The following is a 144179-nucleotide window of genomic DNA, read 5'->3' on the forward strand; positions in this document are numbered from 1 at the left end:
GAGGCAATACATGGTCAAACAGAGCAAACAGATCTTTCTTCCCCATAAATTCTGTAGGCCACTATTAATCATTCATTCACACAGATATGCCCTCATACGTACAGCCCAATCCCAGTGGTGCGTACTTGCACTTTGTGTTGCTACTTTTTTACCTCAGCTTTGCGCCTTTATCTTCATTGTGTAATTTCCTCGATTGTGCATTTTAGAGAATACTAATTGTATTGCTGTAGGAGGTATCTTGGGTGAAATTTAAAAGGGTGAGAGATTTGGTAAGAAATCTCCATTTTTTTTAAAAGCGGCAATCATTTACACGGCAAAATGAAACTGGTTCTGCAGTGTAAATGATTGGCGCTTTAAGAAAAACTGGAGATTTCTTACCAAATCTCTCACTTTCTGAATCTCTCATCCTATTAAATCTCACCCCTTGTGTCAATAAACACCTCCTGCCGACTTCTGTGATCCACTGCTGCAACGGATCACTGCACAAAAACATGGTCAATCTGAGGGAGCCCGAGGCTGGTCATATTGGCCCAAGCTGTTCTGTAGCAGAGGCCAGGAAATCTGTGCTGGAAGATCCAGATCTGGGAGCTCTCAGAAAACACCCCCGTTTCCGGAACCTGCCTATCCTGACCCCCTTATCCCGCTTCCAGTTTGCAGCAGGGAACTGCGAGAAATCTCACAATAGAGGGACGTTTCGTTACCTAGGCTGGTAACTTTATCAAAGGAGACTCTCCTTTGATAAAGTTACCAGCCTAGGTAACGAAACGCGTCAGTATACTGTCAGTTTGGACTCTGAGCTCTATTGCGGGACACTCCCAAAACCATATCTTGCCCAGCCTTTATATTCGGATTAATTTTCCATCCGTTCTTCACCCACTGGAAGAGAGCCTTGGGATACCACCACCAGCATACTCATTGGGAAGCCTACCTTCAGCCTGTGCATCTGTCTATACAACATCCAGACAGCGACATCCTACACAGCGGCATCGAATTCCCAGCATGGTATATGGACACCCAGCCTCCACAATCTCCAGTTAAACTACAGGACGGACTGGCTCAGGACATTTGGCAAGCGGGAGAACGCATAAGTATAGTGCTCAGGCCAACTATTCTTAAATTCTTTTTTATATGTGCTGATTTAATGTATTCATTTATAACCTCTTCATGTGTCTAAATGTATCAACCATTTTTACTAGGTTTATCAGTGTTGAATAAATTTTACTAATTGTGATACCCAATTGACCATACTCAAACTAAGAATTTTTTTCTAATACCAACCTAGCGCTCCACTACCCTTTTCTTTTTCCTCACGTTTGTTTTCAAGGAACTGACCTTCCTTGGTGTGAGCTGCTTGGATCACAAGGCACTCCTTCTCTGTCGTCCACCTCCTACCTTCTGGTAGGAAACCAACCTTTTTCCAGTGTTATCAGGAGTATTGGTTTTGAACATTCCTTTATGCCTTGAGAAAGGTCGCTGTGTAATGCGTGTCTGTCTAATGAGCTCGGAGCTGAGCTGGGAATTCTAATTATAGTGGTGTATGATGTGATAAAGATCAGAGAGCGGGGACTGCGTAATAGGAGTTGTCTGGTACAGTGAGACTGCACTGGGGCTGAACACGGGCATCATGCCCACTGAAGTCATCAGTAAGTGGCCTGTACGGGATATACTATGTGCCTATTTGCACACAGACCCAATCCTGGGATGTCGCTCAGAGCCCCCTCATTGGCTGCAGGATTGCCGACATGCTGCAATGTTTAGAGGGTGAAACTCGACACTGTTCTGCAAAACATGGGCACGCCGCTTGAAGGCATTGCAGATCCCTGTTGTACTCAGGTGTTTGAAGCAGACGGCCAGCCTGCTTAAGTTTCAGCTTGTTGGCTGGTGCTTTAAACCATTCTGAATCGCAACCGATGGCTATGATGGAGATCGAGCATTAGCGCTGATTCTAGTGACACGTGATGGGATATACAGAGCAGAACACGGCCAGGATATGGGTGAGGTATACATGGCCGCATCAGATCTTAGTACAATACATAATTCTAAGATTACCCCAAACAGAATACAGCGAGCGTTTATGCCGCTAAGAAGCCTTACCTCCTGCAATGCCATCAGCGCTTGGCTTTGCCAGCTGAACGGCACTCCGTGGGAATACTCCAGGCAGACCTCTCTCACCTAAAACAGAAAAAGCAGACATTACTAGCAGAGCACAGAGTAGGGGAAACTGTTAGATGCAGAACAGGCAACACCATCTCACCAGGCGGTAGAACGGGGCCTTCCTGATCAGCAGCTTCGTTGATTTCTGGTACTTGCGTATTTCCATCAGTGCCCGAGTACCTGGGCGGTAAAACCTCCGTATGGGCAATGGCACTCTCTGGCTCGTGTCTGGTTTAAATGAGATAGAAGACAAAGAACAGAGTTTAACAGTCTACCCTTTTTGGACTTCTGTAACCCGTTATCCAATACAATAAATGCAGCGAACATTCTGTGGACAAGCGTTGGACACATTACTGGTCACCACAGCAAGCTCAGTCCCACGCATCTCCTTTAGCTTTCGTTATTTATTCCTTACAAAAAAAAAATATAAAAAAGACGCTTCCTCTTACTCTGAGATGTACCAGCCGAGGCTGCAGACACCCGCTGAGGATTGTTGGACTTCCTGCGGTTAACACTGGCTTCAGACACTTTCTTTTCCATTTTTAGGACTATAGCGCACCACTCTGCAGAAACAAACAATTTATGGGATAGCTTGATAGAACATTTAAAGCTTATCTTCTAAAAGCAGAGCTGATTGGGGGGTGGGGGGGGGGGGTGGGGGCAGTTGCATATGCCCTGTGGAAATGGGGCAGCATCTAATGCAGTCAATATAAAAATTATTAAAAAATAAATAAAATTTAAAATTATAATTTTTTATTTTTTTCCCAAAGTGCAGATTCTATTTTGGAAGACTTTCACGTAGCACACCACCGATTATCTGGAATTCGATGGTCTGGAACCTTAGACTGCGGAAGGGAGTTAGCTTGCGGCAGATTTTCATCATAATAACGATGGAGAAATGATCTGCAGTGTATGGGAAAAGATCTACAATCTGATCTGCGAGCTCAATTAAAACATTCAGTGCAATTACAACTCACAAAAGAAATGTAGAAAATATGCAAACGCCCTATTAATAAAACGCAACGGGTGTGAATTAAATAAACAAAACGAGAACGCAGCCAATAGGGAAACAGACGTCCCTTAGCAGCATCCGACAATGGTAACAGAACAGATTGGAATGGATTTGGAACAACAGGAGCGCAATCAATCAGGAGTTTAATAAGTTTGTCATATTTTGGTTCCAGAAGAGAACGTGTGCCTAACACATGTATGAACCTTTCCCCAAAGCACGTCGCTCCCTCACTCGCAGTACTGCTGCTACATACCAGCAATGACACAACTCACAAGTAGCGGACGTACATTGGAATGCAAGCACACGTTTTCAAGGTAAAATGCTTCTGCGTCACTGATTGGTATTTCTTTCTGGAAGGATTGCTATAATGTGAAGAACGGTCTGATCTGCGTTACAATGATTAAAATTTTTTAAAAATAACACCGCAAAACAGCATCAATTGATCATAAAATCTATAGAAAGCATAATGTACCCTAATGGTGCCTACACACGTTGCAATCCCTGGGCATTTTCGAAGCGATCTCACCAGATTGATCCGCCATAGCGATAGCTCATCGCTATCACCCCGGCGATTAATATACAGCACGCTGGATAAATCTATTCAACCACCAGGGTCCCTGGGGTCTAACTCAAACTAAAAACATAAATTCCAAACGTAACTCACTTCATAGTTACCAGGATAGGAGAATTCAAATCAGCAAATCCTACACTAATTTATACTGTAAGTGACTCCAGGGGGAACTAATGCAAATGTAATATAATGCATAGGTACTTATATGTTAGTTGGGCACCCACTAAGCTATTTGCTTAGTGGGCTATTCTGCGTAGGAAAATCGCATCGCATGGGCCATTTTAAGGGCCGTGCGGTGCAATGCTCCTATGTAATTTATTCACTGCTCTCTTAGCCCCGGGGGATCACATCTACCGCAAAATCGCATGCAATTTTATAGGGTGTGCAATGCCATTAAATGAGCTACACAATAATATCATTGTATGATATACAATGATGTTTTAGGCACCCCACCACTATCCACGCCACCCCGAAGCGTGGCGAGCGGCGGCGGAACGCATCCTCCGACCTTTTCATACCCCCACTATCCACGTCGAGCCCGAATCGTGGCGAGTGGACGCGGAATATATGTAAAGTAATCCGCATGTGCTCGCCGCGCTTCGGGATCGGTGACTCGCTGTGCTCGACACACTATATAAAATCAACTCAACGCCGACGTGGCTAGTGGTGGTATGAAAAGGTTGGAGGACACGTACCGCTGCGCTCGCCACGCTTCGGGGTGGTGTGGATAGTGGGGGGGTGGGGTGCCTAAAACCTCATTGTATGTCATACAATGCTATTGTATAGCTAATGTAATGGCATCGTACACCCTATAAAATCGCATGCGATTTTACGGGAGGTGCGATGCGATCCCCCGGGGCTAAGAGAGCAGTGAATAAATTACATAGGAAAATCGCATTGCATCGCCCTTAAAATGGCCCATGCAATGCGATATTCCTAAGTTACCTTACGTATGCTAATTGGGCGCCCAACTAACATATAAGTACCAATGCATATAATGTTAGCGCTTATATAAATAACATTAATGCAGGTGACTCATCAGCAGCACTGACTGGCAGGAATAGGTTTTACTGCATTCACACACTTTGTGGTTATGGTAGGACAATCGCCCCATTGCTGTATATACAGTAGCAGGGTTATAGTGACACCTGGAGGCCAGAGGCGACACTACATTAATAGTGTTTAACCAGTAAATTGAAAAGGAAGATTTCTATTTAATCTTACACTACTGTTCGTTAAGAGTTAATGCACAGTATTTATAATAAGGGGATTTTTGTAAGAACTTACCATTCAAACCCCTTTCTCTGAGTCCAGTCCGGTGACACAGCTCACGATGGGATGTAGGAGGGTCCGCCAGGACCCAGGCACCTATGCTTCTAATTCTTTGGGAGCAGGCTCCTCCCTACTGCATCCCATAATGCCTCAGTTAAACTTCAACAGCACACTAGGATACACAACTCAGTACAATGCCTGAACATCATATATGCGACTTATAACACATAACATGGCAACCATGAACGGTACAAATTACTGAGCGTTAGGGAGGGATCGCTGTGTCACCGGACTGGACTCAGAGAAAGGGGTTTGAACGGTAAGTTCTTAAATCCCCTTTTCCTTTCGTCCAGTCCGGTGACACAGCTCACAATGGGACTTTCACGAGCAGTCCTTTGGGAGGGTACACTCAGACTGCCAGTTCTCATCACTGCCCGTCCAAATGAAGCGTCCTCCGAAACAAACTCATGAAACCTGTAGAATTTTGTAAAAGGTGTGAACAGAGGACCAGGTGGCTGCCCTGCACAGCTGCTCAGCTGTGGCCCCATGCCTCACCGCCCATGAAGAAGCAACTGACCTTGTAGTATGGGCGTTTATGCGAGATGGCACAGGCCTACCTGCCTTACAGTAGGCAAACGCAATAGTTGATCTCAACCAGCGGGCTATAGTCTGATTTGAAGCAGGCCACCCAATCTTATGTACATCGTACAAAACCAACAGCAAATCTGATTTGCGAACATCCTTTACTCTACTGATATAGATTCGCAATGCGCGAACCACATCCAACTTTTTCAAACTGTCCCTATTCCTCTTTCCCTCAGACGGAGGAAAAACTGGGAGCACAATGTCCTGATTCAAATGAAAAGAGGAAACCACTTTAGGTAAAAATGTTGGTACTATCCTGAGTACCGCCCTGTCATCGTGAAAAATCAAAAATGGTGACTTGCAAGACAAGGCACCTAATTCTGACACACGCCTAGCCGAAGCAATGGCCAATAAAAAAGTAAGCTTCCAGGTAAGGTACTTGAGATCAGCCGATCTCAGTGGCTCGAAAGGAGGTTTCTGCAGCATGGACAGAACAAGAGACAAGTCCCATGGTGCAACCGGCTGCCTGTAAGGAGGCTTAATCCTGGCCACACCCTGCAAAAACGTTTGTACCTCCGGCAGCAGAGCCACTCTCTTTTGAAAGAAAATGGAAAGTGCCGAAATTTGCACCTTCAGAGACTGCAAACTTAACCCCGACGATAGGCCATCCTGTAGGAACTCCAGTAGCCTCGCTACCTTAAACCTGGAGGTATGAACTCTCTGCCTTTCACACCATCTGATGTAGATCCTCCACACCCTGTGGTAATTGGCCGCAGACACCGGTTTTCTGGCCCTTAGCATGGTCTGTATGACCTCTTCTGAAAACCCCTTTTTTCTCTCAACAAGGAGGATTCATACGCCACGCCGTCAAATTTAGAAGAGCTAGGTCCTGGTGCAGAAACGGTCCTTGGCTTAGCAAGTCACCACGATTCCGTAGATAATCTCAGTATGTCTGAGTACCATGACCTCCTGGGCCAATCTGGTGCAACCAGAATGGCCGATACTCTCTGGTTCTTTATCCTCTTCAACACCCTCGAGATCACTGGGAACAGAGGGAAGATGTAGACCAGATTGAAAGACCAAGGAATTGTCATGGCATCCACCGCCCAAGCCAACGGATCCCTTGACCGGGAACAAAATCTCGGCACTTGACAATTGGTCCTGGACGCCATAAGATCTATGTCTGGCAGTCCCCATCTGTCTACCCCCTCCAGCAGGTCCGCCCTGCTGAGATAGTCCGCCTCCACAATCCGGATCCCCGGAGTGAAAACGTCTGACAGTGCTGGAAACTGAACCTCCGCCCAGGTGAAGATTCTCACAATCTCTGCCATCGCCATCTTGCTCCGAGTACCGCCCTGGTGATTTAAGTATGCCACCATAGTGGCATTGTCGGATTGTACTCGTACTGGCAAACCCCTCTTGCCCCCAGTAGCCTGCTTGATAATGGCTTCCAGCTCCGAGCCAAACAATAACTCCCCCTTAAAAGGCAAGTTTTCAAGGGACTTCTTAGACTCACTATCAGCTTCCCAAGCCTTGAGCCAAAGAGCCCTTCTAGCAGACACTGAGGTTACAAACACTCTGGACGCCATTTTAGCTCCTTCCTCACCAGCCTCACAAACATACTCTGTGGCAGATCTCAATTTCTCTGCCAGAATAAAAGCCTCTGAATTTTGGTGGAGCAGCCCAGCCAGCTCCTCCGCCCACTTAATCATGGCTTTTGTGACCCAAGCAGACGCGATAATGGGTCTCAAGGTATAACCCACGCCTTCAAAAATAGCCTTCAAGCAGCCTTCCACTTTTTTGTCCACAGGGTCCTTAAAGGCAGCACCCCACTGGACCGGCAAGGCAGTGGCTTTAGACAGTCTAGTCTAGCAACTGATGCATCCACTAATGGGGCTTTCTCCCACAATTTGGTATGTTCCTCTGGCAAAGGGTACATATTAGCGAGGGGGCGTGGTTTGGCTGAGCACAGAGTAGGCAGCAGTTTCTCTTCGCTCCTCCGTACATCCTGAAATTTATCCTGTTTTGCTGTCACCGAAGTCCTTGGCCTCAGCAACGGGTGTGAGACATCACTCCCATTATCCTATCACCCTGCTGAGCTGTTTTTGGGACTATTTGGCTGCTGGTTTGGGATTATATACAGCCGCGGCCTGCTTCTCTGCTAAGATCCGGATGACGTCAGTCTCCTACTACACTAACAGTATTCTGCCTGCCGCCTCATCGCTGGGTGCTTTGTCAGGCAGGGTGAGAAGTGGCGGTGGCTCTCCGTACCTTTGAGCGGTGGAAGCGGGAAGCTGCCTCCTCTGGGGCGCAATGCCGCGGTCCGCGCCATCTTGTGCTTGGGGCTGAGGCCTCCACGTTTGCCCTGCATCGTGTGTTTAAGATCTGCAGTGACGGTCTTCTATCCTCTGCTGGTCTCCTGCTGTGCCACAACATAGCCGTGACTAAAGCGGTGAGCATTACCTACATCCGCCATTTTTTCTGACTGGTCTCTTCACCATCATTTTGGTGGCTGGAGCTGGGAGCTTTTAGCTGGATTCTCCCACTACTTCAACGGCTGGCAGTCCTTTATTTGTACTTAGTGGCGTGCTAGCTGCACCTAATTTATTCTCTGCTACATATACTGCCTATAGCTGGTCTTTCTGTACCTCCTGTCTATGATTATGGAACCATCTGCAAATGCTATCCTGCGTGCGCTCCATGCCTCATCTGCCCGACTCCTGCAACTGGACAGAATTCGGAGTGATATTCTAACCTCTCCTATTCATCCCACTCCTATTCATCCTGGACACTGCGATGTTATTGATAATGGAGATATTTATGTGATGTATGCTATGAAGGCTCTGCCTGCACCTATTTCAGATTCTATCCTGGCTATATCTACACCTGTCGTTGTGCCCGAAATCAAGGACATTAGCTGTGATACTCTCATGCACACTGATTGTGCTGCTACTTCCCTACATCCTCCTTATTTGTCGCTGGTGACTGTGATGAAAGCCTGGACTGTATCCACATATAACTGTACACTGTCCTTTGTTTATCTGTTATTTTTTCCATATACCTGCTGGTGTACTTCTTAGGCTCGCCATGTTTTCTAAGGACACTAAGAGCTGGCCAGATTAATGTTTTTGGAAATATCCTGTAACTGTCATCTTAACCCTGCTTGTATAAGTTATATTCTGTGAGTTTACATGCATCTTTACTGCTGAGCGAGATACCTTACTTTGCTTCAGGAGATTGTTGGATTCAATATAGCTGTTCTTAGGTCCATGCGTCTATGGCCCTCACTATATCCTTCTTTTGGTATTCTCTGTTTAGTAATTTTTGTGATGGGGAAGGAAATATATATCCTGCCCTTCCTTAGGGTCATATCCTTATAGCCCTCGATATATATCCTGCTCTTAATTTACAATCTGGGGGGGGGGGGGGGGTTAGTTTATATGTGGGTGGGTATAGATTAGACTTAGGTTTAGTAGTATAGTTAGTAGGCTAGGGGGGGGGGGATTAGAATGGGTATAGAGGTAATAGTGTTACGCGTTTATAGGGCTCCAGGTACACCTAAGTTGGGGGTGGGTAGTACAGGGTGGGGGGTTATGTGGGAGGTTTGTTTTGGGTCCTTGCGAGGTTTTCTTTTGTTATCTTATTCTTTTTTTATTAGGATTATGGGTCTTTATCTACATTGTCGGTGATGTTTGTCGGATGTTTATTATATGATATACATTCATGGTGTCACACGCCGCCGTCCGGTATCTCCAGTACCCGGACGGTCGGCGGATGGAGAGCGGGGCTGTGAGGCTGGTGACGCTGCTCGGCAGCGTTCCAAGCCTCCCTCTCAGTCCGGGTGTCGGGGCGTTGCTAGGCAACTTCCCCGAACTTCCGCCCAGCAGCAGCACTCGCACGGCGCGCCTGACGTCATGCAGGCGGCGCCAATTTTGAATAAGAAGCCGACGTCTGCTGGGCACAGACGCCGGTTATAGCGTCTCCATACGCCTGCCCGGTCCCTGGCTCATCCCAGCGCTGCCCTATTTCCTGGATCCCTTCCAAGAGATCTCCTGTCTCCCTGCCTGTCTCAGCTGGATGTCAGCTTCTCAGCGGTTTCTCCAGTGACCTGTTCAGCTCCGCTGTAGGTCACCCGGGGTCAAGTAAGTGCTCCTTTGGAGCCTGGTTTATTTCTGTGGAGCCGCCGAGCTCCTTTTCTCTTATCAGGCTGTACCCATATTGGTTCCGCTCCCTTGCTGGGGCATTGGACCTGCTCCGCCGTGGGCCTAATTCAGAACATTATTCTTTCTGTCTTTTACCCTTGCTCTGGCCATCGCTTTCCTTTTCCTATCTGTCCTAGGCAGGGCCTTCCCTACCTATCCACTCCTGTTTGGTTTTGGGGATTCGCTATCTAGCATTGTATTGTATTCTTTTGGAGATTCCCCGTCAAGTTCTCCTTGTGTCTGCGACTGGGTCGTATTCCCGTTATTGGCCTGGTGCCGGCAGACAGGGGTTGTCTTTCAGTTAGGCCCGGTAGTTAGTATTTCCTTTTGAGTTACCCCTGACGATCACTTCTCCTTTGTCCATTCATAGACCTAGCTGCATCGGGGTTGGAGCGGGCTTAACTCGCTCCTTCGAACGCGGCGGCCACAGCTGAAGCCTAGTTCCCGCAGGGATTGGTCATCTGCTCGGGGTACTCAACAGAGTTAGTATAGGGTTCGCTGTGGCCGTCCTAACCGGCGGTCCCGGCTGCGGGCTCACGCCTGATCTCCCGTTCCCTGTTCCAGGTTACCAACACACTGTGCCTAGCGGCAAGCATAACACATGGTGCTTCATGTTGTGATATGTGATATATCCATGTAAATGTGCCTCCTCCTACTTCACTGTTTCCATGGACCTGGATGGCGCCTCCGGGTACTGGATGCATAGTGTGTTTATCTATATCCTGAAGGGTTGGCACTTACATATATGTCAAAAGTATACTTTGCTTATCTCTACCAATGTACATATAATATCCTGATTACTGCATATCTCCTGTACGCACCGTATCCTACTTAGCCGTCTGTAATATTAATATCAATGTTTGTCTTTTTCTTTTCTCTTCAAAAATTTAATAAAAAATACCCAATTTAAAAAAAAAAAAAGGTTACATATTAGCATACCTTTTTGCCATCAACAATCTCTTATCAGGAGTCTTTCCTGCCTCATTTAAAAGAGATGACATTCCCTCATCAGAGGGAAAACACACAGGGTCCCTGCGACTCTTTTTAAACACACAAGAGACAGGAGTCTTTTCCTCCTCTGCAAGATTCAAAGTCTGCTTAACAGCCACAATCAAATCCTCAATGCCTGAAGTTAAAGCCTCAGTTTCATCACTCATGTCCCAACTCCAGTTCTCCTCACACCCACCATCATCATCATCCAAATCCTGTATAATTGGTGGTGTAGACACAGGGTGCCTAAGCACACTCTTATCAGAGGATTTTGTAAACTGCTCCATCAGGGCAGTCATCTTATGATCTCCCTGGGCAGTATCCTGCATAGCCTGCAGCAAAATGGGGTCCCCCTGAGCCGGGGTAAGTGACGCCCCAGACACCTGAGACGAAGTAAAGTGGCCAGGAGACCCTATCAAGGAATCCTTCTGCCTATTCAAAGCCTCAGTAAGAGCATTCATAGACCTGCCCAGCGCCAAAGCCCAAGCAGGTTCAGCTATCTCCGCTCTGGGAGTGCGTGACCCACAGGGAACAGCCTCACAGGACGGGCATAAATCCCCCTGATCCTCATGTTCACATGTAAATTTAGCATCACACTTTTTACAGTAAATAAACATGTCCAACGCTCCCTCCTCCACAGCACAATGCAAATGAACAGGCACCGCACAGAGCAATGTATCAGTGTACTTATCTGAGCTGTAATCCTGTCAACGCTTCTGTGAAGAGACTGCAGACTGTGTAAAAATCACCCTGTCAGCTCCGTAGCACGGTGAAAAAGGCGCCAAACACAGGGCAGGAAGAGACCAAGTCTCTGCATCAGCGGGGAGACCAAACCATATGGTGCTTTCTCCCCCTTCAGCCGCTCCCGCAGATGTCTCTCTCACCTCCTTGTACCTCCCTCCATGGGACCACAATGGAGTTGTCCAGCAGCGCCGGACTCCTGTAAGGGACTTCACTTCCCTGGCGGGATTTCTGTCCCTAAACCCTTCAAGATGGTGGGCGCCATCGCGGGGGGTCCGTCCCCCAAGATCCCCTTCTGCAAGGAGCCGGTTAGGACACCCCTGGGGCGCAGGAAAGTCTCTATCCTAGAGAGACTAAGCACTGTGCAGAGGGAATAAAAAGGTGTCCCTCTGCACACAGAGAGCTGACAGGACGCGCTTCTGTCAGCCTCTGCTGCGCCTCAGTGTGTATGCACTTCTGTGAGAAGCGACACACTGGCAAACCTGCTCTAGCTAGTGCATTAATAAAATAACAAAAAACCTAACTATTCTGAAAAAAATCCAAAGAAAAAAGCGCAGCTGCAAAGCATAGCACCCACTCCTGTGGGCACCTAAAACTAACTGGGGCATTATGGGATGCAGTAGGGAGGAGCCTGCTCCCAAAGAATCAGAAGCATAGGTGCCTGGCTCCTGGCGGACCCTCCTACATCCTCCCATCGTGAGCTGTGTCACCGGACTGTTTCACCGTTACAGGTCCAGAGTCTGCATTTACGCTCATAGCTTACATTTTAATGAAAATTTAAAAGCGAGGTGTGGATTTTAAATCAGAGCCGGCTCTAGCCTAGTCTGCACAGACCTGGGGAAGGGGAGAGGGTGAAAAAATATGGTTTGTCACGAGGGTGACATAGGCAGAACAAAAAGGGTTTTTGGGGCACACTTTTTAAAATGATAATGAATGGAAAGTATTTAAAATTTAACTTTTAATGAAAAACTACTACTAAAATATCAGTACGTATGAAATAACATTTCAAATATGAACTCTAAACATGATGCATAACAAGAATAAAGATCACAATTTGAACATTTGGTGGCGAATAATGTTTAAGTACACTGGCGTGAGAAAATACTGGGGAATCCTGTAATGGATTCTATGTACCAGGCAAAATGGCCGCTCACAAACAATATGTTGCATTGGGGTGTACTTGACGCATAACACTATCCCCCTTCGGAAGGATCAATGTGGATAAATAAGGCGGAATGACTTGACTGGGTTCTTAATAGAAGGAGAGAGAACAGAGTGTTAAAGGGTAGATAGCTCCCTTGGCCAAGTGTTTTTCTGCAATCCGGTGTATTACAGTTCCGGGTATCCCCGTCGGTCACCCCTACGGGTACTGGCCCGTCCAAACACTGCTTAGCTTCTGAGTTCGGTATAAGAATCAGGTGTGCCAGTGAAGTACAGTATGACCGTAACCACACCATAGGATGAGAGTATAACCTGGTTGTCAGGAGGCTTATATGTGCTTCTGCTTTTTGCTGAAAAGTAACACCATGTCCTTTGTTGCCGATGGCCTTGCAAAGAGACTAGGTGTACCCCAGCAAATGAGAGGGCAGCGTAGAAGGTATAGGGTAAAGTGTGGGTACCGTGAAACCCCTCTTCTGCTACTCACCATCTATCATTTAGACATTGAATGGTGATTGAGAGTGATAGTGGTGTCACGGGAAACCCAGCGGAGTGAAAAGAAGATGGTGAAGGAATGTACCCAAGTCTCCAAGTAGGAGTAGTGAAATTGGTCTTCGTATTGTAGTCACTAAAGACCAAATTACACCCCAGGGAAGAATCTTTGAATACACATGCAGATGGATATACTGTCACCAATATGAAAAAAGAATATTTATTGGTACAGTATATAAATAGTCACAAGATTAATCCGAAGACAATATATGTGCGGTATAATACCATCTGAGTTAATACTGACACTATCAGTGTTGACACGATTGTTGACACTTAGCTCAGACTTCTCAACTTCAACACTCAAAATATGAGTGGGTGTAGTTACCTATACAAATGATGAAATTAGTGTCTAAATGTTCACAAGGTTATTGAAGCAAAATACATGCGGGATATAGCAACCCTGGATACTGTAATAGTACCGGATCAGTGTTGATACAGTTGTCGACACCCAAGAAACATTGATTGTACAGGTATATTAGCTGACCTCAGTTGATATAACAAGACCTGAGTTTTGAGCTGCCAATGTATTAGTGTTGACACGGTTGTCGACACTCAGGGAACATGCACGTTATCAAATTAAACAACCAGGATGTAAATGAGTGTTGTCACCTGTCCGATGGATTGGATTGCAGTGTCTGTATGATCACACGGTTAATAAGACAAAAAACATGTGGGGTATGGCAGACCCTAGGTGTTTTACTGGTACCGGATCAATGTTGACACGGTTTGTCTACACACAAAAAACATTGGTTATGCAGGTGTGTTAGCTGGCCTCTGCTAATCCTCAGATACTGGGGGTATTATAATGTTTGCAGAGTCAGTCAGGTGGTTCCAATAACGGTCAAGCTGTTTGACAGTGGTAATTAGCAGAGTATGAACAGACTGTTTCCCTTTAAGTCAAATCTGCTGGGTAGGTCTGGTCTTAAAGCAAAATAGGGGCAGAGTAACTCTGTCTCAGAAAAAAATCATACAGTGTAGTCAAAAACAGCAGAAACCCGTCTTTTAGTATGCGGGTCAGACTGTTTGCACATTGATTGTCAAGTCAGATTTTGTTAAAGATGCAGGTAGGACTGTAAATAGCAGACAGCAGCTGGTGGCAACGGGGAGAGTGTCACTCTGGCCGGTCTCCGCTCGGTGAGGTGTCTGAGCTGACAGTGACACGTGAGTCACGGCAGCTGTACACTCTCACTTGGATGGCGAGAGAACCGGGGTGAGACAATCTCAACCCTATGCTTGTGCCGCCAATACCTGATTTCCCGTGGGGGAGACAGAAGAACCGAAGTTTGCTCCCGTTAGCTGTCTGTCTCGTCCTGCAGTCAATAGATTAACCCCATAGGGGACGTTGCATGTTTGATGTACACCAGTATATATATATATATATCCATAGATGCCTTCACAGAAGGCAAGATAGACTTTTATGAAAAGCAATGTTATTTGTACACCACAATTCCCCCTGAAGGGATTGGACTGTGCCACCCGGAGAGTGCAAGAATATAAGGCCAAATCAATTGACCTTTCCAGAGAGCCTCGAGGACTGATCTGAACATAACCCTGCTTAATAAAGTTTCCCTGCACGCGCTGGGAGCGGGAAGGCAGAGGATCGCGTGCCAGATAACTATAAATAGGAGTGAGTTACCTGAGGAGAATAAGGGAACACTGCAGAGCTACGCAGCCGGATAAGCGATAGAGAGCTGTACTGGGAATGGCTGAGAGACTGACCAGCGTGTCCGGGACCTTCAGGGAGTGATCGGCGGCAGCAGGAGAGACCTCCGGCGGAGTTGAACTGAAGAAGCCGTCAGAGAGTTCCGGAGTCAGCCGCGTCATCGCCGGGCGGCATCTGAGGAGATCCCCGCTGCGAGATCCGGTCCGGCGCGTCATCGAGGAGGCGGAGGAGAGGTGAGAGATAGGACGGCCCTGTCAGAAGGAGGGAGCCGCGTCATCCGAGGGGAGGACGGAGGAGGCCGCATCATCCAGAAGGCGGCACAGAGGCGGAGACCAGGCGGACAGTGGCCCTTATTCTAATCGGATCGGTACGGCCCGCGTGCGGCCGTACCGCCGATGTTTTTACTCTGCACATGCGCAGAGGTGAATCTGCGCATGTGCAGCCCCCTTCGCCGCAGACGTATTTCGTCCGCCGCAAAGGGGGCGTATAGGGGCGTGAGAGGCATCATGCCCTCATTTCCCTATGTGTACGCCCCGCGTTTCATGGGCGTTCCCATGCAAACGCGGGGCGTATGCATGGTAATGAGGCCATGACGCAACTCATGGGGGCGGAAAGCTGACGTCGCCGGATGTCAGCTTTCAGCCCCCATACAAGCTACCACACGGACGATTGTCCGTGTGGTCTCAGCTTGCGGGAGCTGCCGCGGCGTGCGGACCTGCCTTCGATGGTCGACGACCATCGAATGCAGGGGGCAGCTCCCACCATGGTGGAGGCGTAGCCTCCACCATTTTTATGCGGATCGCCAGCCGTCCGTGTACGGACGGCCGTGGCGATCCGTAGGGTGGGCGGGGATTGGTTTGTGCGGCCGGAGCCCCGTGTGCGGCTCTGGCCGCACCAACCAGAATAAGGGCCTCTGTGAAGACGCTGACCAGCCTCAGCAGGAGAAGATGGGGTGTGGTGAGTGTTACCCAGCCCCACCATATTGAAGCCAGGTCCGCCCCTAACTGCCCATAATAAAGTCAAGGGAGGACTATGAGAACTGAGTGACAGGCAATGTAGAAAATGCTCAGTACAGGAGAAAAGGAGCAGTGTAATAGCTCAGCACTATAGAGGGAGTTATCCACTATAACACCAGCAGTCTGAGTGAGACAAATAAGCGCAGTGTATCCCTTATCAGCCAGAGTTAACCCTTAGGAAACCAGCTGACAGGAATAGAGTGAAGAAGCATTGCTGCATTCAGACACTTCTTACCTTTCTGCCTCTATATATCAATTTTAAGACAGTACAGCTGAGAGCAAGTACTTAGTATGCGGTACAGTGTTGCAGACATTACAGTTCAGTAGCTAAAGAACTGTCAGCATTAGACCTTTCAGTGGAGGTTACCTCAGGAACGCAGTAGTTATAGCATATAAGTATTCGACTGCATAAAAGAGACTAATTGTTACACATTCAGGCAGCACAGCGCATCTTAAAGGGATACTTCTTTATGCCTATTCGTTTCACACCGTGCAGCAAATTAGGTTGTGGAATGTATAGCCGTGCAACCCTGTCATAGTAGCTATTAAATATTCAGCAGAGCAGCAGACTTTATGTAAGAAGAATTACCTCATTGGATACAATTGTTAAATCTTTCCAAGCTACTTTGTCATTACCAACTACACTGTGGGATTACAAATATTTGGTTATCACCTGGCATTTAAAAGGATTCAAAGAACTTACTTCAAGCACGTCGTGGAGACTTGTAACTTCTAAAGCCCCTATGTACTTGAATGACTGTGGAGTTCTAAAATAAAAGAAAAAAAAAAAACGTTAATCCTTCCAGCATTATAGATAGAGACTAGTGCACTTATATAGTATTCATATTATTGCGCAATAATAACTTGAAAGTATTGCAGGAGTTGTCATTGTAAACTGCGATGTAATTATTTTGTGAAAGTTAATAACCACTTTATTGGTTTTAGAAACAGCAGGTAGGGTTGCCTAATGATTTGTTTTAGGGCCCTGCAGGAGTGAAACAATTGAATTAGAGTCACCGGCTGTTGTTCCAGATCAATAAAATCTGAGTTGCAGTTGTTCTTGTGATTTATGAATTTGATATTTGTTTGTGAATAGCTATATTTGCTCTTTCTGTAATAAATTGTTTAAATCTTATAACTGATTGGAAGTTCCCGTGTCCTCTTCAATCCGAACCTGTAAAGAAAAGGATACTTACCTGCAAGGAAGAAAGAAAGGTATCAAAGCGTTAAAACGAGTTCAGAATATTACAAGTTCAGTTTTGGCGTCTACGGACAGGATAGAAAAATGGCTGAGTCAGAACCCCAAACCCCCAAATCAGCGAAAAGAAGAGTCCTCCCATCCCCGAGCGACATTGGAATAAGAAGAAGAGGAGAAATGACAGAGAACTCGACCATTACCATGCCTTATTACTTCGGGGCCCCATGGTTGCCCGTATACTCGGGAAATAAACGCACGGCGGGGACAACCACATTCCGAGACTTCAAAGACAGGATGAAGTCCATGTTTGATTTGGGTCATGTAAGCAATGAACAGCAAGTACAAATGCTGCTAGGACAGTTGAAAGGACCGGCAAGGAGAGAGGTGAAGGCGTGGATGGGAGAAAGGAAGGTCACGGTACAAGACATTTTCAAAAAATTGGCCAGTGTATTTGATGCACGCACCCCTGCAGATTTAAAGGGACATCTATACGCGAGGAAACAAAAACCACAGGAATCATTGAGGGACTTCGCCCTGGCGTTGCAGGAAGCCTCCCATGCGATTCAGCCGATTGAGCCAGGAGACAAGGATCAGGAGAATGAAACCCTGATTAACCTTTTCGTGGAGGGAGCTCGAGAAAAAACAATACGAGCACAACTCAGAATGTGGAGGAAACAAAATCCGGGTGGCACTTTCTCAAAATTTAAAGAGGCAATCTTCCAAATATTAGGGCTGAATCAGTGTGACGATGAGGAAAGCCAGGCGACAACAGATACGGAAGATGAAGAGGATGAGGTGAATGAAGAACCTGCACCTAAGATTTCCACCCGCGGGGGGAAAAGAGCTGTCACCCAGCAAGTACAGTCAGGACAAGAGATGTCCGGGCCTCTGGCAGAGAAGCTGGAAATGATTACCAAAAGTTTGGCAGAGATGGGGAGAGAATTGAAGGACCTCCGACAAGAACAGTTGTTACTCAAAAGTAAGGGAAACAACGCCGGAGCTTCGGGCAGAGGCCAAGCACCCTGGACGACCACGGCCGGGAGAGGGAGACGGGCCACTGACCGATTCGACGCCCATGGGACTGTTCGAATTTACCCGGATGCCCTTCGGACTATGTAACGCCCCGGCGACATTTCAGAGACTGATGGAGCACTGCTTGGGCCACAGAAACTTTGAGATGATCCTTCTGTACTTAGACGATATTATCATCTTTTCCGGCACCTACGAGAAGCACTTGGAACATCTCGGGGAAGTGTTTGCCCAGTTGATTAAGAGTGGCCTGAAACTAAATCCCGCCAAATGCCACTTGATGAAACCTGAAGTGCAGTACTTAGGACATATCGTCAGCGCCAAGGGGGTTCACCCCGACCCAGAGAAGATAAGAGCAGTCACAGAATGGCCCACGCCAAAGACCGTCAGAGACGTCAGGAGCTTTTTTGGCTTTGTAGGCTACTACAGAAGGTTCATCCGCCACTTTGCCAAGATTGCCGCCCCTTTACATGTGTTGCTCCGAGGCTGGTCCGGTGCAGAGAGAAGAGGAAACGCGCCAGTCGAGTGGTCCGAATCACCCCAGCAGGCATTTGAAGAGTTAAAAACAGCTCTAGTTAGTGCCCCTCTCCTGGCGTATCCCGATTATGAACAGCCGTTCCGTGTGTACACAGATGCTAGTAACGCCGGGTTAGGTGCCGTGCTCGCCCAAGTGCAGAATGGACAGGAAAAGGTCATAGCTTACGCTAGCAGGGGCCTGAAAAAAACCGAGAGAAATCCTGAAAACTATAGCGCGTTCAAACTCGAACTGTTGGCATTGATTTGGGCGGTCACGGAGAAATTCCGGAGTTACTTGACGGCCGCCTCTTTTACCATTGTGACCGATAACAACCTGCTAGCACATCTAGAGACCGCACACTTGGGAGCTTTGGAACAGCGTTGGATGGCTCGACTGGCGAATTTTCGGTACACCATCACCTATCGCAGCGGGAAACTGAACACCAATGCGGATGCATTATCCCGTCTGCCTAATACGACAATCCCGGAAGCCGAGGACAAGGAAGAGAGAATTGAGATACCCACATTCGCCCCTATGCCTGCGAGCAGTCGTAGGAAGGCAGGACATTCCAGTCTGGTCACAGTAGCCAGCACCGAGATGGTGGAATCAGGCCCTGTCTTCGATTGGAAAAGGGTGCAAATGGAAGACCCAATCATACGAGAACTGATTGAAATTCTTAAAGCGGGACGAAAATTGTCCAAAGAGCAACGTGCACACACACCGCCTGAACTACTCAAACTCCTACGGCAGCGAGATAGATTGCAACTGAACAAGGATTTACTGGTCCGAACCCGATGTGACCCCGGTACGCATGAAAAGGTCACGCAAATTGTAATACCCCGACATCAAAGTCAGTCCATCTTGCAAGCATACCATAACCAGTCGGGGCATTTCGGAACCTGTAAAACCGAGGCAACTTTACGAAGCCGGTTCTTTTGGGTTGGCATGAAGGAGGACATTGACAAATGGTGCCGAGACTGTGCAGCCTGCACTTTGAAAAGGCGCCCGGATCCAGGACAAAGGGATCCGCTATGTCCAATCGAGACACAACGACCACTAGAATTGGTGGCCCTAGACCATGTCAAGTTGGAAGCTAGCACCAGCGGAATCGAATACGCATTGACCATAACGGACCACTTCACCAAATTCCTAGTGGTGGTCCCGGTTCGAGACGCTACTGCCAAGACAACAGCTCAAGTATTCCTCAAACACTTCCTACAGCCGTACGGGACCCTCGATAGAATCCTTACTGACCGTGGACCCGCCTTTGAGGCTGCTTTATTTCACGACTTGTGTACCTTATACGGTTGTAAGAAAATACGCACCACCGCGTACCACCCACAGTCGAACGGCCTGTGTGAGCGGGCCAACCAAACTATCATTGGAATGCTCCGGGCACTGTCCAAGGAACAACGGAGCCGGTGGCCAAGCCTAGTGTCCAACCTTGCGTATATATATAACAACACCAGCCATTGCTCCACCGGATACACTCCCTTTTTCCTTATGTTTGGCCGCCATGGCCAATTACCAAAAGATTTGGAACTGTATCCTGAGTTCACAGAGACTGAAAGACCCACCAGTGACTGGGTCGGTCGACACCAACGTCGAATGGAATCCGTCAGAGAAGTTGTGGGCAAACGACTAGACAGCACACAGCAACGACAAAAAAGGAACTACGACGCTGGGAGGTGCGAGATCCCGCTACACATTGGAGAACAAGTGTGGAGGAGAAAAAATCGTAGGGAGAGCAAATTGGACTTTCGATGGGAGACTCAACCTTACACGGCTGTCAGCGTACCGACGGACGAGTTTCACAGTTATCAAATTCAAAGGGGACCAGCGGGTCCCATCATCACTGTCGCCCGAGAACAGTTGAAACCGTGCTTAGCTACAGCCACGCCTGAGTCAGCCGAAGAAGTCCTCGAGTCAGAAAGGGACGAGTCTCCTACAAATGCTGTTATACCCGACCCCATGGAGATCCTCATGCTTGTCTGTGGTCCAAGTATCAAAGTAAAGAGACAAAATAACCGCCTTTCGTCAAGACAAGAGCTTACCCCGAGTTCAGAACTGGAACAAGTAGCCCCGCCAGAACGAGACGAAAGGGAGGCTTCCACCTGTCCCATGGAAAGACCATTACGAAGCACTCGAGGAGTATTGCCCCTACGTTATCGTGTTTAGATAGACACAATTGTGTACTTTCCGAAAAAAAAAATAAGTGGACTTCCCGTGGAAAACCGGTGACCGGTGCGGGGCATTGCGCTGGTCCACCAAAAGGTGTGACCCCCTGAGGCTGAGTGGTCCCGGAGCGGTCGAGGTCCTGAAGAAAAGAACAAACGGAAAGCACTTTATTGGGATACAGATACTCTATTGGGAAGTGGAGAAGACTATATTTTAAGTCCATTGGAGTTATCAGTCAGCATAACTTGTTGCATGGGGACATGCAATATTCCAGCCGGGAAGAAATGTAATATCCTATAGTTATGATATTATATGTTGTTAACATGAACCCACTGCTTGCACTGTGATAGATAGATTAACCCCATAGGGGACGTTGCATGTTTGATGGACACCTGTATATATATATCCATAGATGCCTTCACAGAAGGCAAGATAGACTTTTATGAAAAGCAATGTTATTTGTACACCACAATTCCCCCTGAAGGGATTGGCCTGTGCCACCCGGAGAGTGCAAGAATATAAGGCCAAATCAATTGACCTTTCCAGAGAGCCTCGAGGACTGATCTGAACATAACCCTGCTTAATAAAGTTTCCCTGCACGCGCTGGGAGCGGGAAGGCAGAGGATCGCGTGCCAGATAACTATAAATAGGAGTGAGTTACCTGAGGAGAATAAGGGAACACTGCAGAGCTACGCAGCCGGATAAGCGATAGAGAGCTGTGCTGGGAATGGCTGAGAGACTGACCAGCGTGTCCGGGACCTTCAGGGAGTGATCGGCGGCAGCAGGAGAGACCTCCGGCGGAGTTGAACTGAAGAAGCCGTCAGAGAGTTCCGGAGTCAGCCGCGTCATCGCCGGGCGGCATCTGAGGAGATCCCCGCTGCGAGATCCGGTCCGGCGCGTCATCGAGGAGGCGGAGGAGAGGTGAGAGATAGGACGGCCCTGTCAGAAGGAGGGAGCCGCGTCTTGCAGGCGGCCGCGTCATCCGAGGGGAGGACGGAGGAGGCCGCATCATCCAGAAGGCGGCACAGAGGCGGAGACCAGGCGGACTCTGTGGAGACGCTGACCAGCCTCAGCAGGAGAAGATGGGGTGTGGTGAGTGTTACCCAGCCCCACCATATTGAAGCCAGGTCCGCCCCTAACTGCCCATAATAAAGTCAAGGGAGGACTATGAGAACTGAGTGACAGGCAATGTAGAAAATGCTCAGTACAGGAGAAAAGGAGCAGTGTAATAGCTCAGCACTATAGAGGGAGTTATCCACTATAACACCAGCAGTCTAAATGAGACAAATAAGCGCAGTGTATCCCTTATCAGCCAGAGTTAACCCTTAGGAAACCAGCTGACAGGAATAGAGTGAAGAAGCATTGCTGCATTCAGACACTTCTTACCTTTCTGCCTCTATATATCAATTTTAAGACAGTACAGCTGAGAGCAAGTACTTAGTATGCGGTACAGTGTTGCAGACATTACAGTTCAGTAGCTAAAGAACTGTCAGCATTAGACCTTTCAGTGGAGGTTACCTCAGGAACGCAGTAGTTATAGCATATAAGTATTCGACTGCATAAAAGAGACTAATTGTTACACATTCAGGCAGCACAGCGCATCTTAAAGGGATACTTCTTTATGCCTATTCGTTTCACACCGTGCAGCAAATTAGGTTGTGGAATGTATGCCCGTGCAACCCTGTCATAGTAGCTATTAAATATTCAGCAGAGCAGCAGACTTTATGTAAGAAGAATTACCTCATTGGATACAATTGTTAAATCTTTCCAAGCTACTTTGTCATTACCAACTACACTGTGAGATTACAAATATTTGGTTATCACCTGGCATTTAAAAGGATTCAAAGAACTTACTTCAAGCACGTCGTGGAGACTTGTAACTTCTAAAGCCCCTATGTACTTGAATGACTGTGGAGTTCTAAAATAAAATAAAAAAAAAAACGTTAATCCTTCCAGCATTATAGATAGAGACTAGTGCACTTATATAGTATTCATATTATTGCGCAATAATAACTTGAAAGTATTGCAGGAGTTGTCATTGTAAACTGCGATGTAATTATTTTGTGAAAGTTAATAACCACTTTATTGGTTTTAGAAACAGCAGGTAGGGTTGCCTAATGATTTGTTTTAGGGCCCTGCAGGAGTGAAACAATTGAATTAGAGTCACCGGCTGTTGTTCCAGATCAATAAAATCTGAGTTGCAGTTGTTCTTGTGATTTATGAATTTGATATTTGTTTGTGAATAGCTATATTTGCTCTTTCTGTAATAAATTGTTTAAATCTTATAACTGATTGGAAGTTCCCGTGTCCTCTTCAATCCGAACCTGTAAAGAAAAGGATACTTACCTGCAAGGAAGAAAGAAAGGTATCAAAGCGTTAAAACGAGTTCAGAATATTACAAGTTCAGTTTTGGCGTCTACGGACAGGATAGAAAAATGGCGGAGTCAGAACCCCAAGCCCCCAAATCAGTGAAAAGAAGAGTCCTCCCATCCCCGAGCGACATTGGAATAAGAAGAAGAGGAGAGTTAAGGCCATGGTGGAAATGGAACCCATGACCTCAGCGGCACTCCATAGGATTTTTTAGAGTGCTTTTAATATCCCGATGTTTCGGGTTTATGTACACCTTGAAAACTGGGTTTTCACACCCCGAAACGTCGGGATATTAAAAGCACTTCGAAAAATCCCATGTAGTGCCGCTGCCTGTGTATGCGCCAGTGACTACATGATCCTCCAGAAGGCACCCGGGTAATTGCTATCACTTCCAAATACCAACAGTGGAGGCTATGCCATTGGGGATGAGAGGTCCCATTACAGTTAATTATAGTAAGTATTAAGTAGGGTGATAGGCTCCCACACACTGTGGGGGTTATTCCCGTTCATTCTTTCTGACAAATTCCTTCTTAGATGGACAAAACCATGTGCACTGCAGGTGGGGCAGATGCAACATGTGCAGAGAGAGTTAGATTTGGGTGAGTTATTTTGTTTCTGTGCAGGGAAAATACGGACTGCTTTATTTTTACACTGCAATATAGATCTCACTTTGAAGTAAAACCCCACCCAAATCTAATTCTCTCTGCACATGTTACATCTGCCCCACCTGCAGTGCACATGGTTTTGTCCATCTAAGAAAGAATTAACCAAAATAACCAACCAAAATAACCTCCTGTGCTACTTCTCCGAGGGGAGAAGATGCATCCAATACCCCCGTGGTCCACCTGGCAGCTCCCCAGGAGGCTCACATGCAATTTTGGAACTTGATGTGACATTTTTTACATTGATTTATCACATGTATAGCAGTGGGGGCAGGAGAATAAAAAAAGAAAAGAAAGAAAACAGTTCATAAGAATGGGCGAGCACTGATTAGCTCTCTCAGCCAATCAGCAGCCCCCATTCTTTTCAATGTTTTTTTTTTCTTCTTTCAAATCTCCTGCTCGGAGGTCAGACCTGCTGGCACATACGTATGGAGGCACTCGGACACTATACGTCACCGGTGCTAGAAAGCACCCGCCATGAGCCCCTGACAGGTCAGATTCCATTTTATCTTATGTTCTGCAGGTCTGACCTCTGACTCTGGTCATACACATGCGATTTGGTATGATTTCTCAGCACAAGGCGGAATCGGGCCCAAATTGCAAATTACTTTCAATGTCATCTAGTGTTCATTTTAGCACCTTGAGTCTTTCAAAACCACTGCAGTTCCTCCTCCCTGCCTGGGGTGTCGCATGCACTAAGTATCCAGTCACATTGCAGAGTTATATCGCCCTGTATGTATGAGCCGCACGCTCTCACAAGCAGGGCCCTCTCTCCTCATGTGCTCTTCTATCCATTCTCCCGCCAATGGCATTACATGGGATACCTACACCAGAACGGCGTTTAGTATTCCGGCAGTCATTATAGAAACCCCTACAGCGCTATAGTGGAAATGCCAACAAGGGCTCGGAAGGCACCCTAATCTTCTCCCCTACCCCCCAAACCCTCCCTTCTAGTATCCAACCCTAACCCCCTGGACTCTCACTGCTAGTGCCTCCCCCTCCGGACCCTAACTTCTAGTGCCTAACCCCTGCAACCCACCACGTAAGCCTAACCTTAAGTCCCCTTCTCCCCCACTAATACCTAAACCTAACCACCCACTCCCCTTCCTCAGCTGGCCACTAGATAGCCCCGCATTCTTACAGAGGGGGATCTTAATGAATTTGGAGTCCTGGCAATGGTATTGTGAGGGCAGTTGGGATGCTGGCATTGGTATACTGAACACTGGCATCCTGACCCTGTATTAGCTATATATGGTCTTGAAGCTTTGAATAGTTATGTACTCTGTAATTGGGCGCTGCCAATCCTGTGGTGCCATCTAAATGATAATAAAAAATGTTATATATAAGTTTATACATCTACTGTAATGACCGGAAGATTGAATAAGTCATCCCTGGATAGACCTCTAATTAGGGATGGACATCGATGGTCTATATTTCAGAAACATCAATGTTTTTCTTCCAATGGTAGTGTTTTTGGCATTTAATGGTGCCCTTTCAATGTTTGTCGCCATCGAATGCTAATCATTTGATGGTGTTCCAATAGTGGCTTGTTTTTTCTAATTCCCAATAGCGGTGTCTGTTCAGGGAAACTTCCTAGGTTCCTTGGTGGCTGACTCTCTGCTTCAGTCAGGAGCCGGCTTAAGCTGGGTACACATCTATACAATCCCTATTTCTGGCAACCGTTCGGCCGACCGTACTCCCGTCGGACCGTCCACAAACAACAGCCAACATGCGCGTACACACCTGTACAATTTTACTTGCGACGTCTGATGTACTCCCGTCCAAACAGTCACAAGAAAAAGATTGTACCACCGTACACACTGTCTCGATTTGGGCTATTGACACGTCACATGTGACCAAAATTATCATAATGGCTGGGTTAGGGCATAATTATAGCTGTCACCCTTTTACCTATTAAAAAAATAAAAATCGGCGTGGGGTCCCCCCCACAGCCGTGACCAGCACCTCTGCAGGATTGCTGATAGGCAACAGGGCCCACACTGACTCCGAGAACCAATCAGAGCACAGACTTCACCCTACAGCAAGAGCAGTCACTCACACACAGAACACACCACAGACACACCATCAGGAGGATTCAGAGGAGACAGTGAGGTCACAGAACTTTATATCAGCTCAGACTTTTGCGCATGCGCTAGTCATAACTTATTTTCACCATTGAATATTTTTGATGTGATGGTTAGTTACCATCGCATTGAAAGTTTCACTGGTAGAATACAAGCCATCATTTGATGGGGGGCTTCAGATGTCCATCCCTACCTCTAACTATAATATCATGGTCTGGATGAACTGGTGCTGCAGCCACGCAATCTATACCACGGCTTGGAGTGAGATCTGACCTGAACACTGGGCTACTGCGCCCCATGATCCTCCAACCATCAGTGATGATGGGCTGTAATGAGTGACGGTAGCAGGGTGGAACCTTCTCAGATCATTATAAAGTTACTATAAAAAGGATATAAAATAAAAAAAACCTGAAACAGTTACCGGCTAACGTCATATCAAGGCGGCATCACCCAGCCGCAGAAAGCAGATATACAGGAATCAGAACGCACAGTCCACATAGCAGCCTATCAGGGAAGGGGGGCGGTAACATCAGGAATCAGAGCTCACAGTCCACATAGCAGCCTATCAGGGAAGGGGGGGGGGGCGGTAACATCAGGAATCAGAGCACACAGTCCACATAGCAGCCTATCAGGGAAGGGGGGGCGGTAACATCAGGAATCAGAGCACACAGTCCACATAGCAGCCTATCAGGGAAGGGGGGGCGGTAACATCAGGAAACAGAGAGGGACAGCAAGATAAACAGAGATAGGTCTTCTACCAAAAGAATAGAACAATAGGGTATCAGTGTTTATATTGACTGGGAAAAGAGGGGTCATGTGCTTAGCTTTGGGGAGAGATGAAGTGAAGATAATGAGGTTTATTTCATGAGCCTTGGTGAGAGATAAAGTACCAGCCAAACTCTCATTTTTCAGCCTGTAACATGACAGGAGCTGACTGGGTGGGACTTTATCTCCCTCCAAAGTACATAGACCCCCATAGGGGGTCATTCAATCGTCCGATAAAGTGCAGTTCTAGTGAAGCGGCATTTGTACCCTAGCAATGCCAGCCCAACTCGCCCCCTCTTCCCAGACGATACTTCCCCGTTTTACCCCAAAACGCCTCCTACCCTTATGGGGTAGCAAATACTTGGGCGAGATCCCACTGCAGTTCAGCCAGGGCAAATCAGTACTGCATCAACTGACTTCCCCCCCAAAGAGCATAAGTGCCACTGGCGCAGGGATTGGGGTGAATGACTGACACACTCTCCACACTGTGCTGCAGTATACGTGTGTGCTACATTATAAGGGATGGTTATCGACTTTCGATGTTCCAAAAACATCGACGGTTGGGACCTAGTGCTCAATGTTTTGGGCATCAATAGTGGAGGGTTGAATAGTTTTATACCATCGATGGATGGCTTGTGATGGTAAGGTTGGGGAGTGCATGCGCACTGGGTGCACAGCATTCAGCAGCATCGCTGCGAGCGGACCGCCCTGCCGGGAGGTGCGCACATGCGCGTTAGAACCTTAAACTGGATGGATAGTTAAAACATTTCTTCTGTGCCTGCACGCACATCCTGGCCAGTCCCGTTGCTCTGCGCATGCGCGGCAAATCAATAGAAGGAGCCATCGATGGTGGGTGGTAGAATATTTTATAACCATCAATGGTACTTGCTTTAAAAGCCAATGATGGCAACCATCTATGAGGGATGTGCCGATGTCCAGCCCTAGTTATAATCGGTTTACCCAGTTGTCCCCCTGTCCAAATAAGAGACAGCGATGACATATACATTACACACCCCTTAATGAGCAGAGATGCAACAACCTTTCAACAAAAGACTTCGGAAATAGCCCACGCATTGTAATGCATTATGACTTACTGTAGGTCGTGACTGAGACGTCACAACGTGGAGAGGGTGTGGGACGCAGGACGCCTGGTGCTGGAAGGGAGGAGGCGAGCGGAGCTCTGGGAAGCGGACCATTTAACGCTGCCGCCCGTTGCCGCCCTGAGCTGCTGTGCTGACGGGGAAGCGAGGAGCATCCGGAGAAAGGCACAGAGCTGCCCAGCGGCGCGGAGGAGATATTGGCAGCACAAACCTGGAAGCAGCAGAGTGCTTGGACACGAACGCCCACCCGCCACAGCACAGAAAGGAGACGCTGAACACCAAAGCACGTGAGTGCAGTACAGGCTGGAACAGCTGAACCCAGACAGGGGAGCATGGATTAAGGTTGGCTGTACTGAGGGAGCCTACAGTGAGATCCGAGGATCCGAGGAAAGAGGTGAGACTCTCCTTTGGAATATATAAGAGACTGCATATATCCTGCTACCTTAAAACCAGGTGTTATGTACGGACATGCTATCAAGCCCCATAATATGATTATGTATGGCACCTACAGTGTTCTGCGTCACCCCTCCCCAACTATGCATTCAACTGGTTACAGAGGAAAGATGGCTGGATACCCTCTGATAAATACACAATGCTAGAATAAAAATGTTGTGCTGTTTCACCCCACTCCAAAAGTCTTAAAATGCTAAAAGCTCCCTCTCCTGCTTGCCCCCTGTAGGACTCATCACCTGTGATCCAGATAAGAGATACTGTAATACTGTCTATACTTAAAAACTCCTGCCTATACATCCCTACTGGGAAACGCCTCTCCCAATGCAGACAAAAAAAAACAAAAATGGCGGTGAATCCACCAGCAAGTATTTTTAAAAATGTACAAACCCCGACAAATAAAACTAAAGATAGAACCTCCATCTCACCAAATATACAGAGAAATGCTGCTCAAAACAGCTCAAATCTGTCGGTGGCCACAGAAGAAGATAGCTTAGATGATCCTATTACTCTGCGTAAGATGCTTCAATTGATGTCAGAATTAAAATCTGACCTGGCAGGGGAGTTTAAAACCCAGTTCCAAGAAGTAACAAAAGAGGTTGCAGCATTGGGAGAAAGGACTGACCAATTAGAGAGAAAATTGGATATAACAGTTGAAGCACATAATGAGTTAAAAACAGCACATGAAACCCTACAAGGAGAAGTGCTTTTTCTCAGAGAGAAACTGATTAATGCTGAAGATCGTGCTAGGAGGAATAATATTAAAATCAGGGGGATCCCTGAAAAGATTCTAGATGCCCAATTAAACAAATACGCCTCAGATCTTTTTCACAATATTCTCCCAGATGCTCCAAGAGAACTTTTCATCATTGATAGGATACGCAGGTTACATAAACCAAAAACAGTGCAAGCTGAGCTACCGCGGGACGTAATTCTGAGACTGCACTATTACCATATAAAAGAACAAATTCTTTTGGCATCTAGAAATGAGGCTAGAATGGTAGCGGCACTGGGTGACCTCCAAATAAATGGGGCTTCCCTGTGAAGCTAATAGTGTCACACGAAGGAACGGTGAAAGTCTGGAGAACAGAGGAAGAAGCAAGAGAGGGTATAAATCAATGGAACCTGCAAGCAGCGAACGGAGGTGGAGAAAAACTAAGCTCGCTGCAACAAGAATGGACTACTGTAACTGCTACTTAGAAGAAAGAGAACGACAGCCTGTCTTGGTACAAAGTTCTGCTTATCCGTTCCTCATTTCAGGACATTGGGGGGGGGGGGGGGGGGATGGTTGTGAAGCACCCTTGGTTTTTTTTTTTACTACAAGTAACTGCTGCACCTGCAAAGGGTTAATGTATATAGCCTAGTGATGAGTAGATCTAAAATCCGTAATCTTATGCTCAATATTATTTAAGCGGACAATATTTGGTCCTCAAGAGAGATACAAATAGGGCTAAAGATCTAGACCTCGCATAATATAGTAGGCAAAGCAGTTTATCTTGTTTTTTTTTTTAGAAGTGACCTTTTTCCCTTTTGAAATGATTAACATGTATAAGTCAAAGATGGGTAGAGGTAAAAATTTGCAAACTTATGCTCAATACCATGGCATAAGTGGACAGCATCTGGTCCTTGGTAAGGACCCATATAGGGCCTAAGAATTGGATCGTGTAAAGTAGAGCATGCCAGACTCTCTGTTCTCTTCCTTTTTTTTTTTTTAAGGCTCATAATGATTCTCACATCTATACGGCGCTCATATATGTAGTGGAGTGTGGATAATATCCCTTCTTTTTTCTCTTTGTACAACCCATCGGTTGGGTTAGATAAAATAGGTAAAACTCACTAAAAGGCACAAAGATTCTCACATTTAAAAAGAGATCCTGGTAGGATCAAAACACTTAAGCTACGTATCATGAAAAGATACTCTAAAATAAGCTATTTGGATCATATATGGATAAACACGATTGCCGAGCTTAAAAATAAGAATTAGAAACAGTATGGTAGAAGAAATATTGAGCCCAGCAGAAAAAAGCACATATCTGCTTCGTCCCCCTTTTTTTTATCTTTTCCCTCCCTCTTTCCTCCTTCCCTACACCCCTCGCCCCTGTTCGCCCGCCCCCCCCCCCCCTTCATCACCCGTCATCGCCCTGACTTCTCTCCGCTCTAATGGGGAAGGTTGGGAGGAGACTGGTTTAATTTAGAAAGGAGCAGGTTTTTTTTAGGACCAGAGCAGACTTGGACTTAGGAGAGGGGGAAAACATGGTTGCTACCCCCTAATAATGTTCATGCAACTCTTCTTAAGAGGGGAGTTCTATGGTGCGAGAGATAGCACCTTATTGTGTCGGGTGATGGGAAATGTATGTTTTTTATGTAATGTTTGTATTGACAGGAGGGAAACTAATTTCAGAGATAGGAACTATGCAACAACATGGGTAGTTTGATAAAACTGATGTCCTTGAATGTAAAAGGCTTAAACTCACCACAAAAAAAGGAGAATCTTGAAGTACTTAAAAGATCAAGATGTTGGGATCGCAGCACTTCAAGAAACACACTTTTCAAGGGCACAGCAACCCAACTTGTGTAATGGTAAATATACTGAAGCCTATTTTTCAAGTGCACTAAGGAAAAAGGCGGGAGTTGCTATCTTGATTAAAAAAGAGATTAAAATGGAAATAGAGCTAGCAGTAACTGACAAAGAAGGAAGATATCTAATACTAAAGGGGAGCATTAATAATAAAAAAAGTCACAATTGCGTCGGTGTATGCACCAAATACTGCACAGGTTGGTTTTCTGAGAACCTTTTGGCAAAAGTTTAATTCAATAGCAGAGGGAGCTTTGTTTGTATTAGGAGACTTTAACTTAGTAAGAGATCTTAAAATGGATAAATCAGAGCAGAAAAACTTAAAATCAGGTGACAAATATAAAAGAGCGGTGGATAAATTTAATGAGATCACACACAGAGCTGGAATGTATGACATCTGGAGGGTACTTTACCCAACTGTCAGGGACTATACGTTCTTTTCATGTGTTCACAAATCTTATTCAAGAATAGATTTTGTCTTTACAGATAGAATCACTCTTCAAAACATAAAAAGAGCAGATATCCAGCCAAGAACGCTCTCTGACCATGCACCCCTCCTAATCCTATAGCAACAAACCCCTAGAAGTTGGCGATGTCCAAATTATATTTTTTCCTCACAAGATACCAAAAATGTAATAAAAGAAGCCTTGGAAGAATATTTCTTATTTAATAATCCTCAACAAACTAATGCGACCAATATGTGGTGCGCTTTAAAAGCAGTAATTAGGGGGAAAATTATCCAGATCACTGCCAGATTAAAAAAACAGGAAAGACAAGCCCTGATAGATTTTGAGGAACAAATTAAAGAACTTGAAAGAATCCATCAAGTACAACCAGATAATGATCAAATACTAAAGGATCTCCTCAAACTAAGAGAAGATCTAGAATTACTAAACATTAAGCAAATTAATCGGCAAATGGATAAATTTAAACAAAAATTCTATGGAGAGGCCAATGAAGCCAATAAATTTATGGCGAGGAAAATTAAAGGGACAAGGCTCAAAAGCTCAATAACAGCGCTATTCAATAAGAAAGGGGAGAAAATAACTAACCCAGCGGAAATGTCTAATATATTTGCAGATTACCTGGGAAAGCTGTATAATTTGGGTGAAGATAGAGAGACATTTCAACCGACCCCTCAAGAAATAGACATCTTTCTCGAGAAAATAGACCTACCGAAATTATCCCTGCAACAGAAAGAAAAACTTGATGCCCCTTGGAATCTGGGGGAGGTAATGGAGGCAATTAAAACCCTTAAACTAAATAAAACACCTGGGCCTGACGGATTTATTAATAATTTTTTCTTAGTATATCAGAAGGAAATAGCGCCCACCCTACTCCAAGTTTTCCATGAAACAAATAAAATGGGCAATTTCCCCGAAGATATGCTGGAAGCAAGGATAGTCATGATAGCGAAAGAGGGAAAATACCCCACAGTCCCCACTAATTATCGACCAATAGCATTACTTAATAGCGATATTAAAATTCTTGCCAAGGTGATTGTTAATAGGCTCACCCCAATTTTAAGAGACTTAATAAAGATAGAACAGGCAGGGTTTGTAAGGGACAGACAAGGCACACGTAATATATATAGAGCAATTCAGATTATGGAATACGCATCTAAGAAAGAGTTTCAGATGGTGGTTCTGTCACTAGATGGTGAAATAGCTTTTGATCGCTTAAACTGGACATTTTTGGGGAAAACCCTGGAAAAGTTTGGATTTGAAGGGAGCTTTCTGAGAGCTATACTCTCGCTGTACTCTGCGCCATCAGCACGAGTATATTGCAACGGCTTCCTTTCACAGAAATTTAAGATCACAAACGGGACAAGACAAGGTTGCCCGCTCTCTCCGGTAATTTATGTACTGGCGATCAAACCACTTGCTGAAACAATTAGGCAATCATCAGAACTCACGGGACCGATAATAAATAAAAGTCAACATAAAATATTACTATACGCAGATGATGTGCTTCTCTTCCTTACAAACCCTAAACATACTTTGATCCCACTTATGAATATCATTAAAGAATTCTCGAGAGTATCATATTATAAACTGAATACAAATAAATCCGAAATTCTTCCATTAAATCTTGAGCCTAAAGACCGGGATGTCCTAAAAGAAAGATATAAATTCAGATGGAAAGAGAATTCGTTGCAGTATTTGGGTGTCCATCTAGTATCCAAAGAAAAGAACCTGATAGATTTTAACTATACCCCCCTTCTTCATCAATTGAATACAAAAATTAATAACTGGATGAACATAGAAGTATCAGTATTGGGTAGAATTGCCATGTTAAAAATGTTCCTACTCCCTAAGGTATTATATCTATTCCGTGCCATACCAAAAGCTCTCCCCAAATACTGGATTTCTAGGTTTAATAGCATATTTAATAAATACATCTGGAGGAATAAACGTGCTAAAATAGCTAAAAAAATATTTGATGCTCCCTAAGGATAGAGGTGGCCTAGGTCTTCCGAACCTAGAGATGTACCAAGCGGCTACATTACTGGATCAAATTAAGGCAGTCTGTGGCCCTATGGGAAGGGACTTAAGATCAGACCCAGAATTAGATAATAGGCCATCAATCCTCTTTGACTACTTAATATGGCTCCCGCCCTCAGTTGGAAATCAATGCAAGGAGCTATCGAAGGGTATGAGAACTATACTTCACAATTGGTATAAATTTTTAGACACGATAGACACCCTGGGTTCCCCGATGGGTCACCTACCTTTGGGAGCTTTAACAAAATTAATAGCAGATCTTAATCTGGAGTTATGGGGAAAGCTGTCCATAAAAACACTATCAGATCTGTTTGATAATGGACAGCTAATGTCATTTGACCAGATTAAGAATAAATTCGGAGTCCCAAACTCCGATTTTTATAAATATCTGCAGATCAGGCATTGCCTACAATCCGATATTTTTACCTCAAAGGAATTAACAGCTCTCCCTATAGAGTATATACATCAAATTTATGGGGTGAAGAAGAGGGGTGGAATCACCTTTTGGTATAAAATCCTATCACAAGAAAATAGAGAATATAATAGGAAAACTAGATGGCAGCAGAAGTGGGAAAAGGACCTGAATTTTGAATGGGACAATTCGCAGTGGACACAATTATTCAATACAGTCAATCATATGTCCAATTCTAAAATGCATATTGAAAGGTACTTTAAAATCTTCTATCAAACTTATTACACTCCAGCCAAGATAAATAGTTTCTCCCCGGACCAGCCAGATGGGTGCTGGAGGTGTGGGGAAAGAGCGGATATAAAACACATCTTCTGGTCTTGTGTGAAACTAGAAAGTTTTTGGTTAGATATTAAAAAATTGCTTTCTGAAAGTTTGAGCACTGCGGTACAATTAACACCACATCTGATATTATTACATATTTTACCATCAAACTTAAACACCTCGAGGAAATACCTCTTGAATCAAATAATCTCCGCAATAGTTGCTACTATTGCCCAATTATGGAAACAGGAACAAGTACCATCCTTTCAGAAAGTAATATATAAGATTGAATATAGCTATACGATGGAAACTTTAGGGAAAAGTTATGGGGATAGAAAAATAAAATGATGGTCAGACTGGGAAGCCTCTCGGAGGAGAACACTAGATGTGAATCTCCAAATTCAGGGTATATAGAAGAGGATTGGGGATAGAAACTCCCTTGTTGTTGCATATACTCTTACATTTATTTATCTATTTAGGTATCTATCTAGATATTAAAAGAAATTCTGAGATTTAAATGGAAGATAAGATATAAAAACGATCCACCCTGTCAATAATATGTGTAGTTTGTTTAGGTGTATAGGTGTTGTAAAACTGTTTGTATATGTCAATGTCCTAGTGTTGAATATTATGTAATGTCTTTGTTTGAAAGGCCAAGATTGGAAGGCCTAACATGTTTGTCATAATCTTTTAAAAATGCAAATAAAAATTAATAAAAAAATAAAAAAAAGGAAATCGCCACAGCAACCAATCCTCTTCTGGCTAGCATTTACGAATTGCATTCTATAAAATGAGAGGTAGACGCTAATTGGTTGCTACAGGCAACGTCCCCACCATTTTAAAACCCAGAGACAGCATGGAGTCCCTGCCTAGCGTCATACACGCAATGTCCCTATAACTGCGGCGTTATGCCGGAACCCGCTACCTGTGCTCACCCACCAGAGCAGTGACCCCTCCCTCCAGCCAACGCTCACTACGTACCTGGCGCCGCTGACTTCCGCGCTGCTCCCTTTGTATATAAACATCTGCCCACAACATGCTCTGCCCGAGCTGTCCGTCATCGGGGCAGGGCCCGCAGGCAACCAATGGGAGAGGCGCTGCTTTTTTCCTCTTCATGAACTTGAGTGCAGCGGGCGGGGTTGCACAAACATTCGCGAGCAAGGAGTAAAGTAAAAAGAAAACTAGAGCTGGAATTTGACGAGGCTGAAGTTGGCTTCTTATTCGTAAAACCCACTCACAGCGTATCTAAACAATAATTTGATGTTATAGGGCTATTTCACACACTCCGGCTCCAGACGGACAGCAAAATCCCGCACGGCCAGGAAGCCGTGCTGCACACATCAGTTTAGAATGGAGCGGATGGCCACAGCCCGGCAGCCGTCCCTTCCAGTGGCGGGATCCAGCTGCAACCGCACGGCCGGGTCGTGGCTGTCCCCTGTGAATGGACACAATAGTGTCCATTCACAACTACTGTGCACGGCACGGCTTCCTGGCCGTGCGGGATTTCGCCGTCTGGCAGGAGCCGGACAGTGTGAAATAGCCCATACTGTTCTGCACCAACACACAACACTGCAAGCACCATTAGCCCGAAGTGGTAACCCATAGAGATATTGAAGGGATATTGATCCCCCCACTCGGAGCAAAGACAGTGGGCAGTATTCAATGAGGCTGATTCGCCATGTTTTATGGAGATTGTGCTATTTTCGTGCTGTACGGCGATTTTTTTACTAAAACGGTGAATCACCCTATTCAATGACCAGATGGCGAATACATTTCAAGGTTTTTATCGCCATGATTCACAGAGTAGCAATCGCTATCTTTTTATGGTGAAGTGGAATGTGAACTTTTAAAATAAAGTGTTTTGTTTTTTACATTTGGTGTAAAAAAATCAGGAATTTTATTCTGAGGAGGGGCATGCTATTTTTATTCATGTGCAGTAAGCACATGAATATATATTTAATTTAAAAATATATATATATTTTTTTACACAGCAGCCAGCTGGGAGCCGAGCCGCTCATTAGATATTCATATATTCACTGCACCCGATCATTACATATGCACGATCGGGTGCAGTGAATACCTGCTCCCCTGCTGGCTATCCCGGGGGGACAGCCTGTGCTGCCTGGCTCCCAGGGAGTCCACCTCCCCCCCACAAACGTTCTGGGGCAGGCAGGGAGACTTCCATCTCCCTGCCTGCCGCCGTCCTCAGGCTCCCTGCGGCATCGCCGCAGGAGTTAAAATTCGCCGGTCTGGGGCAGTGAGCCCCTGACTCGTTGAATACTGGAGCCGGCGAGGCTCCGGAACGCGGCGGGCAGTGGCGAATGTGCAGCGAATCCTAAACAGGAATCGCTGCACATCGTCAAAATTCTCATTGAATACTGCCCAGTGTGTATACAGCTGCTTCAATTGCTAAATTGCACCAATTTTGTGTAGTGCCAATCTTGGATAGTGCACACACTGTGGCTCTATCACACTGTGACTCAAGAATTGCAGATGACTGAATTAGCACACTGAAAGTAACTGACTGAGAGCATTAGATGCACAGGCCCCCGCACCAATTCAAGTCTATATATAAACAAGTTGAATATGGTACTCACAAATCGCTGCCTCCTGTTATAATATTGGTCAGAGCCATCAATTTGGTAACTAATAGAGTGATTACATATGCATGCATGCTGGGGAGGAAATGGGCGGGCAGCTGACATCCAGTGATGTCAGCTGGCTGCCCCCACCCCAGCGTCACAGCCTCTAACATAGGTCCCCGTGCGAACGAAGCGCCGCACCAAACAGCATGATCTGCTGCCACCAATATTTTACTCTCATTGCTTTCTGCAATCACATGCTAAATTTTGGTGTGCTAAAGCAACACAGCATACATGGGAATAAAGCAGCACATGTATATTTAAGCACATTTTTTGTTCTTTTGGGATAAGCAGAACCAAATAAATACTTTCACACATGAAAAGAACAATTATGGAAATGTTCATTAAAATGGTGACAATGACATTGTAAACAGTGAGTGGAGCAGACAACACTGCAATCCAATGAAGGACAAGTTGTCCCACTCTACACCCAGTGATAGCTCCTTCCCCCAAGTAACATACAGCACCAGCCCTAACCCCTCCGCAGCGAAATACACTAACCCAGGGGTTACCAAACTTTTTGAAATCACAGCACCCGGGAGTATTAGAAATTTTCCGTGGCACCCCTAGGCCAAAAGTTTCTTATTGATTACTTAAAATATATATTAAATTAAATAAATTGTGTTTATATGTGATCCTTAAGCCCAGTTATGTTGTGAGGGACAGTATACACTCCGGTTTGTTCAAATATTTTATGATTGGAAGCCACAAGCACTGATTTTCCCTATTACATTGACCATAAATAAAATTAATTGGACCTAGACCACCATCCCAGGGCACCCCTGCAAGTGTTCTGAGGCACCCCAGGGTACTGCGGCACACAGTTTGGGAACCACTGCACTAACCCCTTACCTGAGGTAGTGCAGTCATGTCCAAACTATGGCCCTCCAGCTGTTGTGAAACTACAAGTACCATCATGGCATGCCACAGTTTGCCAATAGGGAACGCTAAAACTATTGTAAGGCATGCTGGGATGTGTAGTTTCACAACAGCTGGAGGGCCATAGTTTGGACATGCCTGCACTACCTCAGGTAAGGGGTTAGTGCAGTGGTGGGGGTGGGGTAGCGGGTGGGTGCTGTATGTCACTGGGGCTGGCAGTTGGGTGGGTGCTGCGTGTCACTGGGGGGGGGTTGCACATATGATCATGGGGGGGGGGGGTGTAGAAGGGGCTACCCAGTGATCCTATATACTCCTCCCCCCCCGTGAGACACAGCATGACCCACCCCACTCCTCAGCCCCAGTGAGTACTCCCCCTCAGCGACCTACAGTCAGTAACCAACTTGGGCTCCCCCCTGCCCCATCTATGTAATCCCACACCCAACCAGCATCAAACATATGACAAGGACAATTGGACAAATTACCCATTTTAAACTAGTCCCCCAGGCACCAAGAAAATGGCGCCGGAGCCCGGAGAAAAAACCCGCCAAAACCCCCCCAGGCGGTTGAAGCACACACACACAGCACTCACATTACAGTCCTGGCTGGGCTCCCGGCTACTAAAATAAGCCTCTGTCTTCTGCTCCAACCTACTCTGTCCCTCCAGAGGCAGTGAGTGAATGAATGATAGGCTGCGCAGCGTGCGCACTAGCTGGGTGACGGTCGGTCGGTCAGTGAGTGAGTGACAGCCTGCGCATAAGCCTGGATCCCTCCTCCGTCCCATGGGTGACCAATCCTCATAGCAGGAGGGGGAGGCACTAAACTACCTGTCAGTCACAGACTCACACAGTGCTGCACTCCACCGCCTGGTCTCCAAGGCTCCCTCTATGCTCCGCCTCCACCCATCAGCCAGCCAATCCCCGCCCTGTGTGCCGATCGGCACTCACTCACAGTCGCCTGTCACTCAATAATATAGACTTTAGTGTCAAGCGGCTGTGACTGTGAGCACCGAGCGGCGCACATAGAGACTCACTGACAGCCAGGCTCATCAGCGGCAGCATTGAAAAAAATGGGACGAGCCGTGCAGCGCCCCGGGCAGTTGCACGGCTCGTCCCCCTGTAAAAACGGCCCTATTAGTTAGCACTTTTGTTACCCAAACTCCTGGCCATCTAGTCTTCTCTGGCGTTTACATATATTTTTATTAAATAGAACTATCTTAAAATACAAATAAATAAATAAATAAATAAATATGACAGACACTAGCTAGTTTCCCTGAAAATAACGTTTAAATGTTGGTAAGTACAATACATCATACAAAACATTAACTGTTGGAAGTTCATTTATAGACACTGTCTTAATTTTCTGAAACATTATAATTGAGAGCGGAAGCTGTAGTGAACACGGTTAGTATATCTGCAGCAACAATACCAGTCATCATTACATACACAGCTGTGCTGATCCATGGAACATGGAGAAGATCCACTGAGTCTGAATCAGTGGGCAAATCACGGTGACGGCTGTGCTTTCAAGTTTTTGTGAGGTATGCATACATGTACACATACCCTCCAACTGTACCGAATTTGCTGGTACAGTACCGTTTTTTAACGGTCTGTACCGGCAAATTAACCCTGTACCGAATGTACCGATTTTATTGAATTGACAGCTGGGCAGAGGGCTGTCTGTGCGCTGCCCGGCTGGATCTAGTTTTTGCCATATAATCAAACAAGCGGCAGCAGCCTGGTCCGACGCTGTTATTATCAATTCTCTAGGGCCTAGTCTGGACGGCCGCGAGCCAATAGGAGCTCGCGGTCCGGCAGCCGCTCATGATTGGCTGACGGACCGCAAGCTCCTATTGGCTCACTGCCGTCCAGCCGCGGACTAATTGAAAATAGCAATGAACCAGGCTGCTGCCGCTGTTCAGTCGTACCGGCAGCCATCTTACTACACCCACCTGTGCCCTGGGTATCGGAAACAATAACACGCGTGACGTGGGGGACCGGCCAGAGCCATGAGCACCAGACACGTGACATGCCGGTAAGGGAACGGGGCAGTATTATGTGGGGCACGGTAATGTCACGCAAGTGCGTGCGGGGTTCCTGCAGTTTGCGTATGGGGAAAGTGAGGGCGCTCCTCGGGCTCCTTTGTGTGAATGCCTGCCCAATGCAGAGAGCTGTTGGTGACCTGTGTGATAGCAGGAGGCCGGGGGCACAGTGCTGTGGGTGTCCTATGCGAGAGCAGGGAATATTGGGGATCACTGGTGCAGTATCCACTGTAGTGGGGGTGTAGGGAGCTGCCCTATGTGAGAGTTCATTGGGGAAAAGTATTGGCAGTGGGTAGGTGGGACCTGGATATTTTATTTTAAATGGCCAGCCAGTACACATACAGAGGGATGGCCACGCCCCCTTTACCAATGGTCACACCCACTTTACTCATGGCCACACCTCCTTTCTGGGTGTGTACCGATTTCCACCCTTCAGATGTTGGAGGGTATGTGTACATACTGCATGCACACATATAACATACATACAGAAACAGCATAGATACACACAAATAGCATGAGTACATACAGCATGTACACAAAGAAAAACATAGCATAGATATACACACACACAGCATGCATGTACACATAGTTTTACACAGATAGCAAAGATACACAGACACACATAGCATAGATATTCACAGCATTTGCACACATACAGGCAACATATACATACAGACACATACCATGTACCCACATACAGTACATGCATCATACTGTATACATAGACACAAAGCATGTAAAAACACACACACACACACACACAGCATATACTGTACAAACAAACAAACACTCAGCATTCACCCCGTCCCCCTATTAGATCTAAAAAAAATCTGCACATTGTACTTGCCCAGCTGATGAGCACAGTCTCTGCTTCCCCCCGGCCAGCAGCTCTCCTCAAGTCCTCATAGCACAGTTTTTCTTCCCCCGTCAGCTCTCCTCCACACACAGCAGTCACGTGGGTGGAGTTCAGCCTTCGAGGAAGTACACGCTGCATGTGCAGCTACAGTATCTCCCCCTACTGTCAGCCAGCCCGGCCCCAGCGACAATCATTGATGGTGCAGTGGTAATATAAATGTAAACCTCCCAAAACATTGGTAGTGCAGTGGTATTCTAAAAAAAACGCCCCACAAATCATTGGTGATGCAGTGATTATATAAATGAAAGCCTCCTAAATCATTGGTGGTGCAGTGGTATTATTAAAAAAACGCCACACAAATCATTGGTGGGGCAGTGGAAATATAAAGAAAACCCTCCCAAATCATTGGTGATGCAGTGGTATTTGTTTAATATACTTACCAGCCTCAGAAGACTTCGCAGGCTGTCCCAGGCTCTGTGCTGCTTGCAGGCTGCTTCTCTTTCCAGGGCTGTAGAAAAGAAGGGCGGGGATGGGAGTGGCTGGCCCGGGAGATCTCATCTGCATCACATTGCAAACAGATAGGAAACCTCAATACAGGCATCCAATCTACACTATATCTGAACAATCTGCACTATATAGACTGGGCTGCCCTGTCTATCTGATTTTCGATTTCTGCTGACACGGGGGCGCGCATCGGGATAGGATCTGGATCGCAAGGGTTAAAATCTGCATGCGATCCAGATAAGATTCTGACTATATAGTCAGAATCGTAAAGAGATTGTACCCGTGTGTACACAGCATCAGTTTTATTTTCTAGCCCCTCGGTATTATGGGGGCTGTAGTCATTCTGTTCCTCAAATGGGTAAGCATTGAAAGAGAATCACTACAAAGGCCACAATGCTGTGCTCCTATAATTCCTGTTGGCTGATGAATTCCCAAATCACTGGCGCTCACCAGACGGATTTCCGCCCAGACAGGTAGGGACCAGGGTCGGGGACTGTCTGTGCTGCCTGCCGCAGCTGCGGTCAGGTGTGGTTAGCGACTGTGTTAATATTAGAGTGCGCCGCCGGGTGCTGTGCTCGGAGAAATAGCGGAGCCGCTGTCATGAAAATGGTCCCAGCATCCTTTGCACGTCTTTTGGTCGCAGGGATTGCTGGGACTTGTAGTAAAACCTCTGTCGGCAGCCTCCACCGTGCAGTGGTATGTTATCCTCCGCTGTAACTCATAGATACCACATTGCCATAAATGTAATGTGACACATTGTTCAACCCTTGTTTGACTCGATATAGAACTAATAGTGGTCAATGTAAAACTATCAGAAGTATATCTCCCCAGCCTATATCATAAAAATAGGTTTCATTATGGAAGTTATCGCTCTTGGCACAGTATAGCAGTTTAGCTGATGCTGGTTCAGCATAAGGGTGGGGACCACTACCATCAGTGCATTGTGTATTGCATCTGCATTCTATAGATAGTTAGCTTGCGAGCAGGGCCCTCCTACCTCTATGTTGGTTTGTTACTACCCAGTTTGTTTTATCACTGTCTCCTATTGTAAAGCCCAGCATAATATGCTGTGCTATATAAGAAATTAAATAATAGTGTTTTTATTATTACTAGGAGTCAAGTCTAAGGTCTGGGCTCTTTGCCTGCCTTTTGCATGTGGGAATGGTGTGGTAGGGGCAGAACATCTGCAACACAAACATGTCTCCATGATATTGCTAAAATTCTGCAGAGGACCAAGAGATGGCACCGATAGTAGTGGGCCCCAGGTTCAGAACGTGTATCTCAGCTGTGTTATTTTGGAATGCTCTGCTGTACTGTATGTCTGAATGCATTTGGCTGACACCAGCTTTGCATGTGTCATGGCCACAGAAAATGTAACAATGCTTGCTGTTGCTGCAACAGATTGTGGGCGGGATGTATTAAACCAGAAATGCTTTCAGGGATTTTACCGCATTTTCAAATGTACTAAAGCCCAGGCAAAGTGGCTCCAATTCGAAAGTTATTGCTAGCCTATGAGCTGCTTTCCCCATATAATACTATTGGAGAACGAGTCACTGATTCTACATCCAGTCTGTGCATACACACTTTTTTTGTAGATCTCCAATCTGCATTTGCTGAAACAATCTACTGAAAGGAGGGTAATTGTGTATTATCAGGATGCCCAATTTGCCTACATACGCCGGCGTAGAGATCGCATCGCGTGTGATCACATGCAATGCGATTTAGCACACCTCCACTATGCACGTCACCCTGAAGCGAGGCGAGCGCACGCGGAACGTGTCCTCCTGACTTTTCATACCCCCACTATCCATGTCAGCGCGGAGTTGATTTTATAAAGTGTGGTGAGCGCACGCGGAATACATGTAAAGCAATCTGCGTGCACTCACCACACTTTATAAGATCAACTTCACACCGACGTGGATAGTGGAGGTATGAAAAGGTCGGGAGGAGGCGTTCTGCATCCCCTCGTGGGGCACGCTGTGCTCGCCATGCTTTGGGGTGATGTGGTTAGTGGGGGTGTGCTAAATCGCATTCGGGCATGGTGCCTCGCTGTGCTCGGCACACTATTCTATTCTCCCGCCACACCCTAGTGGATGGTAGGGCATGAAATACCGCCTGTCGGCACATGTTGGCTCAAAAAAATTGAAAACAGCATATTGACCTTTTGACTGTCGACCTTGTGTTTGTCAACCTAATGATGCTGTTGATGAACCCCATGTCGACCTTCCTCTTGTCGACCTAGTGACCATATACCGACTTGGAATACCTACAGTAATGATATCCAGTTATAGGGCGAGTGAGTAGTTGGAAGTGTTTCTGCCATCGACAATGACGTTTGAGTGTATGTGACCATAGCTTGTGAACCATCAGTGTTCTTTGTGTGTACATGTGCAATAGAGCAGTCTTGCCAGGTTAGTGTTTATCCCTCTGGCGTATTACATTACAAAACATTGGGTCAGATTCAGAGGTACATTGGGACAGATGTATTAAGCTTTAACAAGAGATAAACCCCCAGCCAATCACCTGCTAACTGCCATGTTACAGCCTGTGTTTGAAAAAAGTCAGTAAGGAGCTGATTGGCTGGACGTTTATCTCTCCTTATCACCCTTGCATTTATCTCTTGTTAAGGCTTAATACATCTGCCCCGTTGTGCCAAACAAGCAATGAGTGATTGACACTGTCACTTACTGCTTATTCACTAATAGAGAGCCTTGAGATGCCAACTAGTATGACCTGACCAAAGTGTCTGTCACTTTGTCAGCCACTGCTACCTGGTGTCAGCAGCAGTGGTACCAGTGAGCCAAGCCTGAGAGGAGACAGGACCAGCTTAGACTCCTGATACTGTCTCATTGTCAGTAACAGCTGCCAGCGTGTCAGTGTTAAGCACCAATGTCACCAACAATTTTGACGATTGATAGTTAATGCAATCCCCGCCAATAATGCAATCCCTGCCACAGCTATTTATATCACTCCACCCTTATCTGCCCAATCTGGTGGGAAAAACTATTTGGGAGCAAATGACAATCACCCAATCTTAAGGAGTGTAACCAGCTTTACTCTCCTACCCCTTTCACACAACCTAATTTCCCGGGTTGGGACAGCAACTAGCGCTGGTGTGTAAGGTTCCCGGGCCAAAATCCTTGCAAAAATTGCCGGGATTCCAACCCTGCTATGGAGCAGGGTTGTTCCTGGGTTCAACCCGGGGTCCTGGCCAGTGTGAAAGGGATAGGGGGTACATACCCGAGTTGCCGGTCCTCGGTGTGCTGTCAGGTCGGGGATCCACACAGGCGGCGGGCGCAAATGACAGGAAAGGAGGTGGATGAAGATGACGCAGCTCTCCTGTGCTCTCACTGCCCCCGGAGAGCTGCATCATCTGCACCCACCGTCTGACCTGTCATCTGCGCCTGCCGCCTGTGTGGATCCCCGGCCTGTACCGAGGTCCAGCGACAGGGGTGAGTACTCCCTGCCACGAGCACGCCTCCTCCCTGCCTCATTCCTGTTCCCTTCACACACCAGAAAATGCAGGGACTTTTCTGGTGTGAAAGGGGCCAACCCAGGAATGGCCAGGCATGATCCCTGGGCCATATTCTCGGGTGGGTCCCTGCATTTTCTGGTGTGAAAGGGGTATCACAGAATGTATGGGGCAGTGGACTTGACTGGGTCTGCCTACTGGCTAAGTAGCACTGTGAGTGTGACATGCAGAATTAAAAAAACATTGGTACTTGCATGGGTTTTGGGGACTGCTATTAGCATATTAAGGTTGGCATAAAGGCAGAAGAGTGGCATTGGAAGTGCTCTTATGCTGGGTACACACCAGGACGACTAGGGCCCGATCCCCACAATCTAGATCCAATTCCGATCAATTGGATGTAGATTGTGTGCTGATTGGGCCCTTTTCTGACCTGGTGTGGACCGATACCGATCCGATGCGCGGTCCCGCGGGTCGGTCGTTATTGAGATCCTACCTGCTGCAGGTAGGATCTCAATGACGACCATACAGCCGGGTGCGGGTCGCCATCGGATTGGACCCGCTCACGGTGCACATCGTGAGCGGGTCGTGCCCCCCCGCGTCACCATGAGCGGGTCGGACGAGACACTGACGACCCGCTCACGATGTGCATCGTGAGCGGGTCGTCCTGGTGTGTACCCTACATAACTGGTTGCCCAGGGGGGAGAAAGCACCTACCCCTGAGTCTGTCCCGTGTGATTCATGAGTTTATCATGTTTTGTTTTTTTTAAACAGACTTGTTCATACTTGACCATCCCAGTGGGCATGGAGGGAGAATACGAGCCATACGATGGGATGGGGTACACTACAACAGTGTCCATGTCGACATAGACACCAAAAAACCTTCATGTTGACAATTTGCTTGTCGACCTCTTGGTCATGTCAACTTAATGGTGTCAACCTTTTTGATGTGTCGACCTGTTGATTGTCTACTAATAGTGGTCGACCTTTTGATTGTCAACCTAACAAACCATACCCCTATGGCATACCTCCCAACTTTGTAGCTGCAGAAATAGGCTGCACGAGCGTCCAAAAAGGGGGCGCGGCTTGTGTAAATGAGGGGCGCGGCTTGTGTAAATGAGGGGCGTGGCTTGTGTAAATGAGGGGTGTGGCTTGTGTAAATGAGGGGCGCGGCTTATGCAAATGAGCCGCGTCCCCATTTTCGGCCGGGAATAGACGCTGTGCAATTCTGTCAAATTGGGGGGGCTCCCAACTGGCACCCCCCGCAGCGGGACACCTCCGGCCGCGGGTAGGACAGCGGGACAGGACCCGGTAATCGGGACTGTCCCACTGAAATCGTGAGTGTTGGGAGGTATGCTATGGAGATAGTAGATTTCTACTGAGGGGCACTGATGCACATGTGTTGGTTATTCTTCCACATTACTCACAGTTACTGTACTGTTTTTTTCAGATTTTTGGTATATTTAATGTTTACAACTACTGCATTGCAAGTGTTCTTTCTTCAGTGAGCTTTCATAGAATATAAAACTAGTAAGACAATTTGGATATCAAACAAGATAGAAATAATGTGTACAGTTTCTCCTAAGCTAATGTGTCATTAACTTTTAAACAGATGACCCAGTGATCGGTACGTAAACATCCAGCTTCCCAATTTAACCATGAAAAATTCAAGTAGTAAAACTAAGAATGACAAAGAAGGCAATACAGTAAATTCCAAGCCAAAGAGACACTTCAGAAAGACAGAAAATTATTCTCCAAAGGAGTTACCGCACAGGAAGCTCTCTCGCATAGGAAAGGCTGTGAATGAAAACTCTGATACAACAAATACATGCACTAAGGATCAGGCTAAGTTTTCTTGTGAGCATTGTGCGAAACAATTTAACAGAAAGCCAAACTACATTGTGCATCTGAGAACTCACACTGGAGAAAGGCCTTACATATGTAGTGAATGCGGAAAATGCTTTACACAAAGCTCCAGTCTTTTTAGGCACCTGAGAGTTCACGCTTGCTCAGAATGTGGGAAAACCTTTACACAGAACACACATTTTATCACTCACACGAGGATCCACACAAGTGAAAGGCCCTACTGCTGCAGAGAATGTGGCAAACATTTTAGCAGCAGTTCAAACCTGGTAAAGCACAGGAAAGTTCACACAGGAGAAAAATCATGGCATTGCACTGTGTGCTGGAAGAGTTTTTCCTGCAGCACACAGCTTCGAGCGCATTTTAGAGTCCATACAAAAGAGAAGCCATATATGTGCAGTATGTGTGAAAAAAGCTTTAGCAGCAGCTCCAACCTGGTTACTCATCAGAGGGTTCATACAGGAGAAAGGTCATATGTTTGTACAGAGTGCGGCAAACGCTTTACCCAAAGCTCCGCACTTTTACAGCATCATAAAACTCATGTCAAAGAAAGACCCTGTGTGTGCCCCGAGTGTGGAAAATGTTACACAGATGAAACCAGCCTCGGGAGACACCAGAAAATCCACACAGATGAGAAATTTTTTACATGTTCGGAGTGCGGAAAAAGTTTCAGTGGCAACTCCGCATTGGTTAAGGCCCCCATACACTATACAATTTTGGGACGATTTCATCCGATTTCGGCACTTTGGGCCGATAACCGGATGAAATCGCCCCAACATCGCAGGTGTGTGATATATGATCCGATCCGATGCGCGGTCCCGTGCGCATCGGACCGGATCAGGGAGGTCGGACGGTCAGCACATAAGATCATCCGACCTCCCTGTATGCTATGCATATGCCTGCCCACCTGTCAGGCATATGCATGCAGACACCGGGGGGCGGGGGAGCACGGCGGGCAGACACACTGACCTGGCCGGCATGCTGTGATAACAAATAGCAGCGCTGCCGCTGCGGGACGGGACGCACAGTGGCGGCTATTAGATTTTTAAAATACCTGTCAAATGACCGGCCGTTCTGTGATTGGCTGAGAGCTAATTCAGACCCGATTGCAGGGAAAGTTTGTTCTCAAAATGGGCAAAGCCATGTGCACTCCAGGTGAGGCAAATGTAACATGTGCAGAGTAAGCTTTAAGGGTGTTATTTTGCAGAGTAAATACTGGCTGCTTTATTTTTACACCGCAAATTAGATTTCAGTTCAACACACCCCACCCAAATCTAACTCTCGCTGCATATGCTACATCTGCCCCACCTGCAGTGCAGCATGGTTTTATCCATTTTGAGAACAAATTTGTCACGCAATCCGGTCTGACATGCCCAATATTTAGTACTGCAAAGAATGAGGCATAGGGAGTGAATGGGTAAGATAAAGGAGAAGAAGGGGAACAAGGGGGGGGGGGGGGGGTTATTAATGGAAGAGTTGGGAGGGATCAGGGCTATTTATCAGCAGGCTCCAGCAGGAACTGAGGCCCTTATTCTAGTTCACTCTTTCTGACAAAATATTTACTAGATGGACAAAACCATGTGCACTGCAGGTGAGGCAGGTGTTACTTGTGCAGAGAGAATTAGATTTGGGTGGGGTTCTACACCTGCCTCACCTGCAGTGCACATGGTTTTGTCCATCTAAGAAATATTTTGTCAGAAAGAGTGAACTAGAATAAGGGCCTCAGTTCCTGCTGGAGCCTGCTGAAAAATAGCCCTGGGAGGGATGGTAGGAAGAATGGAATGGGAGGAAATAGGAAAGAGTGAGCAAGAGCTAGGTGAGAAAGAAGAACTGCATTAAACGGCAGATGCTAGGCAAACGTACCCTGTGATGTGCAAACCATGGGGTCCAGACTGCATGGAACCTGTTTTATAGTATTGCTGAGAAGCCCAGCAATATACTCCATTCTTGGTTGGGGGGCAGATCGTAGTTTTAAGCGATGGCAAATGCAGGCAGGAGGTGGTATGCACCTTCTTTTGCATTTGCTCTTTTATGGATCGCATATAATAAGCTTCTGTGAACAGCTTATTATATGAAATAAATGCTGAATCAGGCCCTGTATATATTATCATATGTTACCCTTTATACGGGATTCCATAGTGCTGCCTACTTACAGTAAGTTATCATATTGAGGTATGGTGGAAATTTCCTTTAACAATCACAAAATAGAGCATTAGAAGAATTCTATTTTACTTCTGACAAATAAGCACAGGTGATGGAACAGGCCGACTGGAAGCTGAAGAATGCAGATGCACCACTACACTCGCCATTCCTACAAATGGAATCGGTACATCTATCAGAATGAACTTAGGTCTACAGTCATTAGGTGGACCCCACTAGGTCGACTGGTAAGAAGGTCGACATGGGCCAAGGTCGACATGACTTAAGGTCGAATTTGCATAAAGGTCGACATGAGGAAGGTCGACTGGTCATAAGGTCGACATGGGTTTTTCACTGTTTTTTTATCCGAATGTCAACACAGTCGACATGGACACAGTTGGCAATGAGAATCGGACCCTCGCAATGCTTCGGGCACGGTGACTTGCTTAGCTCGTCACAGCTTTAATAACCTCCTCCACGCCCTAGTGGATGGTAGGGCATGAAATACCGCCTGTCGGCACATGTCGGCTCAAAAAACAGTGAAAAACCCCATGTCGACCTTATGACCAGTCGACCTTCCTCATGTCGACCTTTATGCAAATTCGACCTTAAGTCATGTCGACCTTGGTCCATGTCGATCTTAAGTCAGGTCGACCTTCCTGCCAGTCGACCTAGTGGGGTAGACCTAATGACTGTAGACCTAACTTCATTCTAATAGATGACCGCTTCCCCTACAAATGGGGTGCAAACAGCACCCACACTTCCCAGGTTGGGGTGCAGCGACCTGTGACCACACACTCTAGTAAATACAAATACAGGGGTCTCAGCACTCACCTTAATATACAAATATTCAAATAAATAATGGAGTTTTAGTTCATGAATTGATAAATGCATTTTTAAGCTTGCAGCCCATCGCCAAGGGACCCCATTTCACTACAAGTCCTACACTAACAATTAGTCTCTTAAGAGCCTTGCAACTGCTTACACATTATAGCTAAAATGAACATGTGGTTTTTTTTTTCTGGTTTAGAGCTCACCTGCCAACTACCTTATGGCTCTTAAAGGTGAGACAATCCCCAACACAACACCTGAATTAGTATTAAAGTGGCAGCTGTCACAGGTTTCAGTAAACCTCTGATCGTCTGATGCTCCCACCATTTTACCCCTAACAAATGAAATCCCCCCTTCTCCCCCTCCCCTTGGTACCTGAAATAAACAAACGGAGTCATGTACTTTTGGCGAATTAGTGGTCACATTTATTAATTTGCTTACAAATATATACTGTTACTTGCTTCTGTGGTGAAGCTAAGCACTGCGGTCCACCAGCCCTGTATCGTAACTGAATCAAGCCGCCCGGGGGGCCAGGGACCCCTTCTCGCAACTTAAAACCTGTAACCGCCCGGGGTCACCCTTCACGTTGCCCCCCGACGCCAGGCCTTGGAGCTCTTCACCCCCTTAGCTGGGGGGTGCCTCCGCTTCCTGGCGCCATTTTGGCTGGCCCGCAGTACTTCCGCCTCTGTTAATCTATGTTCCATTGCATCATAATTCTGCTTGTTGTTCGTTCTTCCTTCCTCTTGGGGTGGGCGGGACAAACACTTCTCAGGTATTCTGCTCCTAATGACCCTCCCCCTATACCTGGCCTTCCTTAAGTATGGTGATACGCCCTGGGGAGGGGTCACTTTACCTATTTCTTCTCCTGCCCTCCCCCCTTGTTACCTTCCCACTTTCCCTACTGTTTCCCACTGCATATGGGATTACAATGGTAATGGAGCCCATCCTAGTAGTTTATTGTCTCTCGCGTCTAGTCGACGCTCGCTCTCTTATAAATGAGCTTATCTAGGGTGCATGACAAAGCTATGATCACAGTAAAAGAGGTTCATTAAAAATGAACCCATGCATTAACCCAGATACAGAAGTACCAACACACTCGCCATTCCTACGAATGAGGTGCAAACAGCACCCACACTTCCCAGGTTGGAGTGCAGTGGCCTGTGACCACACACTCTGGTAAATACAAATACAGGGGCCTGAGCATAATAAACTAACTAAATATACAAATAATGAAATATATATGTATGTAGAACAGACCCTTGTTTCGCGCTCCCAGTTGTATGAATATTTGCTGTGGGGGGGCTGCCTTATTTTCAAGATCCCCTGTTGGGGGATGGAGAAAACATGGAAAACAATTGTAAGATGGTGCCCCTTTAATTGACTGTTTGGGAGTTGTGGACTGCGCACTCAAAAAGAAGGTGAAGTTGTTAATGTAGGTATGGATGAACAAAACAGTACTGTGGTGTTGGTTAAAATGTTTATTGAAAGATATATAGGGAATGCATATATAGCGAATGCAAGGGTTACTCAAATGAGAATAGGTGGGAGTGATGCAGTTCAATTGACAGGCAGGATACCTCTGCGTCTCACTGGGGGGATAGGCTGTGACAGCGGGGTCCTGACCCTGTGTGGTCTAAGAGTGCTGTGTTCGGGTGTTCGTGGCACCCTACTGGGACATTGCCTCATCAGTGGACTTACCTACTGACCCATCTGCACACAGGGGGAGACATAAGTCACGGCCGTGACCTATGGTGAAAAGGGGATCTGTTTATGTAAAACATCCATTTGCGGCCAAATTAAAAGGTTTAGCATATATATTTAGTGTGCACCTGCAAACTCCTCCTCCTGCTTGCTGCACTACAAGTCTCAGCAGGTAGCACCTCATATGTCCAGGGTGTGCAGTTTAGGGCCCCTCCCCCTATGTACTATATATTGTGTATTCATACACACTGGAAGGTACTAGAGACGCCTTCCTCCTTAACTAGCACCCCACCCACCTGTCCCAGATTGATTTTAAATAGGTTGAAGTCCCAACATTCAAGACTGCACACCTCAGCTTGGCACTATGAGGGTAAGTCCTACTATACATATATGCTGAGTGTTAGTCTGTGGGACTGTGTTTGGGGCGCTGGGCTCTTTGGGCTGCTGTTGCTGGGCTGCTCCATGGCATCATATCGTATACTTTCAATCACCCCTTTAGTTTGTTTAATATATATGTAGCACCCTTCACATTTATTATTACTTCTTACCTAGGTAAGTCCTATCACATATAATTTCCCCTATCCCTTTTACTATCACTTTAATTTCACACTAATGTGATGCCATGGGGTGGTTCTGCTGGGCAGGCCTGGGGGGCCCTGTGCCCTGGACCTGTCCCAGAGTAGTGTTAGGGACTTGTCCTATTGAGGTAACCTGGATGCGGTGGACAAGCCCATACTAATGGCCATTACTATGCTAATAACCTCAAATGCAATATAGCAAGATATTAAAAGGTTTAGCATATATATTTAGTGTGCACCTGCAAACTCCTCCTCCTGCTTGCTGCACTACAAGTCTCAGCAGGTAGCACCTCATATGTCCAGGGTGTGCAGTTTAGGGCCCCTCCCCCTATGTACTATATATTGTGTATTCATACACACTGGAAGGTACTAGAGACGCCTTCCTCCTTAACTAGCACCCCACCCACTTGTCCCAGATTGATTTTAAATAGGTTGAAGTCCCAACATTCAAGACTGCACACCTCAGCTTGGCACTATGAGGGTAAGTCCTACTATACATACATGCTGAGTGTTAGTCTGTGGGACTGTGTTTGGGGCGCTGGGCTCTTTGGGCTGCTGTTGCTGGGCTGCTCCTTGGCATCATATCGTATACTTTCAATCACCCTTTTAGTTTGTTTAATATATATGTAGCACCCTTCACATTTATTATTACTTCTTACCTAGGTAAGTCCTATCACATATAATTTCCCCTATCCCTTTTACTATCACTTTAATTTCACACTAATGTGATGCCATGGGGTGGTTCTGCTGGGCAGGCCTGGGGGGCCCTGTGCCCTGGACCTGTCCCAGAGTAGTGTTAGGGACTTGTCCTATTGAGGTAACCTGGATGCGGTGGACAAGCCCATACTAATGGCCATTACTATGCTAATAACCTCAAATGCAATATAGCAAGATATTAAAAGGTTTAGCATATATATTTAGTGTGCACCTGCAAACTCCTCCTCCTGCTTGCTGCACTACAAGTCTCAGCAGGTAGCACCTCATATGTCCAGGGTGTGCAGTTTAGGGCCCCTCCCCCTATGTACTATATATTGTGTATTCATACACACTGGAAGGTACTAGAGACGCCTTCCTCCTTAACTAGCACCCCACCCACTTGTCCCAGATTGATTTTAAATAGGTTGAAGTCCCAACATTCAAGACTGCACACCTCAGCTTGGCACTATGAGGGTAAGTCCTACTATACATATATGCTGAGTGTTAGTCTGTGGGACTGTGTTTGGGGCGCTGGGCTCTTTGGGCTGCTGTTGCTGGGCTGCTCCTTGGCATCATATCGTATACTTTCAATCACCCTTTTAGTTTGTTTAATATATATGTAGCACCCTTCACATTTATTATTACTTCTTACCTAGGTAAGTCCTATCACATATAATTTCCCCTATCCCTTTTACTATCACTTTAATTTCACACTAATGTGATGCCATGGGGTGGTTCTGCTGGGCAGGCCTGGGGGGCCCTGTGCCCTGGACCTGTCCCAGAGTAGTGTTAGGGACTTGTCCTATTGAGGTAACCTGGATGCGGTGGACAAGCCCATACTAATGGCCATTACTATGCTAATAACCTCAAATGCAATATAGCAAGATATTAAAAGGTTTAGCATATATATTTAGCGTGCACCTGCAAACTCCTCCTCCTGCTTGCTTACCTGGAGATACCCCTGGCTTCTCCAATGGCACTCAGGTGTCAGCTATCCCTCCTAATGCTGAACCATCTATGCCTCTCTCAACTGCACAACACTTTTATTGGCAAGCTGCTCAATCAGAGGTCTGTCATTCAGGTGCCAACAGGGAGGGGTAAATCTGGTTAGGAAAAAAAACAGTTTGTATCCCTATTGCACACTGAATGAGAAATATACATATAATAATCAGATAATACAGAGATCTTGGTTGCATATATCTGCAGATATAGGGTTAAGCCCCCAGGCCGTACGTCAAGGCATCTCTGTCACTGGGGGTCCTTAACACTGGGTATGGGTCTGGGGTGTGGGCCCCCAATATGCCGGCAAAGGCTGACTACTCCAGGGCAGCACACAAATGAAAGTTAGTAGGTGTTAAATAAGAAGCACATAAGTGCTATGTAAGGAGGTGAAGGTGTGGTTAAAAAAATACATACAATGTGATAGGGAAAAACATAAATGTTAATAAAGTGTTAGGGTGTGTCAACCTGGAGCAGACCAGCCATACCAACAAAGAGGGAATCACACTCCCAAACCCATCCCATGCACAATAACAAATTTATGGGCCTAATAGCCCAGTGTAAGGCCACATGATAATGGCTTACAACATCTGAATAATGCACGTGTGACTTGTATTAAAAGAAAATGACGTGGGCCCCCCTCCCGAACGCAACCAGACCCAGACTCAAAGAACCGGTCCTGGTTTTAGAAATCCAGGGGACAAAAAACATAGGGGATCCCCAGGATTTCTAAAACCAGCACCAGGCTCAAGGGCCAATCCTGGTTCCAAAAATATGGGGGACAAAATGAGTAGGGGTCCCCCATAATTTGGCAACCAGCAACAAGCTCAAGCAGCCACAGCCAGGGGAAACTTTATATGCAAGTTTTCCGGCCAAAGCATTCATCCCCGTAGCTGGTCAGCCCGGGCTGGGATCCTGGAAGAGTGGGGACCCCCCCCCAATATAGGGGAATCCTGCCCTCCAGAGTTACCGCTGAAGCCGGGGCTGTCCCCGGTGCCCCTGGGGCAGTGGGCATCAGGCTGATAAATGGTTAATATTAGATTAAACTATTGTGTAATGTTGTGGAACTACAAGTCCCAGCAAGCCTGCACCACATACAGGGATTTAGAGAACCACAAGTCCTAGTATACGGGGCATTGAAGGACCCACTGAGTCTTGTTCCACAACATGACCAATAGTGAAATAAATCACACACACGAACAGTATAACTTTATTACATACTATATTTATTCACACATACATTACCTATGGATCCCGAAGGCCTATCCTCTTCTCCATATAGAATCCAAACAAGTACGAAGGAAGGAAAGAAAAGAACTCTCTCTTTTTTAGGGGCACAACTTTAGTTTGTTAAGTATTATTGTATATTTAAAAATTAACTTTTATTAGGTTTTAATTTAAAATATTGGGAGCCAACTATAAAGACAAGACCATTTTACATACATACATAGAAAACAAATCTCACCTGTCAAGAAAAAAATCTCCTAGGCAGGACAATAAAGAAATTTTTAAAATCTATATCACAGTCAAAGTTACTGTTAATATCTGTAGTATGGCATCTATATTACTGTATAATTTAGTGTAGATGAGCTACATACTATTGATAGCAAACTAGCGAGAATATCACCTTGTGAGGGAATATCTAATCTGCTTGTAGTGTGATATTACCTCATTTGTTATATTTCAATCAGAATACACTGAAATACTGCAAATGGCAACATAGAGATCAAAAATTTGAAATAATGTTGCAATACCGTTACCAGTATAGTTCAGAAAAACATGTTATGCAATGAATATAGGAGATATAATAAACATCAGTGCAGTAAATGGCTGTAAATCATTAAACCACTATTCTTGTTAAGGATATAATAACATAACTCCTGAAGACTTTGGTAGATCAAAAGTGCCTTGTTGTGCTACAGCGTACATATGTGTAATTAGTTGGTTAGTTTAGCGCAACACATTTGTGTAAGAAAAATCATAAAGGAAAGGGCAGAGGCGTACCTAGATAATCGTGGGCCCCATAGCAAAAGTTTGTAAGGGCCCCCTATTTAGCAACTGATGGTGATAAATGTATGTAAAACATATACTCAGACAGCAAAGATGGGCCCCCTTAAGCTCTGGGCCCCATAGCAGCTGCACCCCTTGCACCTATGGTAGTTCCGCCCTTGGGAAAGGGAGAAGAAGAAATCTCCTTTAAATCTGCTGCTACTGCTGCTGCTTGCAGGAGGGTACACCTGTGCCAATATAGCAAGTGAGCGAGTGCATGCAGATTTTATTATGCCTACTAAAGGAGTCAGAGGGCTTCTGCTGTTGAGGCTCAGTGTGCAAAACCACCTGATTAACACTAGGTCCTTTCAGGAAAGCTACACACACTTAAGCTCCAATGAGAGAGCCCAGAAAAGGTATGGATATAAGGTATCAAGGGTAAACCCTCTTCCTAGTCACAAATGCTGCTTTTTGCCCATTTGCCATAAGGCATTGGTGGGATCCAAACAAGTACCTGTAGCACACATCAGATAAGCTGAATTTTATTTTTAACACAGTATGGGCAAAATGTGTCATCGTTTTTGAAAGATTGAAGTGTTATACAGTATTGCCTTATTGTATACTGTATGTCTCTTTTCTCCTCATGTTTCTATACATCCGCTAATGGAGTATATTACAAGGAAGATTCCAATTTAAGGAGATCACTAAAATGGGAAATGATACATCTCTAGTACCTCAGAAATAAACTACACGTACAATAATTAAAAAAAGGAAGATCCCGCTAATAATGACATCTGGGACCTATGCCCAGTTTCGTGCCCAATTTCTACCCAAATCCTTGTTGGTCAAAAGAAATTGCAAGTGAGTCATATGTACCTGACCCCCCTGTGCAGGTTTCACGTGTCATACTGTTTGACCAACACTGTTTAACCCTTGCAGAACACCAGCTACTTATTCAAAATGATGAAATCTGGGACCCATGCCCACTTTACTGCCCTATTACTGCCCAAATCCTTGTTGGTCAAAAGAAATGGCAAGTGGATCATATGTAAGTGACCCCCCCCTATGTGGATTCCAAGTGTAAAAAATTTTGACCAACGCTGTTTCAACCTTGCTGGACACATAGGGTGAAATTTAATAGGATGAGAGTTTCAGAAAGTGAGAGATTTGGTAAGAAATCTCCAGTTTTTTTAAAGCGGCAATCATTTACACTTCAAAATCAAACTGGTTTTGCAGTGTAAATGATTGCCGCTTTAAAAAAACTGGAGATTTCTTACCAAATCTCTCACTTTATGAATCTCTCATCCTATTAAATTCCACCCCAGATACTTATTCAAAATGATGACATCTGGTACCCATGCCCATTTTTGGGCCCATTTTCTGCCCAAATCCTTGTTGGTCAAAATAAATTGCAAGTGGGTCATATGTAGGTGAACCCCCTGTGTGGGTTTCAAGTGTAATATGTTTTGACCAACACTGTTTAACCCTTGCAGGACACCAGCTACTTATTCAAAATAATGACATCTGGGACCTATGCCCAGTTTCGTGCCCAATTTCTACCCAAATCCTTGTTGGTCAAAAGAAATTGCAAGTGGGTCATATGTACCTGACCCCCCTGTGCAGGTTTCAAGTGTCATACTGTTTGACCAACGCTGTTTAACCCTTGCAGGACACCAGCTACTTATTCAAAATGATGAAATCTGGGACCCATGCCCACTTTACTGCCCTATTACTGCCCAAATCCTTGTTGGTCAAAATAAATGACAAGTGGGTCATATGTAAGTGACCCCCCTGTGCGGACTTCAAGTGTCATACTGTTTGACCAACGCTGTTTAACCCATACAGGACACCAGCTACTTATTCAAAATGATGAAATCTGGGACCCATGCCCACTTTACTGCCCTTTTACTGCCCAAATCCTTGTTGGTCAAAAGAAATGGCAAGTGGGTCATATGTAAGTGACCCCCTTGTGTGGGTTTTCAGTGTAATATTTGTTGACCAACGCTGTTTAACCCTTGCAGGACACCAGCTACTTATTCAAAATGATGAAATCTGGGACCCATGCCCACTTTACTGCCCTATTACTGCCCAAATCCTTGTTGGTCAAAATAAATTGCAAGTGGGTCATTTGTAAGTGACCCCCCTGTGTGGATTTCTGGTGTAAAATTTGTGGTCCAAGACTCATTAACCCTTGTAAAAGTGATTGTTCTGAATAAGAAGCTGGAGCTCCAATAAGAAGTGATTAAGAAGCCAACTTCAGCCTCGTTGGAATTTGGGGGTTGTGAGAGACGACACCCTCGCTGCACGTGATGGTTGTAGTATTGCAGCATGCATTTAGTTTGCGTGGTAAGTTTGGTAAATCTTCCAAATATTAAAAAAAGTGATGTTGTCCCTAGCAACCTACTGTATCTGTCTATCATTTCTGTATTGCATCCTACAAAATGATAGACATACTCTGATGGGTTACGATTGGCAACATCACCTCTTTTAATTTTTCGAATTTTAGTAAATTTACCCCTTAGGGCAAGATTTATCAAGCTTCATAATGCAGGGCTGCCTAACCTCCCGGAATGGTCGATGTGACATAGGATATGGCATTGGATGGTAATTATAATGGCATAGGGGGCTGGAAGCATCGAGGCCGGTTTTGCATTCAAACCTCCAAGAACACAGCTAATGGAGGTTTGGCCAAACTGCTTATACACAGATCTGTTGAATGCAATACATTATGGAACTTGCACATTGTGGGCAATGCCATCTTTAGCTAGGCTTACCACACTGCCCCATTACACGGGGTCACCAATGAACTACACAGGTTATTGGGCACTGAATTTACAGAAGTAGACTGGAGAGACACAAGGTAGCTGGAGCTGGTGAGTCAATGGAGGGCTGAAGATACAGAAGGGGGCTGGAGAGACACAAGGGAGCTGGTGAATCACCAGGCAGCTGGAGAGACTGAAGGTGGCTGGGTAGACACAAAGGAGCTGGAGCTGGTCAGGAAATGATGGGCTGGTGAGTCATCAGGATCCTGGAGAGACTGTTAAAGCATGAGAAAGACTTTTTTTAACCAGAATTTCTACATAAGAGGACATTGACATGGTATCAGTGTACCGCTGCACCCAGCACACTATTATATTCTCCCGCCCCGCCCTAGTGGATGGTAGGGTATAATATACAGCCTGTCGGCACATGTCGGTTAAAAATAAAAAAAACTTGATAAACTCATGTTTTGACTGTTGACCTTCCTTACCCAATGCTTGTGTGGACCTGCTGGCCTTAGCCATGTTGACCTACAGTATTTCATGTGTCAACCTAAGCCGTGTCGACCTACTGACCATATCCAGTTGGTCATCCGGGTTAAAAGCACACATTTACTGACAGATGAACCTGTATAGTCATTTTTAAATGTTAGGAAATGTGCACTCTAGTCTTGGAAGCCCAAAATAAAGTACATTAGTCCCTCATACACCAGCCTGACTTGTCTGAGCCACAAGTCGGACCTGATTTTCCCTTAACCTCCCCAGCATCCCTTCATCCGATTTGGCGTTTTATCTCACGTATATATTTTATTTACAGTTTCTTATATAGAGCAGCAGATTCCGTTGCGCTTCACAATAGGAAACAACAGTGATTATAGAAACTGGGTAGAAACAAACCGACATAAAGGTAGGAGGGCCCTGCTCGTACGCTTACAATCTATAGCACTGAAGGACTCGCGGTGAGCTGTTGGGGGGAATTCAAGGGACATTTGATGCGATAAATCAGATGAAGCCGCGACGTGCACTGAAGGCAGCAATTCCAATTTATCTTATGGGAGCAGAAGGTTCAATCTCCAGATTCGAGGTGCACGTGGCTTCGGTTCGAATCCAATGTCAAACACATGCGACTTGGCCACTTGACCGAATTTCTCAGGCGGCTCAGTAGCATTTGGGTGAAATCGGGCCAAATCCCATAAGTGGATGGCCACCTTAAATGCATACATGGGCAGACTAGATGGGACAAATGGTTCTGATCTGCCATTACATTCTAGGTTTCTATGGGGTGTGAATCAAAGGGTCTATAGTGTCTTGGTCAAAAGTCAATATATCGACAGGTGCAATGGCAATGTAAACCAAAGGTTGACATTAAAAAGTCGACGTGAGTTTTTCACAACTTATTAGTGTCAATGTCAACACTTGTCAACATGGACCCCAATCATTTCACGGGGCGTGCTTCGGGCATGGGAAAAGTCCCATCAAAAGGAAATTTTTTTTTTAAAAATTGTGAAAAACTTATCTTGACATTTTCAAATGTCAACCTATCATTCGGATATCGTTTCTATGTAGGGGGGCTGATGGACGATTATGTTCAGACATAAGCATTTAAAATGTTGATACACAAGGGAGATGCTTCATAAGATTATGCTTCATTGCTTCTTTCTATATACTTTTATTTTTTTTAAAACATTTTTATTGACAGGTTAAATAAAACAAGTAATAACCATATAAATTTGCAGAATAACAGTCAACTTCCATGTCAATGTGACAAAAACCCAGAGCTTTAATGTCCGTGCTCTGCAACAGGATTATTTGAGGTCATAAATTACCTGTCACGGCTAAAGGGCTGGATGGAGTCGTGTGGTGCACAGAAGCCGGAGACGGACCAGGAGGAGTAGGATTGAAACGTGCAGGTTTAATAACTGATTTCATAAATGATAACCTTCACTCAAATACTTCTTTAAGTGACAGTTGGGATAAATTAAATAGAGTCCAGCACAATATTAATAACGAGCAGGTAAATCTGGAAACGTGTACTTGAAGAGCCAGAGTACATAGAGGAAGATCCGGAAAGAGGTTGATTTGATGACAGAAGAAATGGATCCGGATGACTGAAAGATGATGGAATGAATGAGTTGTATGAAGGAGGGCAGTGGAAAGCTGAGCAGGGTAATTCTGGGACACAAGCAGGAACAAGCACTAGGTAGGACTTGCAGCATTGGTGTCAGGAGAAAACTTCCTTGTAGCAAGATGCAGGGAGCAAGGCACCAGAGTCAGGAGAGAAAGAGCCAGGATCCGGGAATCAGCTAGGAGTTGTGAATGACTCCAAAGACTCATTGCACTGACACTGAACAGCCTAGGCAGATCCCTTATATCCCCAGGGGACGGCTGCCATTGGCTGTCAGCGCAGGATGAGGAGGGAACCTCCACTCTGGGCCAATCTGTCTCCTGCCCTCAACCAAGATGGCGACGCCGGCCTCCCGGCACCACTATCTGCAAAGACACCGCTACCCGACGCTCCCCTGCTGCCATCCCTACCCAGAGCTGCCGCTACCCGCACACCGCAGACCGGAGCCTGCACACGCTAGCCGGCGGCGGGCGCGGACGGGTGAGTACTGTACCCGCCGCGCTCCGTCGCGGCTACGTGTGACATTACCTCCTCCAACGGTGTATAAAACTGGGAATAAGAGACTTCCGCTTCCGCCCTCCTATGAAGCGGTACTAGGGAAGGACTGCTCCGCTGCCAAAGCCGCTATACCGCTCCCGAATCCGGCACACAGCCTCCCAGCACCAGCCCGCCACGACCGCTAACATCCGCTGACTTCCCCCATGCATGAAGCGCTATCTCAGCGCTATGCCAGCTCCAGCCGCGAAGAAAAATAAGGAGAAAGAACGCCAGGCTCAGGAAGCCAAGATGGCGGCGGAGGCCGCGACGCGTTGCGCTGCCCCAGCATCACCCAGCGCACATACCGGCGCACACTCCAGGGGACATCTCTCTCCCACAGCACCCATACAAACAACGGAGGAATTAAACCCACGCAGTGAGTACACTGACCAAGACCGGTCTCTCCCTGCGCCCACCTCCCCTGTCACATATCGACATGGTCGAGGCAATAAGATCAGCAATAGGCCCCCTGCTGGAAATACAGACAGCCTCCATTAATAAGCAGATTGACCAGCTCCAACAGAGAATGCTGGCTAACGAACAGACGACATAGTAGAGCTTAAACAATCCTTGCAAACAGCCACAAAAGAAATAAGCTACCTGCATAACAAGGTCCAAGATCTCGAGAATAGATCCAGGAGGTGTAACCTCAGGATCATAGGACTCCCTGAGGCAGTGAAAGGACAGGAACTCTTTGATTTTATACGGATAACCCTGCCTGAATTACTACAAATCTCTGATAGATGCACAGACCTTGTTATAGAACGTGCACACCGTTTGGGATCTATGCGGCCACAAGAGGGAGCCAGATCCAGGGCTGTGATATTTAAACCCCTGAACTTTTTGCATAAAGAACTAATATGGTCCACTTCAAAAAGAATGAGGGATATCACCTGGCAAGGAAACAAAATCTTGATTTTTCAAGACTATTCGGCGGAACTTTCAAAATCCCGCAGAGACTTTGCCCCGATATGTTCTAAACTAATTCAGGACGGCACAAAATTCGCGATGCTTTACCCAGCGAGACTTCGCATATTCGAGGGAAACACCTATAAAGATTTTACCTCCCACATGGACGCCGAGGCATACCTTAAAGAATCTGGCGCAGCATCACAACATGCTTCGGGCTGGGCGGACGACCCCTGATACCTGGAACACTCGCAAGCACCAAGATTTCCCCATACCCATTTCAGTCTACAAAGGGACATTACGGGACAGCTACACTTTATTACTCCTATGACAGCAACAGAGATCTGGACTGTCCCCTGCCTAAGTTGACGCTGGAGACACACAGTGCCTCAGTACCAGCCAGGCATATTCATGTCTATACCCTGGCGATTTCAAATTAGACAGAAAAATCCCAGGCACACAAGTTAATGGTTTAGTGTATAACATTTTTAGCTTTAAAATGTGTTCTGGAAAGCAATAATTCACTGTTATATGCACATTGTCGTACCCACTCCAGCTCTACCCCTCTCTCCCCCCCCCCCCCCCATTTAATATAAAAAAAAAAAAAATATATATATATATATATATATATATATATATATATATATAGAGCCTGTGGCGGGCGCAATGCGCAAGAAAACCTCGGTTTTCTCTTCTTCATAAGCGGTTGGCTTATTGGTTAAGGAGCATATCCTCCCTGTTATGTTTACATGTCTGCAAAGATGTGTAGGTTATTCTACTTATTGCTTGGAAGTCACATTATAACTAGACTTCTACCCCCTTCCCCCCTCCCTCTTCTTTACCCTTCAGCACCACCGTACCGTCCAGACGAGTTTCAAAGATATGTCTGTGTAGTAACTATGCTTCTTATCAAGTTTACCACCTTTTATGTACCGTGATGTCAGATATTTCAATTGGTAGTTGGAATGTGGGTGGGATTAACTCCCCACAAAAACGTAAACAAATTTTAATGTACTTGAATAAATTACATCTCGATGTTGTGTCTGCAGGAGACCCATCTGACACAAGCCAAAACTGCAAAGCTTCAGATCCTCCAGTGGCAAATCCTCTCATCAGCTCCTTACAACTCCAAAGCAAGAGGAGTCGTGGTCCTGGGTAGGAGACAGACCCCAATGACAGCCGAAACACTTCTATCTGACCCAGAAGGCAGGTACACTCTCTGCCGTATAACTATGGCACAAACACAATTCATTATACTTAACATATACGCCCCCAACACCTACTCTAAATCATTCTTCCAAAACATTCTGAAAATCCTCACCCCCTATATGCACCTCTCTATTGTGCTTTGCGGAGACTTTAACCTGACATCACATCCTACCTTAGATAGACAATCCCCCTCTAACAGGAAGCTCCCTAGACTAGGTATACCTACCCTAGCAGAAAAATTACACCTACTCGATATGTGGAGACTGTTCCACCCCACTGACCGAGATTACACATGTCTCTCAGCTGCAAAAGGGACGATATAGATTATATCTTGACCTCATCTAGCCTCCCCCCCAAGATACTGGTACCCCAGATAGAACCAATATCGTTATCAGACCATGCGATCATATGGTTAAAACTCAAATTATCCCCAGAGAAGAGCACATGTATAAATTGGCGCTGCCCATCTTCATTAGCAGCTTCAGACTCTCTAAAACAGAACATCTTACAGGCATGGGACAACTATGCAGATGACAATAAAGACACAGGGGACACAAACCCCACACTCTTTTGGCAGGCCTCAAAAGCAGTCCTGCGCGGAGCAATAATATCCCATACCTCACATAAAAAAAAACCACTTGCTAAAGAATTCTCCCAAGCACAATAAACCCTCACCGCAAAATTTCTTGAATTTAAACAATCTCCATCCCCCTCTACAAAGCTAAACTACCAACAAGCCAAAGATTCCTTTGAGGGATTATTTGTTAAATCCAAATCCCTATATACATTCACCAATAATGCAAAATTCCACAAATATGGAATTAAATCTAGCAAATTACTCTCAAATCTCCTAAAAGGACACAACTCCACAACAATTATACACCCACTTAAACAAAAAGATGGAACCATTACCAAAACTAATGCTCAAATAGCAGAAACACTAAATGACTTTTATAGCTCCGTATACTCAGCCCCTACCAGCGACAAAAGTCAAGCTGATGAATTTTGGAGAGACCTACCTACACCCCAACTTTCACAACTATCAGCAGAATCACTTACCCGAGAATTTTCCTTATCGGAAGTTCAATCTGCCATTTCGAGCCTAAAACCAGGAAAGGCCCCTGGTCCGGACGGCCTGACGTCCGAATATTACAAGACACTTGCTCCTAAAATAGCCCCTATATTGGTCAAATTTTACAATTCCATCCTCACTACAAATACCACCCCGCCCTACTTCAACTCAACCACGATTAAAATACTCCCAAAACCAGGAAGAGATCTCTCAGATCCTGGGTCATATAGGCCGATATCGCTTCTCGATATCGACTATAAACTTTTAACAAAAATGATTGCTGAAAGGCTGAAACACCTCCTACCGTCCCTAATACACCCTGACCAGACAGGATTTGTAAAAGGAAAAAACCCAGTCACAAACATTAGAAAGGTGCTATCGGTGTTGTATCAATCCCAGTTGGCCGTGTCGGGCGCCTCCCTAGCGATATTATCGCTGGACGCGGAAAAGGCGTTCGACATGGTCCACTGGGACCACCTACACACAGTATTAAAGAAATTTTCCTTTCCCACTAAATTTATGGAACTTTTAGAAACATTATATCGTAACTCTACCTCTAGGATCATGTGCAATGGCACATTGTCAAACCCCTTCCCCATCTTAAGAGGAACCAGACAAGGATGCCCGCTTTCACCCCTACTCTTCGCATTAGCTCTAGAACCACTAGCTATAGCTTTGCGTCAGTCTCCCTTATTCAGCGGTATCCCAATTGGACAGGTAGACCTTAGAGTTTCTTTATTCGCAGACAACATGTTGTGGTTCCTGTCCTCCCCTGAACATTCCCTGCCAACAGCCTTTTCAATAATTCAGCAATTTAGCTCTTTTTCAGGCTATAAAATAAATGTACACAAGTCCGAACTGATGATATTAAAAGGCCCCCCTCCACTCTTCTCAGATAGAGACGACCTCCAGGTTATTAAATGTAAATCCACACAACTAAAATATCTAGGCATACAAATCCCAGCACACATTTCAAATCTATATAATTTAAACTACACATCACTGATTAACAACCTCTCCAAATCCATGGATACATGGACCGACCTCCCACTCTCCCTGCTGGGGAGGGTGGAGGTCATAAAATCAATGATTCTGCCCAAATTAATGTACGTTATACAGATGCTGCCAATCAAACTGACAAATAAAGACATCCAAAAACTAAACTCACGCATGGCGCAGTTCCTATGGAATAAGAAAAAAGCAAAAATTGCATTACACAAATTACACCTGCCCAAGGCTTTGGGCGGTCTCAATGTGCCAGACCTACATCAATACACCAAATCCCTGCTTTGCCGCTTTGCCCTAGGTTGGCTAGTAGAGATAGATACTTTCTCGGATTCCGCAGTGGACTGTGCCATGTTCTCACCATACTCTCCTGGAGCCCTCCTACATGTCCCCCGCACATCTTCAACAACCCTCTCTTTCTAGACACATACAAGGCTTGGTGGTCTGTCTCCCGCTCACTTGGACTGGACCCTCAAACGTCCCCATGGATCCCCATCTGGGGTAACCCTATGTTTACCCCAGGGGTGGATAGTTCTATTTTTTACAGGCTCAAACATAAAGGACTAAGGAAGATGACGCAGGTATTTGACCCTGGAGGAAAGGTATATTCCATATCTGAACTGCAGAAAATGTTCGGTTTGCCTTTGAGCGGCTCCTTTTCACTCCTCCAGCTAAGGCACTATGCACTTTCGCTACCCAAGCCTGATATACAAACCACGAGGTATATGAAACTGAATAGCTCTGTTAGTAAATTTCAGACAGGGACGTTCAAGAATAAATACATTTATGACCAACTCTCATCCTTACCTGCTGAACGAGTATGGAAAGAAGTCACAAACAAGTGGTTAAAAGATATCCCTTTATTGGAAAACTGTGAAACTATATTTAAACATTATCATAAAACGTTGAAAATATTAAGATCCTCCATCCTTCAGGAGGTACACGTGAAGTTTGTTCATAGGGCTTACATCTCACAACAGCAGAGGAGTCATTTTGTCCTTGAAGTGCAAAACAGGAGTGGGCTCCTTTTTTCACAACTTTTGGTCCTGCAGACATATACAAAAATTCTGGTATAAATTGTTGTATTTCATCAAACTTAACTTTAATATCGGACTGCAGCTAGATCCCATCCCCATGCTGTTTGCTAATTTTGAGAGTTGGAACATCACACCAGCGAACTCACATCTGTTGCCCCTAATTACCCTGATAGTCACAGTGGCTAAGAAAGTGATTCTAAACTCATGGATCACACCACATATTCCAAAGGTAGCAGAGGTGGAATCGCTGCTGTTGAAGTATATGTTTTATGACAAATATGATGTGATAAAACACCCATAGGTATCTTCATCAAGATTTTACCAGGTGTGGAGACCATTTATAGATAGTCGCCCACAAATACTGAAAGAAGCTATCTACAAAACACTGGAAATCCGTCCAGAAGGAGCTAGATAATTATATTTCCCATATATAATGTACGAAACGTGATGCTGAACACCCCCCCCCCCCTATCCCTATCTCTCCCCCTCTCCCCCCCCCACCCCATAGAAAAAAACTCTTATATTAAGTTAAAGTTATTCGTTTAATGTTATGTATAAAGAAAATGTCAGACAAAATGCTAATCTAACAAGGCGGGCTTACGAGATTTAGAGGCAGGCCTCTTCATCAAGTTACTCGAACCCCATGCCTGCGAAACTCAAGTATAAATATGTACAACTTGGTTAGAATTGATATCATACATTGTAATATTTTATTACTCATGTTCACTATTGTTTCATTTGGCATATGTCTGAAATAAACAGAATTTGAAAAAAAAAACTGGGAATAAAATACCAACGAAAACAAACGTGAAACGGAAAACTTCAACATCCGAGTCCGAGTTGGCCCCCTCTAATTCGCCGTGCGAGCTTAATGTCCTTCACGTGCAGCGTGACCCTGTGTGCATGGACACTGAACAGGTAAGAGTCTTCGAAAAGCCACACCAGGTAGGCCTCAGCTGCCTAAGAAAGAGATGTTACACTGAAACCGGAGGTTTACACAGGAAAAGGAACTTTGGGCTTAAGTCAGTATGAATCGATATTTATTCACAAAGCAGAGTGATTGCGCATTTAGACCGCACACAATGCGCAAGGAAAAATAGCGTCAGAAAACACGTATAGATCGTAAACACAATGCAGCTGGATATTGACCGTCGGTAAGCTGCTGTTTTGGGGTGGAAACCAGACTATTTCTGGATGGGTCCGAAAAAAAAAATGCAGGTCTGTGACAACAGCACTGGCCTTGTTCAGCCTGTGTCAGTCACATATTAGTCTCTTCCATGTTCCGGAATTTGCGTACAGTCCTGGCCAACCTGTGGCTCTCCAGATGTTGTCAAACTACAAATCCCATCATGCCTTGCCACAGTTTTGCTATAAGGGAGTATTAAAACTGTGGCAAGGCATGCTGGGATTTGTAGTTTCACAACATCTGGAGAGCCACAGGTTGGCCCTGTCCTGGCATATAGATTTGGGGGGGGGGGGGGGAGCAGTAACCGGGTGTTTCCTCTTCATGGGTGGCGGATACCTACTTCTCAGATTAGCGATTCATGATGAATTAGGCCCTTATCAGTAATACGATTCATAGATAGGAAAAAATAGTTACAGACAGAGAATTTGAGAGGCAATACATGGTCAAACAGAGCAAACAGATCTTTCTTCCCCATAAATTCTGTAGGCCACTATTAATCATTCATTCACACAGATATGCCCTCATACGTACAGCCCAATCCCAGTGGTGCGTACTTGCACTTTGTGTTGCTACTTTTTTACCTCAGCTTTGCGCCTTTATCTTCATTGTGTAATTTCCTCGATTGTGCATTTTAGAGAATACTAATTGTATTGCTGTAGGAGGTATCTTGGGTGAATTTTAAAAGGGTGAGAGATTTGGTAAGAAATCTCCATTTTTTTTAAAAGCGGCAATCATTTACACGGCAAAATGAAACTGGTTCTGCAGTGTAAATGATTGGCGCTTTAAAAAAAGCTGGAGATTTCTTACCAAATCTCTCACTTTCTGAATCTCTCATCCTATTAAATCTCACCCCTTGTGTCAATAAACACCTCCTGCCGACTTCTGTGATCCACTGCTGCAACGGATCACTGCACAAAAACATGGTCAATCTGAGGGAGCCCGAGGCTGGTCATATTGGCCCAAGCTGTTCTGTAGCAGAGGCCAGGAAATCTGTGCTGGAAGATCCAGATCTGGGAGCTCTCAGAAAACGCCCCCGTTTCCGGAACCTGCCTATCCTGCCCCCCTTATCCCGCTTCCAGTTTGCAGCAGGGAACTGCGAGAAATCTCACAATAGAGGGACGTTTCGTTACCTTGGCTGGTAACTTTATCAAAGGAGACTCTCCTTTGATAAAGTTACCAGCCTAGGTAACGAAACGCGTCAGGATACTGTCAGTTTGGACTCTGAGCTCTATTGCGGGACACTCCCAAAATTATATCTTGCCCAGCCTTTATATTCGGATTAATTTTCCATCCGTTCTTCACCCACTGGAAGAGAGCCTTGGGATACCACCACCAGCATACTCATTGGGAAGCCTACCTTCAGCCTGTGCATCTGTCTATACAACATCCAGACAGCGACATCCTACACAGCGGCATCGAATTCCCAGCATGGTATATGGACACCCAGCCTCCACAATCTCCAGTTAAACTACAGGACGGACTGGCTCAGGACATTTGGCAAGCGGGAGAACGCATAAGTATAGTGCTCAGGCCAACTATTCTTAAATTCTTTTTTATATGTGCTGATTTTATGTATTCATTTATAACCTCTTCATGTGTCTAAATGTATCAACCATTTTTACTATGTTTATCAGTGTTGAATAAATTTTACTAATTGTGATACCCAATTGACCATACTCAAACTAAGAATTTTTTTCTAATACCAACCTAGCGCTCCACTACCCTTTTCTTTTTCCTCATGTTTGTTTTCAAGGAACTGACCTTCCTTGGTGTGAGCTGCTTGGATCACAAGGCACTCCTTCTCTGTCGTCCACCTCCTACCTTCTGGTAGGAAACCAACCTTTTTCCAGTGTTATCAGGAGTATTGGTTTTGAACATTCCTTTATGCCTTGAGAAAGGTCGCTGTGTAATGCGTGTCTGTCTAATGAGCTCGGAGCTGAGCTGGGAATTCTAATTATAGTGGTGTATGATGTGATAAAGATCAGAGAGCGGCGACTGCGTAATAGGAGTTGTCTGGTACAGTGAGACTGCACTGGGGCTGAACACAGGCATCATGCCCACTGAAGTCATCAGTAAGTGGCCTGTACGGGATATACTATGTGCCTATTTGCACACAGACCCAATCCTGGGATGTCGCTCAGAGCCCCCCCATTGGCTGCAGGATTGCCGACATGCTGCGATGTTTAGAGGGTGAAACTCGACACCGTTCTGCAAAACATGGGCACGCCGCTTTAAGTTTGAAGGCATTGCAGATCCCTGTTGTACTCAGGTGTTTGAAGCAGACGGCCAGCCTGCTTAAGTTTCAGCTTGTTGGCTGGTGCTTTAAACCATTCCGAATCGCAACCGATGGCTATGATGGAGATCGAGCATTAGCGCTGATTCTAGTGACACGTGATGGGATATACAGAGCAGAACACGGCCAGGATATGGGTGAGGTATACATGGCCGCATCAGATCTTAGTACAATACATAATTCTAAGATTACCCCAAACAGAATACAGCGAGCGTTTACGCCGCTAAGAAGCCTTACCTCCTGCAATGCCATCAGCGCTTGGCTTTGCCAGCTGAACGGCACTCCATGGGAATACTCCAGGCAGACCTCTCTCACCTAAAACAGAAAAAGCAGACATTACTAGCAGAGCACAGAGTAGGGGAAACTGTTAGATGCAGAACAGGCAACACCATCTCACCAGGCGGTAGAACGGGGCCTTCCTGATCAGCAGCTTCGTTGATTTCTGGTACTTGCGTATTTCCATCAGTGCCCGAGTACCTGGGCGGTAAAACCTCCGTATGGGCAATGGCACTCTCTGGCTCGTGTCTGGTTTAAATTAGATAGAAGACAAAGAACAAAGTTTAACAGTCTCCCCTTTTTGGACTTCTGTAACCCGTTATCCAATACAATAAATGCAGCGAACATTCTGTGGACAAGCGTTGGACACATTACTGGTCACCACAGCAAGCTCAGTCCCACGCATCTCCTTTAGCTTTCGTTATTTATTCCTTACAAAAAAAAAATATAAAAAAGACGCTTCCTCTTACTCTGAGATGTACCAGCCGAGGCTGCAGACACCCGCTGAGGATTGTTGGACTTCCTGCGGTTAACACTGGCTTCAGACACTTTCTTTTCCATTTTTAGGACTGTAGCGCACCACTCTGCAGAAACAAACAATTTATGGGATAGCTTGATTGAACATTTAAAGCTTATCTTCTAAAAGCAGAGCTGATTGGGGTGGGGGTGGGGGGTGGGGGCAGTTGCATATGCCCTGTGGAAATGGGGCAGCATCTAATGCAGTCAATATAAAAATTATAAAAAAAAAAAAAAAAAAAAAAATTTTTTTTTTCCCAAAGTGCAGATTCTATTTTGGAAGACTTTCACGTAGCACACCACCGATTATCTGGAATTCGATGGTCTGGAACCTTAGACTGCGGAAGGGAGTTAGCTTGCGGCAGATTTTCATCATAATAACGATGGAGAAATGATCTGCAGTGTATGGGAAAAGATCTACAATCTGATCTGCGAGCTCAATTAAAACATTCAGTGCAATTACAACTCACAAAAGAAATGTAGAAAATCTGCAAATGCCCTATTAATAAAACGCAACGGGTGCGAATTAAATAAACAAAACGAGAACGCAGCCAATGGGGAAACAGACGTCCCTTAGCAGCATCCGACAATGGTAACAGAACAGATTGGAATGGATTTGGAACAACGGGAGCGCAATCAATCAGGAGTTTAATAAGTTTGTCATATTTTGGTTCCAGAAGAGAACGTGTGCCTAACACATGTATGAACCTTTCCCCAAAGCACGTCGCTCCCTCACTCGCAGTACTGCTGCTACATACCAGCAATGACACAACTCACAAGTAGCGGACGTACATTGGAATGCAAGCACACGTTTTCAAGGTAAAATGCTTCTGCGTCACTGATTGGTATTTCTTTCTGGAAGGATTGCTATAATGTGAAGAACGGTCTGATCTGCGTTACAATGATTAAAATTTTTTAAAAATAACACCGCAAAACAGCATCAATTGATCATAAAATCTATAGAAAGCATAATGTACCCTAATGGTGCCTACACACGTTGCAATCCCTGGGCATTTTCTAAGCGATCTCACCAGATTGATCCGCCATAGCGATAGCTCATCGCTATCACCCCGTGGATTAATATACAGCACGCTGGATAAATCTATTCAACCACCAGGGTCCCTGGGGTCTAACTCAAACTAAAAACATAAATTCCAAACGTAACTCACTTCATAGTTACCAGGATAGGAGAATTCAAATCAGCGAATCCTACACTAATTTATACTGTAAGTGACTCCAGGGGGGACTAATGCAGATGTAATATAATGCATAGGTACTTATATGTTAGTTGGGCACCCACTAAGCTATTTGCTTAGTGGGCTATTCTGCGTTGGAAAATCGCATCGCATGGGCCATTTTAAGGGCCATGCGGTGCAATGCTCCTATGTAATTTATTCACTGCTCTCTTAGCCCCGGGGGATCACATCTACCGCAAAATCGCATGCAATTTTATAGGGTGTGCAATGCCATTAAATGAGCTACACAATAATATCATTGTATGATATACAATGATGTTTTAGGCACCCCACCACTATCCACGCCACCCCGAAGTGTGGCGAGCGGCGGCGGAACGCATCCTCCGACCTTTTCATACCCCCACTATCCACGTCGAGCCCGAATCGTGGCGAGTGGACGCGGAATATATGTAAAGTAATCCGCATGTGCTCGCCGCGCTTCGGGATCGGTGACTCGCTGTGCTCGACGCACTATATAAAATCAACTCAACGCCGACGTGGCTAGTGGTGGTATGAAAAGGTCGGAGGACACGTACCGCTGCGCTCGCCACGCTTCGGGGTGGTGTGGATAGTGGGGGGGTGGGGTGCCTAAAACCTCATTGTATGTCATACAATGCTATTGTATAGCTAATGTAATGGCATCGTACACCCTATAAAATCGCATGCGATTTTACGGGAGGTGCGATGCGATCCCCCGGGGCTAAGAGAGCAGTGAATAAATTACATAGGAAAATCGCATTGCATCGCCCTTAAAATGGCCCATGCAATGCGATATTCCTAAGTTACCTTACGTATGCTAATTGGGCGCCCAACTAACATATAAGTACCAATGCATATAATGTTAGCGCTTATATAAATAACATTAATGCAGGTGACTCATCAGCAGCACTGACTGGCAGGAATAGGTTTTACTGCATTCACACACTTTGTGGTTATGGTAGGACAATCGCCCCATTGCTGTATATACAGTAGCAGGGTTATAGTGACACCTGGAGGCCAGAGGCGACACTACATTAATAGTGTTTAACCAGTAAATTGAAAAGGAAGATTTCTATTTAATCTTACACTACTGTTCGTTAAGAGTTAATGCACAGTATTTATAATAAGGGGATTTTTGTAAGAACTTACCATTCAAACCCCTTTCTCTGAGTCCAGTCCGGTGACACAGCTCACGATGGGATGTAGAAGGGTCCGCCAGGACCCAGGCACCTATGCTTCTAATTCTTTGGGAGCAGGCTCCTCCCTACTGCATCCCATAATGCCTCAGTTAAACTTCAACAGCACACTAGGATACACAACTCAGTACAATGCCTGAACATCATATATGCGACTTATAACACATAACATGGCAACCATGAACGGTACAAATTACTGAGCGTTAGGGAGGGATCGCTGTGTCACCGGACTGGACTCAGAGAAAGGGGTTTGAACGGTAAGTTCTTAAATCCCCTTTTCTCTTTCGTCCAGTCCGGTGACACAGCTCACAATGGGACTTTCACGAGCAGTCCTTTGGGAGGGTACACTCAGACTGCCAGTTCTCATCACTGCCCGTCCAAATGAAGCGTCCTCCGAAACAAACTCATGAAACCTGTAGAATTTTGTAAAAGGTGTGAACAGAGGACCAGGTGGCTGCCCTGCACAGCAGCTCAGCTGTGGCCCCATGCCTCACCGCCCATGAAGAAGCAACTGACCTTGTAGTATGGGCGTTTATGCGAGATGGCACAGGCCTACCTGCCTTACAGTAGGCAAACGCAATAGTTGATCTCAACCAGCGGGCTATAGTCTGATTTGAAGCAGGCCACCCAATCTTATGTACATCGTACAAAACCAACAGCAAATCTGATTTGCGAACATCCTTTACTCTACTGATATAGATTCGCAATGCGCGAACCACATCCAACTTTTTCAAACTGTCCCTATTCCTCTTTCCCTCAGGCGGGGGAAAAACTGGGAGCACAATGTCCTGATTCAAATGAAAAGAGGAAACCACTTTAGGTAAAAATTTTGGTACTATCCTGAGTACCGCCCTGTCATCGTGAAAAATCAAAAATGGTGACTTGCAAGACAAGGCACCTAATTCTGACACACGCCTAGCCGAAGCAATGGCCAATAAAAAAGTAAGCTTCCAGGTAAGGTACTTGAGATCAGCCGATCTCAGTGGCTCGAAAGGAGGTTTCTGTAGCATGGACAGAACAAGAGACAAGTCCCATGGTGCAACCGGCTGCCTGTAAGGAGGCTTAATCCTGGCCACACCCTGCAAAAACGTTTGTACCTCCGGCAGCAGAGCCACTCTCTTTTGAAAGAAAATGGAAAGTGACGAAATTTGCACCTTCAGAGACTGCAAACTTAACCCCGACGACAGGCCATCCTGTAGGAACTCCAGTAGCCTCGCTACCTTAAACCTGGAGGTATGAACTCTCTGCCTTTCACACCATCTGATGTAGATCCTCCACACCCTGTGGTAATTGGCCGCAGACACCGGTTTTCTGGCCCTTAGCATGGTCTGTATGACCTCTTCTGAAAACCCCTTTTTTCTCTCAACAAGGAGGATTCATACGCCATGCCGTCAAATTTAGACGAGCTAGGTCCTGGTGCAGAAACGGTCCTTGGCTTAGCAAGTCACCACGATTCCGTAGATAATCTCAGTATGTCTGAGTACCATGACCTCCTGGGCCAATCTGGTGCAACCAGAATGGCCGATACTCTCTGGTTCTTTATCCTCTTCAACACCCTCGAGATCACTGGGAACAGAGGGAAGATGTAGACCAGATTGAAAGACCAAGGAATTGTCATGGCATCCACCGCCCAAGCCAACGGATCCCTTGACCGGGAACAAAATCTCGGCACTTGACAATTGGTCCTGGACGCCATAAGATCTATGTCTGGCAGTCCCCATCTGTCTACCCCCTCCAGCAGGTCCGCCCTGCTGAGATAGTCCGCCTCCACAATCCGGATCCCCGGAGTGAAAACGTCTGACAGTGCTGGAAACTGAACCTCCGCCCAGGTGAAGATTCTCACAATCTCTGCCATCGCCATCTTGCTCCGAGTACCGCCCTGGTGATTTAAGTATGCCACCATAGTGGCATTGTCGGATTGTACTCGTACTGGCAAACCCCTCTTGCCCCCAGTAGCCTGCTTGATAATGGCTTCCAGCTCCGAGCCCCACTGGACCGGCAAGGCAGTGGCTTTAGACAGTCTAGCAACTGATGCATCCACTAATGGGGCTTTCTCCCACAATTTGGTATGTTCCTCTGGCAAAGGGTACATATTAGCGAGGGGGCGTGGTTTGGCTGAGCACAGAGTAGGCAGCAGTTTCTCTTCGCTCCTCCGTACATCCTGAAATTTATCCTGTTTTGCTGTCACCGAAGTCCTTGGCCTCAGCAACGGGTGTGAGACATCACTCCCATTATCCTATCACCCTGCTGAGCTGTTTTTGGGACTATTTGGCTGCTGGTTTGGGATTATATACAGCCGCGGCCTGCTTCTCTGCTAAGATCCGGATGACGTCGGTCTCCTACTACACTAACAGTATTCTGCCTGCCGCCTCATCGCTGGGTGCTTTGTCAGGCAGGGTGAGAAGTGGCGGTGGCTCTCCGTACCTTTGAGCGGTGGAAGCGGGAAGCTGCCTCCTCTGGGGCGCAATGCCGCGGTCCGCGCCATCTTGTGCTTGGGGCTGAGGCCTCCACGTTTGCCCTGCATCGTGTGTTTAAGATCTGCAGTGACGGTCTTCTATCCTCTGCTGGTCTCCTGCTGTGCCACAACATAGCCGTGACTAAAGCGGTGAGCATTACCTACATCCGCCATTTTCTCTGACTGGTCTCTTCACCATCATTTTGGTGGCTGGAGCTGGGAGCTTTTAGCTGGATTCTCCCACTACTTCAACGGCTGGCAGTCCTTTATTTGTACTTAGGCCCTTATTTTGATTCGTGCGGTACGGCCCGCGTGCGGCCGTACCGCCGATGTTTTTCCTCTGCACATGCGCAGAGGTCATTCTGCGCATGTGCAGCCCCCTTCGCCGCAGACGTATTTCGTCCGCCGCAAAGGGGGCGTATAGGGGCGTGAGAGGCATCATGCCCTCATTTCCCTATGTGTACGCCCCGCGTTTCATGGGCGTTCCCATGCAAACGCGGGGCGTACGCATGCTAATGAGGGCATGACGCCACTCATGGGGGCGGAAAGCTGACGTCGGCGGATGTCAGCTTTCAGCCCCCATACAAGCTACCACACGGACGATTGTCCGTGTGGTCTCAGCTTGCGGGAGCTGCCGCGGCGTGCGGCCCTGCCTTCGATGGTCGTCGACCATCGAATGCAGGGGGCAGCTCCCACCATGGTGGAGGCGTACGCCTCCACCATTTTCGTGCGGATCGCCAGCCGTCCGTGTACGGACGGCCGTGGCGATCCGTAGTGTGGGCGGGGATACGTCTGGTGCGGTCGGAGCCGCATATGCGGCTCGACCGCACCAACCAGAATAAGGGCCTTAGTGGCGTGCTAGCCGCACCTAATTTATTCTCTGCTACATATACTGCCTATAGCTGGTCTTTCTGTACCTCCTGTCTATGATTATGGAACCATCTGCAAATGCTATCCTGCGTGCGCTCCATGCCTCATCTGCCCGACTCCTGCAACTGGACAGAATTCGGAGTGATATTCTAACCTCTCCTATTCATCCCACTCCTATTCATCCTGGACACTGCGATGTTATTGATAATGGAGATATTTATGTGATGTATGCTATGAAGGCTCTGCCTGCACCTATTTCAGATTCTATCCTGGCTATATCTACACCTGTCGTTGTGCCCGAAATCAAGGACAATAGCTGTGATACTCTCATGCACACTGATTGTGCTGCTACTTCCCTACATCCTCCTTATTTGTCGCTGGTGACTGTGATGAAAGCCTGGACTGTATCCACATATAACTGTACACTGTCCTTTGTTTATCTGTTATTTTTTCCATATACCTGCTGGTGTACTTCTTAGGCTCGCCATGTTTTCTAAGGACACTAAGAGCTGGCCAGATTAATGTTTTTGGAAATATCCTGTAACTGTCATCTTAACCCTGCTTGTATAAGTTATATTCTGTGAGTTTACATGCATCTTTATTGCTGAGCGAGATACCTTACTTTGCTTCAGGAGATTGTTGGATTCAATATAGCTGTTCTTAGGTCCATGCGTCTATGGCCCTCACTATATCCTTCTTTTGGTATTCTCTGTTTAGTAATTTTTGTGATGGGGAAGGAAATATATATCCTGCCCTTCCTTAGGGTCATATCCTTATAGCCCTCGATATATATCCTGCTCTTAATTTACAATCTGGGGGGGGGGGGGGGGGGGTGTTAGTTTATATGTGGGTGGGTATAGATTAGACTTAGGTTTAGTAGTATAGTTAGTAGGCTAGGGGGGGGATTAGAATGGGTATAAAGGTAATAGTGTTACGCGTTTATAGGGCTCCAGGTACACCTAAGTTGGGGGTGGGTAGTACAGGGTGGGGGGTTATGTGGGAGGTTTGTTTTGGGTCCTTGCGAGGTTTTCTTTTGTTATCTTATTTTTTTTTATTAGGATTATGGGTCTTTATCTACATTGTCAGATGTTTATTATATGATATACATTCATGGTGTCACACGCCGCCGTCCGGTATCTCCAGTACCCGGACGGTCGGCGGATGGAGAGCGGGGCTGTGAGGCTGGTGACGCTGCTCGGCAGCGTTCCAAGCCTCCCTCTCAGTCCGGGTGTCGGGGCGTTGCTAGGCAACTTCCCCGAACTTCCGCCCAGCAGCAGCACTCGCACGGCGCGCCTGACGTCATGCAGGCGGCGCCAATTTTGAATAAGAAGCCGACGTCTGCTGGGCACAGACGCCGGTTATAGCGTCTCCATACGCCTGCCCGGTCCCTGGCTCATCCCAGCGCTGCCCTATTTCCTGGATCCCTTCCAAGAGATCTCCTGTCTCAGCTGGATGTCAGCTTCTCAGCGGTTTCTCCAGTGACCTGTTCAGCTCCGCTGTAGGTCACCCGGGGTCAAGTAAGTGCTCCTTTGGAGCCTGGTTTATTTCTGTGGAGCCGCCGAGCTCCTTTTCTCTTATCAGGCTGTACCCATATTGGTTCCGCTCCCTTGCTGGGGCATTGGACCTGCTCCGCCGTGGGCCTAATTCAGAACATTATTCTTTCTGTCTTTTACCCTTGCTCTGGCCATCGCTTTCCTTTTCCTATCTGTCCTAGGCAGGGCCTTCCCTACCTATCCACTCCTGTTTGGGGTTTTGGGGATTCGCTATCTAGCATTGTATTGTATTCTTTTGGAGATTCCCCGTCAAGTTCTCCTTGTGTCTGCGACTGGGTCGTATTCCCGTTATTGGCCTGGTGCCGGCAGACAGGGGTTGTCTTTCAGTTAGGCCCGGTAGTTAGTATTTCCTTTTGAGTTACCCCTGACGATCACTTCTCCTTTGTCCATTCATAGACCTAGCTGCATCGGGGTTGGAGCGGGCTTAACTCGCTCCTTCGAACGCGGCGGCCACAGCTGAAGCCTAGTTCCCGCAGGGATTGGTCATCTGCTCGGGGTACTCAACAGAGTTAGTATAGGTTCGCTGTGGCCGTCCTAACCGGCGGTCCCGGCTGCGGGCTCACGCCTGATCTCCCGTTCCCTGTTCCAGGTTACCAACACACTAGCGGCAAGCATAACACATGGTGCTTCATGTTGTGATATGTGATATATCCATGTAAATGTGCCTCCTCCTACTTCACTGTTTCCATGGACCTGGATGGCGCCTCCGGGTACTGGATGCATAGTGTGTTTATCTATATCCTGAAGGGTTGGCACTTACATATATGTCAAAAGTATACTTTGCTTATCTCTACAAATGTACATATAATATCCTGATTACTGCATATCTCCTGTACGCACCGTATCCTACTTAGCCGTCTGTAATATTAATATCAATGTTTGTCTTTTTCTTTTCTCTTCAAAAATTTAATAAAAAATACCCAATTTAAAAAAAAAAGGTTACATATTAGCATACCTTTTTGCCATCAACAATCTCTTATCAGGAGTCTTTCCTGCCTCATTTAAAAGAGATGACATTCCCTCATCAGAGGGAAAACACACAGGGTCCCTGCGACTCTTTTTAAACACACAAGAGACAGGAGTCTTTTCCTCCTCTGCAAGATTCAAAGTCTGCTTAACAGCCACAATCAAATCCTCAATGCCTGAAGTTAAAGCCTCAGTTTCATCACTCATGTCCCAACTCCAGTTCTCCTCACACCCACCATCATCATCATCCAAATCCTGTATAATTGGTGGTGTAGACACAGGGTGCCTAAGCACACTCTTATCAGAGGATTTTGTAAACTGCTCCATCAGGGCAGTCATCTTATGATCTCCCTGGGCAGTATCCTGCATAGCCTGCAGCAAAATGGGGTCTCCCTGAGCCGGGGTAAGTGACGCCCCAGACACCTGAGACGAAGTAAAGTGGCCAGGAGACCCTATCAAGGAATCCTTCTGCCTATTCAAAGCCTCAGTAAGAGCATTCATAGACCTGCCCAGCGCCAAAGCCCAAGCAGGTTCAGCTATCTCCGCTCTGGGAGTGCGTGACCCACAGGGAACAGCCTCACAGGACGGGCATAAATCCCCCTGATCCTCATGTTCACATGTAAATTTAGCATCACACTTTTTACAGTAAATAAACATGTCCAACGCTCCCTCCTCCACAGCACAATGCAAATGAACAGGCACCGCACAGAGCAATGTATCAGTGTACTTATCTGAGCTGTAATCCTGTCAACGCTTCTGTGAAGAGACTGCAGACTGTGTAAAAATCACCCTGTCAGCTCCGTAGCACGGTGAAAAAGGCGCCAAACACAGGGCAGGAAGAGACCAAGTCTCTGCATCAGCGGGGAGACCAAACCATATGGTGCTTTCTCCCCCTTCAGCCGCTCCCGCAGATGTCTCTCTCACCTCCTTGTACCTCCCTCCATGGGACCACAATGGAGTTGTCCAGCAGCGCCGGACTCCTGTAAGGGACTTCACTTCCCTGGCGGGATTTCTGTCCCTAAACCCTTCAAGATGGTGGGCGCCATCGCGGGGGGTCCGTCCCCCAAGATCCCCTTCTGCAAGGAGCCGGTTAGGACACCCCCGGGGCGCAGGAAAGTCTCTATCCTAGAGAGACTAAGCACTGTGCAGAGGGAATAAAAAGGTGTCCCTCTGCACACAGAGAGCTGACAGGACGCGCTTCTGTCAGCCTCTGCTGCGCCTCAGTGTGTATGCACTTCTGTGAGAAGCGACACACTGGCAAACCTGCTCTAGCTAGTGCATTCATAAAATAACAAAAAACCTAACTATTCTGAAAAAAATCCAAAGAAAAAAGCGCAGCTGCAAAGCATAGCACCCACTCCTGTGGGCACCTAAAACTAACTGGGGCATTATGGGATGCAGTAGGGAGGAGCCTGCTCCCAAAGAATCAGAAGCATAGGTGCCTGGCTCCTGGCGGACCCTCCTACATCCTCCCATCGTGAGCTGTGTCACCGGACTGTTTCACCGTTACAGGTCCAGAGTCTGCATTTACGCTCATAGCTTACATTTTAATGAAAATTTAAAAGCGAGGTGTGGATTTTAAATCAGAGCCGGCTCTAGCCTAGTCTGCACAGACCTGGGGAAGGGGAGAGGGTGAAAAAATATGGTTTGTCACGAGGGTGACATAGGCAGAACAAAAAGGGTTTTTGGGGCACACTTTTTAAAATGATAATGAATGGAAAGTATTTAAAATTTAACTTTTAATGAAAAACTACTACTAAAATATCAGTACGTATGAAATAACATTTCAAATATGAACTCTAAACATGATGCATAACAAGAATAAAGATCACAATTTGAACATTTGGTGGCGAATAATTTTTTAATTACACTGGCGTGAGAAAATACTGGGGAATCCTGTAATGGATTCTATGTACCAGGCAAAATGGCCGCTCACAAACAATATGTTGCATTGGGGTGTACTTGACGCATAACACTATCCCCCTTCGGAAGGATCAATGTGGATAAATAAGGCGGAATGACTTGACTGGGTTCTTAATAGAAGGAGAGAGAACAGAGTGTTAAAGGGTAGATAGCTCCCTTGGCCAAGTGTTTTTCTGCAATCCGGTGTATTACAGTTCCGGGTATTCCCCGTCGGTCACCCCTACGGGTACTGGCCCGGCCAAACACTGCTTAGCTTCTAAATTCGGTATAAGAATCAGGTGTGCCAGTGAAGTACAGTATGACCGTAACCACACCATAGGATGAGAGTATAACCTGGTTGTCAGGAGGCTTATATGTGCTTCTGCTTTTTGCTGAAAAGTAACACCATGTCCTTTGTTGCCGATGGCCTTGCAAAGAGACTAGGTGTACCCCAGCAAATGAGAGGGCAGCGTAGAAGGTATAGGGTAAAGTGTGGGTACCGTGAAACCCCTCTTCTGCTACTCACCATCTATCATTTAGACATTGAATGGTGATTGAGAGTGATAGTGGTGTCACAGGAAACCCAGCGGAGTGAAAAGAAGATGGTGAAGGAATGTACCCAAGTCTCCAAGTAGGAGTAGTGAAATTGGTCTTCGTATTGTAGTCACTAAAGACCAAATTACACCCCAGGGAAGATATTCAATGGGTGACAACGCATGAATCTTTGAATACACATGCAGATGGATATACTGTCACCAATATGAAAAAAGAATATTTATTGGTACAGTATATAAATAGTCACAAGATTAATCCGAAGACAATATATGTGCGGTATAATACCATCTGCGTTAATACTGACACTATCAGCGTTGACACGATTGTTGACACTTAGCTCAGACTTCTCAACTTCAACACTCAAAATATGAGTGGGTGTAGTTACCTATACAAATGATGAAATTAGTGTCCAAATGTTCACAAGGTTATTGAAGCAAAATACATGCGGGATATAGCAACCCTGGATACTGTAATAGTACCGGATCAGTGTTGATACAGTTGTCGACACCCAAGAAACATTGATTGTACAGGTATATTAGCTGACCTCAGTTGATATAACAAGACCTGAGTTTTGAGCTGCCAATGTATTAGTGTTGACACGATTGTCGACACTCAGGGAACATGCACGTTATCAAATTAAACAACCAGGATGTAAATGAGTGTTGTCACCTGTCCGATGGATTGGATTGCAGTGTCTGTATGATCACACGGTTAATAAGACAAAAAACATGTGGGGTATGGCAGACCCTAGGTGTTTTACTGGTACCGGATCAATGTTGACACGGTTTGTCTACACACAAAAAACATTGGTTATGCAGGTGTGTTAGCTGGCCTCTGCTAATCCTCAGATACTGGGGGTATTATAATGTTTGCAGAGTCAGTCAGGTGGTTCCAATAACGGTCAAGCTGTTTGACAGTGGTAATTAGCAGAGTATGAACAGACTGTTTCCCTTTAAGTCAAATCTGCTGGGTAGGTCTGGTCTTAAAGCAAAATAGGGGCAGAGTAACTCTGTCTCAGAAAAAAATCATACAGTGTAGTCAAAAACAGCAGAAACCCGTCTTTTAGTATGCGGGTCAGGCTGTTTGCACATTGATTGTCAAGTCAGATTTTGTTAAAGATGCAGGTAGGACTGTAAATAGCAGACAGCAGCTGGTGGCAACGGGGAGAGTGTCACTCTGGCCGGTCTCCGCTCGGTGAGGTGTCTGAGCTGACAGTGACACGTGAGTCACGGCAGCTGTACACTCTCACTTGGATGGCGAGAGAACCGGGGTGAGACAATCTCAACCCTATGCTTGTGCCGCCGATACCTGATTTCCCGTGGGGGAGACAGAAGAACCGAAGTTTGCTCCCGTTAGCTGGCTGTCTCGTCCTGCAGTCAGTAGAAGCGGGGGGGGCGCGCGTGTCAGGGGCGTCTCCTTTGACACGTGTTTCGCTTGAGGGCTTGTTCACAGTGAAGGGGAGGGTGTCACAGAGTGTGCCATTCACAAAATGAAGGATATCCATGAGTACAACACCCTAGTAATACTTAATGCAGTGGAACTTCTAAGATGTCACCGCCACACTTTCATATTGTGTGTGAGTAAACCCACCCAAGCACGAGAAGAATATACAAACTCCACACAGTTAGGGCCATGGTGGAAATGGAACCCATGACCTCAGCGGCACTGTAATATCCTATAGTTATGATATTATATGTTGTTAACATGAACCCACTGCTTGCACTGTGATAGATAGATTAACCCCATAGGGGACGTTGCATGTTTGATGGACACCTGTATATATATATATATATCCATAGATGCCTTCACAGAAGGCAAGATAGACTTTTATGAAAAGCAATGTTATTTGTACACCACAATTCCCCCTGAAGGGATTGGACTGTGCCACCCGGAGAGTGCAAGAATATAAGGCCAAATCAATTGACCTTTCCAGAGAGCCTCGAGGACTGATCTGAACATAACCCTGCTTAATAAAGTTTCCCTGCACGCGCTGGGAGCGGGAAGGCAGAGGATCGCGTGCCAGATAACTATAAATAGGAGTGAGTTACCTGAGGAGAATAAGGGAACACTGCAGAGCTACGCAGCCGGATAAGCGATAGAGAGCTGTACTGGGAACGGCTGAGAGACTGACCAGCGTGTCCGGGACCTTCAGGGAGTGATCGGCGGCAGCAGGAGAGACCTCCGGCGGAGTTGAACTGAAGAAGCCGTCAGAGAGTTCCGGAGTCAGCCGCGTCATCGCCAGGCGGCATCTGAGGAGATCCCCGCTGCGAGATCCGGTCCGGCGCGTCATCGAGGAGGCGGAGGAGAGGTGAGAGATAGGACGGCCCTGTCAGAAGGAGGGAGCCGCGTCTTGCAGGCGGCCGCGTCATCCGAGGGGAGGACGGAGGAGGCCGCATCATCCAGAAGGCGGCACAGAGGCGGAGACCAGGTGGACTCTGTGGAGACGCTGACCAGCCTCAGCAGGAGAAGATGGGGTGTGGTGAGTGTTACCCAGCCCCACCATATTGAAGCCAGGTCCGCCCCTAACTGCCCATAATAAAGTCAAGGGAGGACTATGAGAACTGAGTGACAGGCAATGTAGAAAATGCTCAGTACAGGAGAAAAGGAGCAGTGTAATAGCTCAGCACTATAGAGGGAGTTATCCACTATAACACCAGCAGTCTGAGTGAGACAAATAAGCGCAGTGTATCCCTTATCAGCCAGAGTTAACCCTTAGGAAACCAGCTGACAGGAATAGAGTGAAGAAGCATTGCTGCATTCAGACACTTCTTACCTTTCTGCCTCTATATATCAATTTTAAGACAGTACAGCTGAGAGCAAGTACTTAGTATGCGGTACAGTGTTGCAGACATTACAGTTCAGTAGCTAAAGAACTGTCAGCATTAGACCTTTCAGTGGAGGTTACCTCAGGAACGCAGTAGTTATAGCATATAAGTATTCGACTGCATAAAAGAGACTAATTGTTACACATTCAGGCAGCACAGCGCATCTTAAAGGGATACTTCTTTATGCCTATTCGTTTCACACCGTGCAGCAAATTAGGTTGTGGAATGTATGCCCGTGCAACCCTGTCATAGTAGCTATTAAATATTCAGCAGAGCAGCAGACTTTATGTAAGAAGAATTACCTCATTGGATACAATTGTTAAATCTTTCCAAGCTACTTTGTCATTACCAACTACACTGTGGGATTACAAATATTTGGTTATCACCTGGCATTTAAAAGGATTCAAAGAACTTACTTCAAGCACGTCGTGGAGACTTGTAACTTCTAAAGCCCCTATGTACTTGAATGACTGTGGAGTTCTAAAATAAAAGAAAAAAAAAAAACGTTAATCCTTCCAGCATTATAGATAGAGACTAGTGCACTTATATAGTATTCATATTATTGCGCAATAATAACTTGAAAGTATTGCAGGAGTTGTCATTGTAAACTGCGATGTAATTATTTTGTGAAAGTTAATAACCACTTTATTGGTTTTAGAAACAGCAGGTAGGGTTGCCTAATGATTTGTTGGTACTTGTGAGTTATCCGGGCGTCCGATTTTTAAATCGGGTCGGATCGGGACATCGCATCGCATCGCATGCGACCATCGGATGCGATGCGATGCGATGACCCGATTTTTCCATAGGAATCAATGTTAAGTTGATTTTAACATGGAATTCAATGTGAAAAAGGGTCCTTTTCATACCCCTACTATCCAAGTGGGCATGGAGTTGGATATAAACCTGTGGCGAGCGTAGCGAGCCACCGAGCCCGAAGCGTGGCGAGCGTAGCGAGCCCCGCGAGGGGACACGGAATACCGTCCCCTCGCGGGGCTCGCTTCGCTCGCCACGCTTCGGGCTCGGTGACTCGCTACGCTCGCCACAGGTTTATATCCAACTCCATGCCCACTTGGATAGTAGGGGTATGAAAAGGACCCCTTTTTCCATAGGAATCATTTTAACATTGATTCCTATGGAAAAATCGGGTCATCGCATCCGATGGTCGCATGCGATGCGATGCGATATCGCATCGCATCTGATTGTATGCCTTAACTTAAGGCATACAATCAAAAAATCGGACGCCCGGATAACTCACAAGTACCGATTTGTTTTAGGGCCCTGCAGGAGTGAAACAATTGAATTAGAGTCACCGGCTGTTGTTCCAGATCAATAAAATCTGAGTTGCAGTTGTTCTTGTGATTTATGAATTTGATATTTGTTTGTGAATAGCTATATTTGCTCTTTCTGTAATAAATTGTTTAAATCTTATAACTGATTGGAAGTTCCCGTGTCCTCTTCAATCCGAACCTGTAAAGAAAAGGATACTTACCTGCAAGGAAGAAAGAAAGGTATCAAAGCGTTAAAACGAGTTCAGAATATTACAAGTTCAGTTTTGGCGTCTACGGACAGGATAGAAAAATGGCGGAGTCAGAACCCCAAACCCCCAAATCAGCGAAAAGAAGAGTCCTCCCATCCCCGAGCGACATTGGAATAAGAAGAAGAGGAGAAATGACAGAGAACTCGACCATTACCATGCCTTATTACTTCGGGGCCCCATGGTTGCCCGTATACTCGGGAAATAAACGCACGGCGGGGACAACCACATTCCGAGACTTCAAAGACAGGATGAAGTCCATGTTTGATTTGGGTCATGTAAGCAATGAACAGCAAGTACAAATGCTGCTAGGACAGTTGAAAGGACCGGCAAGGAGAGAGGTGAAGGCGTGGATGGGAGAAAGGAAGGTCACGGTACAAGACATTTTCAAAAAATTGGCCAGTGTATTTGATGCACGCACCCCTGCAGATTTAAAGGGACATCTATACGCGAGGAAACAAAAACCACAGGAATCATTGAGGGACTTCGCCCTGGCGTTGCAGGAAGCCTCCCATGCGATTCAGGCGATTGAGCCAGGAGACAAGGATCAGGAGAATGAAACCCTGATTAACCTTTTCGTGGAGGGAGCTCGAGAAAAAACAATACGAGCACAACTCAGAATGTGGAGGAAACAAAATCCGGGTGGCACTTTCTCAAAATTTAAAGAGGCAATCTTCCAAATATTAGGGCTGAATCAGTGTGACGATGAGTAAAGCCAGGCGACAACAGATACGGAAGATGAAGAGGATGAGGTGAATGAAGAACCTGCACCTAAGATTTCCACCCGCGGGGGGAAAAGAGCTGTCACCCAGCAAGTACAGTCAGGACAAGAGATGTCCGGGCCTCTGGCAGAGAAGCTGGAAATGATTCCCAAAAGTTTGGCAGAGATGGGGAGAGAATTGAAGGACCTCCGACAAGAACAGTTGTTACTCAAAAGTAAGGGAAACAACGCCGGAGCTTCGGGCAGAGGCCGAGCACCCTGGACGACCACGGCCGGGAGAGGGAGACGGGCCACTGACCGATTCGACGCCCATGGGACTGTTCGAATTTACCCGGATGCCCTTCGGACTATGTAACGCCCCGGCGTCATTTCAGAGACTGATGGAGCACTGCTTGGGCCACAGAAACTTTGAGATGATCCTTCTGTACTTAGACGATATTATCATCTTTTCCGGCACCTACGAGAAGCACTTGGAACATCTCGGGGAAGTGTTTGCCCAGTTGATTAAGAGTGGCCTGAAACTAAATCCCGCCAAATGCCACTTGATGAAACCTGAAGTGCAGTACTTAGGACATATCGTCAGCGCCAAGGGGGTTCACCCCGACCCAGAGAAGATAAGAGCAGTCACAGAATGGCCCACGCCAAAGACCGTCAGAGACGTCAGGAGCTTTTTTGGCTTTGTAGGCTACTACAGAAGGTTCATCCGCCACTTTGCCAAGATTGCCGCCCCTTTACATGTGTTGCTCCGAGGCTGGTCCGGTGCAGAGAGAAGAGGAAACGCGCCAGTCGAGTGGTCCGAATCACCCCAGCAGGCATTTGAAGAGTTAAAAACAGCTCTAGTTAGTGCCCCTCTCCTGGCGTATCCCGATTATGAACAGCCGTTCCGTGTGTACACAGATGCTAGTAACGCCGGGTTAGGTGCCGTGCTCGCCCAAGTGCAGAATGGACAGGAAAAGGTCATAGCTTACGCTAGCAGGGGCCTGAAAAAAACAGAGAGGAATCCTGAAAACTATAGCGCGTTCAAACTCGAACTGTTGGCATTGATTTGGGCGGTCACGGAGAAATTCCGGAGTTACTTGACGGCCGCCTCTTTTACCATTGTGACCGATAACAACCTGCTAGCACATCTAGAGACCGCACACTTGGGAGCTTTGGAACAGCGTTGGATGGCTCGACTGGCGAATTTTCGGTACACCATCACCTATCGCAGCGGGAAACTGAACACCAATGCGGATGCATTATCCCGTCTGCCTAATACGACAATCCCGGAAGCCGAGGACAAGGAAGAGAGAATTGAGATACCCACATTCGCCCCTATGCCTGCGAGCAGTCGTAGGAAGGCAGGACATTCCAGTCTGGTCACAGTAGCCGGCACCGAGATGGTGGAATCAGGCCCTGTCTTCGATTGGAAAAGGGTGCAAATGGAAGACCCAATCATACGAGAACTGATTGAAATTCTTAAAGCGGGACGAAAATTGTCCAAAGAGCAACGTGCACACACACCGCCTGAACTACTCAAACTCCTACGGCAGCGAGATAGATTGCAACTGAACAAGGATTTACTGGTCCGAACCCGATGTGACCCCGGTACGCATGAAAAGGTCACGCAAATTGTAATACCCCGACATCAAAGTCAGTCCATCTTGCAAGCATACCATAACCAGTCGGGGCATTTCGGAACCTGTAAAACCGAGGCAACTTTACGAAGCCGGTTCTTTTGGGTTGGCATGAAGGAGGACATTGACAAATGGTGCAGAGACTGTGCAGCCTGCACTTTGAAAAGGCGCCCGGATCCAGGACAAAGGGATCCGCTATGTCCAATCGAGACACAACGACCACTAGAATTGGTGGCCCTAGACCATGTCAAGTTGGAAGCTAGCACCAGCGGAATCGAATACGCATTGACCATAACGGACCACTTCACCAAATTCCTAGTGGTGGTCCCAGTTCGAGACGCTACTGCCAAGACAACAGCTCAATTATTCCTCAAACACTTCCTACAGCCGTACGGGACCCTCGATAGAATCCTTACTGACCGTGGACCCGCCTTTGAGGCTGCTTTATTTCACGACTTGTGTACCTTATACGGTTGTAAGAAAATACGCACCACCGCGTACCACCCACAGTCGAACGGCCTGTGTGAGCGGGCCAACCAAACTATCATTGGAATGCTCCGGGCACTGTCCAAGGAACAACGGAGCCGGTGGCCAAGCCTAGTGTCCAACCTTGCGTATATATATAACAACACCAGCCATTGCTCCACCGGATACACTCCCTTTTTCCTTATGTTTGGCCGCCATGGCCAATTACCAAAAGATTTGGAACTGTATCCTGAGTTCACAGAGACTGAAAGACCCACCAGTGACTGGGTCGGTCGACACCAACGTCGAATGGAATCCGTCAGAGAAGTTGTGGGCAAACGACTAGACAGCACACAGCAACGACAAAAAAGGAACTACGACGCTGGGAGGTGCGAGATCCCGCTACACATTGGAGAACAAGTGTGGAGGAGAAAAAATCGTAGGGAGAGCAAATTGGACTTTCGATGGGAGACTCAACCTTACACGGCTGTCAGCGTACCGACGGACGAGTTTCACAGTTATCAAATTCAAAAGGGGACCAGCGGGTCCCATCATCACTGTCGCCCGAGAACAGTTGAAACCGTGCTTAGCTACAGCCACGCCTGAGTCAGCCGAAGAAGTACTCGAGTCAGAAAGGGACGAGTCTCCTACAAATGCTGTTATACCCGACCCCATGGAGATCCTCATGCTTGTCTGTGGTCCAAGTATCAAAGTAAAGAGACAAAATAACCGCCTTTCGTCAAGACAAGAGCTTACCCCGAGTTCAGAACTGGAACAAGTAGCCCCGCCAGAACGAGACGAAAGGGAGGCTTCCACCTGTCCCATGGAAAGACCATTACGAAGCACTCGAGGAGTATTGCCCCTACGTTATCGTGTTTAGATAGACACAATTGTGTACTTTCCGAAAAAAAAATAAGTGGACTTCCCGTGGAAAACCGGTGACCGGTGCGGGGCATTGCGCTGGTCCACCAAAAGGTGTGACCCCCTGAGGCTGGGTGGTCCCGGAGCGGTCGAGGTCCTGAAGAAAAGAACAAACGGAAAGCACTTTATTGGGATACAGATACTCTATTGGGAAGTGGAGAAGACTATATTTTAAGTCCATTGGAGTTATCAGTCAGCATAACTTGTTGCATGGGGACATGCAATATTCCAGCCGGAAAGAAATGTAATATCCTATAGTTATGATATTATATGTTGTTAACATGAACCCACTGCTTGCACTGTGATAGATAGATTAACCCCATAGGGGACGTTGCATGTTTGATGGACACCTGTATATATATATATCCATAGATGCCTTCACAGAAGGCAAGATAGACTTTTATGAAAAGCAATGTTGTTTGTACACCACAATTCCCCCTGAAGGGATTGGACTGTGCCACCCGGAGAGTGCAAGAATATAAGGCCAAATCAATTGACCTTTCCAGAGAGCCTCGAGGACTGATCTGAACATAACCCTGCTTAATAAAGTTTCCCTGCACGCGCTGGGAGCGGGAAGGCAGAGGATCGCGTGCCAGATAACTATAAATAGGAGTGAGTTACCTGAGGAGAATAAGGGAACACTGCAGAGCTACGCAGCCGGATAAGCGATAGAGAGCTGTGCTGGGAATGGCTGAGAGACTGACCAGCGTGTCCGGGACCTTCAGGGAGTGATCGGCGGCAGCAGGAGAGACCTCCGGCGGAGTTGAACTGAAGAAGCCGTCAGAGAGTTCCGGAGTCAGCCGCGTCATCGCCGGGCGGCATCTGAGGAGATCCCCGCTGCGAGATCCGGTCCGGCGCGTCATCGAGGAGGCGGAGGAGAGGTGAGAGATAGGACGGCCCTGTCAGAAGGAGGGAGCCGCGTCTTGCAGGCGGCCGCGTCATCCGAGGGGAGGACGGAGGAGGCCGCATCATCCAGAAGGCGGCACAGAGGCGGAGACCAGGCGGACTCTGTGGAGACGCTGACCAGCCTCAGCAGGAGAAGATGGGGTGTGGTGAGTGTTACCCAGCCCCACCATATTGAAGCCAGGTCCGCCCCTAACTGCCCATAATAAAGTCAAGGGAGGACTATGAGAACTGAGTGACAGGCAATGTAGAAAATGCTCAGTACAGGAGAAAAGGAGCAGTGTAATAGCTCAGCACTATAGAGGGAGTTATCCACTATAACACCAGCAGTCTGAGTGAGACAAATAAGCGCAGTGTATCCCTTATCAGCCAGAGTTAACCCTTAGTAAACCAGCTGACAGGAATAGAGTGAAGAAGCATTGCTGCATTCAGACACTTCTTACCTTTCTGCCTCTATATATCAATTTTAAGACAGTACAGCTGAGAGCAAGTACTTAGTATGCGGTACAGTGTTGCAGACATTACAGTTCAGTAGCTAAAGAACTGTCAGCATTAGACCTTTCAGTGGAGGTTACCTCAGGAACGCAGTAGTTATAGCATATAAGTATTCGACTGCATAAAAGAGACTAATTGTTACACATTCAGGCAGCACAGCGCATCTTAAAGGGATACTTCTTTATGCCTATTCGTTTCACACCGTGCAGCAAATTAGGTTGTGGAACGTATGCCCGTGCAACCCTGTCATAGTAGCTATTAAATATTCAGCAGAGCAGCAGACTTTATGTAAGAAGAATTACCTCATTGGATACAATTGTTAAATCTTTCCAAGCTACTTTGTCATTACCAACTACACTGTGAGATTACAAATATTTGGTTATCACCTGGCATTTAAAAGGATTCAAAGAACTTACTTCAAGCACGTCGTGGAGACTTGTAACTTCTAAAGCCCCTATGTACTTGAATGACTGTGGAGTTCTAAAATAAAAGAAAAAAAAAACGTTAATCCTTCCAGCATTATAGATAGAGACTAGTGCACTTATATAGTATTCATATTATTGCGCAATAATAACTTGAAAGTATTGCAGGAGTTGTCATTGTAAACTGCGATGTAATTATTTTGTGAAAGTTAATAACCACTTTATTGGTTTTAGAAACAGCAGGTAGGGTTGCCTAATGATTTGTTTTAGGGCCCTGCAGGAGTGAAACAATTGAATTAGAGTCACCGGCTGTTGTTCCAGATCAATAAAATCCGAGTTGCAGTTGTTCTTGTGATTTATGAATTTGATATTTGTTTGTGAATAGCTATATTTGCTCTTTCTGTAATAAATTGTTTAAATCTTATAACTGATTGGAAGTTCCCGTGTCCTCTTCAATCCGAACCTGTAAAGAAAAGGATAGCAATAGAATAGAGAAAGGATAATGTGCGCCTAGGCTGCCTATGATGGGAAAAAACCAAAAGGGGGGGGGGGGTGACCCTAGACACCCCAAAAAGACAAGTGAAAGAATAGAGATGGAAAATTCCCTCCACTGGCGCCTATAAATATATGGTATTCAATGACGTTCCTATATCAACTGGAACGGTCCTCTTCTCCAAAAAAGTGACATGCATATGAGGTGATATGTAATCCTACGTTACTTTTTGATATAGTAGCGGCTCCTCTTCTCCTATGTCGACTGCTTATGTATGGTTGGGAGAGACACCAGGTCTCGGATCCACATTCGAGTTTATACTCGATCCAGTTAAGGTCCCAAAAGAAAATAGAGAAGGGGCATATATGGTGCAATACCACCTTTTATTGAATAAAATACAATGGAAATGTAAATACACAAAGAGAAATAGAAATGGCTAATTACCGGATGGGATGGAGAGACTGAACCAACAGCTCTCAAAAGCGCATGTAAACAAAGGATGATGGCCCGGAATCCGTCACCCGATGTTGGCTCCAACCAGTGTAGTAACCAGATCCAATTCAATTTTTTAAAAATCAACACCAAAGTCCAGGAAACTTACCTGCAAGGAAGAAAGAAAGGTATCAAAGCGTTAAAACGAGTTCAAAATATTACAAGTTCAGTTTTGGCGTCTACGGACAGGATAGAAAAATGGCGGAGTCAGAACCCCAAACCCCCAAATCAGCGAAAAGAAGAGTCCTCCCATCCCCGAGCGACATTGGAATAAGAAGAAGAGGAGAGTTAGGGCCATGGTGGAAATGGAACCCATGACCTCAGCGGCACTCCATAGGATTTTTTAGAGTGCTTTTAATATCCCGATGTTTCGGGGTGTGAAAACCCGTTTTCATGTTGTACATAAACGGTTTATGTACACCTTGAAAACTGGGTTTTCACACCCCGAAACGTCGGGATATTAAAAGCACTTCGAAAAATCCCATGTAGTGCCGCTGCCTGTGTATGCGCCAGTGACTACATGATCCTCCAGAAGGCACCCGGGTAATTGCTATCACTTCCAAATACCAACAGTGGAGGCTATGCCATTGGGGATGAGAGGTCCCATTACAGTTAATTATAGTAAGTATTAAGTAGGGTGATAGGCTCCCACACACTGTGGGGGTTATTCCCGTTCATTCTTTCTGACAAATTCCTTCTTAGATGGACAAAACCATGTGCACTGCAGGTGGGGCAGATGCAACATGTGCAGAGAGAGTTAGATTTGGGTGAGTTATTTTGTTTCTGTGCAGGGAAAATACGGACTGCTTTATTTTTACACTGCAATATAGATCTCACTTTGAAGTAAAACCCCACCCAAATCTAATTCTCTCTGCACATGTTACATCTGCCCCACCTGCAGTGCACATGGTTTTGTCCATCTAAGAAAGAATTAACCAAAATAACCAACCAAAATAACCTCCTGTGCTACTTCTCCGAGGGGAGAAGATGCATCCAATACCCCCGTGGTCCACCTGGCAGCTCCCCAGGAGGCTCACATGCAATTTTGGAACTTGATGTGACATTTTTTACATTGATTTATCACATGTATAGCAGTGGGGGCAGGAGAATAAAAAAAGAAAAGAAAGAAAACAGTTCATAAGAATGGGCGAGCACTGATTAGCTCTCTCAGCCAATCAGCAGCCCCCATTCTTTTCAATGTTTTTTTTTTTCTTCTTTCAAATCTCCTGCTCGGAGGTCAGACCTGCTGGCACATACGTATGGAGGCACTGAGCCATGAGCCATGAGCCCCTGACAGGTCAGATTCCATTTTATCTTATGTTCTGCAGGTCTGACCTCCGACTCTGGTCATACACATGCGATTTGGTATGATTTCTCAGCACAAGGCGGAATCGGGCCCAAATTGCAAATTACTTTCAATGTCATCTAGTGTTCATTTTAGCACCTTGAGTCTTTCAAAACCACTGCAGTTCCTCCTCCCTGCCTGGGGTGTCGCATGCACTAAGTATCCAGTCACATTGCAGAGTTATATCGCCCTGTATGTATGAGCCGCACGCTCTCACAAGCAGGGCCCTCTCTCCTCATGTGCTCTTCTATCCATTCTCCCGCCAATGGCATTACATGGGATACCTACACCAGAACGGCGTTTAGTATTCCGGCAGTCATTATAGAAACCCCTACAGCGCTATAGTGGAAATGCCAACAAGGGCTCGGAAGGCACCCTAATCTTCTCCCCTACCCCCCAAACCCTCCCTTCTAGTATCCAACCCCCACCCCCTGGACTCTCACTGCTAGTGCCTCCCCCTCCGGACCCTAACTTCTAGTGCCTAACCCCTGCAACCCACCACGTAAGCCTAACCTTAAGTCCCCTTCTCCCCCACTAATACCTAAACCTAACCACCCACTCCCCTTCCTCAGCTGGCCACTAGATAGCCCCGCATTCTTACAGAGGGGGATCCTAATGAATTTGAAGTCCTGGCAATGGTATTGTGAGGGCAGTTGGGATGCTGGCATTGGTATACTGAACACTGGCATCCTGACCCTGTATTAGCTATATATGGTCTTGAAGCTTTGAATAGTTATGTACTCTGTAATTGGGCGCTGCCAATCCTGTGGTGCCATCTAAATGATAATAAAAAAATGTTATATATAAGTTTATACATCTACTGTAATGACCGGAAGATTGAATAAGTCATCCCTGGATAGACCTCTAATTAGGGATGGACATCGATGGTCTATATTTCAGAAACATCAATGTTTTTCTTCCAATGGTAGTGTTTTTGGCATTTAATGGTGCCCTTTCAATGTTTGTCGCCATCGAATGCTAATCATTTGATGGTGTTTCAATAGTGGCTTGTTTTTTCTAATTCCCAATAGCGGTGTCTGTTCAGGGAAACTTCCTAGGTTCCTTGGTGGCTGACTCTCTGCTTCAGTCAGGAGCCGGCTTAAGCTGGGTACACATCTATACAATCCCTATTTCTGGCAACCGTTCGGCCGACCGTACTCCCGTCGGACCACAAACAACAGCCAACATGCGCGTACACACCTGTACAATTTTACTTGCGACGTCTGATGTACTCCCGTCCAAATAGTCGCAAGAAAAAGATTGTACCACCGTACACACTGTCTCGATTTGGGCTATTGACACGTCACATGTGACCAAAATTATCATAATGGCTGGGTTAGGGCATAATTATAGCTGTCACCCTTTTACCTATTAAAAAAATAAAAATCGGCGTGGGGTCCCCCCCACAGCCGTGACCAGCACCTCTGCAGGATTGCTGATAGGCAACAGGGCCCACACTGACTCCGAGAACCAATCAGAGCACAGACTTCACCCTACAGCAAGAGCAGTCACTCACACACAGAACACACCACAGACACACCATCAGGAGGATTCAGAGGAGAGAGTGAGGTCACAGAACTTTATATCAGCTCAGACTTTTGCGCATGCGCTAGTCATAACTTATTTTCACCATTGAATATTTTTGATGTGATGGTTAGTTACCATCGCATTGAAAGTTTCACTGGTAGAATACAAGCCATCATTTGATGGGGGGCTTCAGATGTCCATCCCTACCTCTAACTATAATATCATGGTCTGGATGAACTGGGGCTGCAGCCACGCAATCTATACCACGGCTTGGAGTGAGATCTGACCTGAACACTGGGCTACTGCGCCCCATGATCCTCCAACCATCAGTGATGATGGGCTGTAATGAGTGACGGTAGCAGGGTGGAACCTTCTCAGATCATTATAAAGTTACTATAAAAAGGATATAAAATAAAAAAAAACTGAAACAGTTACCGGCTAACGTCATATCAAAGCGGCATCACCCAGCCGCAGAAAGCAGATATACAGGAATCAGAACGCACAGTCCACATAGCAGCCTATCAGGGAAGGGGGGCGGTAACATCAGGAATCAGAGCTCACAGTCCACATAGCAGCCTATCAGGGAAGGGGGGGGCGGTAACATCAGGAATCAGAGCACACAGTCCACATAGCAGCCTATCAGGGAAGGGGGGGCGGTAACATCAGGAATCAGAGCACACAGTCCACATAGCAGCCTATCAGGGAAGGGGGGGCGGTAACATCAGGAAACAGAGAGGGACAGCAAGATAAACAGAGATAGGTCTTCTACCAAAAGAATAGAACAATAGGGTATCAGTGTTTATATTGACCGGGAAAAGAGGGGTCATGTGCTTAGCTTTGGGGAGAGATGAAGTGAAGATAATGAGGTTTATTTCATGAGCCTTGGTGAGAGATAAAGTACCAGCCAAACTGATCCTCTCATTTTTCAGCCTGTAACATGACAGGAGCTGACTGGGTGGGACTTTATCTCCCTCCAAAGTACATAGACCCCCATAGGGGGTCATTCAATCGTCCGATAAAGTGCAGTTCTAGTGAAGCGGCATTTGTACCCTAGCAATGCCAGCCCAACTCGCCCCCTCTTCCCAGACGATACTTCCCCGTTTTACCCCAAAACGCCTCCTACCCTTATGGGGTAGCAAATACTTGGGCGAGATCCCACTGCAGTTCAGCCAGGGCAAATCAGTACTGCATCAACTGACTTCCCCCCCAAAGAGCATAAGTGCCACTGGCGCAGGGATTGGGGTGAATGACTGACACACTCTCCACACTGTGCTGCAGTATACGTGTGTGCTACATTATAAGGGATGGTTATCGACTTTCGATGTTCCAAAAACATCGACGGTTGGGACCTAGTGCTCAATGTTTTGGGCATCAATAGTGGAGGGTTGAATAGTTTTATACCATCGATGGATGGCTTGCGATGGTAAGGTTGGGGAGTGCATGCGCACTGGGTGCACAGCATTCAGCAGCATCGCTGCGAGCGGACCGCCCTGCCGGGAGGTGCGCACATGCGCGGAAGAACCTTAAACTGGATGGATAGTTAAAACATTTCTTCTGTGCCTGCACGCACATCCTGGCCAGTCCCGTTGCTCTGCGCATGCGCAGCAAATCAATAGAAGGAGCCATCGATGGTGGGTGGTAGAATACTTTATAACCATCAATGGTACTTGCTTTAAAAGCCAATGATGGCAACCATCTATGAGGGATGTGCCGATGTCCAGCCCTAGTTATAATCGGTTTACCCAGTTGTCCCCCTGTCCAAATAAGAGACAGCGATGACATATACATTACACACCCCTTAATGAGCAGAGATGCAACAACCTTTCAACAAAAGACTTCGGAAATAGCCCACGCATTGTAATGCATTATGACTTACTGTAGGTCGTGACTGAGACGTCACAACGTGGAGAGGGTGTGGGACGCAGGACGCCTGGTGCTGGAAGGGAGGAGGCGAGCGGAGCTCTGGGAAGCGGACCATTTAACGCTGCCGCCCGTTGCCGCCCTGAGCTGCTGTGCTGACGGGGAAGCGAGGAGCATCCGGAGAAAGGCACAGAGCTGCCCAGCGGCGCGGAGGAGATATTGGCAGCACAAACCTGGAAGCAGCAGAGTGCTTGGACACGAACGCCCACCCGCCACAGCACAGAAAGGAGACGCTGAACACCAAAGCACGTGAGTGCAGTACAGGCTGGAACAGCTGAACCCAGACAGGGGAGCATGGATTAAGGTTGGCTATACTGAGGGAGCCTACAGTGAGATCCGAGGATCCGAGGAAAGAGGTGAGACTCTCCTTTGGAATATATAAGAGACTGCATATATCCTGCTACCTTAAAACCAGGTGTTATGTACGGACATGCTATCAAGCCCCATAATATGATTATGTATGGCACCTACAGTGTTCTGCGTCACCCCTCCCCAACTATGCATTCAACTGGTTACAGGGGAAAGATGGCTGGATACCCTCTGATAAATACACAATGCTAGAATAAAAATGTTGTGCTGTTTCACCCCACTCCAAAAGTCTTAAAATGCTAAAAGCTCCCTCTCCTGCTTGCCCCCTGTAGGACTCATCACCTGTGATCCAGATAAGAGATACTGTAATACTGTCTATACTTAAAAACTCCTGCCTATACATCCCTACTGGGAAACGCCTCTCCCAATGCCGACAAAAAAAAACAAAAATGGCGGTGAATCCACCAGCAAGTATTTTAAAAAATGTACAAACCCCGACAAATAAAACTAAAGATAGAACCTCCATCTCACCAAATATACAGAGAAATGCTGCTCAAAACAGCTCAAATCTGTCGGTGGCCACAGAAGAAGATAGCTTAGATCAGGGGTGTCCAAACTTTTTGCGACGAGGGCCAGATTGGGTGAAGTGTAAATGTGTGGGGGACAACCATTCAGCCTGACATTCTTTGAATCATTAATCACATCGGAATGGTTCCCCACTCTGCCCCCATTCACTCTATGTCCCCCAACCTGCCCCTTCACTGTATTTCCCCCAGCCTGCCCCCATTCACTGTATGTCCCCCAGCCTGCCCCTCCTTCACTGTATGTCCCCCATTCACTGTATGTTCCCCACTCTGCACCCATTCACTGTATGTCCCCCAGCCTGCCACCATTCTGTTAATGTCCATCAGTGCCTCCATTCATTGTATGTCCCCAAGCCTGACCCTCCTTCACTGTATGACTCCAATTCACTGTATGACCCCAATTCACTATCTACCCCACTCTACCCTCATTCACTGTATGTCCCCCAGCCTGCCCCTGCTCCCCCTTCTCTGAATGGCCATCACTGCCTCCATTCACTGTATGTGCCCCAGCCTGACCCTCCTTCACTGTATGTCCCCCACTCTGCCCTCTCCCTTCTCTGTATGTTTTCCAGCCCCTTGTGTGAGCCAGAGGAAGGAGAGGCAAAGCAGGCACTGCAAGGACAGGAGATGCTTGGGCTCCCGCTGCTGCCCTCCTCCGCTCTGCATGTTACTGGAGCAAGCTTCCCCCTTGCTACCCCCCTCCCCAAACACTGCTGCCACTGTGATTGTGGAGTAGGGTGATATATATGATTGCAGCAGCAGGGGTACGACGCCAATCACATCTGACTGTGGCGGCCGGCACCTCCTCACTGCAGCAGACAGCAAGGTAAAGGCGCGCTCGCCGGGGCCCCACCTTTAGTGTCCTGTGCTGTGCTTCCCACATTGGATGCTCTGCCTGCTTCCATCTGGAGGCTGCGGGCCGCTTGAAATGACAGCACGGGCCGCAATTGGCCCCCGGGCCTGAGTTTGGACATGCCTGGCTTAGATGATCCTATTACTCTGCGTAAGATGCTTCAATTGATGTCAGAATTAAAATCTGACCTGGCAGGGGAGTTTAAAACCCAGTTCCAAGAAGTAACAAAAGAGGTTGCAGCATTGGGAGAAAGGACTGACCAATTAGAGAGAAAATTGGATATAACAGTTGAAGCACATAATGAGTTAAAAACAGCACATGAAACCCTACAAGGAGAAGTGCTTTTTCTCAGAGAGAAACTGATTAATGCTGAAGATCGTGCTAGGAGGAATAATATTAAAATCAGGGGGATCCCTGAAAAGAGTCTAGATGCCCAATTAAACAAATACGCTTTAGATCTTTTTCACAATATTCTCCCAGATGCTCCAAGAGAACTTTTCATCATTGATAGGATACGCAGGTTACATAAACCAAAAACAGTGCAAGCTGAGCTACCGCGGGACGTAATTCTGAGACTGCACTATTACCATATAAAAGAACAAATTCTTTTGGCATCTAGAAATGAGGCTAGAATGGTAGAGGCACTGGGTGACCTCCAAATAAATGGGGCTTCCCTGTGAAGCTAATAGTGTCACACGAAGGAACGGTGAAAGTCTGGAGAACAGAGGAAGAAGCAAGAGAGGGTATAAATCAATGGAACCTGCAAGCAGCGAACAGAGGTGGAGAAAAACTAAGCTCGCTGCAACAAGAATGGACTACTGTAACTTGTAACTGCTACTTAGAAGAAAGAGAACGACAGCCTGTCTTGGTACAAAGTTCTGCTTATCCGTTCCTCATTTCAGGACTGGACATTGGGGGGGGGGGGAGGGGGGGGGGGCGGGATGGTTGTGAAGCACCCTTGGTTTTTTTTTTTACTACAAGTAACTGCTGCACCTGCGAAGGGTTAATGTATATAGCCTAGTGATGAGTAGATCTAAAATCCGTAATCTTATGCTCAATATTATTTAAGCGGACAATATTTGGTCCTCAAGAGAGATACAAATAGGGCTAAAGATCTAGACCTCGCATAATATAGTAGGCAAAGCAGTTTATCTTGGTTTTTATTTTTTTTTTTTTAGAAGTGACCTTTTTCCCTTTTGAAATGATTAACATGTATAAGTCAAAGATGGGTAGAGGTAAAAATTTGCAAACTTATGCTCAGTACCATGGCATAAGTGGACAGCATCTGGTCCTTGGTAAGGACCCATATAGGGCCTAAGAATTGGATCGTGTAAAGTAGAGCATGCCAGACTCTCTGTTCTCTTCCTTTTTTTTTTTTTAAGGCTCATAATGATTCTCACATCTATACGGCGCTCATATATGTAGCTGATGATACAGATAAGCTATATCCTGGGATCTTAGTATAATTAGGATAATATTCACCTTTCACGATTTAATCTATACTTCACCTAATAAGGTACAGGCTTTTCACTTAGAGGTATTTCCTTGTATGGAAATATATAGATAAGCACCTCTTAGAAAGATTTTTTTTTTTTAGAGTGTGGATAATATCCCTTCTTTTTTCTCTTTGTACAACCCATCGGTTGGGTTAGATAAAATAGGTAAAACTCACTAAAAGGCACAAAGATTCTCACATTTAAAAAGAGATCCTGGTAGGATCAAAACACTTAAGCTACGTATCATGAAAAGATACTCTAAAATAAGCTATTTGGATCATATATGGATAAACACGATTGCCGAGCTTAAAAATAAGAATTAGAAACAGTATGGTAGAAGAAATATTGAGCCCAGCAGAAAAAAGCACATATCTGCTTCGTCCCCCTTTTTTTTATCTTTTCCCTCCCTCTTTCCTCCTTCCCTACACCCCTCGCCCCTGTTCGCCCGCCCCCCCCCCCCCCTTCATCACCCGTCATCGCCCTGACTTCTCTCCGCTCTAATGGGGAAGGTTGGGAGGAGACTGGTTTAATTTAGAAAGGAGCAGGTTTTTTTTATTACCAGAGCAGACTTGGACTTAGGAGAGGGGGAAAACATGGTTGCTACCCCCTAATAATGTTCATGCAACTCTTCTTAAGAGGGGAGTTCTATGGTGCGAGAGATAGCACCTTATTGTGTCGGGTGATGGGAAATGTATGTTTTTTATGTAATGTTTGTATTGACAGGAGGGAAACTAATTTCAGAGATAGGAACTATGCAACAACATGGGTAGTTTGATAAAACTGATGTCCTTGAATGTAAAAGGCTTAAACTCACCACAAAAAAGGAGAATCTTGAAGTACTTAAAAGATCAAGATGTTGGGATCGCAGCACTTCAAGAAACACACTTTTCAAGGGCACAGCAACCCAACTTGTGTAATGGTAAATATACTGAAGCCTATTTTTCAAGTGCACTAAGGAAAAAGGCGGGAGTTGCTATCTTGATTAAAAAAGAGATTAAAATGGAAATAGAGCTAGCAGTAACTGACAAAGAAGGAAGATATCTAATACTAAAGGGGAGCATTAATAATAAAAAAAGTCACAATTGCGTCGGTGTATGCACCAAATACTGCACAGGTTGGTTTTCTGAGAACCTTTTGGCAAAAGTTTAATTCAATAGCAGAGGGAGCTTTGTTTGTATTAGGAGACTTTAACTTAGTAAGAGATCTTAAAATGGATAAATCAGAGCAGAAAAACTTAAAATCAGGTGACAAATATAAAAGAGCGGTGGATAAATTTAATGAGATCACACACAGAGCTGGAATGTATGACATCTGGAGGGTACTTTACCCAACTGTCAGGGACTATACGTTCTTTTCATGTGTTCACAAATCTTATTCAAGAATAGATTTTGTCTTTACAGATAGAATCACTCTTCAAAACATAAAAAGAGCAGATATCCAGCCAAGAACGCTCTCTGACCATGCACCCCTCCTAATCCTATAGCAACAAACCCCTAGAAGTTGGCGATGTCCAAATTATATTTTTTCCTCACAAGATACCAAAAATGTAATAAAAGAAGCCTTGGAAGAATATTTCTTATTTAATAATCCTCAACAAACTAATGCGACCAATATGTGGTGCGCTTTAAAAGCAGTAATTAGGGGGAAAATTATCCAGATCACTGCCAGATTAAAAAAACAGGAAAGACAAGCCCTGATAGATTTTGAGGAACAAATTAAAGAACTTGAAAGAATCCATCAAGTACAACCAGATAATGATCAAATACTAAAGGATCTCCTCAAACTAAGAGAAGATCTAGAATTACTAAACATTAAGCAAATTAATCGGCAAATGGATAAATTTAAACAAAAATTCTATGGAGAGGCCAATGGCGCCAATAAATTTATGGCGAGGAAAATTAAAGGGACAAGGCTCAAAAGCTCAATAACAGCGCTATTCAATAAGAAAGGGGAGAAAATAACTAACCCAGCGGAAATGTCTAATATATTTGCAGATTACCTGGGAAAGCTGTATAATTTGGGTGAAGATAGAGAGACATTTCAACCGACCCCTCAAGAAATAGACATCTTTCTCGAGAAAATAGACCTACCGAAATTATCCCTGCAACAGAAAGAAAAACTTGATGCCCCTTGGAATCTGGGGGAGGTAATGGAGGCAATTAAAACCCTTAAACTAAATAAAACACCTGGGCCTGACGGATTTATTAATAATTTTTTCTTAGTATATCAGAAGGAAATAGCGCCCACCCTACTCCAAGTTTTCCATGAAACAAATAAAATGGGCAATTTCCCCGAAGATATGCTGGAAGCAAGGATAGTCATGATAGCGAAAGAGGGAAAATACCCCACAGTCCCCACTAATTATCGACCAATAGCATTACTTAATAGCGATATTAAAATTCTTGCCAAGGTGATTGTTAATAGGCTCACCCCAATTTTAAGAGACTTAATAAAGATAGAACAGGCAGGGTTTGTAAGGGACAGACAAGGCACACGTAATATATATAGAGCAATTCAGATTATGGAATACGCATCTAAGAAAGAGTTTCAGATGGTGGTTCTGTCACTAGATGGTGAAAAAGCTTTTGATCGCTTAAACTGGACATTTTTGGGAAAAACCCTGGAAAAGTTTGGATTTGAAGGGAGCTTTCTGAGAGCTATACTCTCGCTGTACTCTGCGCCATCAGCACGAGTATATTGCAACGGCTTTCTTTCACAGAAATTTAAGATCACAAACGGGACAAGACAAGGTTGCCCGCTCTCTCCGGTAATTTATGTACTGGCGATCAAACCACTTGCTGAAACAATTAGGCAATCATCAGAACTCACGGGACCGATAATAAATAAAAGTCAACTTAAAATATTACTATACGCAGATGATGTGCTTCTCTTCCTTACAAACCCTAAACATACTTTGATCCCACTTATGAATATCATTAAAGAATTCTCGAGAGTATCATATTATAAACTGAATACAAATAAATCCGAAATTCTTCCATTAAATCTTGAGCCTAAAGACCGGGATGTCCTAAAAGAAAGATATAAATTCAGATGGAAAGAGAATTCATTGCAGTATTTGGGTGTCCATCTAGTATCCAAAGAAAAGAACCTGATAGATTTTAACTATACCCCCCTTCTTCATCAATTGAATACAAAAATTAATAACTGGATGAACATAGAAGTATCAGTATTGGGTAGAATTGCCATGTTAAAAATGTTCCTACTCCCTAAGGTATTATATCTATTCCGTGCCATACCAAAAGCTCTCCCCAAATACTGGATTTCTAGGTTTAATAGCATATTTAATAAATACATCTGGAGGAATAAACGTGCTAAAATAGCTAAAAAAATATTTGATGCTCCCTAAGGATAGAGGTGGCCTAGGTCTTCCGAACCTAGAGATGTACCAAGCGGCTACATTACTGGATCAAATTAAGGCAGTCTGTGGCCCTATGGGAAGGGACTTAAGATCAGACCCAGAATTAGATAATAGGCCATCAATCCTCTTTGACTACTTAATATGGCTCCCGCCCTCAGTTGGAAATCAATGCAAGGAGCTATCGAAGGGTATGAGAACTATACTTCACAATTGGTATAAATTTTTAGACACGATAGACACCCTGGGTTCCCCGATGGGTCACCTACCTTTGGGAGCTTTAACAAAATTAATAGCAGATCTTAATCTGGAGTTATGGGGAAAGCTGTCCATAAAAACACTATCAGATCTGTTTGATAATGGACAGCTAATGTCATTTGACCAGATTAAGAATAAATTCGGAGTCCCAAACTGCCTACAATCCGATATTTTTACCTCAAAGGAATTAACAGCTCTCCCTATAGAGTATATACATCAAATTTATGGGGTGAAGAAGAGGGGTGGAATCACCTTTTGGTATAAAATCCTATCACAAGAAAATAGAGAATATAATAGGAAAACTAGATGGCAGCAGAAGTGGGAAAAGGACCTGAATTTTGAATGGGACAATTCGCAGTGGACACAATTATTCAATACAGTCAATCATATGTCCAATTCTAAAATGCATATTGAAAGGTACTTTAAAATCTTCTATCAAACTTATTACACTCCAGCCAAGATAAATAGTTTCTCCCCGGACCAGCCAGATGGGTGCTGGAGGTGTGGGGAAAGAGCGGATATAAAACACATCTTCTGGTCTTGTGTGAAACTAGAAAGTTTTTGGTTAGATATTAAAAAATTGCTTTCTGAAAGTTTGAGCACTGCGGTACAATTAACACCACATCTGATATTATTACATATTTTACCATCAAACTTAAACGCCTCGAGGAAATACCTCTTGAATCAAATAATCTCCGCAATAGTTGCTACTATTGCCCAATTATGGAAACAGGAACAAGTACCATCCTTTCAGAAAGTAATATATAAGATTGAATATAGCTATACGATGGAAACTTTAGGGAAAAGTTATGGGGATAGAAAAATAAAATTATGGTCAGACTGGGAAGCCTCTCGGAGGAGAACACTAGATGTGAATCTCCAAATTCAGGGTATATATAGAGGATTGGGGATAGAAACTCCCTTGTTGTTGCATATACTCTTACATTTATTTATCTATTTAGGTATCTATCTAGATATTAAAAGAAATTCTGAGATTTAAATGGAAGATAAGATATAAAAACGATCCACCCTGTCAATAATATGTGTAGTTTGTTTAGGTGTATAGGTGTTGTAAAACTGTTTGTATATGTCAATGTCCTAGTGTTGAATATTATGTAATGTCTTTGTTTGAAAGGCCAAGATTGGAAGGCCTAACATGTTTGTCATAATCTGTTAAAAATGCAAATAAAAATTTATAAAAAAATAAAAAAAAAGGAAATCGCCCACAGCAACCAATCCTCTTCTGGCTAGCATTTACGAATTGCATTCTATAAAATGAGAGGTAGACGCTAATTGGTTGCTACAGGCAACGTCCCCACCATTTTAAAACCCAGAGACAGCATGGAGTCCCTGCCTAGCGTCATACACGCAATGTCCCTATAACTGCGGCGTTATGCCGGAACCCGCTACCTGTGCTCACCCACCAGAGCAGTGACCCCTCCCTCCAGCCAACGCTCACTACGTACCTGGCGCCGCTGACTTCCGCGCTGCTCCCTTTGTATATAAACATCTGCCCACAACATGCTCTGCCCGAGCTGTCCGTCATCGGGGCAGGGCCCGCAGGCAACCAATGGGAGAGGCGCTGCTTTTTTCCTCTTCATGAACTTGAGTGCAGCGGGCGGGGTTGCACAAACATTCGCGAGCAAGGAGTAAAGTAAAAAGAAAACTAGAGCTGGAATTTGACGAGGCTGAAGTTGGCTTCTTATTCGTAAAACCCACTCACAGCGTATCTAAACAATAATTTGATGTTATAGGGCTATTTCACACACTCCGGCTCCTGACGGACAGCAAAATCCCGCACGGCCATCAGTTTAGAATGGAGCGGATGGCCACAGCCCGGCAGCCGTCCCTTCCAGTGGCGGGATCCAGCTGCAACCGCACGGCCGGGTCGTGGCCGTCCCCTGTGAATGGACACAATAGTGTCCATTCACAACTACTGTGCACGGCACGGCTTCCTGGCCGTGCGGGATTTCGCCGTCTGGCAGGAGCCGGACAGTGTGAAATAGCCCATACTGTTCTGCACCAACACACAACACTGCAAGCACCATTAGCCCGAAGTGGTAACCCATAGAGATATTGAAGGGATATTGATCCCCCCACTCGGAGCAAAGACAGTGGGCAGTATTCAATGAGGCTGATTCGCCATGTTTTATGGAGATTTTGTGCTGTTTTCGTGCTGTACGGCGATTTTTTTACTAAAACGGTGAATCACCCTATTCAATGACCAGATGGCGAATACATTTCAAGGTTTTTATCGCCATGATTCACAGAGTAGCAATCGCTATCTTTTTATGGTGAAGTGGAATGTGAACTTTTAAAATAAAGTGTTTTGTTTTTTACATTTGGTGTAAAAAAATCAGGAATTTTATTCTGAGGAGGGGCATGCTATTTTTATTCATGTGCAGTAAGCACATGAATATATATTTAATTTAAAAAAATATATATATATTTTTTTACACAGCAGCCAGCTGGGAGCCGAGCCGCTCATTAGATATTCATATATTCACTGCACCCGATCATTACATATGCACGATCGGGTGCAGTGAATACCTGCTCCCCTGCTGGCTATCCCGGGGGGGCAGCCTGTGCTGCCTGGCTCCCAGGGAGCCCACCTCCCCCCCACAAACGTTCTGGGGCAGGCAGGGAGACTTCCATCTCCCTGCCTGCCGCCGTCCTCAGGCTCCCTGCGGCATCGCCGCAGGAGTTAAAATTCACCGGTCTGGGGCAGTGAGCCCCTGACTCGTTGAATACTGGAGCCGGCGAGGCTCCGGAACGCGGCGGGCAGTGGCGAATGTGCAGCGAATCCTAAACAGGAATCGCTGCACATCGTCAAAATTCTCATTGAATACTGCCCAGTGTGTATACAGCTGCTTCAATTGCTAAATTGCACCAATTTTGTGTAGTGCCAATCTTGGATAGTGCACACACTGTGGCTCTATCACACTGTGACTCAAGAATTGCAGATGACTGAATTAGCACACTGAAAGTAACTGACTGAGAGCATTAGATGCACAGGCCCCCGCACCAATTCAAATCTATATATAAACAAGTTGAATATGGTACTCACAAATCGCTGCCTCCTGTTATAATATTGGTCAGAGCCATCAATTTGGTAACTAATAGAGTGATTACATATGCATGCATGCTGGGGAGGAAATGGGCGGGCAGCTGACATCCAGTGATGTCAGCTGGCTGCCCCCACCCCAGCGTCACAGCCTCTAACATAGGTCCCCGTGCGAACGAAGCGCCGCACCAAACAGCATGATCTGCTGCCACCAATATTTTACTCTCATTGCTTTCTGCAATCACATGCTAAATTTTGGTGTGCTAAAGCAACACAGCATACATGGGAATAAAGCAGCACATGTATATTTAATCACATTTTTTGTTCTTTTGGGATAAGCAGAACCAAATAAATACTTTCACACATGAAAAGAACAATTATGGAAATGTTCATTAAAATGGTGACAATGACATTGTAAACAGTGAGTGGAGCAGACAAAACTGCAATCCAATGAAGGACAAGTTGTCCCACTCTACACCCAGTGATAGCTCCTTCCCCCAAGTAACATACAGCACCAGCCCTAACCCCTCCGCAGCGAAATACACTAACCCAGGGGTTACCAAACTTTTTGAAATCACGGCACCCGGGAGTATTAGAAATTTTCCGTGGCACCCCTAGGCCAAAAGTTTCTTATTGATTACTTAAAATATATATTAAATTAAATAAATTGTGTTTATATGTGATCCTTAAGCCCAGTTATGTTGTGAGGGACAGTATACACTCCGGTTTGTTCAAATATTTTATGATTGGAAGCCACAAGCACTGATTTTCCCTATTACATTGACCATAAATAAAATGAATTGGACCTAGACCACCATCCCAGGGCACCCCTGCAAGTGTTCTGAGGCACCCCAGGGTACTGCGGCACACAGTTTGGGAACCACTGCACTAACCCCTTACCTGAGGTAGTGCAGTCATGTCCAAACTATGGCCCTCCAGCTGTTGTGAAACTACAAGTACCATCATGGCATGCCACAGTTTGCCAATAGGGAATGCTAAAACTATTGTAAGGCATGCTGGGATGTGTAGTTTCACAACAGCTGGAGGGCCATAGTTTGGACATGCCTGCACTACCTCAGGTAAGGGGTTAGTGCAGTGGTGGGGGTGGGGTAGCGGGTGGGTGCTGTATGTCACTGGGGCTGCCAGTTGGGTGGGTGCTGCGTGTCACTGGGGGGGGGGTTGCACATATGATCATGGGGGGGGGGGGGGTGTAGAAGGGGCTACCCAGTGATCATATATACTCCTCCCCCCCCGTGAGACACAGCATGACCCACCCCACTCCTCAGCCCCAGTGAGTACTCCCCCTCAGCGACCTACAGTCAGTAACCAACTTGGGCTCCCCCCTGCCCCATCTATGTAATCCCACACCCAACCAGCATCATATGACAAGGACAATTGGACAAATTACCCATTTTAAACTAGTCCCCCAGGCACCAAGAAAATGGCGCCGGAGCCCGGAGAAAAAACCCGTCAAAACCCCCCCCAGGCGGTTGAAGCACACACACACAGCACTCACATTACAGTCCTGGCTGGGCTCCCGGCTACTAAAATAAGCCTCTGTCTTCTGCTCCAACCTACTCTGTCCCTCCAGAGGCAGTGAGTGAATGAATGATAGGCTGCGCAGCGTGCGCACTAGCTGGGTGACGGTCGGTCGGTCAGTGAGTGAGTGACAGCCTGCGCATAAGCCTGGATCCCTCCTCCGTCCCATGGGTGACCAATCCTCATAGCAGGAGGGGGAGGCACTAAACTACCTGTCAGTCACAGACTCACACAGTGCTGCACTCCACCGCCTGGTCTCCAAGGCTCCCTCTATGCTCCGCCTCCACCCATCAGCCAGCCAATCCCCGCCCTGTGTGCCGATCGGCACTCACTCACAGTCACAGTCGCCTGTCACTCAATAATATAGACTTTAGTGTCAAGCGGCTGTGACTGTGAGCACCGAGCGGCGCACATAGAGACTCACTGACAGCCAGGCTCATCAGCGGCAGCATTGAAAAAAATGGGACGAGCCGTGCAGCGCCCCGGGCAGTTGCACGGCTCGTCCCCCTGTAAAAACGGCCCTATTAGTTAGCACTTTTGTTACCCAAACTCCTGGCCATCTAGTCTTCTCTGGCGTTTACATATATTTTTATTAAATAGAACTATCTTAACATACAAATAAATAAATAAATAAATATGACAGACACTAGCTAGTTTCCCTGAAAATAACGTTTAAATGTTGGTAAGTACAATACATCATACAAAACATTAACTGTTGGAAGTTCATTTATAGACACTGTCTTAATTTTCTGAAACATTATAATTGAGAGCGGAAGCTGTAGTGAACACGATTAGTATATCTGCAGCAACAATACCAGTCATCATTACATACACAGCTGTGCTGATCCATGGAACATGGAGAAGATCCACTGAGTCTGAATCAGTGGGCAAATCACGGTGACGGCTGTGCTTTCAAGTTTTTGTGAGGTATGCATACATGTACACATACCCTCCAACTGTACCGAATTTGCCGGTACAGTACCGTTTTTTAACGGTCTGTACCGGCAAATTAACCCTGTACCGAATGTACCGATTTTATTGAATTGACAGCTGGGCAGAGGGCTGTCTGTGCGCTGCCCGGCTGGATCTAGTTTTTGCCATATAATCAAACAAGCGGCAGCAGCCTGGTCCGACGCTGTTATTATCAATTCTCCCTAGGGCCTAGTCTGGACGGCCGCGAGCCAATAGGAGCTCGCGGTCCGGCAGCCGCTCATGATTGGCTGACGGACCGCAAGCTCCTATTGGCTCACTGCCGTCCAGCCGCGGACTAATTGAAAATAGCAATGAACCAGGCTGCTGCCGCTGTTCAGTCGTACCGGCAGCCATCTTACTACACCCACCTGTGCCCTGGGTATCGGAAACAATAACACGCGTGACGTGGGGGACCGGCCAGAGCCATGAGCACCAGACACGTGACATGCCGGTAAGGGAACGGGGCAGTATTATGTGGGGCACGGTAATGTCACGCAAGTGCGTGCGGGGTTCCTGCAGTTTGCGTATGGGGAAAGTGAGGGCGCTCCTCGGGCTCCTTTGTGTGAATGCCTGCCCAAGAGCTGTTGGTGACCTGTGTGAAAGCAGGAGGCCGGGGGCACAGTGCTGTGGGTGTCCTATGCGAGAGCAGGGAATATTGGGGATCACTGGTGCAGTATCCACTGTAGTGGGGGTGTAGGGAGCTGCCCTATGTGAGAGTTCATTGGGGAAAAGTATTGGCAGTGGGTAGGTGGGACCTGGATATTTTATTTTAAATGGCCAGCCAGTACACATACAGAGGGATGGCCACGCCCCCTTTACCAATGGTCACACCCACTTTACGCATGGCCACACCTCCTTTCTGGGTGTGTACCGATTTCCACCCTTCAGATGTTGGAGGGTATGTGTACATACTGCATGCACACATATAACATACATACAGAAACAGCATAGATACACACAAATAGCATAAGTACATACAGCATGTACACAAAGAAAAACATAGCATAGATATACACACACACAAACAGCATGCATGTACACATAGTTTTACACAGATAGCAAAGATACACAGACACACATAGCATAGATATTCACAGCATTTGCACACATACAGGCAACATATACATACAGACACATACCATGTACCCACATACAGTACATGCATCATACTGTATACATAAACACAAAGCATGTAAAAACACACACACACAGCATATACTGTACAAACAAACAAACACTCAGCATTCACCCCGTCCCCCTATTAGATCTAAAAAAAATCTGCACATTGTACTTGCCCAGCTGATGAGCACAGTCTCTGCTTCCCCCCGGCCAGCAGCTCTCCTCACAGCACAGTTTTTCTTCCCCCGTCAGCTCTCCTCCACACACAGCAGTCACGTGGGTGGAGTTCAGCCTTCGAGGAAGTACACGCTGCATGTGCAGCTACAGTATCTCCCCCTACTGTCAGCCAGCCCGGCCCCAGCGACAATCATTGATGGTGCAGTGGTAATATAAATGTAAACCTCCCAAAACATTGGTAGTGCAGTGGTATTCTAAAAAAAACGCCCCACAAATCATTGGTGATGCAGTGATTATATAAATGAAAGCCTCCTAAATCATTGGTGGTGCAGTGGTATTATTAAAAAAAACGCCACACAAATCATTGGTGGGGCAGTGGAAATATAAAGAAAACCCTCCCAAATCATTGGTGATGCAGTGGTATTTGTTTAATATACTTACCAGCCTCAGAAGACTTCGCAGGCTGTCCCAGGCTCTGTGCTGCTTGCAGGCTGCTTCTCTTTCCAGGGCTGTAGAAAAGAAGGGCGGGGATGGGAGTGGCTGGCCCGGGAGATCTCATCTGCATCACATTGCAAACAGATAGGAAACCTCAATACAGGCATCCAATCTACACTATATCTGAACAATCTGCACTATATAGACTGGGCTGCCCTGTCTATCTGATTTTCGATTTCTGCTGACACGGGGGCGCGCATCGGGATAGGATCTGGATCGCAAGGGTTAAAATCTGCATGCGATCCAGATAAGATTCTGACTATATAGTCAGAATCGTAAAGAGATTGTACCCGTGTGTACACAGCATCAGTTTTATTTTCTAGCCCCTCGGTATTATGGGGGCTGTAGTCATTCTGTTCCTCAAATGGGTAAGTGTAATAGCCTATAGTTATGATATTATATGTTGTTAACATGAACCCACTGCTTACACTGTGATAGATATATTAACCCCATAGGGGACGTTGCATGTTTAATGGACACCTGTATATATATATATCCATAGATGCCTTCACAGAAGGCAAGATAAACTTTTATGAAACATACTGTAAATATGTTTATAGTCATGGCCCACTGCAGTTTCCCCCCAGGAAAGATTGGACGGAGCTGCCCGGATGCAGAGACTAATCAAATGCCCTGCACTGAGGGGAGAAGAAAAACTATCGCCAGACACTGTTTTAATAAAGTTTTTATGCACGCGCTGAGAGCGGGAAGGCAGAGGATCGCGTGCCCTATAGTTATAAATAAGGGAGAGAAGCCTGAGGAGATTGCTGAGGGCAGGGGACGCAGCATTGTAAGAAACGGAGAGGGGGCTGAAGCGCTTACCCAGAGCAGCGCAGGACGACTCCCGTGGCAGTCGGGAGCGGGCGGTGACTGACAGACATACCCTCCATGTGAGCCGGAGAGTCCAGCTGAGGCGCAGTGACGATTCCGGAGGGCACGCGTCATAGGGAGTGACGGAGGTGTGATCGGCAGAAGGCGGCGCCATTGAGGGGGATGGCCCGGGTGACGCAGTAGCCGACCGAGGTACAGGGGTGGGATTGTGGCTATTCAGCAAATCCCCGGCTCGAGATAGGGAGATCCCCAACCAGCTGACATACCCCATAGGAGGAAAGGGGAAGTGGTGAGTGGGGTGTCATCCCCTAAAAGGCGGACTACACTATACCAAATTATACCTCCCACCAATTACCATTATAAGCAAAGCCAAGTACAGCTGACAGTCTATGTCATACACACAGCCAAGGTGGATCCCTGTCAAAGCCAATAGACTGGATATTCTCAGAAGAGTGGCTGCCCGTCATTTATTCATGTTAATGTATGCTTACAGACTGCAGTCAGATAATTAAGCAGCATTATTCTGAAATACTTTCAAGTCGGACCTTATATTATCCATTATTAAGCTACAGGTTTTCTAGTTCACTAGTTGTTATTAAAGTCTAACTGGAAATAATATAGGAGGCGGTAAAGCAGCAATAAGAGCTATAGAAAGTTGTCAGAGACTGCTGTATGGTAATTCACTCAGGAGGGTTTAACGACCAAAGCACAACCCCCACCCCCTAGTGGATACACATTAAAGCTAAGAGTCACAATAGGCGGTGACAGTTCAACTTCAATACAGCTCTGCACCGCCCAGCACCATTTAGGGAGCAATATACTTCAGTACAGACAGCTCCCCTGCACGTCTCCCTAGCAGCCCCGAGAAGAGAGAGAGAGGGAGACAGAACTGAACTAGGAAAGATATATCAGATCCCCAGCATCCACATTAGTTACTGTGGCAGCCTGTCCACCCCACTATAACATATAGAGAAGCTGACACCCTCAGTGCAGCTCTAGGCAGGCATACCAGCACATCTCCCAGCTCACTGTACAGCAAAGAGTAACCGTTACCCTGCCAGAGTCCGTGAGAGGATGGATGTGTGACATCAACAGATAGTCTGAGGCGTTTTAGTGAGTGGACACACAGTACAGCAGCAGGCTCAGGCATAGAAAATCTGCAGAATAATCCGGGCTAAACCCGACGAATTTCAGTCAGGGGACGCCCCAAAGGAAAAGATCTTAACCAGAGAGTCTCATATCTACACTACAGTGCAGGGAATAGGCGAAACCCGGCTTTGTGAGCCAGGGGAAGGCCAACAGAGGAAAGATATTTCTTGACTGCAATCAAGTGCTCTAGTTATCCTGTAGCAATCCTGGTTGCCTAGGAACCCAGCAGCATACGGGAGATTTGTAAAGCAGGCAGTTAGTCCAGGGAAGTCACTTAATAATCTGCAGCAGCGGTAGTGTGACAGGAAAGGATACATCTCACTAACAAGCAAGCTTCATTGTAATGGAAAAGGACCTACAGAGATACAGTGTTGCTTCAACCTAGCAGGATGCACCACGCCTACTGATTTATGTGATAACTTTGTTTCAACGTCTGTGGAAATTAATCATACTGTACCTACCTTCTCCTGTTCTGTTGATCCGTGTTATAGACTGAACTTTTTCCTGGACTGTGGCCACTAGGTAGAGCTCTGTAAGGGGAGAAAAAGCGCTTACTGTGTAGAATATAGATAAAGAATAAGTTAATATTATTAAGTGTTTATTGCCACTAACGGTGTCATATTGAGATGTTTTGTTTACAGTAAATACGGTACGGTTGTATATCTGTTTAGTCGAGGCAGTCCAGATCAGAGGAGAGGCCAGGTGAAACATTGCATGTTCCGGTATAAGAAAAGCAATGCATGTACTGTTTTGAAATATTGTTTATATATATTGTATGCAATACTAGGATGAAATAAACCGTTTAAAATTCTCTACGTGAGCTTTTCTGAGAAGACGAGAAGAGTCATACTTACCTTAGTGAGAAGTCCAACCTACGGCTATTGGAAAAGAAATTCCTACTTACCAGGGGATTACAATTGGCGTCACGAACAGGATAGAAAAATGGCGGAGTCAGAACCCCAAACCCCCAAATCAGCAAAAAGAAGAGTCCTCCCATCCCCGAACGACATTGGGATAAGAAGAAGAGGAGAAATGGCAGAGAACTCGACAATTACCATGCCTTATTACTTCGGGGCCCCATGGTTGCCCATATACTCGGGAAATAAACGTACGGCGGGGACAACAACATTCCGAGACTTCAAAGACAGGATGAAGTCCATGTTTGATTTGGGTCATGTAAGCGTTGAGAGACTTTGCCCTGGCGTTGCAAGAAGCCTCGCATGCTATTCAGGCGATCGAGCCAGGAGACAAGGATCAAGAAAACGAAACTTTGATTAACCTTTTCGTGGAGGGAGCTCGGGAAAAAACAATACGAGCACAACTCAGAATGTGGAGGAAACAGAACCCGGGTGGCACCTTTTCAAAATTCAAAGAGGCAATCTTCCACATATTAGGGATGAACCAGTGTGACGACGAGGAAAGCCCGGCGACCACAGATACTGAAGATGAGGAGGATGAGGTGGATGAAGAACCGGCACCTAAGACTTCCACCCGCGCAGGGAAAGGGGCTGTCACCAAGCAAGTACAGACCGGACGAGAGGTATCCGGGCCTCTGGCAGAGAAGCTGGATATGATTACCAAAAGCTTGGCAGAAATGGGAAAAGAATTGAAGGACCTCCGACAAGAGCAATTACTGCTCAAAAATAAGGGAAACCACGCCGGAGCTTCGGGCCGAGGCCGAACACCCTGGACGACCCCGGTCGGAAGAGGGAGACGGGCCACAGACCGCTTCGATGCCCAAGGGAGCCCGATTTGCAGACGATGCCACAAGAGTGGGCACATCGAACGCTTCTGCAGGGAAGAGGATTTAAATGGAGACGCCCCGAGGTCGTGGACCCACCCTCGGGAGGATTCCCCCCAGTAGGTCCGACCCCGCCAACCTGGCATTCCCGATACGTAGGAGCCTGCCCACACGTAACCATCGCTATCAATGGTGTGGAGATTTCGGCACTATTGGACACGGGATCCCAGGTCACCACCATCTGTCTCACCGAGTTTGACAAGTACTGGTCAAGGGAGGAAATTATGACGCCACCAAACAACTGGCTGCAACTGTTGGCCAGCAACGGACAAGCCATTGAATATTGCGGGTACTGGGAAGCCGAACTGACGATCGGGAAAGCACGGCTGATCCGTCAAGGGTGTCTGATCACCAAGGAATATAACGAACACCTCCCACCTATGATATTAGGGATGAACGTGCTTAAAAATTGCCCAGGAGAACTAGTAGAATCCTTACAACAGGAACTAGGTCGGGCAGATAGAGAAGAACGAAAAGCTCTGCTCCAGACGGTCAGATGGTTAAAGGGAGTGGGGAGCTTCGCTAACGACCGTGGAGAAGTTGGGAAAGCTCGAATTAGCGATCGGACCGCCCTCCTCATCCAGCCGAACTCAGAAGTGATGCTACAATGCAAGGCCCGCTTCGGAGTAGGCGGAACAGACTATGATGCTATGGTAGAACCCCACGACCCGAGTGGACAATATCCATTCGCAGTAGCGAGGGCCGTCACCAGAGTCCACCAGGGTCAAGTGTTTGTGCGAGTACTCAATCCGCATAGCTTTCCAATCAAATTGAATAAAAATTGCCCGGTCGCCAGATTGACCGAAGTCAACTTCGAGGATGTCTTTGACGGGGAGGCCTTCACTACCACACAACGAGTAACGGATCCACCCCCGCCAACAGGGGTGGAAGAGAAACGATGGTGGGATCCCATTCAGATTGGGGACCCGAGTACTTCAACCAAACAGAAAGACGGAGTGATACAGGTGGTGAAAGAATTCTCTCAAGCCTTTAGCCAGCACCCCTCAGATTTCGGAACGGCAAAAAATGTGGTTCACTACATACCCACAGGAGACCACCCACCTATTAAAGAAAGACATCGTCCGTTAGCCCCTGCGCTGTACCAGCCAGTACGGGAAATGCTGGCCGACATGAGGGAGTCCGGAGTGATTACCGAAAGTCATAGTCCATGGGCGGCCCCCATTGTCTTGGTCAGGAAGAAGAACGGGAGTCTGCGGTTCTGTGTGGATTATCGCAAGTTAAATAATGTAACACACAAGGATGCGTATCCATTACCCAGGATTGAAGAATCGCTAACCGCCCTTAAAACCGCCCAATATTTTTCCACATTAGACCTTACGAGCGGTTACTGGCAGATTCCGGTAGCGCCAGAACATCAAGAAAAAACCGCATTCACCACGCCCATGGGACTGTTCGAATTTACCCGGATGCCCTTCGGACTATGTAACGCCCCGGCGACATTTCAGAGACTGATGGAGCACTGCTTGGGCCACAGAAACTTTGAGATGATCCTTCTGTACTTAGACGATATTATCATCTTCTCTGGCACCTATGAAAAGCATTTGGAACATCTTGGGGAAGTGTTCGCACAGTTGATCAAGAGCGGCTTGAAATTAAATCCCGCCAAATGTCACTTGTTAAAACCTGAAGTGCAGTACTTAGGACATATCGTCAGCGCCAAAGGGGTTTACCCCGACCCAGAAAAGATTAGAGCAGTCACAGAATGGCCCACGCCAAAAACCGTGAGAGACGTCAGGAGCTTCCTAGGCTTTGTAGGCTACTACAGAAGGTTTATCCGTCACTTCGCCAAAATTGCCGCTCCCTTACATGTATTGCTCCGAGGCTGGTCCGGATCAGAGAGAAGAGGGAACGCGCCGGTTGAATGGTCCGAGTCACCCCAGCGGGCGTTTGAAGAATTAAAAACCGCTCTGGTTAGTGCCCCTCTCCTTGCGTATCCCGACTATGAACAGCCGTTCCGTGTGTACACAGATGCTAGCAACGCCGGATTAGGTGCTGTGCTGGCACAAGTGCAGGATGGACAGGAAAAAGTGATAGCCTACGCTAGCAGGGGCCTAAAAAAAACTGAGAGGAATCCCGAAAACTATAGCGCCTTCAAGCTTGAACTGCTAGCGTTAATATGGGCTGTCACCGAGAAATTCCGGAGCTACTTGACGGCCGCCTCCTTTACCATCGTGACAGATAACAACCCACTAGCCCATCTAGATACCGCACACTTGGGGGCTTTGGAGCAGCGCTGGATGGCTCGGTTGGCGAACTTTAGGTACACCATTACCTACCGCAGCGGGAAACTGAACACCAATGCGGATGCATTATCCCGTTTGCCGAATGCGATGATCCCGGAAGCTGAAGACGAAGAAAAACGAATTGAAATACCAGCATTCGCCCCTGTGCCGTCGACCAGTCGTAGGAAGGCGGGACATTCCAATCCTGTTACAGTAGCCGGTACAGAGATGGTGGAAGCAGGCCCTGTCTTCGATTGGCAGAAGGTACAAAAGGAAGACCCAGTCATACAGGAATTGATCGACATTCTTAAAGCGGGACGAAGATTGTCCAAAGAGCAACGTTCGCAATCGCCACCGGAATTACTCAGACTCCTACGGCAACGAAATAGATTGCAGCTGAGCAAAGATTTACTGGTCCGAGTCCGATGCGACCCCGGTACGCATGAAAAGATCACGCAAATTGTGATACCCCGACAGCAGAGCGACTCCATCTTGCAAGCCTACCACGACCAGTCGGGGCATTTCGGAACCTACAAAACAGAGGCAACTTTACGAAGCCGGTTCTTTTGGGTTGGCATGAAGGAGGACATTGATAAATGGTGCCAAGACTGTACAGCATGTGCGTTGAAAAGGCGCCCGGATCCAGGACAAAGAGATCCGCTATGTCCAATTGAGACACGACGGCCATTAGAATTGGTGGCCCTGGACCACGTTAAATTGGAAGCCAGCACTAGCGGAGTAGAGTATGCGTTGACTATAACGGATCACTTTACCAAATTCTTGGTAGTGGTCCCAGTTCGAGACACTACTGCAAAGACAACAGCCCAAGTGTTCCTTAAACATTTCTTGCAACCGTACGGAACTCCAGACCGGATCCTTACTGACCGTGGACCTGCCTTCGAAGCGGCTTTATTCCATGACCTGTGTACTTTATACGGTTGTCAGAAAATACGCACTACCGCCTACCATCCGCAGTCGAATGGCTTATGTGAGCGGGCCAACCAGACTATCATTGGGATGCTCCGAGCATTGTCAAAGGAACAACGGAGTCGGTGGCCAAGCCTAGTGGCGGGCCTGGCATATATGTATAACAACACGAGCCAGTGCTCCACCGGATATACTCCCTTCTACCTTATGTTCGGCCGGCATGGCCAATTGCCAAAAGATTTGGAGTTGTATCCGGAGTTCGCGGAAACTGAAAGGCCTCCAAGTGACTGGGTCGGTCGACACCAACGACTAATGGAATCGGTCGGAGAAATCGTAAAACAACGGATGGACATCGCCCAACAACGACAAAGAAGGAACTATGACGCTGGTAGACATGAGATCCCGCTCCACATTGGCGAACGAGTGTGGCGGAGGAAAAATCGTAGGGACAGTAAAATAGACTTTCGATGGGAAACTCAACCCTACACAGTTGTCCGCGTACCGACGGGCGAGTTTCACAGTTACCAGATTCAAAGGGGTCAAGCGGGCCCCATCATCACTGTCGCACGAGAACAGTTGAAACCGTGCTCAGATACAGCCACGCCCGAGTTGGCCGAAAAACTCCTCGAGTCAGAAAGGGACGAGTCTCCTGCGAATGCCGTTATGCCCGACCCCATGGAGATCCTCATGCTTGTCTGTGGTCCAAGTATCAAAGTAAAGAGACAAAATAACCGCCTTTCGTCAAGACAAGAGCTTACCCCGAGTTCAGAACTGGAACAAGTAGCCCCGCCAGAACGAGACGAAATGGAGGCTTCCACCTGTCCCATGGAAAGACCATTACGAAGCACTCGAGGAGTATTGCCCCTACGTTATCGTGTTTAGATAGACACAATTATGTACTTTCCGAAAAAAAAATAAGTGGACTTCCCGTGGACAGCCGGTGACCGGTGCGGGGCATTGCGCTGGTCCACCAAAAGGTGTGACCCCCTGAGGCTGGGTGGTCCCGGAGCGGTCGAGGTCCTGAAGAAAAGAACGTATGGAAAGCACTTTATTGGGAAGTGAGAAGACTATATTTTATGTCCATTGGAGTTATCAGTCAGCATAACTTGTTGCATGAGGACATGCAATATTCCAGCCGGGAAGAAATGTAATAGCCTATAGTTATGATATTATATGTTGTTAACATGAACCCACTGCTTACACTGTGATAGATATATTAACCCCATAGGGGACGTTGCATGTTTAATGGACACCTGTATATATATATATCCATAGATGCCTTCACAGAAGGCAAGATAAACTTTTATGAAACATACTGTAAATATGTTTATAGTCATGGCCCACTGCAGTTTCCCCCCAGGAAAGATTGGACGGAGCTGCCCGGATGCAGAGACTAATCAAATGCCCTGCACTGAGGGGAGAAGAAAAACTATCGCCAGACACTGTTTTAATAAAGTTTTTATGCACGCGCTGAGAGCGGGAAGGCAGAGGATCGCGTGCCCTATAGTTATAAATAAGGGAGAGAAGCCTGAGGAGATTGCTGAGGGCAGGGGACGCAGCATTGTAAGAAACGGAGAGGGGGCTGAAGCGCTTACCCAGAGCAGCGCAGGACGACTCCCGTGGCAGTCGGGAGCGGGCGGTGACTGACAGACATACCCTCCATGTGAGCCGGAGAGTCCAGCTGAGGCGCAGTGACGATTCCGGAGGGCACGCGTCATAGGGAGTGACGGAGGTGTGATCGGCAGAAGGCGGCGCCATTGAGGGGGATGGCCCGGGTGACGCAGTAGCCGACCGAGGTACAGGGGTGGGATTGTGGCTATTCAGCAAATCCCCGGCTCGAGATAGGGAGATCCCCAACCAGCTGACATACCCCATAGGAGGAAAGGGGAAGTGGTGAGTGGGGTGTCATCCCCTAAAAGGCGGACTACACTATACCAAATTATACCTCCCACCAATTACCATTATAAGCAAAGCCAAGTACAGCTGACAGTCTATGTCATACACACAGCCAAGGTGGATCCCTGTCAAAGCCAATAGACTGGATATTCTCAGAAGAGTGGCTGCCCGTCATTTATTCATGTTAATGTATGCTTACAGACTGCAGTCAGATAATTAAGCAGCATTATTCTGAAATACTTTCAAGTCGGACCTTATATTATCCATTATTAAGCTACAGGTTTTCTAGTTCACTAGTTGTTATTAAAGTCTAACTGGAAATAATATAGGAGGCGGTAAAGCAGCAATAAGAGCTATAGAAAGTTGTCAGAGACTGCTGTATGGTAATTCACTCAGGAGGGTTTAACGACCAAAGCACAACCCCCACCCCCTAGTGGATACACATTAAAGCTAAGAGTCACAATAGGCGGTGACAGTTCAACTTCAATACAGCTCTGCACCGCCCAGCACCATTTAGGGAGCAATATACTTCAGTACAGACAGCTCCCCTGCACGTCTCCCTAGCAGCCCCGAGAAGAGAGAGAGAGGGAGAAAGAACTGAACTAGGAAAGATATATCAGATCCCCAGCATCCACATTAGTTACTGTGGCAGCCTGTCCACCCCACTATAACATATAGTGAAGCTGACACCCTCAGTGCAGCTCTAGGCAGGCATACCAGCACATCTCCCAGCTCACTGTACAGCAAAGAGTAACCGTTACCCTGCCAGAGTCCGTGAGAGGATGGATGTGTGACATCAACAGATAGTCTGAGGCGTTTTAGTGAGTGGACACACAGTACAGCAGCAGGCTCAGGCATAGAAAATCTGCAGAATAATCCGGGCTAAACCCGACGAATTTCAGTCAGGGGACGCCCCAAAGGAAAAGATCTTAACCAGAGAGTCTCATATCTACACTACAGTGCAGGGAATAGGCGAAACCCGGCTTTGTGAGCCAGGGGAAGGCCAACAGAGGAAAGATATTTCTTGACTGCAATCAAGTGCTCTAGTTATCCTGTAGCAATCCTGGTTGCCTAGGAACCCAGCAGCATACGGGAGATTTGTAAAGCAGGCAGTTAGTCCAGGGAAGTCACTTAATAATCTGCAGCAGCGGTAGTGTGACAGGAAAGGATACATCTCACTAACAAGCAAGCTTCATTGTAATGGAAAAGGACCTACAGAGATACAGTGTTGCTTCAACCTAGCAGGATGCACCACGCCTACTGATTTATGTGATAACTTTGTTTCAACGTCTGTGGAAATTAATCATACTGTACCTACCTTCTCCTGTTCTGTTGATCCGTGTTATAGACTGAACTTTTTCCTGGACTGTGGCCACTAGGTAGAGCTCTGTAAGGGGAGAAAAAGCGCTTACTGTGTAGAATATAGATAAAGAATAAGTTAATATTATTAAGTGTTTATTGCCACTAACGGTGTCATATTGAGATGTTTTGTTTACAGTAAATACGGTACGGTTGTATATCTGTTTAGTCGAGGCAGTCCAGATCAGAGGAGAGGCCAGGTGAAACATTGCATGTTCCGGTATAAGAAAAGCAATGCATGTACTGTTTTGAAATATTGTTTATATATATTGTATGCAATACTAGGATGAAATAAACCGTTTAAAATTCTCTACGTGAGCTTTTCTGAGAAGACGAGAAGAGTCATACTTACCTTAGTGAGAAGTCCAACCTACGGCTATTGGAAAAGAAATTCCTACTTACCAGGGGATTACATAAGCATTGAAAGAGAATCACTACAAAGGCCACAATGCTGTGCTCCTATAATTCCTGTTGGCTGATGAATTCCCAAATCACTGGCGCTCACCAGACGGATTTCCGCCCAGACAGGTAGGGACCAGGGTCGGGGAGTCGGGGACTGTCTGTGCTGCCTGCCGCAGCTGCGGTCAGGTGTGGTTAGCGACTGTGTTAATATTAGAGTGCGCCGCCGGGTGCTGTGCTCGGAGAAATAGCGGAGCCGCTGTCATGAAAATGGTCCCAGCATCCTCTGCACGTCTTTTGGTCGCAGGGATTGCTGGGACTTGTAGTAAAACCTCTGTCGGCAGCCTCCACCGTGCAGTGGTATGTTATCCTCCGCTGTAACTCATAGATACCACATTGCCATAAATGTAATGTGACACATTGTTCAACCCTTGTTTGACTCGATATAGAACTAATAGTGGTCAATGTAAAACTATCAGAAGTATATCTCCCCGGCCTATATCATAAAAATAGGTTTCATTATGGAAGTTATCGCTCTTGGCACAGTATAGCAGTTTAGCTGATGCTGGTTCAGCATAAGGGTGGGGACCACTACCATCAGTGCATTGTGTATTGCATCTGCATTCTATAGATAGTTAGCTTGCGAGCAGGGCCCTCCTACCTCTATGTTGGTTTGTTACTACCCAGTTTGTTTTATCACTGTCTCCTATTGTAAAGCCCAGCATAATATGCTGTGCTATATAAGAAATTAAATAATAGTGTTTTTATTATTACTAGGAGTCAAGTCTAAGGTCTGGGCTCTTTGCCTGCCTTTTGCATGTGGGAATGGTGTGGTAGGGGCAGAACATCTGCAACACAAACATGTCTCCATGATATTGCTAAAATTCTGCAGAGGACCAAGAGATGGCACCGATGGTAGTGGGCCCCAGGTTCAGAACGTGTATCTCAGCTGTGTTATTTTGGAATGCTCTCAGTGGTGCAAGTAGAAAAAATGACTTAGTGGTACTGTGCCGCTCGCAGAAAAATGGGCGTGTTCGGGGCGTGGTCATATGACACTAGGGGAGTGGCTGGAATATTGCACGCCGAAGGTGTATGCCCCCAATAGTGCAGTGGCAGGTATACATATGCCCAAATAGTGCCAGATGCACATATGCTCCCATGGTGCAGATATGCCCCCACTGTGCCAAAAATGTCCCCACTGCCAGAAACAGTTATGCCTCCATGGTGCCAAGTATGCCCCCATGGTACCAGGTATGCCCCCATGGTGCCAGGTATGCCCCCATATTGCCACGTTTGCCCCCACTGTGCAAGAAACAGGTATGCCCCCACTGCGACCAAGTATGCCCCCACTGGGCCAAGTATGCCCCCACTGTGCCAGATATGTCCCCACTGTATGTCTCCACGGTGCCAGGGATGCCCCCATGGTGCCAGGTATGCCCCCATATTGCCACGTTTGCCCCCACTGTGCAAGAAGCAGGTATGCCCCCACTGCGACCAAGTATGCCCCCACTGGGCCAAGTATGCCCCCACTGTGCCAGATATGTCCCCACTGTATGTCTCCACGGTGCCAGGGATGCCCCCATTGTGCCAGGCATGCCCCCACTGTGCCAGGCATGCCCCGACTGTGCCACCATTGACCCCACTGTGCCAGGCATGTCCCCAGTGTGCTAGGCCTGTGTCCACTGTGCCAGCAGCAGAACTTACTGTTGTTGTTGTTGTTCCTGCTGGGAAGGGAGAGTCCGGGACTGGCTGGGCTGGACTGGCAGGCTCCTCCGCTGTCCGCTCCGTCTCCTCCCTGTGCCTGAGCCGTAAGCAGATCAAAGCTCGCGGGCCGGCTCCTGATTGGCTGCCGGCCTGCGAGCTCTGATTGGCTGGCGGCCCAGTCAGTCACAGGGATACTCAGTGAGGGGAAGGAGAGGTGCGCTGCGTGATGCACTCTCCTCCCCTCAGAACTGGAAGCTGCGGCGGACGGGGATGGAAGGAGGGAGGGGCGGCCGGACCGGGAACGGGTGCCTGCAGGCTGCAGTGGTCATGCCACCCGGATCGCTGCCGCGACGGGTTGGAGACCACTGGGCTAACAGGTGACACGGCAGCGGTAGCATAGGAGCTGCAGGGGATCCCAGGTGTCACCCTTCAAGTGCGGACCGCACCACACCACCCACAATCCCCTAGTCAGTGCATCACATATGGCGCTAGCAATCTGATTTTTTTTTTAAAAATCTTAATGACAGCAGGGGGGCACGAGGTGGTACGGCGTACCTTCAACATATTTCTTGAAGGTACGCCGTACCACACCGTACCACCTTACTTGCACCACTGAATGCTCTGCTGTACTGTATGTCTGAATGCATTTGGCTGACACCAGCTTTGCATGTGTCATGGCCACAGAAAATGTAACAATGCTTGCTGTTGCTGCAACAGATTGTGGGCGGGATGTATTAAACCAGAAATGCTTTCAGGGATTTTACCGCATTTTCAAATGTACTAAAGCCCAGGCAAAGTGGCTCCAATTCGAAAGTTATTGCTAGCCTATGAGCTGCTTTCCCCATATAATACTATTGGAGAACGAGTCACTGATTCTACATCCAGTCTGTGCATACACACTTTTTTTGTAGATCTCCAATCTGCATTTGCTGAAACAATCTACTGAAAGGAGGGTACTTGTGTATTATCAGGATGCCCAATTTGCCTACATACGCCGGCGTAGAGATCGCATTGCGTGTGATCACATGCAATGCGATTTAGCACACCTCCACTATGCACGTCACCCCGAAGCGAGGCGAGCGCACGCGGAACGTGTCCTCCTGACTTTTCATACCCCCACTATCCATGTCAGCGCGGAGTTGATTTTATAAAGTGTGGCGAGCGCACGCGGAATACATGTAAAGCAATCTGCGTGCACTCACCACACTTTATAAGATCAACTTCACACCGACGTGGATAGTGGAGGTATGAAAAGGTCGGGAGGAGGCGTTCTGCATCCCCTCATGGGGCACGCTGTGCTCGCCATGCTTTGGGGTGATGTGGTTAGTGGGGGTGTGCTAAATCGCATTCGGGCATGGTGCCTCGCTGTGCTCGGCACACTATTCTATTCTCCCGCCACACCCTAGTGGATGGTAGGGCATGAAATACCGCTTGTCGGCACATGTTGGCTCAAAAAAATTGAAAACAGCATATTGACCTTTTGACTGTCGACCTTGTGTTTGTCAACCTAATGATGCTGTTGATGAACCCCATGTCGACCTTCCTCTTGTCGACCTAGTGACCATATACCGACTTGGAATACCTACAGTAATGATATCCAGTTATAGGGCGAGTGAATAGTTGGAAGTGTTTCTGCCATCGACAATGACGTTTGAGTGTATGTGACCATAGCTTGTGAACCATCAGTGTTCTTTGTGTGTACATGTGCAATAGAGCAGTCTTGCCAGGTTAGTGTTTATCCCTCTGGCGTATTACATTACAAAACATTGGGTCAGATTCAGAGGTACATTGGGACAGATGTATTAAGCTTTAACAAGAGATAAACCCCCAGCCAATCACCTGCTAACTGCCATGTTACAGCCTGTGTTTGAAAAAAGTCAGTAAGGAGCTGATTGGCTGGACGTTTATCTCTCCTTATCACGATTGCATTTATCTCTTGTTAAGGCTTAATACATCTGCCCCGTTGTGCCAAACAAGCAATGAGTGATTGACACTGTCACTTACTGCTTATTCACTAATAGAGAGCCTTGAGATGCCAACTAGTATGACCTGACCAAAGTGTCTGTCACTTTGTCAGCCACTGCTACCTGGTGTCAGCAGCAGTGGTACCAGTGAGCCAAGCCTGAGAGGAGACAGGACCAGCTTAGACTCCTGATACTGTCTCATTGTCAGTAACAGCTGCCAGCGTGTCAGTGTTAAGCACCAATGTCACCAACAATTTTGACGATTGATAGTTAATGCAATCCCCGCCAATAATGCAATCCCTGCCACAGCTATTTATATCACTCCACCCTTATCAGCCCAATCTGGTGGGAAAAACTATTTGGTAATGTATGGGAGCAAATGACAATCACCCAATCTTAAGGAGTGTAACTAGCTTTACTCTCCTACCCCTTTCACACAACCTAATTTCCCGGGTTGGGACAGCAACTAGCGCTGGTGTGTAAGGTTCCCGGGCCAAAATCCTTGCAAAAATTGCCGGGATTCCAACCCTGCTATGGAGCAGGGTTGTTCCTGGGTTCAACCCGGGGTCCTGGCCAGTGTGAAAGGGATAGGGGGTACTTACCCGAGTTGCCGGTCCTCGGTGTGCTGTCAGGTCGGGGATCCACACAGGCGGCGGGCGCAAATGACAGGAAAGGAGGTGGATGAAGATGACGCAGCTCTCCTGTGCTCTCACTGCCCCCGGAGAGCTACATCATCTGCACCCACCGTCTGACCTGTCATCTGCGCCTGCCGCCTGTGTGGATCCCCGGCCTGTACCGAGGTCCAGCGACAGGGGTGAGTACTCCCTGCCACGAGCACGCCTCCTCCCTGCCTCATTCCTGTTCCCTTCACACACCAGAAAATGCAGGGACTTTTCTGGTGTGAAAGGGGCCAACCCAGGAATGGCCAGGCATGATCCCTGGGCCATATTCTCGGGTGGGTCCCTGCATTTTCTGGTGTGAAAGGGGTATCACAGAATGTATGGGGCAGTGGACTTGACTGGGTCTGCCTACTGGCTAAGTAGCACTGTGAGTGTGACATGCAGAATTAAAAAAACATTGGTACTTGCATGGGTTTTGGGGACTGCTACTAGCATATTAAGGCTGGCATAAAGGCAGAAGAGTGGCATTGGAAGTGCTCTTATGCTGGGTACACACCAGGACGACTAGGGCCCGATCCCCACAATCTAGATCCAATTCCGATCAATTGGATGTAGATTGTGTGCTGATTGGGCCCTTTTCTGACCTGGTGTGGACCGATACCGATCCGATGCGCGGTCCCGTGGGTCGGTCGGTCGTTATTGAGATTCTACCTGCTGCAGGTAGGATCTCAATGACGACCATACAGCCGGGTGCGGGTCGCCATCGGATCGGACCCGCTCACGGTGCACATCGTGAGCGGGTCGTGCCCCCCCGCGTCACCATGAGCGGGTCGGACGAGACACTGACGACCCGCTCACGATGTGCATCGTGAGCGGGTCGTCCTGGTGTGTACCCAGGGCCGGCGCTACCCACTCAGCAGCTCCTGCAAAGCAGGGAGGCGCCATGCTGAAAAGGCGCTGTCTCCCTCCCTGCTCTGCTAAAGCTGCCTCAGCCCTCGCTGTCACTGCCTCCTGCACGCCGCCTGCAGCGCCTGTCTGACAGCGGGCGGCAGTTTGGAGAAGCTGAGCAGCTCCCTGCACCGCGCACACACTGTCCTCCTCCTGCGACCTGACCCCTCTTCCTCATGGACACTTGCCGCTGAGGCATGTAGCGCTGTCTGTGAATTTCTGGATAACATGTCATGTCCGGATCCGCCCCCTACCCATTGCTCCCTGCGCCTGTGAGCTGTCAATCAAATGACGAACAGGCAGCAGCGCCGCCTCCCCTTCAGTGTGCTGTGCCAATTCCACTGCCAGTCCTCAACACTCTGCCCCCTCTATCTCCTCCCCTCTTCTCCCATCTCTCCCCTCCTTTCCCCCTCAGTCACGAGAGGGGTGGCCTTACACACTGCAATAGCTGCGTGCATGGCGATGTGCACTCCTGCGGGCATCACATCGCACAGTACAAAAAGTATGTGCTGCACATACTTTTTGTACTGCTTTCAGATCACATTGCACACACATTGCATACATGCCGTGCGATGTGATCTGGCCCATAAGTATGCGATTCTCGCAGTGTGTATGGGCACCTTTAGTGCCTGCAATATTTTGCGGACACAGCACTGAGATGGTGTATGCATACATGTACATCCACCCCAGATCCTCCATAGGATCGCATGTAGCATACACTCCCACAATCGGGCTGCAGCTTGTTGCAATGGCAATGTGAAAGGGCGCAAAATGTATGGTTTGCAGGAGGGCGCCGGACACCCCAGCACCGGCCCTGTGTGTACCCTACATAACTGGTTGCCCAGGGGGGAGAAAGCACCTACCCCTGAGTCTGTCCCGTGTGATTCATGAGTTTATCATGTTTTGTTTTTTTTAAACAGACTTGTTCATACTTGACCATCCCAGTGGGCATGGAGGGAGAATACGAGCCATACGATGGGATGGGGTACACTACAACAGTGTCCATGTCGACATAGACACCAAAAAACCTTCATGTTGACAATTTGCTTGTCGACCTCTTGGTCATGTCAACTTAATGGTGTCAACCTTTTTGATGTGTCGACCTGTTGATTGTCTACTAATAGTGGTCGACCTTTTGATTGTCAACCTTACAAACCATACCCCTATGGCATACCTCCCAACTTTGTAGCTGCAGAAATAGGCTGCGCGAGCGTCCAAAAAGGGGGCGCGGCTTGTGTAAATGAGGGGCGCGACTTGTGTAAATGAGGGGCGCGGCTTGTGTAAATGAGGGGTGTGGCTTGTGTAAATGAGGGGCGCGGCTTATGCAAATGAGCCGCGTCCCCATTTTCGTCCGGGAATAGACGCTGTGCAATTCTGTCAAATTGGGGGGGCTCCCAACTGGCACCCCCCCGCAGCGGGACACCTCCGGCCGCGGGTGGGACAGCGGGACAGGACCCGGTAATCGGGACTGTCCCACTGAAATCGTGAGTGTTGGGAGGTATGCTATGGGGATGGTAGATTTCTACTGAGGGGCACTGATGCACATGTGTTGGTTATTCTTCCACATTACTCACAGTTACTGTACTGTTTTTTTCAGATTTTTGGTATATTTAATGTTTACAACTACTGCATTGCAAGTGTTCTTTCTTCAGTGAGCTTTCATAGAATATAAAACTAGTAAGACAATTTGGATATCAAACAAGATAGAAATAATGTGTACAGTTTCTCCTAAGCTAATGTGTCATTAACTTTTAAACAGATGACCCAGTGATCGGTACGTAAACATCCAGCTTCCCAATTTAACCATGAAAAATTCAAGTAGTAAAACTAAGAATGACAAAGAAGGCAATACAGTAAATTCCAAGCCAAAGAGACACTACAGAAAGACAGAAAATTATTCTCCAAAGGAGTTACCGCACAGGAAGCTCTCTCGCATAGGAAAGGCTGTGAATGAAAACTCTGATACAACAAATACATGCACTAAGGATCAGGCTAAGTTTTCTTGTGAGCATTGTGCGAAACAATTTAACAGAAAGCCAAACTACATTGTGCATCTGAGAACTCACACTGGAGAAAGGCCTTACATATGTAGTGAATGCGGAAAATGCTTTACACAAAGCTCCAGTCTTTTTAGGCACCTGAGAGTTCACGCTTGCTCAGAATGTGGGAAAACCTTTACACAGAACACACATTTTATCACTCACACGAGGATCCACACAAGTGAAAGGCCCTACTGCTGCAGAGAATGTGGCAAACATTTTAGCAGCAGTTCAAACCTGGTAAAGCACAGGAAAGTTCCCACAGGAGAAAAATCATGGCATTGCACTGTGTGCTGGAAGAGTTTTTCCTGCAGCACACAGCTTCGAGCGCATTTTAGAGTCCATACAAAAGAGAAGCCATATATGTGCAGTATGTGTGGAAAAAGCTTTAGCAGCAACTCCAACCTGGTTACTCATCAGAGGGTTCATACAGGAGAAAGGCCATATGTTTGTACAGAGTGCTGCAAACGCTTTACCCAAAGCTCCGCACTTTTACAGCATCATAAAACTTATGTCAAAGAAAGACCCTGTGTGTGCCCCGAGTGTGGAAAATGTTACACAGATGAAACCAGCCTCGGGAGACACCAGAAAATCCACACAAATGAGAAATTATTTACATGTTCGGAGTGCGGAAAAAGTTTCAGTGGCAACCCGCATTGGTTAAGGCCCCCATACACTATACAATTTTGGGACGATTTCATCCGATTTCGGCACTTTGGGCCGATAACCGGATGAAATCGCCCCAAAATCGCAGGTGTGTGATATATGATCCGATCCGATGCGCGGTCCCGTGCGCATCGGACCGGATCAGGGAGGTCGGACGGTCAGCACATAAGATCATCCGACCTCCCTGTATGCTATGCATATGCCTGCCCACCTGTCAGGCATATGCATGCAGACACCGGGGGGCGGGGGAGCACGGCAGGCAGACACACTGACCTGGCCGGCATGCTGTGATAACAAATAGCAGCGCTGCCGCTGCGGGACGGGACGCACAGTGGCGGCTATTAGATTTTTAAAATACCTGTCAAATGACCGGCCGTTCTGTGATTGGCTGAGAGCTAATTCAGACCCGATTGCAGGGAAAGTTTGTTCTCAAAATGGGCAAAGCCATGTGCACTCCAGGTGAGGCAAATGTAACATGTGCAGAGTAAGCTTTAAGGGTGTTATTTTGCAGAGTAAATACTGGCTGCTTTATTTTTACACCGCAAATTAGATTTCAGTTCAACACACCCCACCCAAATCTAACTCTCGCTGCATATGCTACATCTGCCCCACCTGCAGTGCAGCATGGTTTTATCCATTTTGAGAACAAATTTGTCACGCAATCCGGTCTGACATGCCCAATATTTAGTACTGCAAAGAATGAGGCATAGGGAGTGAATGGGTAAGATAAAGGAGAAGAAGGGGAACAAGGGGGGGGGTTATTAATGGAAGAGTTGGGAGGGATCAGGGCTATTTATCAGCAGGCTCCAGCAGGAACTGAGGCCCTTATTCTAGTTCACTCTTTCTGACAAAATATTTACTAGATGGACAAAACCATGTGCACTGCAGGTGAGGCAGGTGTTACTTGTGCAGAGAGAATTAGATTTGGGTGGGGTTCTACACCTGCCTCACCTGCAGTGCACATGGTTTTGTCCATCTAAGAAATATTTTGTCAGAAAGAGTGAACTAGAATAAGGGCCTCAGTTCCTGCTGGAGCCTGCTGAAAAATAGCCCTGGGAGGGATGGTAGGAAGAATGGAATGGGAGGAAATAGGAAAGAGTGAGCAAGAGCTAGGTGAGAAAGAAGAACTGCATTAAACGGCAGATGCTAGGCAAACGTACCCTGTGATGTGCAAACCATGGGGTCCAGACTGCATGGAACCTGTTTTATAGTATTGCTGAGAAGCCCAGCAATATACTCCATTCTTGGTTGGGGGGCAGATCGTAGTTTTAAGCGATGGCAAATGCAGGCAGGAGGTGGTATGCACCTTCTTTTGCATTTGCTCTTTTATGGATCGCATATAATAAGCTTCTGTGAACAGCTTATTATATGAAATAAATGCTGAATCAGGCCCTGTATATATTATCATATGTTACCCTTTATACGGGATTCCATAGTGCTGCCTACTTACAGTAAGTTATCATATTGAGGTATGGTGGAAATTTCCTTTAACAATCACAAAATAGAGCATTAGAAGAATTCTATTTTACTTCTGACAAATAAGCACAGGTGATGGAACAGGCCGACTGGAAGCTGAAGAATGCAGATGCACCACTACACTCGCCATTCCTACAAATGGAATCGGTACATCTATCAGAATGAACTTAGGTCTACAGTCATTAGGTGGACCCCACTAGGTCGACTGGTAAGAAGGTCGACATGGGCCAAGGTCGACATGACTTAAGGTCGAATTTGCATAAAGGTCGACATGAGGAAGGTCGACTGGTCATAAGGTCGACATGGGTTTTTCACTGTTTTTTTATCCGAATGTCGACACAGTCGACATGGACACAGTTGGCAATGAGAATCGGACCCTCGCATAGCTCACTTCACTCGCAATGCTTCGGGCACGGTGGCTCGCTTAGCTCGTCACAGCTTTAATAACCTCCTCCACGCCCTAGTGGATGGTAGGGCATGAAATACCGCCTGTCGGCACATGTCGGCTCAAAAAACAGTGAAAAACCCCATGTCGACCTTATGACCAGTCGACCTTCCTCATGTCGACCTTTATGCAAATTCGACCTTAAGTCATGTCGACCTTGGTCCATGTCGATCTTAAGTCAGGTCGACCTTCCTGCCAGTCGACCTAGTGGGGTAGACCTAATGACTGTAGACCTAAGTTCATTCTAATAGATGACCGCTTCCCCTACAAATGGGGTGCAAACAGCACCCACACTTCCCAGGTTGGGGTGCAGCGACCTGTGACCACACACTCTAGTAAATACAAATACAGGGGTCTCAGCACTCACCTTAATATACAAATATTCAAATAAATAATGGAGTTTTAGTTCATGAATTGATAAATGCATTTTTAAGCTTGCAGCCCATCGCCAAGGGACCCCATTTCACTACAAGTCCTACACTAACAATTAGTCTCTTAAGAGCCTTGCAACTGCTTACACATTATAGCTAAAATGAACATGTGGTTTTTTTTTTCTGGTTTAGAGCTCACCTGCCAACTACCTTATGGCTCTTAAAGGTGAGACAATCCCCAACACAACACCTGAATTAGTATTAAAGTGGCAGCTGTCACAGGTTTCAGTAAACCTCTGATCGTCTGATGCTCCCACCATTTTACCCCTAACAAATGAAATCCCCCCTTCTCCCCCTCCCCTTGGTACCTGAAATAAACAAACAGAGTCATGTACTTTTGGCGAATTAGTGGTCACATTTATTAATTTGCTTACAAATATATACTGTTACTTGCTTCTGTGGTGAAGCTAAGCACTGCGGTCCACCAGCCCTGTATCGTAACTGAATCAAGCCGCCCGGGGGGCCAGGGACCCCTTCTCGCAACTTAAAACCTGTAACCGCCCGGGGTCACCCTTCACGTTGCCCCCCGACGCCAGGCCTTGGAGCTCTTCACCCCCTTAGCTGGGGGGTGCCTCCGCTTCCTGGCGCCATTTTGGCTGGCCCGCAGTACTTCCGCCTCTGTTAATCTATGTTCCATTGCATCATAATTCTGCTTGTTGTTCGTTCTTCCTTCCTCTTGGGGTGGGCGGGTGGGACAAACACTTCTCAGGTATTCTGCTCCTAATGACCCTCCCCCTATACCTGGCCTTCCTTAAGTATGGTGATACGCCCTGGGGAGGGGTCACTTTACCTATTTCTTCTCCTGCCCTCCCCCCTTGTTACCTTCCCACTTTCCCTACTGTTCCCCACTGCATATGGGATTACAATGGTAATGGAGCCCATCCTAGTAGTTTATTGTCTCTCGCGTCTAGTCGACGCTCGCTCTCTTTAAACCTCTGATCGTCTGATGCTCCCACCATTTTACCCCTAACAAATGAAATCCCCCCTTCTCCCCCTCCCCTTGGTACCTGAAATAAACAAACGGAGTCATGTACTTTTGGCGAATTAGTGGTCACATTTATTAATTTGCTTACAAATATATACTGTTACTTGCTTCTGTGGCGAAGCTAAGCACTGCGGTCCACCAGCCCTGTATCGTAACTGAATCAAGCCGCCCGGGGGCCAGGGACCCCTTCTCGCAACTTAAAACCTGTAACCGCCCGGGGTCACCCTTCACGTTGCCCCCCGACGCCAGGCCTTGGAGCTCTTCACCCCCTTAGCTGGGGGGTGCCTCCGCTTCCTGGCGCCATTTTGGCTGGCCAATTTCCGCCAATGCTAGGTTCCTAGAACCGCAGCCCGCCACATTCCCGTGACCCTACGCCAACCTCCTGGCTCTACTCCGCCATTTGTACTCCGCTTGTTCTATCTAATGGTTATGTTCCCGGTTATCTTTCCTCCTCCTATCTCTTCCTTACTATCTACTTGCCTCTTACCTAACCCAGCAATATGATAGGGCACACCTCCTGGCTTTGGGAGCCCAGACTAATAGTTTACGGTCTCTCCCGGCTAGTCGCCTCTCACTCCTATCAAACCTTTGAGCGCTAAAGAGACTAAGAAACCCCACCCCTTTAAACATCCTCCCTCCCACCCCTTCCCTTTCGAAGGGAAGGGGTGGGAGGAAGGGAGCGAAGCTAAGCACTGCGGTCCACCAGCCCTGTACATAACTGAATCAAGCCGCCCGGGGGGCCAGGGACCCCTTCTCGCAACTTAACCTGTAACCGCCCGGGGTCACCCTTCACGTTGCCCCCCGACGCCAGGCCTTGGAGCTCTTCACCCCCTTAGCTGGGGGTGCCTCCGCTTCCTGGCGCCATTTTGGCTGGCCCGCAGTACTTCCGCCCCACAACTCCACCGCTACTAAGATCGGGAACAGCTCTAGCAGCAGCATGTTTCTGGTCAGTCCTGCTTCGTCCCAGCTCTGCGGCCACTGCGATGTGCCCCATTCTCCCTCGAGGTATGCCCCAAAACCACAAGAACCATCAGCGTCTGTCCAGGTCATCAGCCTGCCCGCCCCCTCCGATCCTTAGGCATCTGCAGGTGGAAGATGAAGTGTTGCACTGCGAGGTGACATAAAACATGTTAGTTTGTACTGTGTGTAAATACGTTGCACCATGCAGTCTCCCAAACCTGAGCAATAATCCTATAATGCCACCTTCCCTGCATTCTCCTTTTTCCATTTCCGACCTTGCCTCTATCCGTATACAAGTGACTGAATAGCTACCCCCCTGGAAATTTGTAATGTCCCATTAAGCACCGTTGGCATTGGACATTGTTGGACTAAGCTTGTTCAGTAAATGGTGCATTACCTTTGTTCTAAATGACCGTGAAAGAGAACTTGTACTAAGCTTCAAAAGAAGGGGCTGTTATCCCTTGTATTAGCATAAAGGTTATAAGATATAGCCACCACATTGCTGGCAGGTGCACTGCGCATAGGTCTTCCCTGCTAAGGCCAAGCATGTACCCCTTTAAAAAAAAAAAAAAAAAAAAAAATTAACTTACAAACTTAGTTGCTGTGAGAACTATGGTTCCACCCCTGTGCCCTAATTATATACATTACTTCTTATATAATTGCATGAATTGACTTAACAAAATTCTAACAGCAAAGGATTTTTTATAAAGCAGCAGATTAACCCCGCGCTTTTCAGGAAGCAACAGTAAGTTTGGATCTGCCAAAGATATAACAACAGTCTAATATGAAGTAAAATGCTTATCATGCACAAATGTAATGAATTCACTTATTGATATCCTGTACTATTATTATTATTGTACATACATGCACGTAACAATGAACTTACTCATTTGTATGTGACACCATATTATATTACTGACTGCAGCTTAATCTAACCTGTTACCATATATCATTCCCCCATTCAGCAACATATTTATAATACTGTCTATTATACCCCTATGATGCCTTGCACGCTGAAAATTGCACTGCATAATTAATTTTCCTGCCTTATTTTGCATTATATTTAACATTAAACAACATAATTTTTTAACATTAAAAACAAAAAATGCGTTCCCATATTTGGATTCTGCCTATCTACGCATATGCTTTGCCGTATCCTAATAACACTCTTAAGCAATATTATATTATGTTCTGAAAACTATGTCATTCCCCTAGTACATATGAAATGACACAACTCGGCGCTCATCTGTAATCATACATTTCATGTTTGTACGGCGCTGCGAAACACTTGTGGCGCCTTATAAATAAAACTATAATAATAATAACCATATTAATGTGTTATTGCACAAATTATACATTTGTTTATCATTGCTAGGCAGCCTGCTGACTCCATTGTATGCTCTGCTTAGTGGGAGGAGTAGATGAATGGATTGTATTGAAAGGATACCTCTATCATGATCTCTACATGCTATGCCATGTAAACAAGCCCTCAGTAATTTAATTAGGGGGAGGGGGGGATTGGACATTTTTTGCAACTTGCCTGAACATTGGGCCTAATTCTTTGCTGTTTTGCTAAAGGCTGCAGCGAGTATAATAATAATAAATCCCTAAGTACTCGTTTTTTTGGCCTTAAACTGCTAGAAAAAACTTCAGCACTGAATCCCAACTGTACTGTTAGGTAATAGGTGTAAAACTCTATTAGGTGCTGTGAATAACAGGGGGAAAGTTACCCAGCATAATAGAAAACATGTGGTAAAATTCTATCTGCATTAAAGATTGAATTCATAAGATTACAGAGACATTGGGAGTTTGTGACATCAGATGGTAGCAGGGTGCCGAATATGGAATTAAGTAAAAGAATAAGAAGGGATACAAATGCCAATAAATATAGATACTTATAATATTTCTGCTGCTTTCTGGATGTTCTTGCTGGTGCCCGCTGCTGCTGGGAGTCGGGTAAGGAGGGGACGGGCTGCGCTCTGGCTGTGAGTACGGCCCTGGGGATGCTCCTACCCGACTCTGTGTGTATGTCCCGGCTGCTGCTGCTTCTCTTCGGCGCTGCTGCCCGCTGCTGGAGTCCTGTCTTCTGCCTCTTTCTTCCTCTCGGCCGGCCCGTTCCACAGCCGAATGCTGCCCTCCTGGTGCCGATCTCAGATCTCCTGCTGCTGGAGCCCTCCTTGCTTTCTTCTGCTGCTGCTCCGGTCCCTTAGATCTCTGGATCTCTTAGGACAGTCCATTGCTTCTTTTTAACTTTAAAGCTGCTGGTGAGTCTCCACAATCCTTACGGTGTGCCCTCTTGCTTCTCAGGTATTCTGCTCCTCGGACAAACACTTCTCAGGTATTCTGCTCCTAATGACCCTCCCCCTATACCTGGCCTTCCTTAAGTATGGTGATACGCCCTGGGGAGGGGTCACTTTACCTATTTCTTCTCCTGCCCTCCCCCCTTGTTACCTTCCCACTTTCCCTACTGTTCCCCACTGCATATGGGATTACAATGGTAATGGAGCCCATCCTAGTAGTTTATTGTCTCTCGCGTCTAGTCGACGCTCGCTCTCTTATAAATGAGCTTATCTAGGGTGCATGACAAAGCTATGATCACAGTAAAAGAGGTTCATTAAAAATGAACCCATGCATTAACCCAGATACAGAAGTACCAACACACTCGCCATTCCTACGAATGAGGTGCAAACAGCACCCACACTTCCCAGGTTGGAGTGCAGTGGCCTGTGACCACACACTCTGGTAAATACAAATACAGGGGCCTCAGCATAATAAACTAACTTAATATACAAATAATGAAATATATATGTATGTAGAACAGACCCTTGTTTCGCGCTCCCAGTTGTATGAATATTTGCTGTGGGGGGGCTGCCTTATTTACAAGATCCCCTGTTGGGGGATGGAGAAAACATGGAAAACAATTGTAAGATGGTGCCCCTTTAATTGACTGTTTGGGAGTTGTGGACTGCGCACTCAAAAAGAAGGTGAAGTTGTTAATGTAGGTATGGATGAACAAAACAGTACTGTGGTGTTGGTTAAAATGTTTATTGAAAGATATATAGGGAATGCATATATAGCGAATGCAAGGGTTACTCAAATGAGAATGGGTGGGAGTGATGCAGTTCAATTGACAGGCAGGATACCTCTGCGTCTCACTGGGGGGATGGGCTGTGACAGCGGGGTCCTGACCCTGTGTGGTCTAAGAGTGCTGTGTTCGGGTGTTCGTGGCACCCTACTGGGACATTGCCTCATCAGTGGACTTACCTACTGACCCATCTGCACACAGGGGGAGACATAAGTCACGGCCGTGACCTATGGTGAAAAGGGGATCTGTTTATGTAAAACATCCATTTGCGGCCAAATTAAAAGGTTTAGCATATATATTTAGTGTGCACCTGCAAACTCCTCCTCCTGCTTGCTGCACTACAAGTCTCAGCAGGTAGCACCTCATATGTCCAGGGTGTGCAGTTTAGGGCCCCTCCCCCTATGTACTATATATTGTGTATTCATACACACTGGAAGGTACTAGAGACGCCTTCCTCCTTAACTAGCACCCCACCCACCTGTCCCAGATTGATTTTAAATAGGTTGAAGTCCCAACATTCAAGACTGCACACCTCAGCTTGGCACTATGAGGGTAAGTCCTACTATACATATATGCTGAGTGTTAGTTTGTGGGACTGTGTTTGGGGTGCTGGGCTCTTTGGGCTGCTGTTGCTGGGCTGCTCCATGGCATCATATCGTATACTTTCAATCACCCCTTTAGTTTGTTTAATATATACGTAGCACCCTTCACATTTATTATTACTTCTTACCTAGGTAAGTCCTATCACATATAATTTCCCCTATCCCTTTTACTATCACTTTAATTTCACACTAATGTGATGCCATGGGGTGGTTCTGCTGGGCAGGCCTGGGGGGCCCTGTGCCCTGGACCTGTCCCAGAGTAGTGTTAGGGACTTGTCCTATTGAGGTAACCTGGATGCGGTGGACAAGCCCATACTAATGGCCATTACTATGCTAATAACCTCAAATGCAATATAGCAAGATATTAAAAGGTTTAGCATATATATTTAGTTTGCACCTGCAAACTCCTCCTCCTGCTTGCTGCACTACAAGTCTCAGCAGGTAGCACCTCATATGTCCAGGGTGTGCAGTTTAGGGCCCCTCCCCCTATGTACTATATATTGTGTATTCATACACACTGGAAGGTACTAGAGACGCCTTCCTCCTTAACTAGCACCCCACCCACTTGTCCCAGATTGATTTTAAATAGGTTGAAGTCCCAACATTCAAGACTGCACACCTCAGCTTGGCACTATGAGGGTAAGTCCTACTATACATATATGCTGAGTGTTAGTCTGTGGGACTGTGTTTGGGGCGCTGGGCTCTTTGGGCTGCTGTTGCTGGGCTGCTCCTTGGCATCATATCGTATACTTTCAATCACCCTTTTAGTTTGTTTAATATATATGTAGCACCCTTCACATTTATTATTACTTCTTACCTAGGTAAGTCCTATCACATATAATTTCCCCTATCCCTTTTACTATCACTTTAATTTCACACTAATGTGATGCCATGGGGTGGTTCTGCTGGGCAGGCCTGGGGGGCCCTGTGCCCTGGACCTGTCCCAGAGTAGTGTTAGGGACTTGTCCTATTGAGGTAACCTGGATGCGGTGCGGCATTCATCCCCGTAGCTGGTCAGCCCGGGCTGGGATCCTGGAAGAGTGGGGACCCCCCCCCCAATATAGGGGAATCCTGCCCTCCAGAGTTACCGCTGAAGCCGGGGCTGTCCCCGGTGCCCCTGGGGCAGTGGGCATCAGGCTGATAAATGGTTAATATTAGATTAAACTATTGTGTAATGTTGTGGAACTACAAGTCCCAGCAAGCCTGCACCACATACAGGGATTTAGAGAACCACAAGTCCTAGTATACGGGGCATTGAAGGACCCACTGAGTCTTGTTCCACAACATGACCAATAGTGAAATAAATCACACACACGAACAGTATAACTTTATTACATACTATATTTATTCACACATACATTACCTATGGATCCCGAAGGCCTATCCTCTTCTCCATATAGAATCCAAACAAGTACGAAGGAAGGAAAGAAAAGAACTCTCTCTTTTTTAGGGGCACAACTTTAGTTTGTTAAGTATTATTGTATATTTAAAAATTAACTTTTATTAGGTTTTAATTTAAAATATTGGGAGCCAACTATAAAGACAAGACCATTTACATACATACATAGAAAACAAATCTCACCTGTCAAGAAAAAAATCTCCTAGGCAGGACAATAAAGAAATTTTTAAAATCTATATCACAGTCAAAGTTACTGTTAATATCTGTAGTATGGCATTTATATTACTGTATAATTTAGTGTAGATGAGCTACATACTATTGATAGCAAACTAGCGAGAATATCACCTTGTGAGGGAATATCTAATCTGCTTGTAGTGTGATATTACCTCACTTATTATATTTCAATCAGAATACACTGAAATACTGCAAATGGCAACATAGAGATCAAAAATTTGAAATAATGTTGCAATACCGTTACCAGTATAGTTCAGAAAAACATGTTATGCAATGAATATAGGAGATATAATAAACATCAGTGCAGTAAATGGCTGTAAATCATTAAACCACTATTCTTGTTAAGGATATAATAACATAACTCCTGAAGACTTTGGTAGATCAAAAGTGCCTTGTTGTGCTACAGCGTACATATGTGTAATTAGTTGGTTAGTTTAGCGCAACACATTTGTGTAAGAAAAATCATAAAGGAAAGGGCAGAGGCGTACCTAGATAATCGTGGGCCCCATAGCAAAAGTTTGTAAGGGCCCCCTATTTAGCAACTGATGGTGATAAATGTATGTAAAACATATACTCAGACAGCAAAGATGGGCCCCCTTAAGCTCTGGGCCCCATAGCAGCTGCACCCCTTGCACCTATGGTAGTTCCGCCCTTGGGAAAGGGAGAAGAAGAAATCTCCTTTAAATCTGCTGCTACTGCTGCTGCTTGCAGGAGGGTACACCTGTGCCAATATAGCAAGTGAGCGAGTGCATGCAGATTTTATTATGCCTACTAAAGGAGTCAGAGGGCTTCTGCTGTTGAGGCTCAGTGTGCAAAACCACCTGATTAACACTAGGTCCTTTCAGGAAAGCTACACACACTTAAGCTCCAATGAGAGAGCCCAGAAAAGGTATGGATATAAGGTATCAAGGGTAAACCCTCTTCCTAGTCACAAATGCTGCTTTTTACCCATTTGCCATAAGGCATTGGTGGGATCCAAACAAGTACCTGTAGCACACATCAGATAAGCTGAATTTTATTTTTAACACAGTATGGGCAAAATGTGTCATCGTTTTTGAAAGATTGAAGTGTTATACAGTATTGCCTTATTGTATACTGTATGTCTCTTTTCTCCTCATGTTTCTATACATCCGCTAATGGAGTATATTACAAGGAAGATTCCAATTTAAGGAGATCACTAAAATGGGAAATGATACATCTCTAGTACCTCAGAAATAAACTACACGTACAATAATTAAAAAAAGGAAGATCCCGCTAATAATGACATCTGGGACCTATGCCCAGTTTCGTGCCCAATTTCTACCCAAATCCTTGTTGGTCAAAAGAAATTGCAAGTGAGTCATATGTACCTGACCCCCCTGTGCAGGTTTCAAGTGTCATACTGTTTGACCAACGCTGTTTAACCCTTGCAGAACACCAGCTACTTATTCAAAATGATGAAATCTGGGACCCATGCCCACTTTACTGCCCAAATCCTTGTTGGTCAAAAGAAATGGCAAGTGGATCATATGTAAGTGACCCCCCCTATGTGGATTCCAAGTGTAAAAAATTTTGACCAACGCTGTTTCAACCTTGCTGGACACCAGATACTTATTCAAAATGATATCTGGGACCCATGCCCATTTTTGGGCCCATTTTCTGCCCAAATCCTTGTTGGTCAAAATAAATTGCAAGTGGGTCATATGTAGGTGAACCCCCTGTGTGGGTTTCAAGTGTAATATGTTTTGACCAACACTGTTTAACCCTTGCAGGACACCAGCTACTTATTCAAAATAATGACATCTGGGACCTATGCCCAGTTTCGTGCCCAATTTCTACCCAAATCCTTGTTGGTCAAAAGAAATTGCAAGTGAGTCATATGTACCTGACCCCCCTGTGCAGGTTTCAAGTGTCATACTGTTTGACCAACACTGTTTAACCCTTGCAGGACACCAGCTACTTATTCAAAATGATGACATCTGGGACCCATGCCCACTTTACTGCCCTATTACTGCCCAAATCCTTGTTGGTCAAAAGAAATGGCAAGTGGGTCATATGTAAGTGACCCCCCTGTGTGGATTCCAAGTGTAATATTTTTTGACCAACGCTGATTAACCCTTGCAGGACACCAGCTACTTATTCAAAATGATGACATCTGGGACCCATGCCCATTTTAGTGCCCTATTTCTGCCCAAATCCTTGTTGGTCAAAAGAATTTGCAAGTGGGTCATATGTAAGTGACCCCCCTGTGTGTATTCCAAGTGTAAAATTTTTTGACCAACGCTGTTTAACCCTTGCAGGACACCAGCTACTTATTCAAAATGATGAAATCTGGGACCCATGCCCACTTTACTGCCCTATTACTGCGCAAATCCTTGTTGGTCAAAATAAATGACAAGTGGGTCATATGTAAGTGACCCCCCTGTGCGGACTTCAAGTGTCATACTGTTTGACCAACGCTGTTTAACCCATACAGGACACCAGCTACTTATTCAAAATGATGAAATCTGGGACCCATGCCCACTTTACTGCCCTTTTACTGCCCAAATCCTTGTTGGTCAAAAGAAATGGCAAGTGGGTCATATGTAAGTGACCCCCTTGTGTGGGTTTTCAGTGTAATATTTGTTGACCAACGCTGTTTAACCCTTGCAGGACACCAGCTACTTATTCAAAATGATGAAATCTGGAACCCATGCCCACTTTACTGCCCTATTACTGCCCAAATCCTTGTTGGTCAAAATAAATTGCAAGTGGGTAATTTGTAAGTGACCCCCCTGTGTGGATTTCTGGTGTAAAATTTGTGGTCCAAGACTCATTAACCCTTGTAAAAGTGATTGTTCTGAATAAGAAGCTGGAGCTCCAATAAGAAGTGATTAAGAAGCCAACTTCAGCCTCGTTGGAATTTGGGGGTTGTGAGAGACGACACCCTCGCTGCACGTGATGGTTGTAGTATTGCAGCATGCATTTAGTTTGCGTGGTAAGTTTGGTAAATCTTCCAAATATTAAAAAAAGTGATGTTGTCCCTAGCAACCTACTGTATCTGTCTATCATTTCTGTATTGCATCCTACAAAATGATAGACATACTCTGATGGGTTACGATTGGCAACATCACCTCTTTTAATTTTTCGAATTTTAGTAAATTTACCCCTTAGGGCAAGATTTATCAAGCTTCATAATGCAGGGCTGCCTAACCTCCCGGAATGGTCGATGTGACATAGGATATGGCATTGGATGGTAATTATAATGGCATCGGGGGCTGGAAGCATCGAGGCCGGTTTTGCGTTCAAACCTCCAAGAACACAGCTAATGGAGGTTTGGCCAAACTGCTTATACACAGATCTGTTGAATGCAATACATTATGGAACTTGCACATTGTGGGCAATGCCATCTTTAGCTAGGCTTACCACACTGCCCCATTACACGGGGTCACCAATGAACTACACAGGTTATTGGGCACTGAATTTACAGAAGTAGACTGGAGAGACACAAGGTAGCTGGAGCTGGTGAGTCAATGGAGGGCTGAAGATACAGAAGGGGGCTGGAGAGACACAAGGGAGCTGGTGAATCACCAGGCAGCTGGAGAGACTGAAGGTGGCTGGGTAGACACAAATGAGCTGGAGCTGGTCAGGAAATGATGGGCTGGTGAGTCATCAGGATCCTGGAGAGACTGTTAAAGCATGAGAAAGACTTTTTTTAACCAGAATTTCTACATAAGAGGACATTAACATGGTATCAGTGTACCGCTGCACCCAGCACACTATTATATTCTCCCGCCCCGCCCTAGTGGATGGTAGGGTATAATATACAGCCTGTCGGCACATGTCGGTTAAAAATAAAAAAAACTTGATAAACTCATGTTTTGACTGTTGACCTTCCTTACCCAATGCTTGTGTGGACCTGCTGGCCTTAGCCATGTTGACCTACAGTATTTCATGTGTCAACCTAAGCCGTGTCGACCTACTGACCATATCCAGTTGGTCATCCGGGTTAAAAGCACACATTTACTGACAGATGAACCTGTATAGTCATTTTTAAATGTTAGGAAATGTGCACTCTAGTCTTGGAAGCCCAAAATAAAGTACATTAGTCCCTCATACACCAGCCTGACTTGTCTGAGGCACAAGTCGGACCTGATTTTCCCTTAACCTCCCCAGCATCCCTTCATCCGATTTGGCGTTTTATCTCACGTATATATTTTATTTACAGTTTATTATATAGAGCAGCAGATTCCGTTGCGCTTCACAATAGGAAACAACAGTGATTATAGAAACTGGGTAGAAACAAACCGACATAAAGGTAGGAGGGCCCTGCTCGTACGCTTACAATCTATAGCACTGAAGGACTCGCGGTGAGCTGTTGGGGGGAATTCAAGGGACATTTGATGCGATAAATCAGATGAAGCCGCGACGTGCACTGAAGGCAGCAATTCCAATTTATCTTATGGGAGCAGAAGGTTCAATCTCCAGATTGGAGGTGCACGTGGCTTCGGTTCGAATCCAATGTCAAACACACGCGACTTGGCCACTTGACCGAATTTCTCGGGCGGCTCAGTAGCATTTGGGTGAAATCGGGCCAAATCCCATAAGTGGATGGCCACCTTAAATGCATACATGGGCAGACTAGATGGGACAAGTGGTTCTGATCTGCCATTACATTCTAGGTTTCTATGGGGTGTGAATCAAAAGGTCTATAGTGTCTCGGTCAAAAGTCAATATATCGACAGGTGCAATGGCAATGTAAACCAAAGGTTGACATTAAAAAGTCGATGTGAGTTTTTCACAACTTATTAGTGTCAATGTCAACACTTGTCAACATGGACCCCAATCATTTCACGGGGCGTGCTTCGGGCATGGGAAAAGTCCCATCAAAAGGAAAAAAAAATTAAAAAAATTGTGAAAAACTTATCTTGACATTTTCAAATGTCAACCTATCATTCGGATATCGTTTCTATGTAGGGGGGCTGATGGACGATTATGTTCAGACATAAGCATTTAAAATGTTGATACACAAGGGAGATGCTTCATAAGATTATGCTTCATTGCTTCTTTCTATATACTTTTATTTTTTTTAAAACATTTTTATTGACAGGTTAAATAAAACAAGTAATAACCATATAAATTTGCAGAATAACAGTCAACTTCCATGTCAATGTGACAAAAACCCAGAGCTTTAATGTCCGTGCTCTGCAACAGGATTATCTGAGGTCATAAATTAC

The 144179-nt window shown here is 46.2% G+C and overlaps 2 protein-coding genes and 3 long non-coding RNA genes across 7 annotated transcripts; 2 read left to right on the top strand and 3 right to left on the bottom strand.

The window, feature by feature from the left end:
• Window positions 1–3258: 3258 nt before the first annotated feature.
• On the bottom strand, window positions 3259–41082 carry LOC146068069 (uncharacterized). Its single transcript, XR_014472954.1, has 4 exons — window positions 40937–41082; window positions 22693–22756; window positions 16620–16683; window positions 3259–3552 (listed from the first exon to the last, which is right to left on the bottom strand). It is a non-coding gene; the product is annotated as an uncharacterized LOC146068069 (long non-coding RNA).
• A 5045-nt stretch (window positions 41083–46127) lies between these two features.
• LOC146064287 (uncharacterized) lies at window positions 46128–63910 on the top strand. Its single transcript, XM_083177580.1, has 3 exons — window positions 46128–47021; window positions 62645–62750; window positions 63786–63910. The coding sequence occupies exons 1-3, from the start codon at window positions 46128–46130 to the stop codon at window positions 63908–63910; spliced, it is 1125 nt and encodes a 374-aa protein (XP_083033706.1).
• A 1816-nt stretch (window positions 63911–65726) lies between these two features.
• On the bottom strand, window positions 65727–69703 carry LOC146068009 (uncharacterized). The gene is made up of 3 exons (XR_014472948.1): window positions 69635–69703; window positions 66712–66878; window positions 65727–65927 (listed from the first exon to the last, which is right to left on the bottom strand). It is a non-coding gene; the product is annotated as an uncharacterized LOC146068009 (long non-coding RNA).
• Window positions 69704–70136: 433 nt separating this feature from the next.
• Window positions 70137–110913, bottom strand: LOC146068080 (uncharacterized). Of its 3 annotated transcripts, none has more exons than XR_014472955.1 (5): window positions 110768–110913; window positions 90797–90860; window positions 84142–84205; window positions 70982–71080; window positions 70137–70257 (listed from the first exon to the last, which is right to left on the bottom strand). It is a non-coding gene; the product is annotated as an uncharacterized LOC146068080 (long non-coding RNA). The 3 variants fall into 3 exon arrangements; XR_014472956.1 differs by having other exon boundaries at window positions 70143–70257; window positions 71000–71080; XR_014472957.1 differs by lacking the exon at window positions 70982–71080.
• Window positions 110914–128433: 17520 nt separating this feature from the next.
• On the top strand, window positions 128434–129933 carry LOC146067928 (uncharacterized). The gene has a single exon (XM_083179210.1). The coding sequence runs from the start codon at window positions 128468–128470 to the stop codon at window positions 129434–129436; it is 969 nt and encodes a 322-aa protein (XP_083035336.1). The 5' UTR covers window positions 128434–128467; the 3' UTR covers window positions 129437–129933.
• The last annotated feature ends 14246 nt before the right edge of the window (window positions 129934–144179 follow it).

This window comes from Crinia signifera, chromosome 1, assembly GCF_055691185.1.
Source record: "Crinia signifera chromosome 1, ASM5569118v1, whole genome shotgun sequence".
Classification (NCBI taxonomy): domain Eukaryota; kingdom Metazoa; phylum Chordata; class Amphibia; order Anura; family Myobatrachidae; genus Crinia; species Crinia signifera.

Excerpts from the sequence above, each read along its gene's own strand:
- LOC146067928 (XM_083179210.1), top strand. The coding sequence starts at position 128,468 with ATGAAAAATTCAAGTAGTAAAACTAAGAATGACAAAGAAGGCAATACA.
- LOC146064287 (XM_083177580.1), top strand. The coding sequence starts at position 46,128 with ATGAAAAATTCAAGTAGTAAAACTAAGAATGACAAAGAAGGCAATACA. Across the intron at positions 47,022-62,644 it reads TCAGTGGCAACTCCGCATTG|GAGACCCATCTGACACAAGC; the intron begins GTTAAGGCCCCC and ends TTGTGTCTGCAG. Across the intron at positions 62,751-63,785 it reads AAGAGGAGTCGTGGTCCTGG|CGACAAAAGTCAAGCTGATG; the intron begins GTAGGAGACAGA and ends AGCCCCTACCAG.